The sequence below is a fragment of the Lithobates pipiens genome, unplaced genomic scaffold (genome assembly GCF_037356315.1).
Source record: "Lithobates pipiens isolate NorthernLeopardFrog02 unplaced genomic scaffold, aLitPip1_a1.2 Scaffold_73, whole genome shotgun sequence".
Classification (NCBI taxonomy): Eukaryota; Metazoa; Chordata; class Amphibia; order Anura; family Ranidae; genus Lithobates; species Lithobates pipiens.
The window spans coordinates 574,436-694,017 of record NW_027507896.1 but is presented as its reverse complement, the minus strand read 5'-3'; the positions used below and the strand labels follow the sequence as shown (position 1 = coordinate 694,017).

At 51.6% G+C, this 119,582-nt stretch overlaps 2 protein-coding genes and 1 pseudogene across 2 annotated transcripts; 1 reads left to right on the top strand and 2 right to left on the bottom strand.

Moving 5' to 3' along the window:
• Positions 1-8,204: 8,204 nt before the first annotated feature.
• LOC143959390 (uncharacterized) lies at positions 8,205-87,840 on the bottom strand. Its single transcript, XM_077468027.1, has 20 exons — positions 87,402-87,840; positions 74,028-74,381; positions 72,097-72,750; positions 56,279-56,359; positions 53,587-53,766; positions 50,949-51,029; positions 48,272-48,352; positions 45,632-45,712; positions 43,039-43,119; positions 40,402-40,482; positions 37,632-37,712; positions 32,035-32,115; positions 28,988-29,068; positions 25,632-25,712; positions 23,008-23,088; positions 19,961-20,041; positions 16,605-16,685; positions 13,981-14,061; positions 11,121-11,201; positions 8,205-8,335 (listed from the first exon to the last, which is right to left on the bottom strand). Exons 1-20 carry the CDS (start codon positions 87,751-87,753, stop codon positions 8,205-8,207), a joined length of 2,886 nt encoding a protein of 961 aa, XP_077324153.1. The 5' UTR covers positions 87,754-87,840.
• A 4,703-nt stretch (positions 87,841-92,543) lies between these two features.
• LOC143959400 (cellular tumor antigen p53-like) lies at positions 92,544-109,774 on the bottom strand. The gene is made up of 10 exons (XM_077468037.1): positions 109,694-109,774; positions 104,666-104,711; positions 104,280-104,454; positions 102,834-103,020; positions 99,290-99,399; positions 95,365-95,474; positions 94,862-94,983; positions 94,488-94,567; positions 94,330-94,415; positions 92,544-92,787 (listed from the first exon to the last, which is right to left on the bottom strand). Exons 3-10 carry the CDS (start codon positions 104,424-104,426, stop codon positions 92,700-92,702), a joined length of 930 nt encoding a protein of 309 aa, XP_077324163.1. The 5' UTR covers positions 104,427-104,454; positions 104,666-104,711; positions 109,694-109,774; the 3' UTR covers positions 92,544-92,699.
• Positions 109,775-118,956: 9,182 nt separating this feature from the next.
• Positions 118,957-119,582, top strand: part of LOC143959389 (monocarboxylate transporter 13-like) — a 15,209-nt pseudogene continuing 14,583 nt past the window's right edge.

The window sequence follows — 119,582 nt, the reverse complement described above, 5'->3', positions numbered from 1 at the left end:
TGGAGATTTACTGCTTGATGGGCTATGCTGCAGTCCTGGAAGAGGACCACTCCACGACTAAGGGTGGAGGAGACCCAAGTAGAAGGCGAGTTCCCCCTGGCAAATGAAGCAAGCTCAACCAAGGTGCAGACTCTAAGCACTAACCGGTGTTCACCAGAGCTCCTGATAGTGGGGATGGGTTTTGTTGCATGTTAGTACCATGTTGCAGTCCTCAGGATAGCTCCACCAGCAGGGGACCAAGCTTGGGGCCAATAGCAGATATAGCAGGTAGGCATCAAGCAAAAGCGTAGTTGGTAAACAAGGCAAAGGTTGGTAAGGAGCGGTTGCAGGTTGAGATCATAGGGAAGCGTAGTCGAAGAGCAAGCCAAAGGTCGGTAATGAGCAGTAGTGAAGATGTGGACGTCAGTACGGATGACAACAGGGAGATCTCCGCTGGAAAGGGCTTAAAAATCTATCTTGCAAACAGGAAGTACAAAGGCATGGCTAAAATAGGAAGTCCCATGGGAGGAGCAAAGGGTTCAAGACAAGCAAGACACAAGGCAAGATTGGTCAAGGAATTAAGGAAGTTCCACACACTATTCGAGGGTGGAGGAGACCCAATGAGATGGTGAATGGTGTAACATTTTTCTTATGGACTGTTTGCAAGCTTTGGTGTCATGGTCAAGGGTCAGGCATGGAGACTAGTAGCTATATTAGTAGAGAGGCTTCCACCAAACAGCAGGATAGGTATATAAGCAGGTCAGCCTGGTAGATGAGGCAAGCTCAACCGTAGTGTGGACTCTAAGCACTAACCAGTGTTCACCAGAGCTCCAGATGGTGGGGATAGGATTTGTTGCATCTTAGTACCAGGTTGCGGTCCTCAAGATAGCCCCACCAGGAGGGGAACAAGACGAGGTCCAGTAGCAGAAAAAGCAGGTAGGGAGTGAGCAGAAGTGTAATTGTTAAACAAGCCAAAGGTCAGTAATGATTGGTTGCAGTTTGGGATCATAGGGAAGCGTAGTCGAGGAGCAAGCCAAAGGTCGGTAATGAGCAGTAGGGAAGATAAGGACGTCAGCACGAGTGACAAGAGGCAGATCTCCACTGGAGAGAGCTCAATAATCTGGCAAACAATAAGTGCAAAAGTAAGAATAGGAAGTTCATGGGAGGAGCAAAGGGTTCAAGACAAACAAGACACCAGGCAAGATTGGTCAAGGAATTGTCCAGGGATCTGTCCAGCATCTCAGGTGACTCTGCAAGAAGAGATATGGCCAGACACAGCAGACACATTTGGACTTCGCAGATAGTCAGCACAGACATACAAGCAAAGCTGAGCTACCCAAGAAATGGAATCACATTGAGACCTGTTTATAATGTATTTGGAATGTGAAACGGCCGACCACGAGAGTGAAGCCAGGAGGAGCGCAGCAACTGTGGTCAGAGGGGTCCTGTCAGAAGATCCAGAGTTCTGGTGATGTGCTCACAAGCAACCTTTCTCCAGCCCAACCAGGGAGGAATCTATGTAATGCTCTCTAATCCTGGATAGGAGGGTGTATGTAGAGGGGTCTCAAATACAACTCAGCCCCATACTCCAGGGGGCCCCAGTGCGGCTCTCCTCTAATCATGGATAGGAGGGGTTATGTTGAGGGGTCATAGGTGTCTCAATTAGAACTCGGCCCCATACTCCAGGGGGCCCCCAGTGCGGCTCCCTCTAATCCTGAATAGGAGGGGTGTATGTTCAGGGGTCACAGGGGTCTCAATTGTAACTCAGCCCCATACTCCAGGGGGCCCCCAGTGCAGCTCCCCTCTAGTCCGGGATAGGAGGGGTGTATGTACAGGGGTCACAGGGCTATTGGTCCCCTGTACTGCCACCATGGGGGGGGTCCCGGCCAGGGCATAGGGGGGCCCTTTATGTTTTCAGCCACCATGGGGGGTCTCAGCCCGGGTTCAGAGGCAGCCCTTTATGGTTTATAGTTTGGCCCTCCATATATTCCCAGTTTCTCACGTGGCCCCCATTGGAAAATGAATTGCCCACCCCAATCCTATGAGAAGAAGCAGATTATGAGACAAAAGAGGAGACTTGAGACATTATAAAACGACTTCCACTAATAAGGAGATAAAATCTCTGTGAGACTGAAACCTTCATCTCCAGTTTGATCCCAATGGAATCTCCCAGATGGAAGGCCCTCCAGCTCTTGAGTCAGCCTCAGCGGGCAATAAAAGGTAAAAAGTCCTCCAAACCTCGGTTCTGACTTTAGTAGAAATGATTTATTTTCCCCACATTGGGCGCCAGAATAAAAGCGTGTGTGCTCGATAAGAGAGGTGTGGGTGCCATTTTGTGGTGCATTGGGTTTTTGTTTGGCAATTCGAAATGACTTCTTACGTTCTCCAATCTACTTCCCCAAAGACGGCTGAATTGTACTACTCACACCTCTAGGATACCTAGACCCCCTGGCACTGGTTCAGGAAATATGGTGGAAGACCAGTAAGAAAGCTGAAGACATTGGTGTACCTGTGACGGTTTCAGGAGTCTGGGATGATGTTGTTGGCGATGGAGAGATGGAGGTGCTGGAGGTACTGGATATGGTGGAATCTGTGAAGGAAAATGACCCATAATGAACATCATGTGGGATACAAACTTCTCACATCTCCATTGCCGATCTCAGGTCTGTGTTTGCCAAAACAGCAGATCTCCAGCACACACATAGCTCCTCCAAAATCTTCTTCATTGAACATGCACAAGAACACGGGACAACCTGCTGACGCGTTTCAACTTCTTAAGGCCTTCATCAATTAAAGCCCTAAGAGGCTGAAGCACACCAGAGGGTCACCCTGTGTTTTCGAGCGTGTTCAATAAAGAATATTCTGGAGGAGCCCGTGTGTGCTGGAGATTTACTGCTTGATGGGCTATGCTGCAGTCCTGGAAGAGGACCACTCCACAGATTAAGGGTGGAGGAGACCCAAGTAGAAGGCGAGTCCACCCTGGCAAATGAGGCAAGCTCAACCAAGGTGCAGACTGTAAGCACTAACCGGTGTTCACCAGAGCTCCTGATGGTGGGGATGGGTTTTGTTGCATGTTAGTACCATGTTGCAGTCCTTAGGATAGCTCCACCAGGAGGGGACCAAGCTTGGGGCAAATATCAGATATAGCAGGTAGTCATCAAACAAAAGCGTAGTTGGTAAACAAGGCCAAGGTTGGTAAGGAGCAGTTGCAGGTTGAGATCATAGGGAAGCGTAGTCGAGCAGCAAGCCAAAGGTTGGTAATGAGCAGTAGTGAAGATGTGGACGTCAGTACGGGTGACAACCGGGAGATCTCCGCTGGAAAGGGCTCAAAAATCTATCTTGCAAACAGGAAGTGCAAAGGCATGGCTAAAATAGGAAGTCCCATGGGAAGAACAAAGGGTTCAAGACAAACAAGGCACAAGGCAAGATTGGTCAAGGAATTAAGGAAGTTCCACGCACTGTTTGAGGGTGGAGGAGACCCAATGAGAAGGTGAACGGTGTATCATTTTTGTTATGGACTCTGTTTGCAAGCTTTGGTGTCATGGTCAAGGGTTAGGCATGGAGACTAGTAGCTATTTTAGTAGAGAGGCTTCCACCAAACACCAGGATAGGTATATAAGCAGGTCACCCTGGTAGATGAGGCAAGCTCAACCGTGGCGCAGACTCTAAGCACTAACCGGTATTCACCACAGCTTCTGATGTAGGGGATGGGTTTTGCTGTATCTTAGTAGCAGGTTGCAGTCCTCAGGATTGCCCCACCGGGAGGGGAACAAGCCGGGGCCCAGAAGCAGATAAAGCAGGTAGGGAGTGAGCAGAAGTGTAATTGGTAAACAAGCCAAAGGTCGGTAATGATTGGTTGCAGGTTGGAAATCATAGGGAAGCGTAGTCAAGGAGAAAGCCAAAGGTCGGTAATGAGCAGTAGCGAAGATAAGGACGTCAGCACGACTGACAAGAGGCAGATCTCCACTGGAGAGAGCTCAATAATCTGGCAAACAATAAGTGCAAAAGTAAGAATAGGAAGTTCATGGGAGGAGCAAAGGGTTCAAGGTTCAAGACAAACAAGACACAAGGCAAGATTGGTCAAGGAATTGTCCAAGGAGCTGCCCAGCATCTCAGGTGACTCTGCAAGAAGAGACATGGCCAGACACAGCAGACACATTTGGACGGTGGTCACACTTTTGCTCTTTCTAAAAGACTTCAGCCATAAAGAAAGTGTGACGCCGCACCACAAATGACTGAGGTAGACCATTGGAGGTGAGCAACAAGGATATGATGGTGGTGAGGGCATGTATGACGATGTTGCCAGGTCCAGTTCTAGTCTCCTACCCAACAGGTAAGGGATGGAATCTTTGCCCGCACTGGTCGGCATTGACTTGATGTGATGTCACATTCCAGGGGAGTGAATTACAATAGAGGAAAAATATAAAAAACATCACAGGGTTCCCATAGACAGGCTGCTCTGCTGGCCCCGTGTATGTTTGGCCCAAGGAGGTTCTAGATCACAATATTACATACGGGTTGGTTCCCGATATGGATTTGTATTTTATATATCATGTCTCGTTCTGTGCACCCGTACACCTGGGAAGTTTCCTTCAGCAGATTTAAGTTCAACCTAAAATTTCTGTCCTCCATATATTCCCAGTTTCTCACGTGGCCCCATTGGAAAATGATTTGCCCACCCCAATCCTATGAGAAGAAGCAGATTATGAGACAAAAGAGGAGACTTGAGACATTATAAAGCGACTTCCACTAATAAGGAGATAAAATCTCTGTGAGACTGAAACCTTCATCTCCAGTTTGATCCCAATGGAATCTCCCAGATGGAAGGCCCTCCAGCTCTTGAGTCAGCCTCAGCGGGCAATAAAAGGTGAAAAGCCCTCCAAACCTTGGTTCTGACTTTAGTAGAAATGATTGATATCCCCCACATCGGGCGCCAGAATAAAAGCGTGTATGCTCGATAAGAGAGGTGTGGGCGCCATTTTGTGCCTCGTTGGGTTTTTATTTAGCAATTCTAAATGACTTCTTACGTTCTCCGATCTACTTCCCGAAAGACGGCTGAATTGTATTACTGACACCTCTAGGATACCTAGACCCCCTGGCACTGGTTCAGGAAATATGGTGGAAGACCAGTAAGAAAGCTGAAGACATTGGTTTACCTGTGATGGTTTCAGGAGTCTGGGATGATGTTGTTGGCGATGGAGAGATGGAGGTGCTGGAGGTACTGGATATGGTGGAATCTGTGAAGGAAAATGACCCATAATGAACATCATGTGGGATACAAACTTCTCACATCTCCATTGCCGAGCTAAGGTCTATGTTTGCCAAAACAGCAGATCTCCAGCACACACATAGCTCCTCCAAAATCTTCTTCATTGAACATGCACAAGAACACGGGACAACCTGCTGACGTGTTTCAACCTCTTAAGGCCTTCATCAATTAAAGCCCTAAGAGGCTGAAGCACACCAGAGGGTCACCCTTTGTTTTCGAGCGTGTTCAATAAAGAAGATTCTGGAGGAGCCCCGTGTGTGCTGGAGATTTACTGCTTGATGGGCTATGCTGCAGTCCTGGAAGAGGACCACTCCACGACTAAGGGTGGAGGAGACCCAAGTAGAAGGCGAAGTCACCCTGGAAAATAAGGCAAGCTCAACCGAGGTGCAGACTCTAAGCAATAACCGGTGTTCACCAGAGCTCCTGATGGTTGGGATGGGTTTGTTGCATGTTAGTATCATGTTACGGGTCCTCAGGATCGCTCCACCAGGAGGGGACCAAGCTTGGGGCCAATACCTGATATAGCAGGTAGGCATCAAGCAAAAGCGTAGTTGGTAAACAAGGCAAAGGTTGGTAAGGAGCGGTTGCAGATTGAGATCATAGGGAAGCGTAGTCGAGGAGCAAGCCAAAGGTCGGTAATGTGAAGATGTGGATGCCAGTACGGGTGATATTAGTAGAGAGGCTTCCACCAAACAGCAGGATAGGTATATAAGCAGGTCAGCCTGGTAGATGAGGCAAGCTCAACCGTAGTGTGGGCTCTAAGCACTAACCAGTGTTCACCAGAGCTCCTGATGGTGGGAATAGGATTTGTTGCATCTTAGTACCAGGTTGCGGTCCTCAAGATAGCCCCACCAGGAGGGGAACAAGACGGGGTCCAGTAGCAGAAAAAGCAGGTAGGGAGTGAGCAGAAGTGTAATTGGTAAACAAGCCAAAGGTCAGTAATGATTGGTTGCAGTTTGGGATCATAGGGAAGCGTAGTCGAGGAGCAAGCCAAAGGTCGGTAATGAGCAGTAGCGAAGATAAGGACGTCAGCACGAGTGACAAGAGGCAGATCTCCACTGGAGAGAGCTCAATAATCTGGCAAACAATAAGTGCAAAAGTAAGAATAGGAAGTTCATGGGAGGAGCAAAGGGTTCAAGACAAACAAGACACAAGGCAAGATTGGTCAAGGAATTGCCCAGGGATCTGTCCAGCATCTCAGGTGACACTGCAAGAAGAGATATGGCCAGACACAGCAGACACATTTGGACTTCGGAGATAGTCAGCACAGACATACAAGCAAAGCTGAGCTACCCAAGAAATGGAATCACATTGAGAGCTGTTTATAATGTATTTGGAATGTAAAAAGGCCGACCACGAGAGTGAAGCCAGGAGGAGCGCAGCAACTGTGGTCAGAGGGGTCCTGTCAGAAGATCCAGAGTTCTGGTGATGTGCTCACAAGCAACCTTTCTCCAGCCCAACCAGGGAGGAATCTATCTAGTGCCCTCTAATCCTGGATAGAGGGGTGTATGTACAGGGGTCTCAATTACACCTCAGCCCGATACACCAGGGGGCCCCCAGTGTGGCTCCCCTCTAATCCAGGATAGGAGGGGTGTATGTACAGGGGTCACAGGGCTATTGGTCCCCTGTCCAGCCATCATGGGGGGATCCCAGACAGTTCTCAGGGGAGCCCTTTATGGTTTCTTGCACCAGGGCCCTGATGAAGGCCCCAGTTACACCAACATGAGGATCTGAATAGACCTGCTGAACTACCGAACGAAGGAGTGTGAAGAAGAAGCTCCTGGTTCAGGGAAGATAACACTCTGTGTGTGCGTGCCTAGGCACCTTCACCGTAATGTCTTGAAGATCAGGTGTCTACAAGAGATGGCGGTGGCGTCATTTTCTCCCCCAGCGGGTTTGTCAGTACTCTATGACTCTGGGGGAGGAGTGCGGGTTCCCTGGACCGGGGCGGGCAGTCAACAGGTTAGCGATAGCTGTGCTTCTGGCCTCATTGATCTGCCAGTCACTAAGATGGCGGTGGTCACACTTTTGCCCTTTCTAAAAGGCTTCAGCCATGAAGAAAGTGTGACACCGCACCACGAATGACTGAGGTAGACCATTGGAGGTGAGCAACAAGGATATGATGGTGGTGAGGGCATGTGTGATGATGTTGCCAGGTCCAGCTCTAGTCTCCACCCCAACAGGTAAGGGACGGAATCTTTGCCCGCACTGGTCGGCATTGACTTGATGTGATGTCACATTCCAGGGGAGTGAATTACAATAGAGGGAAAATATAAAAACCATCACGGGGTTCCCATAGACAGGCTGCTCTGCTGGCCCCGTGTATGTTTGGCCCAAGGAGGTGCTAGATCACTATATTACATACGGGTTGGTTCCCGATATGGATTTGTATTTCATATATCATGTCTCGTTCTGTGCACCCGTACACCTGGGAAGTTTCCTTCAGCAGATTTAAGTTCAGCCTAATAGTTTGGCCCTCCATATATTCCCAGTTTCTCACGTGGCCCCATTGGAAAATGAATTGCCCACCCCAATCCTATGAGAAGAAGCAGATTATGAGACAAAAGAGGAGACTTGAGACATTATAAAACGACTTCCACTAATAAGGAGATAAAATCTCTGTGAGACTGAAACCTTCATCTCCAGTTTGATCCCAATGGAATCCCCCAGATGGAAGGCCCTCCAGCTCTTGAGTCAGCCTCAGCGGGCAATAAAAGGTAAAAAGCCCTCCAAACCTCGGTTCTGACTTTAGTAGAAATGATTTCTTTTCCCCACATCGGGCGCCAGAATAAAAGCGTGTATGCTCGATAAGAGAGGTGTGGGCGCCATTTTGTGCCTCGTTGGGTTTTTGTTTGGCAATTCTAAATGACTTCTTACGTTCTCCGATCTACTTCCCCAAAGACGGCTGAATTGTATTACTGACACCTCTAGGATACCTAGACCCCCTGGCACTGGTTCAGGAAATATGGTGGAAGACCAGTAAGAAAGCTGAAGACATTGGTGTACCTGTGATGGTTTCAGGAGTCTGGGATGATGTTGTTGGCGATGTAGAGCTGGAGGTGCTGGAGGTACTGGATATGGTGGAATCTGTGAAGGAAAATGACCCATAATGAACATCATGTGGGATACAAACTTCTCACATCTCCATTGCCGATCTCAGGTCTGTGTTTGCCAAAACAGCAGATCTCCAGCACACACATAGCTCCTCCAAAATCTTCTTCATTGAACATGCACAAGAACATGGGACAACCTGCTGACGTGTTTCAACCTCTTAAGGCCTTCATCAATTAAAGCCCTAAGAGGCTGAAGGACACCAGAGGGTCACCCTGTGTTTTCGAGCGTGTTCAATAAAGAATATTCTGGAGGATCCCCATGTGTGCTGGAAAATTACTGCTTGATGGGCTATGCTGCAGTCCTGGAAGAGGACCACTCCACGACTAAGGGTGGAGGAGACCCAAGTAGAAGGCGAGTTCACCCTGGCAAATGAGGCAAGCTCAACCGAGGTGCAGACTCTAAGCAATATCCAGTGTTCACCAGAGCTCCTGATGGTGGGGATGGGTTTGTTGCATGTTAGTATCATGTTATGGGTCCTCAGGATCGCTCCACCAGGAGGGGAACAAGCTTGGGGCCAATAGCAGATATAGCAGATAGCCATCAAGCAAAAGCGTAGTTGGTAAACAAGGCAAAGGTTGGTAAGGAGCGGTTGCAGATTGAGATCATAGGGAAGCGTAGTCGAGGAGCAAGCCAAAGGTTGGTAATGAGCAGTAGTGAAGATGTGGACGTCAGTACGGGTGACAACCGGGAGATCTCCGCTGGAAAGAGCTCAAAAATCTATCTTGCAAACAGGAAGTGCAAAGGCATGGCTAAAATAGGAAGTCCCATGGGAGGAGCAAAGGGTTCAAGACAAACAAGGCAAGATTGGTCAAGGAATTGAGGGGGATGTTCCACACACTATTTGAGGGTGGAGGAGACCCAATGAGAAGGGGAATGGTGTACCATTTTTCTTATGAACTGTGTTTGCAAGCTTTGGTGTCATGGTCAAGGGTCAGGCATGGAGACCAGTAGCTATATTAGTAGAGAGGCTTCCACCAAACAGCAGGACAGGTATATAAGCAGGTCATCCTGGTAGATGAGGCAAGCTCAACCGTGGTGTGGACTCTAAGCACTAACCGGTGTTCACCAGAGCACCTGAAGGTGGGGATAGGTTTTGCTGCATCTTAGTATCAGGTTGCGGTCCTCAGGATTGCCCCACCAGGAGGGGAACAAGCCGGGGTCCAGAAGCAGAAAAAGCAGGTAGGGAGTGAGCAGAAGTGTAGTTGGTTAACAAGCCAAAGGTCGGTAACGATTGGTTGCAGTTTGGGATCATAGGGAAGCATAGAAGAGGAGCAAGCCAAAGGTCGGTAATGAGCAGTAGCGAAGATATGGACGTCCGCACGAGTAACAAGAGGGAGATCTCCACTGGAGAGAGCTCAATAATCTGGCAAAAAGGAAGTGCAAAAGTAGGAATAGGAAGTTCATGGGATGAGCAAAGGGTTCAAGGTTCAAGACAAACAAGACACAAGGCAAGATTGGTCAAGGAATTGTCCAGGGATCTGTCCAGCATCTCAGGTGGCTCTGCAAGAAGAGACATGGCCAGACACAGCAGACACATTTGGACTTCGGAGATAGTCAGCACAGACATACAAGCAAAGCTGAGCTACCCAAGAAATGGAATCACATTGAGACCTGTTTATAATGTATTTGGAATGTGAAACGGCCGACCACGAGAGTGAAGCCAGGAGAAGCGCAGCAACTGTGGTCAGAGGGGTCCTGTCAGAAGATCCAGAGTTCTGGTGATGTGCTCACAAGCAACCTTTCTCCAGCCCAACCAGGGAGGAATCTATGTAGTGCCCTCTAATCCTGGATAGGAGGGTGTATGTAGAGGGGTCTCAAATACAACTCAGCCCCATACTCCAGGGGGCCCCAGTGCGGCTCTCCTCTAATCATGGATAGGAGGGGTGTATGTTCAGGGGTCACAGGGGTCTCAATAACAACTTAGCCCCATAGTCCAGGGGGCTCCCAGTGCAGCTCCCCCTAATTGCAGATACCAGGGGTGTATGTTCAGGGGTCACAGGGGTCTCAATTACAACTGAGCCCCATACTCCAGGGGGCCCCCAGTGCGGCTCCCCTCTAATCCGGGATAGGAGGGGTGTATGTACAGGGGTCACAGGGCTATTGGTCCCCTGTACTGCCACCATGGGGGGGTCCCGGCCAGGGCTCAGGGGGGCCCTTTATGTTTTCAGCCACCATGGGGGGTCTCAGCCAGGGTTCAGAGGCAGCCCTTTATGGTTTATAGTTTGGCCCTCCATATATTCCCAGTTTATCATGTGCCCCCATTGGAAAATGAATTGCCCACCCCAATCCTATGAGAAGAAGCAGATTATGAGACAAAAGAGGAGACTTGAGACATTATAAAACGACTTCCGCTAATAAGGAGATAAAATCTCTGTGAGACTGAAACCTTCATCTCCAGTTTGATCCCAATGGAATCTCCCAGATGGAAGGCCCTCCAGCTCTTGAGTCAGCCTCAGCGGGCAATAAAAGGTGAAAAGCCCTCCAAACCTCGGTTCTGACTTTAGTAGAAATGATTGATATCCCCCACATCGGGCGTCAGAATAAAAGCGTGTATGCTCGATAAGAGAGGTGTGGACGCCATTTTGTGCCTCGTTGGGTTTTTGTTTGACAATTCTAAATGACTTCTTACGTTCTCCGATCTACTTCCCCAAAGACGGCTGAATTGTATTACTGACACCTCTAGGATGCCTAGACCCCCTGGCACTGGTTCAGGAAATATGGTGGAAGACCAGTAAGAAAGCTGAAGACATTGGTGTACCTGTGATGGTTTCAGGAGTCTGGGATGATGTTGTTGGCGATGGAGAGATGGAGGTGCTGGAGGTACTGGATATGGTGGAAGCTGTGAAGGAAAATGACCCATAATGAACATCATGTGGGATACAAACTTCTCACATCTCCATTGCCGATCTCAGGTCTGTGTTTGCCAAAACAGCAGATCTCCAGCACACACATAGCTCCTCCAAAATCTTCTTCATTGAACATGCACAAGAACACGGGACAACCTCCTGACGCGTTTCAACCTCTTAAGGCCTTCATCAATTAAAGCCCTAAGAGGCTGAAGCACACCAGAGGGTCACCCTGTGTTTTCGGGCGTGTTCAATAAAGAAGATTTTGGAGGAGCCCCGTGTGTGCTGGAGATTTACTGCTTGATGGGCTATGCTGCAGTCCTGGAAGAGGACCACTCCACGACTAAGGGTGGAGGAGACCCAAGTAGAAGGCGAGTTCACCCTGGCAAATGAGGCAAGCTCAACCAAGGTGCAGACTCTAAGCACTAACCGGTGTTCACCAGAGCTCCTGATGGTGGGGATGGGTTTTGTTGCATGTTAGTACCATGTTGCGGTCCTCAGGATAGCTCCACCAGCAGGGGACCAAGCTTGGGGCCAATAGCAGATATAGCAGGTAGGCATCAAGCAAAAGCGTAGTTGGTAAACAAGGCAAAGGTTGGTAAGGAGCGGTTGCAGGTTGAGATCATAGGGAAGCGTAGTCGAGGAGCAAGCCAAAGGTCGGTAATGAGCAGTAGTGAAGATGTGGACGTCAGTACGGGTGACAACAGGGAGATCTCCACTGGAGAGAGCTTAAAAATATATCTTGCAAACAGGAAGTGCAAAAGCATGGCTAAAATAGGAAGTCCCATGGGAGGAGCAAAGGGTTCAAGACAAGCAAGACACAAGGCAAGATTGGTCAAGGAATTAAGGAAGTTCCACACACTGTTTGAGGGTGGAGGAGACCCAATGAGAAGGTGAATGGTGTACTGTTTTTCTTATGGACTGTGTTTGCAAGCTTTGGTGTCATGGTCAAGGGTCAGGCATGGAGACCAGTAGCTATATTAGTAGAGAGGCTTCCACCAAACAGCAGGATAGGTATACAAGCAGGTCACTCTGGTAGATGAGGCAAGCTCAACCGTAGTTTGAACTCTAAGCACTAACCAGTGTTCACCAGAGCACCTGATGGTGGGGATAGGTTTTGCTGCATCTTAGTATCAGGTTGCGGTCCTCAGGATTGCCCCACCAGGAGGGGAGCAAGTCGGGGTCCAGAAGCAGAAAAAGCAGGTAGGGAGTGAGCAGAAGTGTAGTTGGTTAACAAGTCAAAGTTCGGCAACGATTGGTTGCAGTTTGGGATCATAGGGAAGCATAGAATATGAGCAAGCCAAAGGTCGGTAATGAGCAGTAGGGAAGATAGGGACGTCCGCACGAGTGACAAGAGGGAGATCTCCGCTGGAGAGAGCTCAATAATCTGGCAAACAGGAAGTGCAAAAGTAGGAATAGGAAGTTCATGGGAGGAGCAAAGGGTTTAAGGTTCAAGACAAACAAGACACAAGGCAAGATTGGTCAAGGAATTGTCCAGGGATCTGTCCAGCATCTCAGGTGGCTCTGCAAGAAGAGATATGGCCAGACACAGCAGACACATTTGGACTTGGGAGATAGTCAGCACAGACATACAAGCAAAGCTGAGCTACCCAAGAAATGGAACCACATTGAGACCTGTTTATAATGTATTTGGAATGTGAAACGGCCGACCACGAGAGTGAAGCCAGGAGAAGCGCAGCAACTGTGGTCAGAGGGGTCCTGTCAGAAGATCCAGAGTTCTGGTGATGTGCTCACAAGCAACCTTTCTCCAGCCCAACCAGGGAGGAATCTATCTAGTGCCCTCTAATCCTGGATAGGAGGGTGTATGTAGAGGGGTCTCAATTACAACTCAGCCCTATACTCCAGGGGGCCCCAGTGCGGCTCCCTCTAATCCTGAATAGGAGGGGTGTATGTTCAGGGGTCACAGGGATCTCAATTACAACTCAGCCCCATACTCCAGGGGGCCCCCAGTGCAGCTCCCTCTAATCCTGGATAGGAGGGGTGTATGTTCAGGGGTCTCAATTACAACTCAGCCCCATGCTCCAGGAGGCCCCCAGTGCGGCTCCCCTCTAATCCGGGATAGGAGGGGTGTATGTACAGGGGTCACAGGGCTATTGGTCCCCTGTACTGCCACCATGGGGGGGTCCCGGCCAGGGCTCAGGGGGGCCCTTTATGTTTTCAGCCACCATGGGGGGTCTCAGCCAGGGTTCAGAGGCAGCCCTTTATGGTTTATAGTTTGGCCCTCCATATATTCCCAGTTTATCATGTGCCCCCATTGGAAAATGAATTGCCCACCCCAATCCTATGAGAAGAAGCAGATTATGAGACAAAAGAGGAGACTTGAGACATTATAAAACGACTTCCACTAATAAGGAGATAAAATCTCTGTGAGACTGAAACCTTCATCTCCAGTTTGATCCCAATGGAATCTTCCAGATGGAAGGCCCTCCAGCTCTTGAGTCAGCCTCAGCGGGCAATAAAAGGTGAAAAGTCCTCCAAACCTCGGTTCTGACTTCAGTAGAAATGATTGATATCCCCCACATCGGGCGTCAGAATAAAAGCGTGTATGCTCGATAAGAGAGGTGTGGGCGCCATTTTGTGCCGCGTTGGGTTTTTGTTTGGCAATTCTAAATGACTTCTTACGTTCTCCGATCTACTTCCCCAAAGACGGCTGAATTGTATTACTGACACCTCTAGGATACCTAGACCCCCTGGCACTGGTTCAGGAAATATGGTGGAAGACCAGTAAGAAAGCTGAAGACATTGGTGTACCTGTGACGGTTTCAGGAGTCTGGGATGATGTTGTTGGCGATGGAGAGATGGAGGTGCTGGAGGTACTGGATATGGTGGAATCTGTGAAGGAAAATGACCCATAATGAACATCATGTAGGATACAAACTTTTCACATCTCCATTGCCGAGCTCAGGTCTGCGTTTGCCAAAACAGCAGATCTCCAGCACACACATAGCTCCTCCAAAATCTTCTTCATTGAACATGCACAAGAACACGGGACAACCTCCTGACGCGTTTCAGCCTCTTAAAGCCTTCATCAAATAAAGCCCTAAGAGTCACCCTTTGTTTTCAGGCGTGTTTAATAAAGAATATTCTGGAGGAGCCCCGTGTGTGCTGGAGATTTACTGCTTGATGGGCTATGCTGCAGTCCTGGAAGAGGACCACTCCATGACTAAGGGTGGAGGAGACCCAAGTAGAAGGCGAGTTCACCCTGGCAAATGAGGCAAGCTCAACCGATTAGCAGACTCTAAGCACTAACCAGTGTTCACCAGAGCTCCTGATGGTGGGGATGGGTTTTGTTACATGTTACTACCATGATGCAGTCCTCAGGATAGCTCCACCAGGAGGGGACCAAGCTTGGGGCAAATATCAGATATAGCAGGTAGGCATCAAACAAAAGCGTAGTTGGTAAACAAGGCCAAGGTTGGTAAGGAGCAGTTGCAGGTTGAGATCATAGGGAAGCGTAGTCGAGCAGCAAGCCAAAGGTCGGTAATGAGCAGTAGTGAAGATGTGGACGTCAGTACGGGTGACAACAGGGAGATCACCGCTGGAAAGGGCTCAAAAATCTATCTTGTAAACAGGAAGTGCAAAGGCATGGCTAAAAGAGGAAGTCCCATGGGAGGAGCAAAGGGTTCAAGACAAACAAGGCAAGATTGGTCAAGGAATTGAGGGGGACGTTCCACGCACTGTTTGAGGGTGGAGGAGACCCAATGAGAAGGTGAATGGTGTACCATTTTTGTTATGGACTGTGTTTGCAAGCTTTGGTGTCATGGTCAAGGGTCAGGCATGGAGACTAGTAGCTATATTAGTAGAGAGGCTTCCACCAAACAGCAGGATAGGTATATAAGCAGGTCACTCTGGTAGATGAGGCAAGCTCAACCGTGGTGTGGACTCTAAGCACTAACCGGTGTTCACCACAGCTTCTGATGTAGGGGATGGGTTTTGCTGCATCTTAGTATCAGGTTGCAGTCCTCAGGATTGAACCACCAGGAGGGGAACAAGCCAGGGCCCAGAAGCAGATAAAGCAGGTAGAGAGTGAGCAGAAGTGTAATTGGTAAACAAGCCAAAGGTCAGTAATGATTGGTTGCAGGTTGGAAATCATAGGGAAGCGTAGTCAAGGAGCAAGCCAAAGGTCGGTAATGAGCAGTAGCGAAGATATGGACGTCCGCACGACTGACAAGAGGCAGATCTCCACTGGAGAGAGCTCAATAATCTGGCAAACAATAAGTGCAAAAGTAAGAATAGGAAGTTCATGGGAGGAGCAAAGGGTTCAAGGTTCAAGACAAACAAGACACAAGGCAAGATTGATCAAGGAATTGTCCAAGGAGCTGCCCAGCATCTCAGGTGACTCTGCAAGAAGAGACATGGCCAGACACAGCAGACACATTTGGACGGTGGTCACACTTCCGCCCTTTCTAAAAGGCTTCAGCCATGAAGAAAGGGTGACGCCGCACCACAAATGACTGAGGTAGACCATTGGAGGTGAGCAACAAGGATATGATGGTGGTGAGGGCATGTGTGATGATGTTGCCAGGTCCAGTTCTACTCTCCTAACCAACAGGTAAGGGATGGAATCTTTGCCCGCACTGGTCGGCATTGACTTGATGTGATGTCACATTCCAGGGGAGTGAATTACAATAGAGGGAAAGTATAAAAACCATCACGGGGTTCCCATAGACAGGCTGCTCTGCTGGCCCTGTGTATGTTTGGCCCAAGGAGGTGCTAGATCACTATATTACATACGGGTTGGTTCCCGATATGGATTTGTATTTTATATATCATGTCTCGTTCTGTGCACCCGTACACCTGGGAAGTTTCCTTCAGCAGATTTAAGTTCAACCTAAAATTTCTGTCCTCCATATATTCCCAGTTTCTCACGTGGCCCCATTGGAAAATTAATTGCCCACCCCAATCCTATGAGAAGAAGCAGATTATGAGACAAAAGAGGAGACTTGAGACATTATAAAACGACTTCCACTAATAAGGAGATAAAATCTCTGTGAGACTTAAACCTTCATCTCCAGTTTGATCCCAATGGAATCCCCCAGATGGAAGGCCCTCCAGCTCTTGAGTCAGCCTCAGCGGGCAATAAAAGGTAAAAAGTCCTCCAAACCTCGGTTCTGACTTCAGAAGAAATGATTTATATCCCCCACATCGGGCGCCAGAATAAAAGCGTGTATTCTCGATAAGAGAGGTGTGGGCGCCATTTTGTGCCGCGTTGGGTTTTTGTTTGGCAATTCTAAATGACTTCTTACGTTCTCCAATCTACTTCCCCAAAGACGGCTGAATTGTATTACTGACACCTCTAGGATACCTAGACCCCCTGGCACTGGTTCAGGAAATATGGTGGAAGACCAGTAAGAAAGCTGAAGACATTGGTGTACCTGTGATGGTTTCAGGAGTCTGGGATGATGTTGTTGGCGATGGAGAGATGGAGGTGCTGGAGGTACTGGATATGGTGGAAGCTGTGAAGGAAAATGACCCATAATGAACATCATGTGGGATACAAACTTCTCACATCTCCATTGCCGAGCTCAGGTCTGCGTTTGCCAAAACAGCAAATCTCCAGCACACACATAGCTCCTCCAAAATCTTCTTCATTGAACATGCACAAGAACACGGGACAACCTCCTGACGTGTTTCAGCCTCTTAGGCCTTCATCAATTAAAGCCCTAAGAGGCTGAAGCACACCAGAGGGTCACCCTGTGTTTTCAGGCGTGTTCAATAAAGAATATTCTGGAGGACCCCCGTGTGTGCTGGAGAATTACTGCTTGATGGGCTATGCTGCAGTCCTGGAAGAGGACCACTGCACGGACTAAGGGTGGAGGAGACCCAAGTTGAAGGCGAGGTCACCCTGGCAAATGAGGCAAGCTTAACCGAGGTGCAGACTCTAAGCAATATCCGGTGTTCACCAGAGCTCCTGATGGTGGGGATGGGTTTTGTTGCATGTTAGTACCATGTTACGGGTCCTCAAGATTGCTCCGCCAAGAGTGGAACAAGCTTGGGGCCAATAGCAGATATAGCAGGTAGGCATCAAGCAAAAGCGTAGTTGGTAAACAAGGCAAAGGTTGGTAATGAGCGGTTGCAGATTGAGATCATAGGGAAGTGTAGTCAAGGAGCAAGCCAAAGGTCGGTAATGAGCAGTAGTGAAGATGTGGACGTCAGTACAAATGATATTAGTAGAGAGGCTCCCACCAAACAGCAGGATAGGTATATAAGCAGGTCAGCCTGGTAGATGAGGCAAGCTCAGCCGTGGTGTGGACTCTAAGCACTAACCGGTGTTCACCAGAGCTTCTGATGGAGGGGATGGGTTTTGCTGCATTTTAGTACCAGGTTGTGCTCCTCAGGATCGCCCCACCAGGAGGGGAACAAGCCGGGGTCCAGAAGCAGATAAAGCAGGTAGGGAGTGAGCAGAAGTGTAATTGGTAAACAAGCCAAAGGTCAGTAATGATTGGTTGCAGTTTGGGATCATAGGGAAGCATAGAAGAGGAGCAAGCCAAAGGTCAGTAATGAGCAGTAGGGAAGATAGGGACATCAGCACGAGTGACAAGAGGGAGATCTCCGCTGGAGAGAGCTCAATAATCTGGCAAACAGGAAGTGCAAAAGTAGGAATAGGAAGTTCATGGGAGGAGCAAAGGGTTCTAGGTTCAAGACTAACAAGACACAAGGCAAGATTGGTCAAGGAATTGCCCAGGGATCTGTCCAGCATCTCAGGTGGCTCTGCAAGAAGAGATATGGCCAGACACAGCAGACACATTTGGACTTGGGAGATAGTCAGCACAGACATACAAGCAAAGCTGAGCTACCCAAGAAATGGAACCACATTGAGACCTGTTTATAATGTATTTGGAATGTGAAACGGCCAACCACGAGAGTGAAGCCAGGAGGAGCGCAGCAACTGTGGTCAGAGGGGTCCTGTCAGAAGATTCAGAGTTCTGGTGATGTGCTCACAAGCAACCTTTCTCCAGCCCAACCAGGGAGGATTCTATCTAGTGCCCTCTAATCCTGGATAGGAGGGGTGTATGTACAGGGGTCACAGGGGTCTCAATTGCAACTCAGCCCCATACTCCGGGGGCCCCCTAGTGTGGCTCCCCTCTAATCCTGGATAGGAGGGGTGTATGGTTCAGGGGTCACAGGGGTCTCAATTACAACTCAGCCCCATGCTCCAGGGGGCCCCCAGTGCAGCTCCCTCTAATCCTGGATAGGAGGGGTGTATGTACAGGGGTCACAGGGCTATTGGTACCCTGTACAGCCACCATGGGGGGGTCCCGGTCAGGGCTCAGGGAGGCCCTTTATGGTTTCAGCCACCACGGGGGGTCTGGGCCAGGGCTCAGGGGGGCCCTTTATGTTTTCAGCCACCATGGGGGGATTCCGGACAGGGCTCAGGGGAGCCCTTTATGGTTTCTTGCACCAGGGCCCTGATGAAGGCCCTAGTTACACCAATACCCATTGGACACACCAACATGAGGATCTGAATAGACCTGCTGAGCTATGGAATGGAGAAGTGTGAAGAAGGAGCTCCTGGTTGAGGGAAGATAACACTCTGTGTGTGCGTGCCTAGGCACCTTCACCGTAATGTCCTGAAGATCTACAAGAGATGGCTTTGGCGTCATTTTCTCCCCCAGCGGGTTTGTCACTACTCTATGACTCTGGGGGAGGAGTGCGGGTTCCCTGAACGGGGTCGGGCAGTCAACAGGTTAGCGACAGCTGTGCTTCTGGCCTCATTGGTCCGCCAGTCACTAAGATGGCGGTGGTCACACTTCCGCCCTTTCTAAAATGCTTCAGCCATGAAGAAAGTGTGACGCCGCACCACGAATGACTGAGGTAGACCATTGGAGGTGAGCAACAAGGATATGATGGTGGTGAGGGCATGTGTGAAGATGTTGCCAGGTCCAGCTCTAGTCTCCACCCCAACAGGTAAGGGACGGAATCTTTGCCCGTACTGGTCGGCATTGACTTGATGTGATGTCACATTCCAGGGGAGTGAATTACAATAGAGGAAAAATATAAAAACCATAACGGGGTTCCCATAGACAGGCTGCTCTGCTGGCCCCGTGTATGTTTGGCCCAAGGAGGTTCTAGATCACTATATTACATACGGGTTGGTTCCCGATATGGATTTGTATTTTATATATCATGTCTCGTTCTGTGCACCCGTATGCCTGGGAAGTTTCCTTCAGCAGATTTAAGTTCAGCCTAATAGTTTGGCCCTCCATATATTCCCAGTTTCTCACGTTGCCCCATTGGAAAATGAATTGCCCACCCCAATCCTATGAGAAGAAGCAGATTATGAGACAAAAGAGGAGACTTGAGACATTATAAAACGACTTCCACTAATCAGGAGATAAAATCTCTGTGAGACTGAAACCTTCATCTCCAGTTTGATCCCAATGGAATCTCCCAGATGGAAGGCCCTCCAGCTCTTGAGTCAGCCTCAGCGGGCAATAAAAGGTGAAAAGCCCTCCAAACCTCGGTTCTGACTTTAGTAGAAATTATTTATTTTCCCCACATCGGGCGCCAGAATAAAAGCGTGTATTCTCGATAAGAGAGGTGTGGGCGCCATTTTGTGCCGCGTTGGGTTTTTGTTTGGCAATTCTAAATGACTTCTTACGTTCTCCGATCTACTTCCCCAAAGACGGCTGAATTGTATTACTGACACCTCTAGGATACCTAGACCCCCTGGCACTGGTTCAGGAAATTTGGTGGAAGACCAGTAAGAAAGCTGAAGACATTGGTGTACCTGTGATGGTTTCAGGAGTCTGGGATGATGTTGTTGGCGATGGAGAGTTGGAGATGCTGGAGGTACTGGATATGGTGGAAGCTGTGAAGGAAAATGACCCATAATGAACATCATGTGGGATACAAACTTCTCACATCTCCATTGCCGATCTCAGGTCTGTGTTTGCCAAAACAGCAGATCTCCAGCACACACATAGCTCCTCCAAAATCTTCTTCATTGAACATGCACAAGAACACGGGACAACCTGCTGACGTGTTTCAACCTCTTAAGTCCTTCATCAATTAAAGCCCTAAGAGGCTGAAGCACAGCAGAGGGTCACCCTGTGTTTTCAGGCGTGTTCAATAAAGAATATTCTGGAGGAACCCCATGTGTGCTGGAGATTTACTGCTTGATGGGCTATGCTGCAGTCCTGGAAGAGGACCACTCCACGACTAAGGGTGGAGGAGACCCAAGTAGAAGGCGAGATCACCCTGGCAAATGAGGCAAGCTCAACCAAGGGGCAGACTCTAAGCACTAACCGATGTTCACCAGAGCTCCCGATGGTGGGGATGGGTTTTGTTGCATGTTAGTACCATGTTGCGGTCCTCAGGATAGCTCCACCAGCAGGGGACCAAGCTTGGGGCCAATAGCAGATATAGCAGGTAGGCATCAAGCAAAAGCGTAGTTGGTAAACAAGCCAAAGGTTGGTAAGGAGCGGTTGCAGGTTGAGATCATAGGGAAGCGTAGTCGCGGAGCAAGCCAAAGGTCGGTAACGAGCAGTAGTGAAGATGTGGACGTCAGTACGGGTGACAACAGGGAGATCTCCGCTGGAGAGAGCTCAATAATCTATCTTGCAAACAGGAAGTGCAAAGGCATGGCTTATATAGGAAGTCTCATGGGTGGAGCAAAGGGTTCAAGACAAGCAAGACACAAGGCAAGATTGGTCAAGGAATTGAGGAAAGTTCCACACACTGTTTGAGGGTGGAGGAGACCCAATGAGAAGGTGAATGGTGTACCATTTTTGTTATGGACTGTTTGTAAGCTTTGGTGTCATGGTCAAGGGTCAGGCATGGAGACTAGATGCTATATTAGTAGAGAGGCTTCCACCAAACAGCAGGATAGGTATATAAGCAGGTCACTCTGGTAGATGAGGCAAGCTCAACCGTAGTGTGGACTCTAAGCACTAACCGGTGTTCACCAGAGCTCCTGATGGAGGGGATGGGTTTTGCTGCATTTTAGTACCAGGTTGTGGTCCTCAGGATCGCCCCACCAGGAGGGGAACAATCCGGGGTCCAGAAGCAGATAAAGCAAATAGGGAGTGAGCAGAAGTGTAATTGGTAAACAAGCCAAAGGTCGGTAACGATTGGTTGCAGTTTGGGATCATAGGGAAGCATAGAAGAGGTGCAAGCCAAAGGTCGGTAATGAGCAGTAGCGAAGATGGGGACGTCAGCACAAGTGACAAGAGGGAGCTCTCCACTGGAGAGAGCTCAATAATCTGGCAAACAGGAAGTGCAAAAGTAGGAATAGGAAGTTCATGGGAGGAGCAAAGGGTTCAAGGTTCAAGACAAACAAGACACAAGGCAAGATTGATCAAGGAATTGCCCAGGGATCTGTCCAGCATCTCAGGTGACTCTGCAAGAAGAGACATGGCCAGACACAGCAGACACATTTGGATTTGGGAGATAGTCAGCACAGACATACAAGCAAAGCTGAGCTATGCAAGAAATGGAATCACATTGAGACCTGTTTATAATGTATTTGGAATGTGAAACGGCCGACCACGAGAGTGAAGCCAGGAGGAGCGCAGCAACTGTGGTCAGAGGGGTCCTGTCAGAAGATCCAGAGTTCTGGTGATGTGCTCACAAGCAACCTTTCTCCAGCCCAACCAAGGAGGAATCTATCTAGTGCCCTCTAATCCTGGATAGAGGGGTGTATGTACAGGGGTCTCAATTACACCTCAGCCCGATACACCAGGGGGCCCCCGGTGTGGCTCCCCTCTAATCCAGGATAGGAGGATGGGTATGTACAGGGGTCACAGGGCTATTGATCCCCTGTCCAGCCATCATGGGGGGATCCCAGACAGTTCTCAGGGGAGCCCTTTATGGTTTCTTGCACCAGGGCCCTGATGAAGGCCCCAGTTACACTAACATGAGGATCTGAATAGACCTGCTGAACTACAGAACGAAGGAGTGTGAAGAAGAAGCTCCTGGTTGAGGGAAGATAACACTCTGTGTGTGCGTGCCTAGGCACCTTCACCGTAATGTCTTGAAGATCAGGTGTCTACAAGAGATGGCGGTGGCGTCATTTTCTCCCCCAGCGGGTTTGTCACTACTCTATGACTCTGGGGGAGGAGTGCGGGTTCCCTGGACCGGGGCGGGCAGTCAACAGGTTAGCGATAGCTGTGCTTCTGGCCTCATTGATCTGCCAGTCACTAAGATGGCGGTGGTCACACTTTTGCCCTTTCTAAAAGGCTTCAGCCATGAAGAAAGTGTGACGCCGCACCACAAATGACTGAGGTAGACCATTGGAGGTGAGCAACAAGGATACGATGGTGGTGAGGGCATGTGTGAAGATGTTGCCAGGTCCAGCTCTAGTCTCCACCCCAACAGGTAAGGGACGGAATCTTTGCCCGCACTGGTCGGCATTGACTTGATGTGATGTCACATTCCAGGGGATTGAATTACAATAGAGGGAATATATATAAAAACCATCACGGGGTTCCCATAGACAGGCTGCTCTGCTGGCCCCGTGTATGTTTGGCCCAAGGAGGTGCTAGATCACTATACTACATACAAACCTCGGTTCTGACTTCAGTAGAAATGATTGATATCCCCCACATCGGGCGTCAGAATAAAAGCGTGTATGCTCGATAAGAGAGGTGTGGGCGCCATTTTGTGCCGTGTTGGGATTTTATTTGGCAATTCTAAATGACTTCTTACGTTCTCCGATCTACTTCCCCAAAGACGGCTGAATTGTATTACTGACACCTCTAGGATACCTAGACCCCCTGGCACTGGTTCAGGAAATATGGTGGAAGACCAGTAAGAAAGCTGAAGACATTGGTGTACCTGTGACGGTTTCAGGAGTCTGGGATGATGTTGTTGGCGATGGAGAGATGGAGGTGCTGGAGGTACTGGATATGGTGGAAGCTGTGAAGGAAAATGACCCATAATGAACATCATGTAGGATACAAACTTTTCACATCTCCATTGCCGAGCTCAGGTCTGCGTTTGCCAAAACAGCAGATCTCCAGCACACACATAGCTCCTCCAAAATCTTCTTCATTGAACATGCACAAGAACACGGGACAACCTCCTGACGCGTTTCAGCCTCTTAAAGCCTTCATCAAATAAAGCCCTAAGAGTCACCCTTTGTTTTCAGGCGTGTTTAATAAAGAATATTCTGGAGGAGCCCCGTGTGTGCTGGAGATTTACTGCTTGATGGGCTATGCTGCAGTCCTGGAAGAGGACCACTCCATGACTAAGGGTGGAGGAGACCCAAGTAGAAGGCGAGTTCACCCTGGCAAATGAGGCAAGCTCAACCGATTAGCAGACTCTAAGCACTAACCAGTGTTCACCAGAGCTCCTGATGGTGGGGATGGGTTTTGTTACATGTTACTACCATGATGCAGTCCTCAGGATAGCTCCACCAGGAGGGGACCAAGCTTGGGGCAAATATCAGATATAGCAGGTAGGCATCAAACAAAAGCGTAGTTGGTAAACAAGGCCAAGGTTGGTAAGGAGCAGTTGCAGGTTGAGATCATAGGGAAGCGTAGTCGAGCAGCAAGCCAAAGGTCGGTAATGAGCAGTAGTGAAGATGTGGACGTCAGTACGGGTGACAACAGGGAGATCACCGCTGGAAAGGGCTCAAAAATCTATCTTGTAAACAGGAAGTGCAAAGGCATGGCTAAAAGAGGAAGTCCCATGGGAGGAGCAAAGGGTTCAAGACAAACAAGGCAAGATTGGTCAAGGAATTGAGGGGGACGTTCCACGCACTGTTTGAGGGTGGAGGAGACCCAATGAGAAGGTGAATGGTGTACCATTTTTGTTATGGACTGTGTTTGCAAGCTTTGGTGTCATGGTCAAGGGTCAGGCATGGAGACTAGTAGCTATATTAGTAGAGAGGCTTCCACCAAACAGCAGGATAGGTATATAAGCAGGTCACTCTGGTAGATGAGGCAAGCTCAACCGTGGTGTGGACTCTAAGCACTAACCGGTGTTCACCACAGCTTCTGATGTAGGGGATGGGTTTTGCTGCATCTTAGTATCAGGTTGCAGTCCTCAGGATTGAACCACCAGGAGGGGAACAAGCCAGGGCCCAGAAGCAGATAAAGCAGGTAGAGAGTGAGCAGAAGTGTAATTGGTAAACAAGCCAAAGGTCAGTAATGATTGGTTGCAGGTTGGAAATCATAGGGAAGCGTAGTCAAGGAGCAAGCCAAAGGTCGGTAATGAGCAGTAGCGAAGATATGGACGTCCGCACGACTGACAAGAGGCAGATCTCCACTGGAGAGAGCTCAATAATCTGGCAAACAATAAGTGCAAAAGTAAGAATAGGAAGTTCATGGGAGGAGCAAAGGGTTCAAGGTTCAAGACAAACAAGACACAAGGCAAGATTGATCAAGGAATTGTCCAAGGAGCTGCCCAGCATCTCAGGTGACTCTGCAAGAAGAGACATGGCCAGACACAGCAGACACATTTGGACGGTGGTCACACTTCCGCCCTTTCTAAAAGGCTTCAGCCATGAAGAAAGGGTGACGCCGCACCACAAATGACTGAGGTAGACCATTGGAGGTGAGCAACAAGGATATGATGGTGGTGAGGGCATGTGTGATGATGTTGCCAGGTCCAGTTCTACTCTCCTAACCAACAGGTAAGGGATGGAATCTTTGCCCGCACTGGTCGGCATTGACTTGATGTGATGTCACATTCCAGGGGAGTGAATTACAATAGAGGGAAAGTATAAAAACCATCACGGGGTTCCCATAGACAGGCTGCTCTGCTGGCCCTGTGTATGTTTGGCCCAAGGAGGTGCTAGATCACTATATTACATACGGGTTGGTTCCCGATATGGATTTGTATTTTATATATCATGTCTCGTTCTGTGCACCCGTACACCTGGGAAGTTTCCTTCAGCAGATTTAAGTTCAACCTAAAATTTCTGTCCTCCATATATTCCCAGTTTCTCACGTGGCCCCATTGGAAAATTAATTGCCCACCCCAATCCTATGAGAAGAAGCAGATTATGAGACAAAAGAGGAGACTTGAGACATTATAAAACGACTTCCACTAATAAGGAGATAAAATCTCTGTGAGACTTAAACCTTCATCTCCAGTTTGATCCCAATGGAATCCCCCAGATGGAAGGCCCTCCAGCTCTTGAGTCAGCCTCAGCGGGCAATAAAAGGTAAAAAGTCCTCCAAACCTCGGTTCTGACTTCAGAAGAAATGATTTATATCCCCCACATCGGGCGCCAGAATAAAAGCGTGTATTCTCGATAAGAGAGGTGTGGGCGCCATTTTGTGCCGCGTTGGGTTTTTGTTTGGCAATTCTAAATGACTTCTTACGTTCTCCAATCTACTTCCCCAAAGACGGCTGAATTGTATTACTGACACCTCTAGGATACCTAGACCCCCTGGCACTGGTTCAGGAAATATGGTGGAAGACCAGTAAGAAAGCTGAAGACATTGGTGTACCTGTGATGGTTTCAGGAGTCTGGGATGATGTTGTTGGCGATGGAGAGATGGAGGTGCTGGAGGTACTGGATATGGTGGAAGCTGTGAAGGAAAATGACCCATAATGAACATCATGTGGGATACAAACTTCTCACATCTCCATTGCCGAGCTCAGGTCTGCGTTTGCCAAAACAGCAAATCTCCAGCACACACATAGCTCCTCCAAAATCTTCTTCATTGAACATGCACAAGAACACGGGACAACCTCCTGACGTGTTTCAGCCTCTTAGGCCTTCATCAATTAAAGCCCTAAGAGGCTGAAGCACACCAGAGGGTCACCCTGTGTTTTCAGGCGTGTTCAATAAAGAATATTCTGGAGGACCCCCGTGTGTGCTGGAGAATTACTGCTTGATGGGCTATGCTGCAGTCCTGGAAGAGGACCACTGCACGGACTAAGGGTGGAGGAGACCCAAGTTGAAGGCGAGGTCACCCTGGCAAATGAGGCAAGCTTAACCGAGGTGCAGACTCTAAGCAATATCCGGTGTTCACCAGAGCTCCTGATGGTGGGGATGGGTTTTGTTGCATGTTAGTACCATGTTACGGGTCCTCAAGATTGCTCCGCCAAGAGTGGAACAAGCTTGGGGCCAATAGCAGATATAGCAGGTAGGCATCAAGCAAAAGCGTAGTTGGTAAACAAGGCAAAGGTTGGTAATGAGCGGTTGCAGATTGAGATCATAGGGAAGTGTAGTCAAGGAGCAAGCCAAAGGTCGGTAATGAGCAGTAGTGAAGATGTGGACGTCAGTACAAATGATATTAGTAGAGAGGCTCCCACCAAACAGCAGGATAGGTATATAAGCAGGTCAGCCTGGTAGATGAGGCAAGCTCAGCCGTGGTGTGGACTCTAAGCACTAACCGGTGTTCACCAGAGCTTCTGATGGAGGGGATGGGTTTTGCTGCATTTTAGTACCAGGTTGTGCTCCTCAGGATCGCCCCACCAGGAGGGGAACAAGCCGGGGTCCAGAAGCAGATAAAGCAGGTAGGGAGTGAGCAGAAGTGTAATTGGTAAACAAGCCAAAGGTCAGTAATGATTGGTTGCAGTTTGGGATCATAGGGAAGCATAGAAGAGGAGCAAGCCAAAGGTCAGTAATGAGCAGTAGGGAAGATAGGGACATCAGCACGAGTGACAAGAGGGAGATCTCCGCTGGAGAGAGCTCAATAATCTGGCAAACAGGAAGTGCAAAAGTAGGAATAGGAAGTTCATGGGAGGAGCAAAGGGTTCTAGGTTCAAGACTAACAAGACACAAGGCAAGATTGGTCAAGGAATTGCCCAGGGATCTGTCCAGCATCTCAGGTGGCTCTGCAAGAAGAGATATGGCCAGACACAGCAGACACATTTGGACTTGGGAGATAGTCAGCACAGACATACAAGCAAAGCTGAGCTACCCAAGAAATGGAACCACATTGAGACCTGTTTATAATGTATTTGGAATGTGAAACGGCCAACCACGAGAGTGAAGCCAGGAGGAGCGCAGCAACTGTGGTCAGAGGGGTCCTGTCAGAAGATTCAGAGTTCTGGTGATGTGCTCACAAGCAACCTTTCTCCAGCCCAACCAGGGAGGATTCTATCTAGTGCCCTCTAATCCTGGATAGGAGGGGTGTATGTACAGGGGTCACAGGGGTCTCAATTGCAACTCAGCCCCATACTCCGGGGGCCCCCTAGTGTGGCTCCCCTCTAATCCTGGATAGGAGGGGTGTATGGTTCAGGGGTCACAGGGGTCTCAATTACAACTCAGCCCCATGCTCCAGGGGGCCCCCAGTGCAGCTCCCTCTAATCCTGGATAGGAGGGGTGTATGTACAGGGGTCACAGGGCTATTGGTACCCTGTACAGCCACCATGGGGGGGTCCCGGTCAGGGCTCAGGGAGGCCCTTTATGGTTTCAGCCACCACGGGGGGTCTGGGCCAGGGCTCAGGGGGGCCCTTTATGTTTTCAGCCACCATGGGGGGATTCCGGACAGGGCTCAGGGGAGCCCTTTATGGTTTCTTGCACCAGGGCCCTGATGAAGGCCCTAGTTACACCAATACCCATTGGACACACCAACATGAGGATCTGAATAGACCTGCTGAGCTATGGAATGGAGAAGTGTGAAGAAGGAGCTCCTGGTTGAGGGAAGATAACACTCTGTGTGTGCGTGCCTAGGCACCTTCACCGTAATGTCCTGAAGATCTACAAGAGATGGCTTTGGCGTCATTTTCTCCCCCAGCGGGTTTGTCACTACTCTATGACTCTGGGGGAGGAGTGCGGGTTCCCTGAACGGGGTCGGGCAGTCAACAGGTTAGCGACAGCTGTGCTTCTGGCCTCATTGGTCCGCCAGTCACTAAGATGGCGGTGGTCACACTTCCGCCCTTTCTAAAATGCTTCAGCCATGAAGAAAGTGTGACGCCGCACCACGAATGACTGAGGTAGACCATTGGAGGTGAGCAACAAGGATATGATGGTGGTGAGGGCATGTGTGAAGATGTTGCCAGGTCCAGCTCTAGTCTCCACCCCAACAGGTAAGGGACGGAATCTTTGCCCGTACTGCTCGGCATTGACTTGATGTGATGTCACATTCCAGGGGAGTGAATTACAATAGAGGAAAAATATAAAAACCATAACGGGGTTCCCATAGACAGGCTGCTCTGCTGGCCCCGTGTATGTTTGGCCCAAGGAGGTTCTAGATCACTATATTACATACGGGTTGGTTCCCGATATGGATTTGTATTTTATATATCATGTCTCGTTCTGTGCACCCGTATGCCTGGGAAGTTTCCTTCAGCAGATTTAAGTTCAGCCTAATAGTTTGGCCCTCCATATATTCCCAGTTTCTCACGTTGCCCCATTGGAAAATGAATTGCCCACCCCAATCCTATGAGAAGAAGCAGATTATGAGACAAAAGAGGAGACTTGAGACATTATAAAACGACTTCCACTAATCAGGAGATAAAATCTCTGTGAGACTGAAACCTTCATCTCCAGTTTGATCCCAATGGAATCTCCCAGATGGAAGGCCCTCCAGCTCTTGAGTCAGCCTCAGCGGGCAATAAAAGGTGAAAAGCCCTCCAAACCTCGGTTCTGACTTTAGTAGAAATTATTTATTTTCCCCACATCGGGCGCCAGAATAAAAGCGTGTATTCTCGATAAGAGAGGTGTGGGCGCCATTTTGTGCCGCGTTGGGTTTTTGTTTGGCAATTCTAAATGACTTCTTACGTTCTCCGATCTACTTCCCCAAAGACGGCTGAATTGTATTACTGACACCTCTAGGATACCTAGACCCCCTGGCACTGGTTCAGGAAATTTGGTGGAAGACCAGTAAGAAAGCTGAAGACATTGGTGTACCTGTGATGGTTTCAGGAGTCTGGGATGATGTTGTTGGCGATGGAGAGTTGGAGATGCTGGAGGTACTGGATATGGTGGAAGCTGTGAAGGAAAATGACCCATAATGAACATCATGTGGGATACAAACTTCTCACATCTCCATTGCCGATCTCAGGTCTGTGTTTGCCAAAACAGCAGATCTCCAGCACACACATAGCTCCTCCAAAATCTTCTTCATTGAACATGCACAAGAACACGGGACAACCTGCTGACGTGTTTCAACCTCTTAAGTCCTTCATCAATTAAAGCCCTAAGAGGCTGAAGCACAGCAGAGGGTCACCCTGTGTTTTCAGGCGTGTTCAATAAAGAATATTCTGGAGGAACCCCATGTGTGCTGGAGATTTACTGCTTGATGGGCTATGCTGCAGTCCTGGAAGAGGACCACTCCACGACTAAGGGTGGAGGAGACCCAAGTAGAAGGCGAGATCACCCTGGCAAATGAGGCAAGCTCAACCAAGGGGCAGACTCTAAGCACTAACCGATGTTCACCAGAGCTCCCGATGGTGGGGATGGGTTTTGTTGCATGTTAGTACCATGTTGCGGTCCTCAGGATAGCTCCACCAGCAGGGGACCAAGCTTGGGGCCAATAGCAGATATAGCAGGTAGGCATCAAGCAAAAGCGTAGTTGGTAAACAAGCCAAAGGTTGGTAAGGAGCGGTTGCAGGTTGAGATCATAGGGAAGCGTAGTCGCGGAGCAAGCCAAAGGTCGGTAACGAGCAGTAGTGAAGATGTGGACGTCAGTACGGGTGACAACAGGGAGATCTCCGCTGGAGAGAGCTCAATAATCTATCTTGCAAACAGGAAGTGCAAAGGCATGGCTTATATAGGAAGTCTCATGGGTGGAGCAAAGGGTTCAAGACAAGCAAGACACAAGGCAAGATTGGTCAAGGAATTGAGGAAAGTTCCACACACTGTTTGAGGGTGGAGGAGACCCAATGAGAAGGTGAATGGTGTACCATTTTTGTTATGGACTGTTTGTAAGCTTTGGTGTCATGGTCAAGGGTCAGGCATGGAGACTAGATGCTATATTAGTAGAGAGGCTTCCACCAAACAGCAGGATAGGTATATAAGCAGGTCACTCTGGTAGATGAGGCAAGCTCAACCGTAGTGTGGACTCTAAGCACTAACCGGTGTTCACCAGAGCTCCTGATGGAGGGGATGGGTTTTGCTGCATTTTAGTACCAGGTTGTGGTCCTCAGGATCGCCCCACCAGGAGGGGAACAATCCGGGGTCCAGAAGCAGATAAAGCAAATAGGGAGTGAGCAGAAGTGTAATTGGTAAACAAGCCAAAGGTCGGTAACGATTGGTTGCAGTTTGGGATCATAGGGAAGCATAGAAGAGGTGCAAGCCAAAGGTCGGTAATGAGCAGTAGCGAAGATGGGGACGTCAGCACAAGTGACAAGAGGGAGCTCTCCACTGGAGAGAGCTCAATAATCTGGCAAACAGGAAGTGCAAAAGTAGGAATAGGAAGTTCATGGGAGGAGCAAAGGGTTCAAGGTTCAAGACAAACAAGACACAAGGCAAGATTGATCAAGGAATTGCCCAGGGATCTGTCCAGCATCTCAGGTGACTCTGCAAGAAGAGACATGGCCAGACACAGCAGACACATTTGGATTTGGGAGATAGTCAGCACAGACATACAAGCAAAGCTGAGCTATGCAAGAAATGGAATCACATTGAGACCTGTTTATAATGTATTTGGAATGTGAAACGGCCGACCACGAGAGTGAAGCCAGGAGGAGCGCAGCAACTGTGGTCAGAGGGGTCCTGTCAGAAGATCCAGAGTTCTGGTGATGTGCTCACAAGCAACCTTTCTCCAGCCCAACCAAGGAGGAATCTATCTAGTGCCCTCTAATCCTGGATAGAGGGGTGTATGTACAGGGGTCTCAATTACACCTCAGCCCGATACACCAGGGGGCCCCCGGTGTGGCTCCCCTCTAATCCAGGATAGGAGGATGGGTATGTACAGGGGTCACAGGGCTATTGATCCCCTGTCCAGCCATCATGGGGGGATCCCAGACAGTTCTCAGGGGAGCCCTTTATGGTTTCTTGCACCAGGGCCCTGATGAAGGCCCCAGTTACACTAACATGAGGATCTGAATAGACCTGCTGAACTACAGAACGAAGGAGTGTGAAGAAGAAGCTCCTGGTTGAGGGAAGATAACACTCTGTGTGTGCGTGCCTAGGCACCTTCACCGTAATGTCTTGAAGATCAGGTGTCTACAAGAGATGGCGGTGGCGTCATTTTCTCCCCCAGCGGGTTTGTCACTACTCTATGACTCTGGGGGAGGAGTGCGGGTTCCCTGGACCGGGGCGGGCAGTCAACAGGTTAGCGATAGCTGTGCTTCTGGCCTCATTGATCTGCCAGTCACTAAGATGGCGGTGGTCACACTTTTGCCCTTTCTAAAAGGCTTCAGCCATGAAGAAAGTGTGACGCCGCACCACAAATGACTGAGGTAGACCATTGGAGGTGAGCAACAAGGATACGATGGTGGTGAGGGCATGTGTGAAGATGTTGCCAGGTCCAGCTCTAGTCTCCACCCCAACAGGTAAGGGACGGAATCTTTGCCCGCACTGGTCGGCATTGACTTGATGTGATGTCACATTCCAGGGGATTGAATTACAATAGAGGGAATATATATAAAAACCATCACGGGGTTCCCATAGACAGGCTGCTCTGCTGGCCCCGTGTATGTTTGGCCCAAGGAGGTGCTAGATCACTATACTACATACAAACCTCGGTTCTGACTTCAGTAGAAATGATTGATATCCCCCACATCGGGCGTCAGAATAAAAGCGTGTATGCTCGATAAGAGAGGTGTGGGCGCCATTTTGTGCCGTGTTGGGATTTTATTTGGCAATTCTAAATGACTTCTTACGTTCTCCGATCTACTTCCCCAAAGACGGCTGAATTGTATTACTGACACCTCTAGGATACCTAGAGCCCCTGGCACTGGTTCAGGAAATATGGTGGAAGACCAGTAAGAAAGCTGAAGACATTGGTGTACTTGTGACGCTTTTGGGGCTCTGGGAAGATGTTGTTGGCGATGGAGAGATGGAGGTGCTGGAGGTACTGGATATGGTGGAAGCTGTGAAGGAAAATGACCCATAATGAACATCATGTGGGATACAAACTTTTCACATCTCCATTGCCGATCTCAGGTCTGTGTTTGCCAAAACAGCAAATCTCCAGCACACACATAGCTCCTCCAAAATCTTCTTCATTGAACATGCACAAGAACACGGGACAACCTGCTGACGTGTTTCAACCTCTTAAGGCCTTCATCAATTAAAGCCCTAAGAGGCTGAAGCACAGCAGAGGGTCACCCTTTGTTTTCAGGCATGTTCAATAAAGAATATTCTGGAGGAGCCCCGTGTGTGCTGGAGAATTACTGCTTGATGGGCTATGCTGCAGTCCTGGAAGAGGACCACTCCACGGACTAAGGGTGGAGGAGACCCAAGTAGAAGGTGAGCTCACCCTGGAAAATGAGGCAAGCTCAACCAAGGTGCAGACTGTAAGCACTAATCAGTGTTCACCAGAGCTCCTGATGGTGGGGATGGGTTTTGTTTCATGTTAGTAAAATGTTACGGGTCCTCAGGATCGCTCCACCAGGAGGGGACCAAGCTTGGGGCCAATAGCAGATATAGCAGGTAGGCATCAAGCAAAAGCGTAGTTGGTAAACAAGGCAAAGGTTGGTAAGGAGCGGTTGCAGGTTGAGATCATAGGGAAGCGTAGTCGCGGAGCAAGCCAAAGGTCGGTAATGGGCAGTAGTGAAGATGCGGACGTCAGTACGGGTGACAACAGGTAGATCTCCGCTGGAAAGAGCTCAAAAATCTATCTTGCAAACAGGAAGTGCAAAGGCATGGCTAAAATAGGAAGTCCCATGGGAGGAGCAAAGGGTTCAAGACAACCAAGGCAAGATTGGTCAAGGAATTGAGGGGGACGTTCCACACAGTATTTGAGGGTGGAGGAGACCCAATGAGAAGGTGAATGGTGTACCATTTTTCTTATGGACTGTGTTTGCAAGCTTTGGTGTCATGGTCAAGGGTCAGGCATGGAGACTAGTAGCTATATTAGTAGAGAGGCTTCCACCAAACAGCAGGATAGGTATACAAGCAGGTCACCCTGGTAGATGAGGCAAGCTCAACCGTGGTGTGGACTCTAAGCACTAACCGGTGTTCACCAGAGCTCCTGATGGTGGGGATAGGTTTTGCTGCATCTTAGTATCAGGTTGCGGTCCTCAGGATTGCCCCACCAGGAGGGGAGCAAGTCGGGGTCCAGAAGCAGAAAAAGCAGGTAGGGAGTGAGCAGAAGTGTAGTTGGTTAACAAGCCAAAGGTCGGTAACGATTGGTTGCAGTTTGGGATCATAGGGAAGCATAGAAGAGGAGAAAGCCAAAGGTCAGTAATGAGCAGTAGGGAAGATAGGGACGTCCGCACGAGTGACAAGAGGGAGATCTCCACTGGAGAGAGCTCAATAATCTGGCAAACAGGAAGTGCAAAAGTAGGAATAGGAAGTTCATGGGAGGAGCAAAGGGTTCAAGGTTCAAGACAAACAAGACACAAGGCAAGATTGATCAAGGAATTGCCCAGGGATCTGTCCAGCATCTCAGGTGGCTCAGCAAGAAGAGACATGGCCAGACACAGCAGACACATTTGGACTTCGGAGATAGTCAGCACAGACATACAAGCAAAGCTGAGCTACCCAAAAAATGGAATCACATTGAGACCTGTTTATAATGTATTTGGAATGTGAAACGGCTGACCACGAGAGTGAAGCCAGGAGTAGCGCAGCAACTGTGGTCAGAGGGGTCCTGTCAGAAGATCCAGAGTTCTGGTGATGTGCTCACAAGCAACCTTTCTCCAGCCCAACCAGGGAGGAATCTATGTAGTGCCCTCTAATCCTGGATAGGAGGGTGTATGTAGAGGGGTCTCAATTACAACTCAGCCCCATACTCCAGGGGGCCCCAGTGCGGCTCCCTCTAATCCTGATTAGGAGGGGTGTATGTGCAGGGGTCACAGGGGTCTCAATTACAACTCAGCCCTATAGTCCCTAGGGGTTCCCATTGCGGCTCCCCCCAATTGCAGATACCAGGGGTGTATGTTCAGGGGTCACAGGGATCTCAATTACAACTCGGCCCCATACTCCAGGGGGCCCCCAGTGCAGCTCCCTCTAATCCTGGATAGGAGGGGGGGTGTATGTTCAGGGGTCTCAATTACAACTCAGCCCCATGCTCCAGGGGGCCCCCAGTGCGGCTCCCCTCTAATCCAGGATAGGAGGGGTGTATGTACAGGGGTCACAGGGCTATTGGTCCCCTGTACTGCCACCATGGGGGGGTCCCGGCCAGGGCTCAGGGGGGCCCTTTATGTTTTCAGCCACCATGGGGGGTCTCAGCCAGGGTTCAGAGGCAGCCCTTTATGGTTTATAGCTTGGCCCTCCATATATTCCCAGTTTATCATGTGCCCCCATTGGAAAATGAATTGCCCACCCCAATCCTATGAGAAGAAGCAGATTATGAGACAAAAGAGAAGACTTGAGACATTATAAAACGACTTCCACTAATAAGGAGATAAAATCTCTGTGAGACAGAAACCTTCATCTCCAGTTTGATCCCAATGGAATCTCCCAGATGGAAGGCCCTCCAGCTCTTGAGTCAGCCTCAGCGGGCAATAAAAGGTGAAAAGCCCTCCAAACCTCGGTTCTGACTTTAGTAGAAATGATTGATATCCCCCACATCGGGCGTCAGAATAAAAGCGTGTATGCTCGATAAGAGAGGTGTGGGCGCCATTTTGTGCCGCGTTGGGTTTTTATTTGGCAATTCTAAATGACTTCTTACGTTCTCCGATCTACTTCCCCAAAGACGGCTGAATTGTATTACTGACATCTCTAGGATACCTAGACCCCCTGGCACTGGTTCAGGAAATATGGTGGAAGACCAGTAAGAAAGCTGAAGACATTGGTGTACCTGTGATGGTTTCAGGAGTCTGGGATGATGTTGTTGGCGATGGAGAGATGGAGGTGCTGGAGGTACTGGATATGGTGGAAGCCGTGAAGGAAAATGACCCATAATGAACATCATGTAGGATACAAACTTCTCACATCTCCATTGCCCATCTCAGGTCTGTGTTTGCCAAAACAGCAGATCTCCAGCACACACATAGCTCCTCCAAAATCTTCTTCATAGAACATGCACAAGAACACGGGACAACCTGCTGACGTGTTTCAACCTCTTAAGGCCTTCATCAATTAAAGCCCTAAGAGGCTGAAGCACACCAGAGGGTCACCCTTTGTTTTCAGGCGTGTTCAATAAAGAAGATTCTAGAGGAGCCCCGTGTGTGCTGGAGATTTACTGCTTGATGGGCTATGCTGCAGTCCTGGAAGAGGACCACTCCACGACTAAGGGTGGAGGAGACCCAAGTAGAAGGCGAGTTCACCCTGGCAAATGAGGCAAGCTCAACCGAGGAGCAGACTCTAAGCACTAACCGGTGTTCACCAGAGCTCCTGATGGTGGGGATGGGTTTTGTTGCATGTTAGTATCATGTTACGGGTCCTCAGGATCGCTCCACCAGGAGGGGACCAAGCTTGGGGCCAATAGCAGATATAGCAGGTAGGCATCAAGCAAAAGCATAGTTGGTAAACAAGGCAAAGGTTGGTAAGGAGCGGTTGCAGGTTGAGATCATAGGGAAGCGTAGTCGAGGAGCAAGCCAAAGGTCAGTAATGAGCAGTAGTGAAGATGTGGACGTCAGTACGGGTGACAACAGGGAGATCTCCGCTGGAGAGGGCTCAAAAATCTATCTTGCAAACAGGAAGTGCAAAGGCATGGCTAAAATAGGAAGTCTCATGGGAGGAGCAAAGGGTTCAAGACAAACAAGACACAAGACAAGATTGGTCAAGGAATTAAGGAAGTTCCACACACTATTTGAGGGTGGAGGAGACCCAATGAGAAGGTGAATGGTGTACCGTTTTTGTTATGGACTGTTTGCAAGCTTTGGTGTCATGGTCTAGGGTCAGGCATGGAGACTAGATGCTATATTAGTAGAGAGGCTTCCACCAAACAGCGGGATAGGTATACAAGCAGGTATCCCTGGTAGATGAGGCAAGCTCAACCGTGGTGTGGACTCTAAGCACTAACCGGTGTTCACCAGAGCTCCTGATGGTGGGGATGGGTTTTGTTGCATGTTAGTACCAGGTTGCAGTCCTCAGGATCGCCCCACCAGGAGGGGAACAAGCCGGGGTCCAGAAGCTGATAAAGTAGGTAGGGAGTGAGCAGAAGTGTAATTGGTAAACAAGCCAAAGGTCGGTAATGATTGGTTGCAGTTTGGGATCATAGGGAAGCGTAGTCAAGGAGAAAGCCAAAGGTCGGTAATGAGCATGTAGCGAAGATAAGGACGTCAGCAGGAGTGACAAGAGGCAGATCTCCACTGGAGAGAGCTCAATAATTTGGCAAACAATAAGCGCAAAAGTAAGAATAGGAAGTTCATGGGAGGAGCAAAGGGTTCAAGACAAACAAGACACAAGGCAAGATTGGTCAAGGAATTGTCTAGGGATCTGCCCAGCATCTCAGGAGGCTCTGCAAGAAGAGACATGGCCAGACACAGCAGACACATTTGGACGGTGGTCACACTTCCGCTCTTTCTAAAAGGCTTCAGCCATGAAGAAAGTGTGACGCCGCACCACAAATGACTGAGGTAGACCATTGGACGTGAGCAACAAGGATATGATGGTGGTGAGGGCATGTGTGATGATGTTGCCAGGTCCAGTTCTACTCTCCTAACCAACAGGTAAGGGACGGAATCTTTGCCCGCACTGGTCGGCATTGACTTGATGTGATGTCACATTCCAGGGGAGTGAATTACAATAGAGGGAAAATATAAAAACCATCACGGGGTTCCCATAGACAGGCTGCTCTGCTGGCCCCGTGTATGTTTGGCCCAAGGAGGTTCTAGATCACTATATTACATACGGGTTGGTTCCCGATATGGATTTGTATTTTATATATCATGTCTCGTTCTGTGCACCCGTACACCTGGGAAGTTTCCTTCAGCAGATTTAAGTTCAACCTAAAATTTCTGTCCTCCATATATTCCCAGTTTCTCACGTGGCCCCCCATTGGAAAATGAATTGCCCACCCCAATCCTATGAGAAGAAGCAGATTATGAGACAAAAGAGGAGACTTGAGACATTATAAAACGACTTCCACTAATAAGGAGATAAAATCTCTGTGAGACTGAAACCTTCATCTCCAGTTTGATCCCAATGGAATCTCCCAGATGGAAGGCCCTCCAGCTCTTGAGTCAGCCTCAGCGGGCAATAAAAGGTGAAAAGCCCTCCAAACCTCGGTTCTGACTTTAGTAGAAATGATTGATATCCCCCACATCGGGCGCCACAATAAAAGCGTGTATTCTCGATAAGAGAGGTGTGGGCGCCATTTTGTACCTTGTTGGGTTTTGTTTGGCAATTCTAAATGACTTCTTACATTCTCCGATCTACTTCCCCAAAGACGGCTGAATTGTATTACTGACACCTCTAGGATACCTAGACCCCCTGGCACTGGTTCAGGAAATATGGTGGAAGACCAGTAAGAAAGCTGAAGACATTGGTGTACCTGTGATGGTTTCAGGAGTCTGGGATGATGTTGTTGGTGATGGAGAGATGGAGGTGCTGGAGGTACTGGATATGGTGGAAGCTGTGAAGGAAAATGACCCATAATGAACATCATGTGGGATACAAACTTCTCACATCTCCATTGCCGATCTCAGGTCTGTGTTTGCCAAAACAGCAGATCTCCAGCACACACATAGCTCCTCCAAAATCTTCTTCATTGAACATGCACAAGAACACGGGACAACCTGCTGACGCGTTTCAACCTCTTAAGGCCTTCATCAATTAAAGCACTCAGAGCCTGAAGCACACCAGAGGGTCACCCTTTGTTTTCAGCGTGTTCAATAAAGAAGATTCTGGAGGAACCCCATGTGTGCTGGAGATTTACTGCTTGATGGGCTATGCTGCAGTCCTGGAAGAGGACCACTCCAAGACTAAGGGTGGAGGAGACCCAAGTAGAAGGCGAGTTCACCCTGGCAAATGAGGCAAGCTCAACCAAGGTGCAGACTCTAAGCACTAACCGGTGTTCACCAGAGCTCCTGATAGTGGGGATGGGTTTTGTTGCATGTTAGTACCATGTTGCAGTCCTCAGGATCGCTCCACCAGCAGGGGACCAAGCTTGGGGCCAATAGCAGATATAGCAGGTAGGCATCAAGCAAAAGCGTAGTTGGTAAACAAGGCAAAGGTTGGTAAGGAGCGGTTGCAGATTGAGATCATAGGGAAGCGTAGTCGAAGAGCAAGCCAAAGGTCGGTAATGAGCAGTAGTGAAGATGTGGACGTCAGTACGGGTGACAACAGGGAGATCTCCACTGGAGAGAGCTTAAAAATCTATCTTGCAAACAGGAAGTGCAAAAGCATGGTTAAAATAGGAAGTCCCATGGGAGGAGCAAAGGGTTCAAGACAAACAAGACACAAGGCAAGATTGGTCAAGGAATTAAGGAAGTTCCACACACTATTTGAGGGTGGAGGAGACCCAATGAGAAGGTGAATGGTGTACCATTTTTCTTTTGGACAGTTTGCAAGCTTTGGTGTCATGGTCAAGGGTCAGGCATGGAGACTAGGAGCTATATTAGTAGAGAGGCTTCCACCAAACAGCAGGATAGGTATACAAGCAGGTCACCCTGGTAGATGAGGCAAGCTCAACCGTGGTGTGGACTCTAAGCACTAACCGGTGTTCACCAGAGCTCCTGATGGTGGGGATAGGTTTTTCTGCATCTTAGTACCAGGTTGCGGTCCTCAGGATTGCCCTACCAGGAGGGGAGCAAGTCGGGGTCCAGAAGCAGAAAAAGCAGGTAGAGAGTGAGCAGAAGTGTAGTTGGTTAACAAGCCAAAGGTCAGTAACGATTGGTTGCAGTTTGGGATCATAGGGAAGCATAGAAGATGAGCAAGCCAAAGGTCGGTAATGAACAGTAGCGAAGATATGGCGTCCGCACGAGTAACAAGAGGGAGATCTCCACTGGAGAGAGCTCAATAATCTGGCAAACAGGAAATGCAAAAGTAGGAATAGGAAGTTCATGGGAGGAGCAAAGGGTTCAAGGTTCAAGACAAACAAGACACAAGGCAAGATTGGTCAAGGAATTGTCCAGGGATCTGTCCAGCATCTCAGGTGGCTCTGCAAGAAGAGACATGGCCAGACACAGCAGACACATTTGGACTTAGGAGATAGTCAGCACAGACATACAAGCAAAGCTGAGCTACCCAAGAAATGGAATCACATTGAGACCTGTTTATAATGTATTTGAAATGTGAAACGGCCGACCACGAGAGTGAAGCCAGGAGGAGCGCAGCAACTGTGGTCAGAGTGGTCCTGCCAGAAGATCCAGAGTTCTGGTGATGTGCTCACAAGCAACCTTTCTCCAGCCCAATCAGGGAGGAATCTATCTAGTGCCCTCTAATCCTGGATAGGAGGGTGTATGTAGAGGGGTCTCAATTACAACTCAGCCCCATACTCCAGGGGGCCCCAGTGCAGCTCTCCTCTAATCATGGATAGGAGGGGTTATGTTGAGGGGTCATAGGGGTCTCAATTACAACTCAGCCCCATACTCCAGGGGGCCCCCAGTGCAGCTCCCCTCTAATCCGGGATAGGAGGGGTGTATGTACAGGGGTCACAGGGCTATTGGTCCCCTGTACTGCCACCATGGGGGGGTCCCAGCCAGGGCTCAGGGGGGCCCTTTATGTTTTCAGCCACCATGGGGGGTCTCAGCCAGGGTTCAGAGGCACCCCTTTATGGTTTATAGTTTGGCCCAACATATATTCCCAGTTTATCATGTGCCCCCATTGGAAAATGAATTGCCCACCCCAATCCTATGAGAAGAAGCAGATTATGAGACAAAAGAGGAGACTTGAGACATTATAAAACGACTTCCACTAATAAGGAGATAAAATCTCTGAGAGACTGAAACCTTCATCTCCAGTTTGATCCCAATGGAATCTCCCAGATGGAAGGCCCTCCAGCTCTTGAGTCAGCCTCAGCGGGCAATAAAAGGTGAAAAGCCCTCCAAACCTCGGTTCTGACTTCAGTAGAAATGATTTATATCCCCCACATCGGGCGTCAGAATAAAAGCGTGTATGCTCGATAAGAGAGGTGTGGGCGCCATTTTGTGCCGCGTTGGGATTTTATTTGGCAATTCTAAATGACTTCTTACGTTCTCCGATCTACTTCCCCAAAGACGGCTGAATTGTATTACTGACACCTCTAGGATACCTAGACCCCCTGGCACTGGTTCAGGAAATTTGGTGGAAGACCAGTAAGAAAGCTGAAGACATTGGTGTACCTGTGATGGTTTCAGGAGTCTGGGATGATGTTGTTGGCGATGGAAAGCTGGAGGTGCTGGAGGTACTGGATATGGTGGAAGCTGTGAAGGAAAATGACCCATAATGAACATCATGTAGGATACAAACTTCTCACATCTCCATTGCCGATCTCAGGTCTGTGTTTGCCAAAACAGCAAATCTCCAGCACACACATAGCTCCTCCAAAATCTTCTTCATTGAACATGCACAAGAACACGGGACAACCTCCTGACGTGTTTCAACCTCTTAAGGCCTTCATCAATTAAAGCCCTAAGAGGCTGAAGCACACCAGAGGGTCACCCTGTGTTTTCGGGCGTGTTCAATAGAGAAGATTCTGGAGGAACCCCATGTGTGCTGGAGATTTACTGCTTGATGGGCTATGCTACAGTCCTGGAAGAGGACCACTCCACGACTAAGGGTGGAGGAGACCCAAGTAGAAGGCGAGTTCACCCTGGCAAATGAGGCAAGCTCAACCAAGGTGCAGACTCTAAGCACTAACCGGTGTTCACCAGAGCTCCCGATGGTGGGGATGGGTTTTGTTGCATGTTAGTACCATGTTGCGGTCCTCAGGATAGCTCCACCAGCAGGGGACCAAGCTTGGGGCCAAGAGTAGATATAGCAGATAGGCATCAAGCAAAAGCGTAGTTGCTAAACAAGGCAAAGGTTGGTAAGGAGCGGTTGCAGGTTGAGATCATAGGAAAGCGTAGTCGAAGAGCAAGCCAAAGGTCAGTAATGAGCAGTAGTGAAGATGTGGACGTCAGTACGGGTGACAACAGGGAGATCTCCACTGGAGAGAGCTTAAAAATATATCTTGCAAACAGGAAGTGCAAAGGCATGGCTAAAATAGGAAGTCCCATGGGAGGAGCAAAGGGTTCAAGACAAGCAAGACACAAGGCAAGATTGGTAAAGGAATTAAGGAAGTTCCACACACTATTTGAGGGTGGAGGAGACCCAATGAGAAGGTGAATGGTGTACCATTTTTCTTATGGACTGTTTGCAAGCTTTGGTGTCATGGTCAAGGGTCAGGCATGGAGACTAGTAGCTATATTAGTAGAGAGGCTTCCACCAAACAGCAGGATAGGTATACAAGCAAGTCACCCTGGTAGATGAGGCAAGCTCAACCGTAGTGTGGACTCTAAGCACTAACCAGTGTTCACGAGAGCTCCTGATGGAGGGGATTGGATTTGTTGCATCTTAGTACCAGGTTGCGGTCCTCAAGATAGCCCCACCAGGAGGGGAACAAGACGGGGTCCAGTAGCAGAAAAAGCAGGTAGGGAGTGAGCAGAAGTGTAATTAGTAAACAAGCCAAAGGTCAGTAATGATTGGTTGCAGTTTGGGATCATAGGGAAGCGTAGTCGAGGAGCAAGCCAAAGGTCGGTAATGAGCAGTAGCGAAGATAAGGACGTCAGCAGGAGTGACAAGAGGTAGATCTCCACTGGAGAGAGCTCAATAATCTGGCAAACAATAAGTGCAAAAGTAAGAATAGGAAGTTCATGGGAGGAGCAAAGGGTTCAAGACAAACAAGACACAAGGCAAGATTGGTCAAGGAATAGTCCAGGGATCTGCCCAGCATCTCAGGTGGCTCTGCAAGAAGAGACATGGCCAGACACAGCAGACACATTTGGATGGTGGTCACACTTCCGCTCTTTCTAAAAGGCTTCAGCCATGAAGAAAGGGTGACGCCGCACCACGAATGACTGAGGTAGACCATTGGAGGTGAGCAACAAGGATATGATGGTGGTGAGGGCATGTGTGACGATGTTGCCAGGTCCAGCTCTAGTCTCCACCCCAACAGGTAAGGGATGGAATCTTTGCCCGCACTAGTCGGCATTGACTTGATGTGATGTCACATTGCAGGGGAGTGAATTACAATAGAGGAAAAATATAAAAACCATCACGGGGTTCCCATAGACAGGCTGCTCTGCTGGCCCCGTGTATGTTTGGCCCAAGGAGGTTCTAGATCACTATATTACATACGGGTTGGTTCCCGATATGGATTTGTATTTTATATATCATGTCTCGTTCTGTGCACCCGTACACCTGGGAAGTTTCCTTCAGCAGATTTAAGTTCAGCCTAATAGTTTGGCCCTCCATATATTCCCAGTTTCTCACGTGGCCCCATTGGAAAATGAATTGCCCACCCCAATCCTATGAGAAGAAGCAGATTATGAGACAAAAGAGAAGACTTGAGACATTATAAAACGACTTCCACTAATAAGGAGATAAAATCTCTGTGAGACTGAAACCTTCATCTCCAGTTTGATCCCAATGGAATCTCCCAGATGGAAGGCCCTCCAGCTCTTGAGTCAGCCTCAGAGGGCAATAAAAGGTGAAAAGTCCTCCAAACCTCGGTTCTGACTTTAGTAGAAATGATTGATATCCCCCACATCGGGCGCCAGAATAAAAGCGTGTATTCTCGATAAGAGAGGTGTGGGCGCCATTTTGTGCCGTGTTGGGTTTTTGTTTGGCAATTCTAAATGACTTCTTACGTTCTCCGATCTACTTCCCCAAAGACGGCTGAATTGTATTACTGACACCTCTAGGATACCTAGACCCCTTGGCACTGGTTCAGGAAATATGGTGGAAGACCAGTAAGAAAGCTGAAGACATTGGTGTACCTGTGATGGTTTCAGGAGTCTGTGATGATGTTGTTGGCGATGGAGAGATGGAGGTGCTGGAGGTACTGGATATGGTGGAATCTGTGAAGGAAAATGACCCATAATGAACATCATGTGGGATACAAACTTCTCACATCTCCATTGCCGATCTCAGGTCTATGTTTGCCAAAACAGCAGATCTCCAGCACACACATAGCTCCTCCAAAATCTTCTTCATTGAACATGCACAAGAACACGGGACAACCTCCTGACGTGTTTCAGCCTCTTAAGGCCTTTATCAATTAAAGCCCTAAGACGCTGAAGCACACCAGAGGGTCACCCTGTGTTTTCAGGCGTGTTCAATAAAGAATATTCTGGAGGATCCCCGTGTGTGCTGGAGATTTACTGCTTGATGGGCTATGCTGCAGTCCTGGAAGAGGACCACTCCACGACTAAGGGTGGAGGAGACCCAAGTAGAAAGTGAGGTCACCCTGACAAATGAGGCAAGCTCAACCGAGGAGCAGACTCTAAGCAATATCCGGTGTTCACCAGAGCTCCTGATGGTGGGGATGGGTTTTGTTGCATGTTAGTACCATGTTACGGGTCCTCAGGATCGCTCCACCAGGAGGGGAACAAGCTAGGGGCCAATAGCAGATATAGCAGGTAGGCATCAAGCAAAAGCGTAGTTGGTAAACAAGGCAAAGGTTGGTAATGAGCGGTTGCAGATTGAGATCATAGGGAAGTGTAGTCAAGGAGCAAGCCAAAGGTCGGTAATGAGCAGTAGCGAAGATGTGGACGTCAGTACAAATGATATTAGTAGAGAGGCTCCCACCAAACAGCAGGATAGGTATATAAGCAGGTCAGCCTGGTAGATGAGGCAAGCTCAGCCGTGGTGTGGACTCTAAGCACTAACCGGTGTTCACCAGAGCTTCTGATGGAGGGGATGGGTTTTGCTGCATTTTAGTACCAGGTTGTGCTCCTCAGGATCGCCCCACCAGGAGGGGAACAAGCCGGGGTCCAGAAGCAGATAAAGCAGGTAGGGAGTGAGCAGAAGTGTAATTGGTAAACAAGCCAAAGGTCAGTAACGATTGGTTGCAGTTTGGGATCATAGGGAAGCATAGAAGAGGAGCAAGCCAAAGGTCAGTAATGAGCAGTAGGGAAGATAGGGACATCAGCACGAGTGACAAGAGGGAGATCTCCGCTGGAGAGAGCTCAATAATCTGGCAAACAGGAAGTGCAAAAGTAGGAATAGGAAGTTCATGGGAGGAGCAAAGGGTTCAAGGTTCAAGACTAACAAGACACAAGGCAAGATTGGTCAAGGAATTGCCCAGGGATCTGTCCAGCATCTCAGGTGGCTCTGCAAGAAGAGACATGGCCAGACACAGCAGACACATTTGGACTTGGGAGATAGTCAGCACAGACATACAAGCAAAGCTGAGCTACCCAAGAAATGGAACCACATTGAGACCTGTTTATAATGTATTTGGATTGTGAAACGGCCGACCACGAGAGTGAAGCCAGGAGGAGCGCAGCAACTGTGGTCAGAGGGGTCCTGTCAGAAGATCCAGAGTTCTGGTGATGTGCTCACAAGCAACCTTTCTCCAGCCCAACCAGGGAGGAATCTATCTAGTGCCCTCTAATCCTGGATAGGAGGGTGTATGTAGAGGGGTCTCAAATACAACTCAGCCCCATACTCCAGGGGGCCCCAGTGCGGCTCTCCTCTAATCATGGATAGGAGGGGTTATGTTGAGGGGTCATAGGGGTCTCAATTAGAACTCGGCCCCATACTCCAGGGGGCCCCCAGTGCGGCTCCCTCTAATCCTGAATAGGAGGGGTGTATGTTCAGCGGTCACAGGGGTCTCAATTGCAACTCAGCCCCATACTCCAGGGGGGCCCCAGTGCAGCTCCCCTCTAGTCCGGGATAGGAGGGGTGTATGTACAGGGGTCACAGGGCTATTGGTCCCCTGTACTGCCACCATGGGGGGGTCCCGGCCAGGGCTCAGGGGGGCCCTTTATGTTTTCAGCCACCATGGGGGGTCTCAGCCAGGGTTCAGAGGCAGCCCTTTATGGTTTATAGTTTGGCCCTCCATATATTCCCAGTTTCTCACGTGGCCCCATTGGAAAATGAATTGCCCACCCCAATCCTATGAGAAGAAGCAGATTATGAGACAAAAGAGGAGACTTGAGACATTATAAAACGACTTCCACTAATAAGGAGATAAAATCTCTGTGAGACTGAAACCTTCATCTCCAGTTTGATCCCAATGGAATCTTCCAGATGGAAGGCCCTCCAGCTCTTGAGTCAGCCTCAGCGGGCAATAAACGGTGAAAAGCCCTCCAAACCTCGGTTCTGACTTTAGTAGAAATGATTTCTTTTCCCCACATCGGGCGTCAGAATAAAAGCGTGTATGCTCGATAAGAGAGGTGTGGGCGCCATTTTGTGCCGCGTTGGGATTTTATTTGGCAATTCTAAATGACTTCTTACGTTCTCCGATCTACTTCCCCAAAGACGGCTGAATTGTATTACTGACACCTCTAGGATACCTAGACCCCCTGGCACTGGTTCAGGAAATATGGTGGAAGACCAGTAAGAAAGCTGAAGACATTGGTGTACCTGTGATGGTTTCAGGAGTCTGGGATGATGTTGTTGGCGATGGAGAGATGGAGGTGCTGGAGGTACTGGATATGGTGGAATCTGTGAAGGAAAATGACCCATAATGAACATCATGTGGGATACAAACTTCTCACATCTCCATTGCCGATCTCAGGTCTGTGTTTGCCAAAACAGCAGATCTCCAGCACACACATAGCTCCTCCAAAATCTTCTTCATTGAACATGCACAAGAACACGGGACAACCTGCTGACGTGTTTCAACCTCTTAAGGCCTTCATCAATTAAAGCCCTAAGAGGCTGAAGCACACCAGAGGGTCACCCTTTGTTTTCAGGCGTGTTCAATAAAGAAGATTCTGGAGGAGCCCCGTGTGTGCTGGAGATTTACTGCTTGATGGGCTATGCTGCAGTCCTGGAAGAGGACCACTCCACGACTAAGGGTGGAGGAGACCCAAGTAGAAGGTGAGGTCACCCTGGCAAATGAGGCAAGCTCAACCAAGGTGCAGACACTAAGCACTAACCGGTGTTCACCAGAGCTCCTGATGGTGGGGATGGGTTTTGTTGCATGTTAGTACCATTTTGCGGTCCTCAGGATAGCTCCACCAGCAGGGGACCAAGCTTGGGGCCAATAGCAGATATAGCAGGTAGGCATCAAGCAAAAGCGTAGTTGGTAAACAAGGCAAAGGTTGGTAAGGAGCGGTTGCAGGTTGAGATCATAGGGAAGCGTAGTCGAAGAGCAAGCCAAAGGTCAGTAATGAGCAGTAGTGACGATGTGGATGTCAGTACGGGTGACAACAGGGAGATCTCCACTGGAGAGAGCTTAAAAATCTATCTTGCAAAGAGGAAGTGCAAAGGCATGGCTAGAATAGGAAGTCCCATGGGAGGAGCAAAGGGTTCAAGACAAGCAAGACGCAAGGCAAGATTGGTCAAGGAATTAAGGAAGTTTCACGCACTGTTTGAGGGTGGAGGAGACCCAATGAGAAGGTGAACGGTGTACCGTTTTTGTTATGGACTGTGTTTGCAAGCTTTGGTGTCATGGTCAAGGGTCAGGCATGGAGACTAGATGCTATATTAGTAGAGAGGCTTCCACCAAACAGCAGGAGAGGTATACAAGCAGGTCACCCTGGTAGATGAGGCAAGCTCAACCGTGGCGCAGACTCTAAGCACTAACCGGTGTTCACCAGAGCTCCTGATGGAGGGGATTGGTTTTGCTGTATCTTAGTAGCAGGTTGCAGTCCTCAGGATTGCCCCACCAGGAGGGGAACAAACCGGGGCCCAGAAGCAGATAAAGCAGGTAGGGAGTGAGCAGAAGTGTAATTGGTAAACAAGCCAAAAGGTCAGTAATGATTGGTTGCAGTTTGGGATCATAGGGAAGCGTAGTCAAGGAGCAAGCCAAAGGTCGGTAATGAGCAGTAGCCAAGATAAGGACATCAGCACGACTGACAAGAGGCAGATCTCCACTGGAGAGAGCTCAATAATCTGGCAAACAATAAGTGCAAAAGTAAGAATAGGAAGTTCATGGGAGGAGCAAAGGGTTCAAGACAAACAAGACACAAGGCAAGATTGGTCAAGGAATTGCCCAGGGATCTGTCCAGCATCTCAGGTGGCTCTGCAAGAAGAGACATGGCCAGACACAGCAGACACATTTGGACGGTGGTCACACTTCCGCTCTTTCTAAAAGGCTTCAGCCATAAAGAAAGTGTGACGCCGCACCACAAATGACTGAGGTAGACCATTGGAGGTGAGCAACAAGGATATGATGGTGGTGAGGGCATGTGTGATGATGTTGTCAGGTCCAGTTCTACTCTCCTAACCAACAGGTAAGGGATGGAATCTTTGCCCGCACTGGTCGGCATTGACTTGATGTGATGTCACATTCCAGGGGAGTGAATTACAATAGAGGGAAAATATAAAAACCATCACGGGGTTCCCATAGACAGGCTGCTCTGCTGGCCCCGTGTATGTTTGGCCCAAGGAGGTTCTAGATCACTATATTACATACCGGTTGGTTCCCGATATGGATTTGTATTTTATATATCATGTCTCGTTCTGTGCACCCGTACACCTGGGAAGTTTCCTTCAGCAGATTTAAGTTCAACCTAAAATTTCTGTCCTCCATATATTCCCAGTTTCTCACGTGGCCCCATTGGAAAATGAATTGCCCACCCCAATCCTATGAGAAGAAGCAGATTATGAGACAAAAGAGGAGACTTGAGACATTATAAAACGACTTCCACTAATAAGGAGATAAAATCTCTGTGAGACTGAAACCTTCATCTCCAGTTTGATCCCAATGGAATCTTCCAGATGGAAGGCCCTCCAGCTCTTGAGTCAGCCTCAGCGGGCAATGAAAGGTGAAAAGCCCTCCAAACCTCGGTTCTGACTTTAGTAGAAATGATTTCTTTTCCCCACATCGGGCGCCAGAATAAAAGCGTGTATTCTCGATAAGAGAGGTGTGGGTGCCATTTTGTGCCGCGTTGGGTTTTTATTTGGCAATTCTAAATGACTTCTTACGTTCTCCGGTCTACTTCCCCAAAGACGGCTGAATTGTATTACTGACACCTCTAGGATACCTAGACCCCCTGGCACTGGTTCAGGAAATATGGTGGAAGACCAGTAAGAAAGCTGAAGACATTGGTGTACCTGTGATGGTTTCAGGAGTCTGGGAAGATGTTGTTGGCGATGGAGAGATGGAGGTGCTGGAGGTACTGGATATGGTGGAATCTGTGAAGGAAAATGACCCATAATGAACATCATGTGGGATACAAACTTTTCACATCTCCATTGCCGATCTCAGGTCTGTGTTTGCCAAAACAGCAGATCTCCAGCACACACATAGCTCCTCCAAAATCTTCTTCATTGAACATGCACAAGAACACGGGACAACCTGCTGACGTGTTTCAACCTCTTAAGTCCTTCATCAATTAAAGCCCTAAGAGGCTGAAGCACAGCAGAGGGTCACCCTGTGTTTTCAGGCGTGTTCAATAAAGAATATTCTGGAGGAACCCCATGTGTGCTGGAGATTTACTGCTTGATGGGCTATGCTGCAGTCCTGGAAGAGGACCACTCCACGACTAAGGGTGGAGGAGACCCAAGTAGAAGGCGAGTTCACCCTTGCAAATGAGGCAAGCTCAACCAAGGGGCAGACTCTAAGCACTAACCGATGTTCACCAGAGCTCCCGATGGTGGGGATGGGTTTTGTTGCATGTTAGTACCATGTTGCGGTCCTCAGGATAGCTCCACCAGCAGGGGACCAAGCTTGGGGCCAATAGCAGATATAGCAGGTAGGCATCAAGCAAAAGCGTAGTTGGTAAACAAGCCAAAGGTTGGTAAGGAGCGGTTGCAGGTTGAGATCATAGGGAAGCGTAGTCGCGGAGCAAGCCAAAGGTCGGTAATGAGCAGTAGTGAAGATGTGGACGTCAGTACGGGTGACAACAGGGAGATCTCCGCTGGAGAGGGCTCAAAAATCTATCTTGCAAACAGGAAGTGCAAAGGCATGGCTAAAATAGGAAGTCCCATGGGAGGAGCAAAGGGTTCAAGACAAACAAGACACAAGACAAGATTGGTCAAGGAATTAAGGAAGTTCCACACACTATTTGAGGGTGGAGGAGACCCAATGAGAAGGTGAATGGTGTACCGTTTTTGTTATGGACTGTTTGCAAGCTTTGGTGTCATGGTCTAGGGTCAGGCATGGAGACTAGATGCTATATTAGTAGAGAGGCTTCCACCAAACAGCGGGATAGGTATACAAGCAGGTATCCCTGGTAGATGAGGCAAGCTCAACCGTGGTGTGGACTCTAAGCACTAACCGGTGTTCACCAGAGCTCCTGATGGTGGGGATGGGTTTTGTTGCATGTTAGTACCAGGTTGCAGTCCTCAGGATCGCCCCACCAGGAGGGGAACAAGCCGGGGTCCAGAAGCAGAAAAAGCAGGTAGGGAGTGAGCAGAAGTGTAATTGGTAAACAAGCCAAAGGTCGGTAATGATTGGTTGCAGTTTGGGATCATAGGGAAGCATAGAAGATGAGCAAGCCAAAGGTCGGTAATGAACAGTAGCGAAGATATGGACGTCCGCACGAGTAACAAGAGGGAGATCTCCACTGGAGAGAGCTCAATAATCTGGCAAACAGGAAGTGCAAAAGTAGGAATAGGAAGTTCATGGGAGGAGCAAAGGGTTCAAGGTTCAAGACAAACAAGACACAAGGCAAGATTGGTCAAGGAATTGTCCAGGGATCTGTCCAGCATCTCAGGTGGCTCTGCAAGAAGAGACATGGCCAGACACAGCAGACACATTTGGACTTTGGAGATAGTCAGCACAGACATACAAGCAAAGCTGAGCTACCCAAGAAATGGAACCACATTGAGACCTGTTTATAATGTATTTGAAATGTGAAACGGCCGACCACGAGAGTGAAGCCAGGAGGAGCGCAGCAACTGTGGTCAGAGTGGTCCTGCCAGAAGATCCAGAGTTCTGGTGATGTGCTCACAAGCAACCTTTCTCCAGCCCAATCAGGGAGGAATCTATCTAGTGCCCTCTAATCCTGGATAGGAGGGTGTATGTAGAGGGGTCTCAATTACAACTCAGCCCCATACTCCAGGGGGCCCCCAGTGCAGCTCCCCTCTAATCCGGGATAGGAGGGGTGTATGTACAGGGGTCACAGGGCTATTGGTCCCCTGTACTGCCACCATGGGGGGTCCCAGCCAGGGCTCAGGGGGGCCCTTTATGTTTTCAGCCACCATGGGGGGTCTCAGCCAGGGTTCAGAGGCACCCCTTTATGGTTTATAGTTTGGCCCAACATATATTCCCAGTTTCTCACGTGGCCCCATTGGAAAATGAATTGCCCACCCCAATCCTATGAGAAGAAGCAGATTATGAGACAAAAGAGGAGACTTGAGACATTATAAAACGACTTCCACTAATAAGGAGATAAAATCTCTGTGAGACTGAAACCTTCATCTCCAGTTTGATCCCAATGGAATCCCCCAGATGGAAGGCCCTCCAGCTCTTGAGTCAGCCTCAGCGGGCAATAAAAGGTGAAAAGCCCTCCAAACCTCGGTTCTGACTTCAGAAGAAATGATTTATATCCCCCACATCGGGCGTCAGAATAAAAGCGTGTATGCTCGATAAGAGAGGTGTGGGCGCCATTTTGTGCCGCGTTGGGTTTTTATTTGGCAATTCTAAATGACTTCTTACGTTCTCCGATCTACTTCCCCAAAGACGGCTGAATTGTATTACTGACACCTCTAGGATACCTAGACCCCCTGGCACTGGTTCAGGAAATATGGTGGAAGACCAGTAAGAAAGCTGAAGACATTGGTGTACCTGTGATGGTTTCAGGAGTCTGGGATGATGTTGTTGGCGATGGAGAGATGGAGGTGCTGGAGGTACTGGATATGGTGGAAGCTGTGAAGGAAAATGACCCATAATGAACATCATGTGGGATACAAACTTCTCACATCTCCATTGCCAATCTCAGGTCTGTGTTTGCCAAAACAGCAAATCTCCAGCACACACATAGCTCCTCCAAAATCTTCTTCATTGAACATGCACAAGAACACGGGACAACCTGCTGACGCGTTTCAACCTCTTAAGGCCTTCATCAATTAAAGCCCTAAGAGGCTGAAGCACACCAGAAGGTCACCCTTTGTTTTCAGCGTGTTCAATAAAGAATATTCTGGAGGAGCCCCGTGTGTGCTGGAGATTTACTGCTTGATGGGCTATGCTGCAGTCCTGGAAGAGGACCACTCCACGACTAAGGGTGGAGGAGACCCAAGTAGAAGGCGAGTTCACCCTGGCAAATGAGGCAAGCTCAACCAAGGTGCAGACTCTAAGCACTAACCGGTGTTCACCAGAGCTCCTGATGGTGGGGATGGGTTTTGTTGCATGTTAGTACCATGTTGCAGTCCTCAGGATAGCTCCACCAGGAGGGGACCAAGCTTGGGGCCAATAGCAGATATAGCAGGTAGGCATCAAGCAAAAGCGTAGTTGGTAAACAAGGCAAAGGTTGGTAAGGAGCGGTTGCAGGTTGAGATCATAGGGAAGCGTTGTCGAAGAGCAAGTCAAAGGTCGGTAATGAGCAGTAGTGAAGATGTGGACGTCAGTACGGGTGACAACAGGGAGATCACCGCTGGAAAGGGCTCAAAAATCTATCTTGCAAACAGGAAGTGCAAAGGCATGGCTAAAAGAGGAAGTCCCATGGGAGGAGCAAAGGGTTCAAGACAAACAAGGCACAAGGCAAGATTGGTCAAGGAATTAAGGAAGTTCCACACACTATTTGAGGGTGGAGGAGACCCAATGAGAAGGTGAATGGTGTATCATTTTTCTTATGGACTCTGTTTGCAAGCTTTGATGTCATGGTCAAGGGTCAGGCATGGAGACCAGTAGCTATATTAGTAGAGAGGCTTCCACCAAACAGCAGGATAGGTATATAAGCAGGTCACCCTGGTAGATGAGGCAAGCTCAACCGTGGCGCAGACTCTAAGCACTAACCGGTGTTCACCACAGCTTCTGATGTAGGGGATGGGTTTTGCTGCATCTTAGTATCAGGTTGCAGTCCTCAGGATTGCCCCACCAGGAGGGGAACAAGCCGGGGCCCAGAAGCAGATAAAGCAGGTAGGGAGTGAGCAGAAGTGTAGTTGGTAAACAAGCCAAAGGTCAGTAATGATTGGTTGCAGTTTGGGATCATAGGGAAGCGTAGTCAAGGAGCAAGCCAAAGGTCGGTAATGAGCAGTAGCGAAGATAAGGACGTCAGCAGGAGTGACAAGAGGCAGATCTTCACTGGAGAGAGCTCAATAATCTGGCAAACAATAAGTGCAAAAGTAAGAATAGGAAGTTCATGGGAGGAGCAAAGGGTTCAAGACAAACAAGACACAAGGCAAGATTGGTCAAGGAATTGTCCAGGGATCTGCCCAGCATCTCAGGTGACTCTGCAAGAAGAGACATGGCCAGACACAGCAGACACATTTGGACGGTGGTCACACTTCCGCCCTTTCTAAAAGGCTTCAGCCATGAAGAAAGGGTGACGCCGCACCACAAATGACTGAGGTAGACCATTGGAGGTGAGCAACAAGGATATGATGGTGGTGAGGGCATGTGTGACGATGTTGCCAGGTCCAGTTCTAGTCTCCACCCCAACAGGTAAGGGATGGAATCTTTGCCCGCACTGCTCGGCATTGACATGATGTGATGTCACATTCCAGGGGAGTGAATTACAATAGAGGGAAAATATAAAAACCATCACTGGGTTCCCATAGACAGGCTGCTCTGCTGGCCCCATGTATGTTTGGCCCAAGGAGGTTCTAGATCACTATATTACATACGGGTTGGTTCCCGATATGGATTTGTATTTTATATATCATGTCTCGTTCTGTGCACCCGTACACCTGGGAAGTTTCCTTCAGCAGATTTAAGTTCAACCTAAAATTTCTGTCCTCCATATATTCCCAGTTTCTCACGTGGCCCCATTGGAAAATGAATTGCCCACCCCAATCCTATGAGAAGAAGCAGATTATGAGACAAAAGAGGAGACTTGAGACATTATAAAACGACTTCCACTAATAAGGAGATAAAATCTCTGTGAGACTGAAACCTTCATCTCCAGTTTGATCCCAATGGAATCTCCCAGATGGAAGGCCCTCCAGCTCTTGAGTCAGCCTCAGCGGGCAATAAAAGGTGAAAAGCCCTCCAAACCTCGGTTCTGACTTTAGTAGAAATTATTTCTTTTCCCCACATCGGGCATCAGAATAAAAGCGTGTATGTTAGATAAGAGAGGTGTGGGCGCCATTTTGTGCCGCGTTGGGTTTTTATTTGGCAATTCTAAATGACTTCTTACGTTCTCCGATCTACTTCCCCAAAGACGGCTGAATTGTATTACTGACACCTCTAGGATACCTAGACCCCCTGGCACTGGTTCAGGAAATATGGTGGAAGACCAGTAAGAAAGCTGAAGACATTGGTGTACCTGTGATGGTTTCAGGAGTCTGGGATGATGTTGTTGGCGATGGAGAGATGGAGGTGCTGGAGGTACTGGATATGGTGGAAGCTGAAGACATTGGTGTACTTGTGACGCTTTTGGGGCTCTGGGAAGATGTTGTTGGCGATGGAGAGCTGGAGGTGCTGGAGGTACTGGATATGGTGGAATCTGTGAAGGAAAATGACCCATAATGAACATCATGTGGGATACAAACTTCTCACATCTCCATTGCCGATCTCAGGTCTATGTTTGCCAAAACAGCAGATCTCCAGCACACACATAGCTCCTCCAAAATCTTCTTCATTGAACATGCACAAGAACACGGGACAACCTCCTGACGTGTTTCAGCCTCTTAAGGCCTTCATCAATTAAAGCCCTAAGAGGCTGAAGCACAGCAGAGGGTCACCCTGTGTTTTCAGGCGTGTTCAATAAAGAATATTCTGGAGGACCCCGTGTGTGCTGGAGATTTACTGCTTGATGGGCTATGCTGCAGTCCTGGAAGAGGACCACTCCACGGACTAAGGGTGGAGGAGACCCAAGTTGAAGGCGAGGTCACCCTGGCAAATGAGGCAAGCTCAACCGAGGTGCAGACTCTAAGCAATATCCGGTGTTCACCAGAGCTCCTGATGGTGGGGATGGGTTTTGTTGCATGTTAGTACCATGTTACGGGTCCTCAAGATTGCTCCGCCAAGAGTGGAACAAGCTTGGGGCCAATAGCAGATATAGCAGGTAGGCATCAAGCAAAAGCGTAGTTGGTAAACAAGGCAAAGGTTGGTAATGAGCGGTTGCAGATTGAGATCATAGGGAAGTGTAGTCAAGGAGCAAGCCAAAGGTCGGTAATGAGCAGTAGTGAAGATGTGGACGTCAGTACAAATGATATTAGTAGAGAGGCTCCCACCAAACAGCAGGATAGGTATATAAGCAGGTCAGCCTGGTAGATGAGGCAAGCTCAGCCGTGGTGTGGACTCTAAGCACTAACCGGTGTTCACCAGAGCTTCTGATGGAGGGGATGGGTTTTGCTGCATTTTAGTACCAGGTTGTGCTCCTCAGGATCGCCCCACCAGGAGGGGAACAAGCCGGGGTCCAGAAGCAGATAAAGCAGGTAGGGAGTGAGCAGAAGTGTAATTGGTAAACAAGCCAAAGGTCAGTAACGATTGGTTGCAGTTTGGGATCATAGGGAAGCATAGAATATGAGCAAGCCAAAGGTCAGTAATGAGCAGTAGGGAAGATAGGGACATCAGCACGAGTGACAAGAGGGAGATCTCCGCTGGAGAGAGCTCAATAATCTGGCAAACAGGAAGTGCAAAAGTAGGAATAGGAAGTTCATGGGAGGAGCAAAGGGTTCAAGGTTCAAGACAAACAAGACACAAGGCAAGATTGGTCAAGGAATTGCCCAGGGATCTGTCCAGCATCTCAGGTGGCTCTGCAAGAAGAGACATGGCCAGACACAGCAGACACATTTGGACTTGGGAGATAGTCAGCACAGACATACAAGCAAAGCTGAGCTACCCAAGAAATGGAACCACATTGAGACCTGTTTATAATGTATTTGGATTGTGAAACGGCCGACCACGAGAGTGAAGCCAGGAGGAGCGCAGCAACTGTGGTCAGAGGGGTCCTGTCAGAAGATCCAGAGTTCTGGTGATGTGCTCACAAGCAACCTTTCTCCAGCCCAACCAGGGAGGAATCTATCTAGTGCCCTCTAATCCTGGATAGCAGGGTGTATGTAGAGGGGTCTCAAATACATCTCAGCCCCATACTCCAGGGGGCCCCAGTGCAGCTCTCCTCTAATCATGGATAGGAGGGGTTATGTTGAGGGGTCATAGGGGTCTCAATTAGAACTCGGCCCCATACTCCAGGGGGCCCCCAGTGCGGCTCCCTCTAATCCTGAATAGGAGGGGTGTATGTTCAGGGGTCAAAGGGGTCTCAATTGCAACTCAGCCCCATACTCCAGGGGGCCCCCAGTGCAGCTCCCCTCTAGTCCGGGATAGGAGGGGTGTATGTACAGGGGTCACAGGGCTATTGGTCCCCTGTACTGCCACCATGGGGGGGTCCCGGCCAGGGCTCAGGGGGGCCCTTTATGTTTTCAGCCACCATGGGGGGTCTCAGCCAGGGTTCAGAGGCAGCCCTTTATGGTTTATAGTTTGGCCCTCCATATATTCCCAGTTTCTCACGTGGCCCCATTGGAAAATGAATTGCCCACCCCAATCCTATGAGAAGAAGCAGATTATGAGACAAAAGAGAAGACTTGAGACATTATAAAACGACTTCCACTAATAAGGAGATAAAATCTCTGTGAGACTGAAACCTTCATCTCCAGTTTGATCCCAATGGAATCTTCCAGATGAAAGGCCCTCCAGCTCTTGAGTCAGCCTCAGAGGGCAATAAAAGGTGAAAAGCCCTCCAAACCTCGGTTCTGACTTTAGTAGAAATGATTTATTTTCCCCACATCGGGCGCCAGAATAAAAGCGTGTATGCTCGATAAGAGTGGTGTGGGCGCCATTTTGTGCCGCGTTGGGTTTTTATTTGGCAATTCTAAATGACTTCTTACGTTCTCCGATCTACTTCCCCAAAGACGGCTGAATTGTATTACTGACACCTCTAGGATACCTAGACCCCCTGGCACTGGTTCAGGAAATATGGTGGAAGACCAGTAAGAAAGCTGAAGACATTGGTGTACCTGTGATGGTTTCAGGAGTCTGGGATGATGTTGTTGGCGATGGAGAGATGGAGGTGCTGGAGGTACTGGATATGGTGGAATCTGTGAAGGAAAATGACCCATAATGAACATCATGTGGGATACAAACTTCTCACATCTCCATTGCCGATCTCAGGTCTGTGTTTGCCAAAACAGCAAATCTCCAGCACACACATAGCTCCTCCAAAATCTTCTTCATTGAACATGCACAAGAACACGGGACAACCTGCTGACGCGTTTCAGCCTCTAAAGGCCTTCATCAATTAAAGCCCTAAGAGGCTGAAGCACAGCAGAGGGTCACCCTGTGTTTTCAGGCGTGTTCAATAAAGAAGATTCTGGAGGAACCCCGTGTGTGCTGGAGATTTACTGCTTGATGGGCTATGCTGCAGTCCTGGAAGAGGACCACTCCACGACTAAGGGTGGAGGAGACCCAAGTAGAAGGTGAGGTCATCCTGGCAAATGAGGCAAGCTCAACCGAGGAGCAGACTCTAAGCAATAACCGGTGTTCACCAGAGCTCCTGATGGTGGGGATGGGTTTTGTTGCATGTTAGTATCATGTTACGGGTCCTCAGGATCGCTCCACCAGGAGGGGACCAAGCTTGGGGCCAATAGCAGATATAGCAGATAGCCATCAAGCAAAAGCGTAGTTGGTAAACAAGGCAAAGGTTGGTAAGGAGCGGTTGCAGGTTGAGATCATAGGAAAGCGTAGTCGTGGAGCAAGCCAAAGGTCGGTAATGAGCAGTAGTGAAGATGTGGACGTCAGTACGGGTGACAACAGGGAGATCTCCACTGGAAAGGGCTCAAAAATCTATCTTGCAAACAGGAAGTGCAAAAGCATGGCTAAAATAGGAAGTCCCATGGGAGGAGCAAAGGGTTCAAGACAAACAAGACACAAGGCAAGATTGGTAAAGGAATTAAGGAAGTTCCACGCACTGTTTGAGGGTGGAGGAGACACAATGAGAAGGTGAATGGTGTACCATTTTTGTTATGGACTGTTTGTAAGCTTTGGTGTCATGGTCAAGGGTCAGGCATGGAGACTAGATGCTATTTTAGTAGAGAGGCTTCCACCAAACAGCAGGATAGGTATACAAGCAGGTCATCCTGGTAGATGAGGCAAGCTCAACCAAGGTGCAGACTGTAAGCACTAACCAGTGTTCACCAGAGCTCCTGATGGTGGGGATGGTGTTTGTTGCATGTTAGTATCATGTTGCGGTCCTCAGGATAGCTCCACCAGGAGGGGACCAAGCTTGGGGCCAATAGCAGATATAGCAGGTAGGCATCAAGCAAAAGCGTAGTTGGTAAACAAGGCAAAGATTGGTAAGGAGCGATTGCAGATTGAGATCATAGGGAAGCGTAGTCGAGGAGCAAGCCAAAGGTCGGTAATGAGCAGTAGTGAAGATGTGGACGTCAGTACGGATGATATTAGTAGAGAGGCTCCCACCAAACAGCAGGATAGGTATATAAGCAGGTCAGCCTGGTAGATGAGGCAAGCTCAACCGTGGTGTGGACTGTAAGCACTAACCGGTGTTCACCTTAGCTTCTGATGGAGGGGATGGGTTTTGCTGCATTTTAGTGCCAGGTTGCGGTCCTCAGGATCGCCCCATCAGGAGGGGAACAAGCCGGGGTCCAGAAGCAGATAAAGCAGGTAGGGAGTGAGCAGAAGTGTAATTGGTAAACAAGCCAAAGGTCGGCAACGATTGATTGCAGTTTGGGATCATAGGGAAGCATAGAAGAGGAGCAAGCCAAAGGTCGGTAATGAGCAGTAGGGAAGATAGGGACATTAGCAGCAGTGACAAGAGGGAGATCTCCGCTGGAGAGAGCTCAATAATCTGGCAAACGAGAGGTGCAAAGGCATGGCTAAAATAGGTTAACTTATGAATAAGTTCATGGGAGGAGCAAAGGGTTCAAGGTTCAAGACAAACAAGACACAAGGCAAGATTGGTCAAGGAATTGCCCAGGGATCTGCCCAGCATCTCAGGTGGCTCTGCAAGAAGAGACATGGCCAGACACAGCAGACACATTTGGACTTGGGAGATAGTCAGCACAGACATACAAGCAAAGCTGAGCTACCCAAGAAATGGAACCACATTGAGACCTGTTTATAATGTATTTGGAATGTGAAACGGCCGACCACGAGAGTGAAGCCAGGAGGAGCTCAGCAACTGTGGTCAGAGGGGTCCTGTCAGAAGATCCAGAGTTCTGGTGATGTGCTCACAAGCAACCTTTCTCCAGCCCAACCAGGGAGGATTCTATCTAGTGCCCTCTAATCCTGGATAGGAGGGGTGAATGTTCAGGGGTCACAGGGGTCTCAATTGCAACTCAGCCCCATACTCCGGGGGACCCCCAGTGCGGCTCCCTCTAATCCTGGATAGGAGGGGTGTATGCTCGGGGGTCACAGAGGTCTCAATTACAATTCAGCCCCATAATCCAGGGGGCCCCTAGTGCGGCTCCCCTCTAATCCTGGATAGGAGGGGTGTATGCTCGGGGGTCACAGGGGTCTCAATTACAACTCAGCCCCATGCTCCAGGGGGCCCCCAGTGCGGCTCCCCTCTAATCCGAGATAGAAGGGGTGTATGTTCAGGGGTCACAGGGCTATTGGTCCCCTGTACAGCCACCATGGGGGGGTCCCGGCCAGGGCTCAGGGGGGCCCTTAATGGTTTCAGCCACCATGAGGGTGTCCCAGCCAGCGCTCAGGGGGCCCTTTATGGTTCCAGCCACCATGGGGGGGGTCCTGGATAGGGCTCAGGGGGGCTCTTCATGGTTTCAGCCACCATGGGGGGTATCCCGGAAACTCCTCAGGGGAGCCCTTTAAGGTTTCTTGCACCTGGGCCCTGATGGGGGCCCTAGTTACACCAATACCCTTTGGACACACCAACATGAGGATCTGAATAGACCTGCCGAGCTACAGAATGGAGAAGTGTGAAGAAGGAGCTCCTGGTTGAGGGAAGATAACACTCTGTGTGTGCGTGCCTAGGCACCTTCACCGTAATGTCCTGAAGATCAGGTGTCTACAAGAGATGGCAGTGGCATTATTTTCTCCCCCAGCGGGTTTTTCACTACTCTGACTCTGGGGGAGGAGTGCGGGTTCCCTGGACCGGGGCGGGCAGTCAACAGGTTAGCGATAGCTGTGCTTCTGGCCTTATTGGTCCGCCAGTCACTAAGATGGCGGTGGTCACACATCAGCCCTTTCTAAAAGGCTCCAGCCATGAAGAAAGTGTGACGCCGCACCACGAATGACTGAGGTAGACTATTGGAGGTGAGCAACAAGGATATGATGGTGGTGAGGGCATGTGTGAAGATGTTGCCAGGTCCAGCTCTAGTCTCCACCCCAACAGGTAAGGGATGGAATCTTTGCCCGCACTGGTCGGCATTGACTTGATGTGATGTCACATTCCAGGGGAGTGAATTACAATAGAGGGCAAATATAAAAACCATCACGGGGTTCCCATAGACAGGCTGCTCTGCTGGCCCCGTGTATGTTTGGCCCAAGGAGGTGCTAGATCACTATATTACATACGGGTTGGTTCCCGATATGGATTTGTATTTTATATATCATGTCTCGTTCTGTGCACCCGTACACCTGGGAAGTTTCCTTCAGCAGATTTATGTTCAGCCTAATAGTTTGGCCCTCCATATATTCCCAGTTTCTCACGTGCCCCCATTGGAAAATGAATTGCCCACCCCAATCCTATGAGAAGAAGCAGATTATGAGACAAAAGAGGAGACTTGAGACATTATAAAACGACTTCCACTAATAAGGAGATAAAATCTCTGTGAGACTGAAACCTTCATCTCCAGTTTGATCCCAATGGAATCTCCCAGATGGAAGGCCCTCCAGCTCTTGAGTCAGCCTCAGAGGGCAATAAACGGTGAAAAGCCCTCCAAACCTCGGTTCTGACTTCAGTAGAAATGATTTGTTTTCCCCACATTGGGCGTCAGAATAAAAGCTTGAATGCTCAATAAGAGAGGTGTGGGCGCCATTTTGTGCCGCGTTGGGTTTTTGTTTGGCAATTCTAAACGACTTCTTACGTTCTCCAATCTACTTCCCCAAAGACGGCTGAATAGTATTATTGAGACCAAAGATTGGTAAGGAGCGGTTGCAGGTTGAGATCATAGGGAAGCGTAGTCGAGGAGCAAGCCAAAGATTGGTAATGAGCAGTAGTGAAGATGTGGACGTCAGTACGGGTGACAACAGGGAGATCTCCGCTGGAAAGAGCTCAAAAATCTATCTTGCAAACAGGAAGTGCAAAGGCATGGCTAAAATAGGAAGTCCCATGGGAGGAGCAAAGGGTTCAAGACAAGCAAGACACAAGGCACTTCCTTCTACAAAAAAAAGCACGCCGTACTATATGCCCATACCCTCCTGTTTGAAGAGGTTGAGCGGTGTCATATTTTTGGAGCCCAGCAGCGAGTTGCTGGTATCGGTGCTGCTGTCAGTGCTCTCTATCACGGTGCTGGTGTCAGTGCACTCTATCACGGTGCTGGTGTCAGTGCACTCTATCACGGTGCTGGTGTCAGTGCTCTCTATCACGGTGCTGGTGTCAGTGCACTCTATCACGGTGCTGGTGTCAGTGCACTCTATCACGGTGCTGGTGTCAGTGCACTCTATCACGGTGCTGGTGTCAGTGCACTCTATCACGGTGCTGGTGTCAGTGCACTCTATCACGGTGCTGGTGTCAGTGCACTCTATCACGGTGCTGGTGTCAGTGCACTCTATCACGGTGCTGGTGTCAGTGCTCTATATCACGGTGCTGGTGTCAGTGCTCTATATCACGGTGCTGGTGTCAGTGCTCTATATCACGGTGCGGGTGTCAGTGCTCTATATCACGGTGCTGGTGTCAGTGCTCTATATCACGGTGCTGGTGTCAGTGCTCTATATCACGGTGCTGGTGTCAGTGCTCTATATCACGGTGCTGGTGTCAGTGCTCTATATCACGGTGCTGGTGTCAGTGCTCTCTATCTCGGTGCTGGTGTCAGTGCTCTATATCACGGTGCAGGTGTCAGAACTCTATATCACCGTGCTGGTGTCAGTGCTCTCTATCACGGTGCTGGTGATCATCTCCTGCCCCCTCTTCATATCCTACCCTGACCTTTCCTCTCCTCCATTGCCTTCATGCGCTCCTGAGTCCTGAATTGTCAAAATTTCACAGATAAAGAAAGAATGCTTGTAGTTGTCGATCCCAGATTCACTTTATACATGTGTTATGTCAGTGGCCATGTGGTGGGACTATGTGTGCACAGCTAGTAATTATTTTGTGGCTGGAAATATGACCTGTAGGTTTTTAAAGTTCATCTGCCATTGAAGCCCGCCGCAAACTTTGCGGTTCGTGAACTTTCAGCTGCGTTCGCGAAACGTCCCGTCGGAAGTTCGTCCATCTCTACTCAGAAACAATGGAGACAACTTCAGACCCGAACAACTGTCCGCCAAACGCCAATCAAACTGCAGACATACTCACAGCAGATACTCCACCCACTGGGTTATGCAAAAGTGCAGGTATTGTACAAGGGTCAGACGAAGAGACTGCCATTATATATACTAGAGAATGGGGGACCCCCTCTCTTTGGGAGAGACTGGATCGCTCACTTTGGTATGCCAGACATCGCCATAAATCCCTGTAACACTGTGACAATTCCATTAGGAGATAATGAGGGATGGGTGGTGTCCCTGAAGCAGCGGTTCCCAAAGATCTTTGATGACCAGTTGGGGAAAATAAAGCATGACTGTGTGAGACTCAAGCTGAAACCCAACGCCCAGCCTAAGTTCTTCAAAGCTCGCACAGTACCTTTCGCACTCCGAGCTAAGTCGGCTGGAGGAACAAGGTGTCATCTCAAAGGTAGAGCACAGCGAGTGGGCATCACCTGTTGTCAGGGCTGGACTTACCATTGGGCTTGACTGGGCTCAAGCCCATGGGCCCCACCCAATAGGGGGCCCCCGCAGGCCCCCACCGAGATACTTGGCTCCGCTCAGAGTCACACCCAGTCCCGCCCTATGATGGACATAACACAGGGACTGGTCATGACTGTGAGCTGAGCCGAGTACACTTGGCTACTCTCGGCTCCGCTCTGGACTGCGAGAGGACCCGAGAGCCACCGAGAGAACCCAAGATCCACCGAGAGGACCAGAGAGCCGCCGAGAGCCGCCGAGAGGACCCGAGAGCCGCCAAGAGATACATAGGACTCTTTATCTCGGTGCCATTTTTAAACTTCTATTCCTTCCTAAACTTGGGGTGCATGCTATACGCCGGCACGTGTTATACGTCCATAAATACAGTAATGTATAGAAGGTAGGGCCCGAAAGTGACTCAAGCCCAGGGGCCCCCACCACCTTAAGTCCTGCCCTGCCTGTTGTACCAGTGAAGAAAGCGAATGGGGACTTGCGCATTTGTGGCGATTTCCGCATGGCACTGAACTCCCAACTGGAAATAGACCAGTACCCTCTACCCAGAGTAGATGACCTTTTTGCCTCTCTTGCAGGGGGTCCGAAGTTCGCCAAGCTTGATCTCAAACAAGCATATTTACAGTTTGAGGTCCATCCTTCTTCCCGCAAGTTTCTGACCATCAACACCCACAAGGGACTGTATGAGTACAATCGGATGGTGTTTGGTGTAGCCTCTGCCCCAGCCATTTGGTAACGGAAGATGGATGAGATTTTGGCAGACATTCCTTTCACGCAGTGCCTGCTAGGTGACATGCTCATCACGGGACGGACGGACCAGGAACGCACGCGAAAACGTGGAGCTTGTGTTGGAAAGACTCCAAGAGCAGGGTCTGAAAGTGAACTTAGCAAAATGCCAATTCATGGTGCCTAAATTGGAGTTTTGTGGCCACCTTGTGGACGCAGACGGTATACACACCACAGAAGCCAAGGTTGATGCTTTAGTCAAAGCTCCAGCCCCAACCAATGTCCAGCAGCTGCGATCATACCTTGGCTTGCTGAACTATGACCACAAATTTCTGCCAGATCTGGCACACACCTCGTTTCCGTTGAACAAGCTTTTGGAGAAACACTCCAGATGGGACTGGTCGGCCGCATGCCAACGCGCTTTTGAAGTCTCTTTGAAGGCGTCACGCATGCGTGTTCGCTATGACCTCCAGAAGCCTCTGACCTTGGTTTGTGATGCCTCACCCTATGGTCTGGGGGCTGTACTGTCTCACGTCTTACCAGATGGGTCAGGAAAACCAGTGGCATTTGCCTCCAGGTCTTTGACAAAAGCAGAAAGCAATTACTCTCACATTGACAAAGAGGCTCTTGCGCTGATATGGGCAATTAAGAAGTTTCATCTTTACCTGTATGGTAGGGAATTCACCATACTGACAGACCATAAACCACTCCTTCAGATCTTTAGCCCCGACAAAGGCATCTCTCAGACTACTGCGGCCCGCCTCCAACGCTATGCCCTGTTCTTGGGAGCGTACAGTTATAAAATCCAGTATGGCGGTCATGATGCCAATGCTAATGCGGACGCAATGTCCCGACTGACAGGGAGGTCAATGGACTCCTCTCCACCGGTCAAGAGTTGTCGTTACACCAGCCTGTCCTTCTTGTCTTCTGGGGAGATAGCAGCCCATACAGCCAAGGATACCTTTCTGAAAACAATACTCTCCTGGGTACGGTCCAGTTGGCCTGCAACCGTCACACAGGATTATGAACCTTATTTCCGTAGGCGTATGGAATTAACTGTGTTTTATGGGGAGGCCGAGTGATCATTCCACAGACCCTCCGGAGAAACATTCTGGACTTGCTACATACTGGTCATCCCGGGGGGCACACGTATGAAACGAAAGGCCCGAGGCTATGTGTGGTGGCCAAACTTAGACTCAGATATCACAATGCTGGATGTGCACAAACTGCAAGAGACCCTCCTCGAGGGTGCGTCCAGCCCTGGACTTGGCCCACGGTTCCTTGGTTTCGCCTACACTTGGACTTTGCAGGTCCGATCAGAGGACACACCTTCTTGATCATAGTGGTCGCCCCTTCAAAGTGGCCTGAGGTCATTCCTGTTACTCAGCCAACAACTAAGGCAACAGTTTCCATACTGTTACATCTCGCTGCTACATTTGGATACCCCAGAGAAATCGTCACAGACAACGGTGCCCAATTCACCAGTCAGGAGTTTCAGAGTTTCTCGACTGCCCACAACATCAAGCACAAGTTGACCGCACCTTACCACCCAGCTACAAATGGTCAAGCAGAGCGGTTTGCGCAGACGTTTAAACGCTATTTCAAAGCTACACAACAGTCCCTGCCACCCCAGCAGCTGGACTCCTTTCGCCGCATGCAACCACCGGGAAAACTCCAGCAGAACTCCTTCTGGGTCGGCAGCCACGGACTGTTTTGGACATGCTCCGCCCTCAAACAGTCCAGGCAAGGCTGGTGCAAGGATTTTTGACACCCTAGGCGAAACCTCATTTTGCTGCCCATCAATGCAGCCTACCAGCGCCCATCAATGCAGCCTACCAACGCCCATCCATGCAGCCTACCAACGCCCATCAATGCAGCCTACCAACGCCCATCCATGCAGCCTACCAGCGCCCATCAATGCAGCCTACCAACGCCCATCCATGCAGCCTACCAACGCCCATCCATGCAGCCTACCAGTGCCCATCCATGCAGCCTACCAGTGCCCATCCATGCAGCCTGCCAGTGCCCATCCATGCAGCCTACCAACGCCCATCCATGCAGCCTACCAACGCCCATCAATGCAGCCTACCAGTGCCCATCCATGCAGCCTACCAACGCCCATCAATGCAGCCTACCAGCGCCCATCAATGCAGCCTACCAACGCCCATCAATGCAGCCTACCAACGCCCATCAATGCAGCCTACCAGCGCCCATCAATGCAGCCTACCAACGCCCATCAATGCAGCCTACCAATGCCCATCAATGCAGCCTACCAATGCCCATCCATGCAGCCTACCAGCACCCATCCATGCAGCCTACCAGCGCCCATCAATGCAGCCTACCAGCGCCCATCAATACAGCCTACCAGCACCCATCAATGCAGCCTACCAATGCCCATCAATGCAGCCTACCAACGCCCATCCATGCAGCCTACCAGTGCCCATCCATGCAGCCTACCAACGCCCATCAATGCAGCCTACCAGCGTCCATCAATGCAGCCTACCAACGCCCATCAATGCAGCCTACCAGTGCCCATCAATGCAGCCTACCAACGCCCATCAATGCAGCCTACCAACGCCCATCAATGCAGCCTACCAACGCCCATCAATGCAGCCTACCAACGCCCATCCATGCAGCCTACCAGCACCCATCAATGCAGCCTACCAGCGCCCATCAATGCAGCCTACCAACGCCCATCCATGCAGCCTACCAACGCCCATCCATGCAGCCTACCAACACCCATCCATGCAGCCTACCAGTGCCCATCCATGCAGCCTACCAAGGCCCATCAATGCAGCCTGCCAGTGCCCATCCATGCAGCCTACCAACGCCCATCCATGCAGCCTACCAACGCCCATCAATGCAGCCTACCAGTGCCCATCCATGCAGCCTACCAACGCCCATCAATGCAGCCTACCAACGCCCATCAATGCAGCCTACCAGCGTCCATCAATGCAGCCTACCAGCGCCCATCAATGCAGCCTACCAACGCCCATCAATGCAGCCTACCAGTGCCCATCAATGCAGCCTACCAACGCCCATCAATGCAGCCTACCAACGCCCATCAATGCAGCCTACCAACGCCCATCCATGCAGCCTACCAGCGCCCATCAATGCAGCCTACCAGCGCCCATCAATGCAGCCTACCAACGCCCATCCATGCAGCCTACCAACACCCATCCATGCAGCCTACCAGTGCCCATCCATGCAGCCTACCAACGCCCATCAATGCAGCCTGCCAGTGCCCATCCATGCAGCCTGCCAGTGCCCATCCATGCAGCCTGCCAGTGCCCATCCATGCAGCCTACCAACGCCCATCCATGCAGCCTACCAACGCCCATCAATGCAGCCTACCAGTGCCCATCCATGCAGCCGACCAACGCCCATCAATGCAGCCTACCAGTGTCCATCAATGCAGCCTACCAGCGCCCATCAATGCAGCCTACCAACGCCCATCAATGCAGCCTACCAGCGCCCATCAATGCAGCCTACCAGCACCCATCCATGCAGCCTACCAGCGCCCATCAATGCAGCCTACCAGCACCCATCAATGCAGCCTACCAATGCCCATCAATGCAGCCTACCAGCACCCATCCGTGCAGCCTACCAGCGCCCATCAATGCAGCCTACCAGCGCCCATCAATGCAGCCTACCAGCACCCATCAATGCAGCCTACCAACGCCCATCAATGCAGCCTACCAACGCCCATCCATGCAGCCTACCAGTGCCCATCCATGCAGCCTACCAGTGCCCATCCATGCAGCCTACCAATGCCCATCAATGCAGCCTACCTGCGTCCATCAATGCAGCCTACCAGCCCCCATCAATGCAGCCTACCAACGCCCATCAATGCAGCCTACCAATGCCCATCAATGCAGCCTACCAACGCCCATCCATGCAGCCAACCAGCGCCCATCAATGCAGCCTACCAGCGCCCATCAATGCAGCCTACCAATGCCCATCAATGCAGCCTACCAGCACCCATCCATGCAGCCTACCAACGCCCATCAATGCAGCCTACCAGCACCCATCAATGCAGCCTACCAACGCCCATCAATGCAGCCTACCAACGCCCATCAATGCAGCCTACCAACGCCCATCAATGCAGCCTACCAACGCCCATCAATGCAGCCTACCAACGCCCATCAATGCAGCCTACCAACGCCCATCAATGCAGCCTACCAGCGCCCATCAATGCAGCCTACCAGCGCCCATCAATGCAGCCTACCAATGCCCATCAATGCAGCCTACCAACACCCATCCATGCAGCCTACCAGCGCCCATCAATGCAGCCTACCAACGCCGATTAATGCAGCCTACCAGCGCCCATCAATGCAGCCTACCAGTCCCCATCAATGAATTTTTACTCGCTTCCATTCATTCGGGAGTCGGGCTGCACCTCTGACACTATGTGCGAAGGTGGCTGCCTGCCTGCTGATGCCGAGACTTAGTTTCTTGCTGCAGAGAGAAGAGAGTAGGAACACCAATGGCCTGGCGCCCCCAGGCATAAGTGCGCCCTAGGCGGCTGCCTAGTTTGCCTAGTGGTAGCACCGGCCCTGAGTCCAGGAACATGTACTGCAGTCCCAAGACAAGATGGTCAAACACCACGAGATCCCCCGATTCACAGCCCAACGAAAACGTATGGGCAGGACCTTTTTTTAAGGAAGGGCAAAAGGGGAAGATGCCCTGGACCCCATCATTGTAGTGGGGGCCCAAAGCAGCTGCCTCATACTTGCCAACTATCCCAGTTTAACTTCCCTTATTCCTTGAAGTTTTAGTCCCGTGCTGTGTCCTGATATCTCAATGTGAACTTCTGCTGCTGCTGCCCAGATGCCCTATTGCCATTTACAGATGGCTCACCTGCAGACCCTGTGTTTACATGTAAATAACCTGCATAGTCGTGGACCCCTGAGGTCACATCGACCATCACTTCTGCTGAATTCTGTCCGCTGTGAAGGTAAAGGGGCATGCTTGAAAGTTCTGCCTACAATTGTGGTCATTAAGCCCAACATCATGTTCTGCGAAAGTAAGCAAATTCGGAGGTGGAACCCTTCTTCAAAATAACATGGTGCCACGGCACCTTGAATTTTGGTAACCAATCAGTGAGCAGTAAAGCTGTGCACTAACCTCTTGCAACCAATCGGTGAGCGGTAGTAATATGCAGTAACCTTAAATTAGTGAGTGATATACATGTTTAGTAACCTGTAGCATTCAATCAGTGAGCAGTAAAGCTGTGCACTAACCTCTTGCAACCAATCAGTGAGCGGTAGTAATATGCAGTAACCTCTAAAAACCAATTAGTGAGTGGTATACATGTTCAGTATCATTCAATCAGTGAGCAGTACTGATGTACAGTAATCTCTAGCAAAACGATCAACAAGCAGAAGTCATGCGCTGTAACCTCTAGAAAATAACAGGGAGCCATAATGTGTGCTGTAACCTCTAGCAGCCAGTCAGTGAGCGGTAATGATAAACTGTAACCTCTGGCAACCAATCACAATCGCTGCCTGATCCGATTCAGTAAACTGATTTTGAGTCTAGCTGCTATGTATTGTATGTCTCAGAGCAGGTGGAGATTGAAATGGCATGGAGGAGGGGGCCCAAGAATATGTTTGCCCAGGGTCCAGTCAATATTAAAGACGGCCCTGGGTATGGGCCCAATCTTATGGGGCTTCCAACACCGTTGGCCCCCAGTGCGGCTCCCCTCTAATCCTGAATAGGAGGGGTGTATGTACAAGGGTCTCAATTACAACTCAGCCCCATACTCCAGAGGGCCCCCAGTGCGGCTCCCCTCTAATCCTAAATAGGAGGGGTGTATGTACAGGGGTCTCAATTACAACTCAGCCCCATACTCCAGAGGGCCCCCAGTGCGGCTCCCCTCTAATCCTGGATAGGAGGGGTGTATGTACAGGGGTCTCAGGGGTCTCAATTACAACTCAGCCCCATACTCCAGGGGGGCCCCAGTGCGGCTCCCCTCTAATCCTGGATAGGAGGGGCGTGGCATACAGAGGAATCCTTCATTGTCCTCCTGCAGCCGCAGAAAGCAGAGGGGATCGGTTCCTCTACTGCCCCCGCTATCCACCTCCTGCTGTGATTGGAGTCCTATGTGCTCCCCTGGTCCCCTCACCCCCCCCCCCCCCCCCGCTGGGGGATGTGTCAGGACGGAGATCGTGGAAGGGACCTGTGTGCATTCATAACTGAAACATAGTAAATTGTGTTCATTCATCACTGAAGCATAGTAAACTGTTCATTCATCGCTGAAACATAGTAAAATGTTAATTTATCACTGAAGCATAGTAAACTGTTGATCACTGAAGTATAGTAAACTCTGTTCATTCATAACTAAGGTATAGTAAACTGTGTGCATTCATCACTGAAGCATAGTAAACTGTTCATCACGGAAGTATAGTAAACAGTGTTCATTCATAACTGAGGCATAGTAAACTGTGTGCATTCATCACTAAAGCATAGTAAAATATGTTCATTCATCAATAAAGCATAGTAAACCATGTTCATTCATCACTAAAGCACAGTAAACCTTGTTCATTCATCACCGAAACATAGTCAATTGTGTTAATTCACCACTGAAACATAGTAAACTTTGTTAATTTATCACTGAAACATAGTAAATTGAGTTAATTTATAACCAAATCATAGTCAACTGTGTCCATTCATCACTAAAGCATAGTACCATATGTTCATTCATCACTGAAACATAGTAAAATGTGTTTATTCATCTCTGAAACATAGTAAACTGTGTTCATTCATAACTGAAACATAGTAAACTGTGCTCATCCATCACTGAAGCATAGTAAAATATGTTCATTCGTAAATAAAGCATAGTAAACTGTCCTCATTCATCAATAAAGCATAGTAAACTGATCTCATTCATCACTGAAGCAAAGTAAACTGTGCTCATTCAATACTGAAACATAGTAAACTGTGTACATTCATCACTGAAACAGTAAAATGTGTTTATTCATCTCTGAAACATAGTAAACTGTGCTCATCCATCACTGAAGCATAGTAAAATATGTTCATTCATAAATAAAGCATAGTAAACTGTCCTCATTCATCAATAAAGCATAGTAAACTGTGCTCATTCACCACTGAAGCATAGTAAACTGTGCTCATCCATCACTGAAGCTTAGTAAACTGTGCTCATCCATCACTGAAACATAGTAAACTGTTCTCATTCATCACTGAAGCATAGTAAACTATACTTATTCACTACTGAGGCATAGTAAACTGTGCTTGTGAATGAACGGGGAGCCCATGTACAGAGCTCTTCCTGCCCATTCATTCTGTGCAGCTGAGGCTGTCGGGATGGAGAGTGAGGGCTGTGTTTCCTCAATCTCCTTTCTTTGTCTCAACTGTGAAACATCATAGGTCTGTTTAGACCCCCCCCCCCCCCCCCGATATCTCACAAAACCCCCCCCCACCAAATGGGCTCCTAAAAATTGTAAAAAAATTAAATGGTAAAAAATAATTTAAAAACATAAAAAAAAAGCTACTGACACCAGAGGCGGGGCTACAAGGGTCACAAAGGTCACACCACCATGGTGGGGCCCCGGCTGGGGGACCGGGGGGGCCTTTTATGGTTCTGAAGGCCCTAGTGACACGGATATCCTTTGCACACCAATATGAGGATCTGAAGGCATCTGCTGAACTATGGAATGGAGGAGTGTGAAGAAGGAGCTGCTGGGTTCGGAGTGTGAAGAAGGAGCTGCTGGGTTCGGAGTGTGAAGAAGGAGCTGCTGGGATCAGAGTGTGAAGAAGGAGCTGCTGGGATCAGAGTGTGAAGAAGGAGCTGCTGGGTTCAGAGTGTGAAGAAGGAGCTGCTGGGATCGGAGTGTGAAGAAGGAGCTGCTGGGATCAGAGTGTGAAGAAGGAGCTGCTGGGATCAGAGTGTGAAGAAGGAGCTGCTGGGTTCAGAGTGTGAAGAAGGAGCTGCTGGGATCGGAGTGTGAAGAAGGAGCTGCTGGGTTCGGAGTGTGAAGAAGGAGCTGTTGGGTTCGGAGTGTGAAGAAGGAGCTGTTGGGTTCGGAGTGTGAAGAAGGAGCTGCTGGGTTCAGAGTGTGAAGAAGGAGCTGCTGGGATCAGAGTGTGAAGAAGGAGCTGCTGGGATCAGAGTGTGAAGAAGGAGCTGCTGGGATCAGAGTGTGAAGAAGGAGCTGCTGGGATCAGAGTGTGAAGAAGGAGCTGCTGGGATCGGAGTGTGAAGAAGGAGCTGTTGGGTTCGGAGTGTGAAGAAGGAGCTGTTGGGTTCGGAGTGTGAAGAAGGAGCTGTTGGGTTCGGAGTGTGAAGAAGGAGCTGCTGGGTTCGGAGTGTGAAGAAGGAGCTGTTGGGTTCGGAGTGTGAAGAAGGAGCTGCTGGGTTCGGAGTGTGAAGAAGGAGCTGTTGGGTTCGGAGTGTGAAGAAGGAGCTGTTGGGTTCGGAGTGTGAAGAAGGAGCTGTTGGGTTCGGAGTGTGAAGAAGGAGCTGCTGGGTTCGGAGTGTGAAGAAGGAGCTGCTGGGTTCGGAGTGTGAAGAAGGAGCTGCTGGGTTCGGAGTGTCAAGAAGGAGCTGCTGGGTTCGGAGTGTCAAGAAGGAGCTGCTGGGTTCGGAGTGTGAAGAAGGAGCTGCTGGGATCAGAGTGTGAAGAAGGAGCTGCTGGGTTCGGAGTGTGAAGAAGGAGCTGTTGGGTTCGGAGTGTGAAGAAGGAGCTGTTGGGTTCGGAGTGTGAAGAAGGAGCTGCTGGGTTCGGAGTGTGAAGAAGGAGCTGATGGGTTCGGAGTGTGAAGAAGGAGCTGCTGGGTTCGGAGTGTCAAGAAGGAGCTGCTGGGTTCGGAGTGTCAAGAAGGAGCTGCTGGGTTCGGAGTGTCAAGAAGGAGCTGCTGGGTTCGGAGTGTGAAGAAGGAGCTGCTGGGATCAGAGTGTGAAGAAGGAGCTGCTGGGTTCGGAGTGTCAAGAAGGAGCTGCTGGGTTCGGAGTGTCAAGAAGGAGCTGTTGGGTTAGGAGTGTGAAGAAGGAGCTGTTGGGTTCGGAGTGTGAAGAAGGAGCTGCTGGGATCAGAGTGTGAAGAAGGAGCTGCTGGGATCAGAGTGTGAAGAAGGAGCTGCTGGGATCAGAGTGTGAAGAAGGAGCTGCTGGGATCAGAGTGTGAAGAAGGAGCTGCTGGGTGCAGTATGGACTTACCTGTGGACACTGAGCTTGTTGTGGTCGTTGTAGGGGATGTCTGCATAGGAGCTTCGGGGGAACTCAAAAGATTGGCATCATCTAAAGGTATAGAGGAATGTGAATAGTCATTGATCTTAGAGGCTACCTCTTGAATTACAGATCTTTTCTGTATGGTGAGGCCTGGAGATTGTATGCTGAAGCCATCGGTTAGTTGGTTGACACCAGTGATTTGTTGGGTACCACCATCGCTTAGTTGGTTGACACCAGTGATTTGTTGGGTACCACCATCGGTTAGTTGGTTGACACCAGTGATTTGTTGGGTATCACCATCGGTTAGTTGGTTGACACCAGTGATTTGTTGGGTACCACCATCAGTTAGTTGGTTGACACCAGTGATTTGTTGGGTAGCACTATCGGTTAGTTGGTTGACACCAGTGATTTGTTGGGTACCACCATCGGTTAGTTGGTTGACACCAGTGATTTGTTGGTTACCACCATTTTTCTGGTTGGGGCCATTGTTTTGTTGGTTGAAGCCGTTGGTGGGTCCGTTGGTTGGTTGGTTGTTCCCAACTGGGGTACTTTCATTTATTGGATTGGTAAGAGAGGCAACAGTGGTGGACACCAAGGGCCACTGACAAGTAGCGGGAATGTTGGGCGCTGTTGTGTTGGTTGCTGCAGAAGCAAAAGAAAACAAAGGATTGTTATTGGTTATTTGACTACATCGATGTACTGCCCATCCCCCACACTCGGCCATAAAGGAACATCAAATATCCTCACAGTCACAATCTAGGATCGGGAGGGATGTATATTATTGGAATTGGAGAAGAATGCCATGCAGGTGGCAAACTTGGCCTAACATCAGATATAGCGTCCTGCAGATCACTGCACTCTATGGCTGCAGAACATTGTTTTGTGTTCTGGGTTACATGGGCCAATCACAATCATTTCCTAAACAAAAGTATAATATACCCCTTGGGGACCTTATTGATAAGATCCTTGTGCCGAGTTCCCGGGTCTGTACACCCGCTGTGCCCATTATGAGGGCTTCCCACCATCCCTGTGCTGAGTTCCCAGTTCTGTACACCCGCTGTGCCCATTATGAGGGGCTCCCACCATCCCTGTGCTGAGTTCCCGGGTCTGTACAGCCCCCTGTGCCCATTATGAGGGGTTCCCACCATCCCTGTGCTGAGTTCCTGGGTCTGTACACCCGCTGTGCCCATTATGAGGGGTTCCCACCATCCCTGTGCTGAGTTCCCGGGTCTGTACACCCGCTGTGCCCATTATGAGGGGCTCCCACCATCCCTGTGCTGAGTTCCCGGGTCTGCACACCCGCTGTGCCCATTATGCGGGGTTCCCACCATCCCTGTGCTGAGTTCCCGGGTCTGTACACCCGCTGTGCCCATTATGAGGGGTTCCCACCACCCCTGTGCTGAGTTCCCGGGTCTGTACACCCGCTGTGCCCATTATGAGGGGCTCCCACCATCCCTGTGCAGAGTTCCCGGGTCTGTACACCCGCTGTGCCCATTATGAGGGGCTCCCACCATCCCTGTGCTGAGTTCCCGGGTCTGTACACCCGCTGTGCCCATTATGAGGGCTTCCCACCATCCCTGTGCTGAGTTCCCGGGTCTGTACACCCGCTGTGCCCATTATGAGGGGTTCCCACCATCCCTGTGCCTAGTTCCCGGGGCTGTACACCCACTGTGCCCATTATGAGGGGTTCCCACCATCCCTGTGCTGAGTTCCCGGGTCTGTACGCCCACTGTGCCCATTATGAGGGGCTCCCACCATCCCTGTGCCTAGTTCCCGGGGCTGTACACCCGCTGTGCCCATTATGAGGGGTTCCCACCATCCCTGTGCTGAGTTTCTGGGATACATAAGAACCACAGATGACTCAGTGGACCCCACGTGGGCCTGTATCTTTCTATGGACTGTGGCCCCCATGGACTCACCTTTGTAACACACGAAGTAGAATTTCGAGTCACATCTCCCGTCATTCCACTTTAACAAGCTGTACCTGGCACAGGAATAGGAGGTCAGGCCGGGCATCCCGGAATTCCATTTGGTATAGGTTCCTAAGGCGTTGCCGGTACTCCAGCGCCAGAGCCCCGGGGAGCAGAGGTACAGGCCCACCCACACCTCATTTAGGACCGCCACCGCCGACACCTGCATCAGCTCCGTATCCGACTCGATGCTGGCCAGGTCTGTGTACTGCGTCCGGCAATAATTCAAGGCCTCCACCCAGGTCAGTGACTGCTTCACCAGGTAGTATGGAGATGGGGAGAAGCTGAGCCCCCGAGCGGAACCTGTGGAGAGACACAAAGAGGACTTTAGGGGGTACATCAGACGCACCCCCCTTATCACTTCATGTCTCCACTAAGAGACCTTAGAAGTATTCTTCTCCATTCTCACTCGTCCCTCCAGCCAAGAAAGTCCAATTCCACCAAGATGGCGTTCTGCTGATAACTAGGAGCTCCGGATACGGGACCACCAACCAACCACCCACCACCTTGTCAGGGGCTCTCGTCAGGAGGAGCAGGAACACACAAAGATGGCGGGGACCGAGCCGGTGCTATGTGGGGAGAACTTACCGCTGGTGTACACAGGAGAAACATGGAGGCCGTCTCCTCCACTGTATTCAGCGACTCCATCCCCAGAAATTACCAGACAGTCCTAACCGGAGACTACCGGATAACCACCCCATAACCGGAATCCACCACTCAGTCCTAACCTGAGACTACCGGATAACCACCCCATAACCGGAATCCACCACTCAGTCCTAACCTGAGAGTACTGGATAACCACCCCATAACCAGAATCCACCACTCAGTCCTAACCTGAGACTACCGGATAACCACCCCATAACCGGAATCCACCACTCAGTCCTATCCTGAGACTACCGGATAGCCACCCCATAACCAGAATCCACCACTCAGTCCTATCCTGAGACTACCAGATAACCACCCCATAACCGGAATCCACCACGCAGTCCTAACCTGAGACTACCGGATAACCACCCCATAACCGGAATCCACCACTCAGTCCTAACCTGAGACTACCGGATAGCCACCCCATAACCGGAATCCACCACTCAGTCCTGACCTGAGACTACCGGATAACCACCCCATAACCAGAATCCACCACTCAGTCCTAACCTGAGACTACCGGATAACCACCCCATAACCGGAATCCACCACTCAGTCCTAACCTGAGACTACCGGATAACCAACCCATAACCAGAATCCACCACTCAGTCCTAACCCGAGACTACCGGATAGCCACCCCATAACCAGAATCCACCACTCAGTCCTAACCTGAGACTACCGGATAACCAACCCATAACCAGAATCCACCACTCAGTCCTATCCTGAGACTACCAGATAATCACCCCATAACTGGAATCCACCACTCAGTCCTAACCTGAGACTACCGGATAACCACCCCATAACCGGAATCCACCACTCAGTCCTATCCTGAGACTACCGGATAGCCACCCCATAACCAGAATCCACCACTCAGTCCTATCCTGAGACTACCAGATAATCACCCCATAACTGGAATCCACCACTCAGTCCTATCCTGAGACTACCAGATAATCACCCCATAACTGGAATCCACCACTCAGTCCTAACCTGAGACTACCAGATAACCACCCCATAACCAGAATCCACCACTCAGTCCTATCCTGAGACTACCAGATAATCACCCCATAACTGGAATCCACCACTCAGTCCTAACCTGAGACTACCGGATAACCACCCCATAACCGGAATCCACCACTCAGTCCTATCCTGAGACTACCGGATAGCCACCCCATAACCAGAATCCACCACTCAGTCCTAACCTGAGACTACCGGATAACCAACCCATAACCAGAATCCACCACTCAGTCCTATCCTGAGACTACCGGATAGCCACCCCATAACCGGAATCCACCACTCAGTCCTGACCTGAGACTACCGGATAGCCACCCCATAACCAGAATCCACCACTCAGTCCTAACCTGGGACAACCGAATAACCACCCCATAACCAGAATCCACCACTCAGTCCTAACCTGAGACTACCGGATAGCCACCCCATAACCAGAATCCACCACTCAGTCCTAACCTGAGACTACCGAATAACCACCCCATAACCAGAATCCACCACTCAGTCCTAACCTGAGACTACCGGATAGCCACCCCATAACCAGAATCCACCACTCAGTCCTATCCTGAGACTACCGGATAACCACCCCATAACCAGAATCCACCACTCAGTCCTAACCTGAGACTACTGGATAACCAACCCATAACCAGAATCCACCACTCAGTCCTATCCTGAGACTACCGGATAGCCACCCCATAACCGGAATCCACCACTCAGTCCTGACCTGAGACTACCGGATAGCCACCCCATAACCAGAATCCACCACTCAGTCCTAACCTGGGACAACCGAATAACCACCCCATAACCAGAATCCACCACTCAGTCCTAACCTGAGACTACCGGATAACCACCCCATAACCAGAATCCACCACTCAGTCCTAACCTGAGACTACCGGATAGCCACCCCATAACCAGAATCCACCACTCAGTCCTATCCTGAGACTACCGGATAACCACCCCATAACCAGAATCCACCACTCAGTCCTAACCTGAGACTACCAGATAACCACCCCATAACCAGAATCCACCACTCAGTCCTAACCTGAGACTACCGGATAACCACCCCATAACCAGAATCCACCACTCAGTCCTAACCCGAAACTACCAGATAACCACCCCATAACCGGAATCCACCACTCAGTCCTAACCTGAGACTACCGGATAACCACCCCATAACCAGAATCCACCACTCAGTCCTAACCCGAGACTACCAGATAGCCACCCCGTAACCGGAATCCACCACTCAGTCCTAACCCGAGACTACCGGATAACCACCCCATAACCAGAATCCACCACTCAGTCCTAACCTGAGACTACCAGATAACCACCCTATAACCAGAATCCACCACTCAGTCCTAACCTGAGACTACCGGATAACCACCCCATAACCAGAATCCACCACTCAGTCCTATCCTGAGACTACCGGATAACCACCCTATAACCAGAATCCACCACTCAGTCCTATCCTGAGACTACCGGATAACCACCCCGTAAACAGAATCCACCACTCAGTCCTATCCTGAGACTACCGGATAGCCACCCCATAACCAGAATCCACCACTCAGTCCTAACCTGAGACTACCGGATAACCACCCCATGACCAGAATCCACCACTCAGTCCTAACCTGAGACTACCGGATAACCACCCCATAACCAGAATCCGCCACTCAGTCCTAACCTGAGACTACCAGATAACCACCCCATAACCAGAATCCACCACTCAGTCCTATCCTGAGACTACCGGATAACCACCCTATAACCAGAATCCACCACTCAGTCCTAACCTGAGACTACCAGATAACCACCCCATAAACAGAATCCACCACTCAGTCCTTACCTGAGACTACCGGATAACCACCCCATAACCGGAATCCACCACTCAGTCCTAACCCGAGACTACCAGATAACCACCCCATAACCGGAATCCACCACTCAGTCCTATCCTGAGACTACCGGATAACCACCCCATAACCGGAATCCACCATTCAGTCCTATCCTGAGACTACCAGATAGCCACCCCATAACCAGAATCCACCACTCAGTCCTAACCTGAGACTACCGGATAACCACCCCATAACCAGAATCCACCACTCAGTCCTAACCTGAGACTACCAGATAGCCACCCCGTAACCGGAATCCACCACTCAGTCCTAACCTGAGACTACCAGATAACCACCCCATAACCAGAATCCACCACTCAGTCCTATCCTGAGACTACCGGATAACCACCCTATAACCAGAATCCACCACTCAGTCCTATCCTGAGACTACCGGATAACCACCCCATGACCAGAATCCACCACTCAGTCCTATCCTGAGACTACCGGATAACCACCCCATAACCAGAATCCACCACTCAGTCCTAACCTGAGACTACCAGATAACCACCCCATAAACAGAATCCAGCACTCAGTCCTAACCTGAGACTACCAGATAGCCACTCCATAACCGGAATCCACCACTCAGTCCTAACCTGAGACTACCGGATAACCACCCCATAACCAGAATCCACCACTCAGTCCTAACCTTAGACTACCAGATAACCACCCCATAACCGGAATCCACCACTCAGTCCTAACCTGAGACTACCGGATAACCACCCCATAACCAGAATCCACCACTCAGTCCTATCCTGAGACTACCAGATAACCACCCCATAACCAGAATCCACCACTGAGTCCTAACCTGAGACTACCAGATAACCACCCCATAACCAGAATCCACCACTCAGTCCTAACCTGAGACTACCGAATAACCACCCCATAACCGGAATCCACCACTCAGTCCTAACCTGAGACTACCAGATAGCCACCCCATAACCGGAATCCACCACTCAGTCCTAACCTGAGACTACCAGATAACCACCCCATAACCGGAATCCACCACTCAGTCCTAACCCGAGACTACCGGATAGCCACCCCATAACCAGAATCCACCACTCAGTCCTAACCTGAGACTACCGTATAACCACCCCATAACCAGAATCCACCACTCAGTCCTAACCTGAGACTACCAGATAACCACCCCATAACCAGAATCCACCACTCAGTCCTAACCTGAGACTACCAGATAACCACCCCATAACCAGAATCCACCACTCAGTCCTAACCTGAGACTACCAGATAACCACCCCATAACCGGAATCCACCACTCAGTCCTAACCTGAGACTACCGGATAGCCACCCCATAACCAGAATCCACCACTCAGTCCTAACCTGAGACTACCGGATAGCCACCCCATAACCAGAATCCACCACTCAGTCCTAACCTGAGACTACCGTATAACCACCCCATAACCAGAATCCACCACTCAGTCCTAACCTGAGACTACCAGATAACCACCCCATAACCAGAATCCACCACTCAGTCCTAACCTGAGACTACCAGATAACCACCCCATAACCGGAATCCACCACTCAGTCCTAACCTGAGACTACCAGATAACCACCCCATATACAGAATCCACCACTCAGTCCTAACCTGAGACTACTGGATAACCACCCCATAACCAGAATCCACCACTCAGTCCTAACCTAAGACTACCGGATAGCCAGCCCATATACAGAATCCACCACTCAGTCCTAACCTGAGACTACCAGATAACCACCCCATAACCAGAATCCACCACTCAGTCCTAACCTGAGACTACCGGATAACCACCCCATGACCAGAATCCACCACTCAGTCCTAACCTGAGACTACCGGATAGCCACCCCATAACCGGAATCCACCACTCAGTCCTAAAATGAGACTACCAGATAACCACCCCATAACCAGAATCCACTACTCAGTCCTAACCCGAGACTACCGGATAACCACCCCATAACCAGAAACCACCATTCAGTTCTAACCTGAGACTACTGTATACAGGGGCGGACTGACCATTCGGGTACTCGGGCATTGCCCGAGGGCCCCATGCCACTAAGGGGCCCCATCAGGGTTGCCAGCCTAAATAAAACCAGGGACAGTATGTAAAAATCTGTGTTTTTTTAAAAATCCCAATATTATAGCTGCCCCGCCTCTCCAGTACCTTTTCAGTGTGTTTATGTGTATACTGTGTGTATACTGTGTGGCCCCATGATCTATTGCCTTGGGGCCTCATTATCTCCTCCTCCCCATGAGTTTTAAGTCTGCCCCTGACTGGATAGCCACCCCATAACCAGAATCCACAACTCAGTCCTAGCCTGAGACTACTGGATAGCCACCCCATAACCAGAATCCACCACTCAGTCCTAGCCTGAGACTACCAGATAACCACCCCATAACCAGAATCCACCACTCAGTCCTAACCTGAGACTACCGGATAGCCACCCCATAACCAGAATCCACCACTCAGTCCTAGCCTGAGACTACTGGATAGCCACCCCATAAACAGAATCCACCACTCAGTCCTATCCTGAGACTACCGGATAGCCACCCCATAACCAGAATCCACCACTCAGTCCTAGCCTGAGACTACTGGATAGCCACCCCATAACCAGAATCCACCACTCAGTTCTAGCCTGAGACTACTGGATAGCCACCCCATAACCAGAATCCACCACTCAGTCCTAGCCTGAGACTACTGGATAGCCACCCCATAAACAGAAGTCCCCCATTCACTCCTGAAAAGCATGCGCTATGTGTTTTTGAAATTTGAGGCTACCCTTAAACTGCAGTTTGGTTTGGGTTTGATTACTCTAAATACTGACCTCAGCATCAGTCTGACTGGACTGAAGGGTGTTCAGCCAGTCACCCAGTCCAGCCCAGTGGGAGTGTCACTCTTGCTGTGCTTTCTGGGATGGGGTACTTAAGATGCGGATGTCACGTGGTTCCGGGGTTCCGGTCCAGAAGTATGTTCTGACTCCATGGTCCTGATCCTCCGGACCAGCCCCCAGGACGCCTATGGCCTGGGGTGCGGATCCACCCAACTTTACGTCTCGGGGCTGGCTAGCCCGAGGCAAGGAAACTAAAGGAAGGCTTCAGAGGTGGTCCGGTGCCGTCCCGGGTTGTAGAGAGGCCCAGCAACTGTGAAGTTATCCAGGGGAGGACTCTTCGGGAGAAGGCCACGCAAGGGTTGGCTTCTCAACAAGAGCCGGGAAAAGCTGAGGGACCCAAGTGAATCCAATCTCGTGCGGTACCGCCGGACCGGCTGCAAGATACCGGTACCACATGAGTGTCCTACAAGTTTTCAAGTTTCCTTTATATGTTCTATAACAAAATCTGTGGCAGAGACGTGTTCCTGACTCAAGCACCCTGCTGGCTGCTAGGCCTGGTGAGAGAAGGACTCTCCAACTAGGGTGAGGATCCAGCTGTGAATGGCTATTCTCTGGATTTATTCAAAGTAAGAGAGTTATTTCTTCATACTGACTTTGACACTAAGAGTTCCTGGACTTTTCACCGAAACCCTCTGATCAATACTGAGAGAGACTGTTTGTTAACTACTTTTTTGCAAATAAAAATCCCTTCAAGCGGATCAGTCATCAGTCTCTGTAGTTCTTGGGCCATCTACCTCGGGAAACCCCCTAGACGCATATGGGGTGAAGAAGGTAAAGGTAAGCCCAATAAATTCAGCCGCTCCTTCAGGGGTCAGTGCTATACGTGGGGGCTCGTAGTCCGGGATGTACCATTACCCCTCGAAAGAAAGAACTGTGCACGTGGTGAATACAGGACAGAGGGTTGTGTTTTTTGTTTTTTTTTGACTGCGCCATTTTGTGAAAAGTGATGGACATCCACTGTTGGCGCGTAAGCGGGGGAGGAGCCTGGAAAAAGCCTGCGAGTCTCTGTAGTTCTTGGGCCATCTACCTCGGAAAACCCTAGACGCATACGAGGTGAAGAAGGTAAGGGTAAGCCCAATAAATTCAGCCGCTCCTTCGGGGGTTAGTGCTACACTGAGACTACTGGAAAGCCACCCCATAAACAGAATCCACCATTCAGTCCTAACCTAAGACTACCGGAAAGCCACCCCGTAAACAGAACTCCCCCACTCAGTCCTAACCTGAGACTACTGGATAGCCACCCCATAAACAGAATCCACCACTCAGTCCTAACCTGAGACTACCGGATAACCACCCCATAACCAGAATCCACCACTCAGTCCTAACCCGAGACTACTGGATAGCCACCCCATAACCAGAATTCACCACTCAGTCCTAACCTGAGACTACCAGATAGCCACCCCATAAACCAGAATCCACCACTCAGTCCTATCCTGAGACTACCAGATAGCCACCCCATAACCAGAATCCACCACTCAGTCCTGACCTGAGACTACCAGATAACCACCCCATAACCAGAATCCACCACTCAGTCCTAACCTGAGACTACCAGATAACCACCCCATAAACAGAATCCAACACTCAGTCCTATCCTGAGACTACCAGATAGCCACCCCATAACCAGAATCCACCACTCAGTCCTGACCTGAGACTACCAGATAACCACCCCATAACCAGAATCCACCACTCAGTCCTAACCTGAGACTACCAGATAACCACCCCATAACCAGAATCCACCACTCAGTCCTAACCTGAGACTACCAGATAGCCACCCCATAACCAGAATCCAACACTCAGTCCTATCCTGAGACTACTGGAAAGCCACCCCATAAACAGAATCCACCATTCAGTCCTAACCTGAGACTACTGGATAGCCACCCCATAAACAGAATCCCCCACTCAGTCCTAACCTGAGACTACCGGATAGCCACCCCATAACCGGAATCCACCACTCAGTCCTAACCTGAGACTACCGGATAGCCACCCCATAACCAGAATCCACCACTCAGTCCTAACCTGAGACTACTGGATAGCCACCCCATAACCAGAATCCACTACTCAGTCCTAACCTGAGACTACTGGAAATCCCCCCCGTAAACATTACTCCCCCCTACTCAGTCCTAACCTGAGACTACTGGATAGCCACCCCATAAACATTACTCCCCTACTCATTCCTAACCTGAGACTACCGGATAGCCACCCCATAACCAGAATCCACCACTCAGTCCTAACCTGAGACTACCGGATAGCCACCCCATAACCAGAATCCACCACTCAGTCCTATCCTCAGACTACTGGATAGCCACCCCGTAAACAGAATCCACCACTTAGTCCTAACCTGAGACTACTGGATAGCCACCCCTGGATAGCCACCCCATAACCAGAATCCACCACTCAGTCCTATCCTGAGACTACCGGATAACCGCCCCATAACCAGAATCCACCACTCAGTCCTATCCTGAGACTACCAGATAACCACCCCATAACCAGAATCCAACACTCAGTCCTATCCTGAGACTACTGGAAAGCCACCCCATAACCAGAATCCACCATTCAGTCCTAACCTGAGACTACCGAATAACCACCCCATAACCAGAATCCACTACTCAGTCCTAACCTGAGACTACTGGAAATCCCCCCCGTAAACATTACTCCCCCCTACTCAGTCCTAACCTGAGACTACTGGATAGCCACCCCATAAACATTACTCCCCTACTCATTCCTAACCTGAGACTACCGGATAGCCACCCCATAACCAGAATCCACCACTCAGTCCTAACCTGAGACTACTGGAAATCCCCCCCGTAAACATTACTCCACCTACTCAGTCCTAACCTGAGACTACTGGAAAGCCACCCCATAACCAGAATCCACCACTCAGTCCTAACCTGAGACTACTGGATAGCCACCCCATAACCAGAATCCACCACTCAGTCCTAACCTGAGACTACCGGATAACCACCCCATAACCAGAATCCACCACTCAGTCCTAACCTGCTGATACTACTAGAAAGCCACCCCATAAACAGAAACTACCACTCAGTCCTACCCCTGAGAATACCAGATAACCACCCCATAAACAGAAACTGAGACAACCAGGCAGTTATGATGTGAGACTAACAGATAGGCACCCCATAATCAGGGACTATCACTCAGAAACTCCATTACTGGAGACAACCACTCAGAAACCCCATAACCAGAATTCACCACTCAGTCCTAACATGAAGACTACCGGATAGACCACCCAACCCCTTATTACTCAAGATAAATAGATGGTAACCCCATAACCAGAGATTATCCCTCAACCACCAAAAGACTACTGCTTAGCCACCCCATAACCAGAGACTACCGATAAGCCACCCCATAACCGATTACTACAATTCAGCCACCCCATACCCAGAGACTACTGCTAAGCTATTCCATTCCTAGAGACAACTTCTCAGCCACCCCAAAAATCAGGGACTACTGCTTAGCTATCCAATAATCTAAAAAGAGTTCTGAGGAAGCGGGCTTGTCTGATGAAACACGTCAGATTTTCAACCACCGCAATTTGGACATCATCACCTATGCTGGAGTTGTGAGTCGATATGCTCATGTTTGTGAATATGTTTTATGGCATTTTAAAAAATAACAATGGTGTTGGTGGTAAAGCACTAGGCGTTTGCACCCTCCTGCGTTTCTTTGCAGTGTTTGGAGTTTCCCCACTCGAGGAGAGCAGCGTTGTTTTAGGCATTTTATATGTACCGTTGGATGCGAGACAAAGTGAGTGTTGAGGCTTTGTTGCTTTCTGGTCCCATAACTGAAGACTATCGCTCAGCCGCTCCATAACTGGGGACAACAACTCAACCACCCATGGCAGCAGACAACCGTTCAGCCACTCCAAGACTACCACTCAGTCATAACCCGAGATCAACGGATGACAACCCTATAACGGGAGATTACTGCTCAACCACCCCATAACGGGAGATTACTGCTCAACCACCCCAAGACCAAAGACTACTGCTCAGCCAGCCCATAACCAGAGACTACCACTCAGTCATAACCCGAGATCAATGGATGGCAACCCCATAACGGGAGACTACTGCTCAACCACCCCAAGACCAAAGACTACTGATCACCACCCCATAACCAGAGACTACCACTCAGTCATAACCCCAGATCAATGGATGGCAACCCCATAACGGGAGACTACTGCTCAACCACCCCAAGACCAAAGACTACTGCTCAGCCAGCCCATAACCGGAGACTACTGCTCAGCAGCCCCATAACCAGAGACTACTGCTCAGCCACCCCATAGTCGGAGACTACTGCTCAGCCACCCCATAGTCGGAGACTACTGCTCAGCCACCCCATAGTCGGAGACTACTGCTCAGCCACCCCATAGTCGGAGACTACTGCTCAGCCACCCCATAGTCGGAGACTACTGCTCAGCCACCCCATAGTCGGAGACTACTGCTCAGCCACCCCATAACCGGAGACTACTGCTCAGCCCCCCCATAGTCGGAGACTACTGCTCAGCCACCCCATAACCGGAGACTACTGCTCAGCCACCCCATAGTCGGAGACTACTGCTCAGCCACCCCATAACCGGAGACTACTACTCAGCCACCCCATAGTCGGAGACTACTGCTCAGCCACCCCATAATCAGAGACTACTGCTCAGCCACCCCATAACCGGAGACTACTGCTCAGCCACCCCATAGTCGCAGACTACTGCTCAGCCACCCCATAACCGCAGACTACTGCTCAGCCACCCCATAGTCGCAGACTACTGCTCAGCCACCCCATAACCGGAGACAACTGCTCAGCCACCCCATAACCGGAGACTACTACTCAGCCACCCCATAGTCGGAGACTACTGCTCAGCCACCCCATAACCGGAGACTACTGCTCAGCCACCCCATAACCGGAGACTACTGCTCAGCCACCCCATAGTCGCAGACTACTGCTCAGCCACCCCATAGTCGCAGACTACTGCTCAGCCACCCCATAGTCGCAGACTACTGCTCAGCCACCCCATAACCGGAGACTACTGCTCAGCCACCCCATAGTCGGAGACTACTGCTCAGCCACCCCATAGTCGCAGACTACTGCTCAGCCACCCCATAGTCGCAGACTACTGCTCAGCCACCCCATAGTCGCAGACTACTGCTCAGCCACCCCATAGTCGCAGACTACTGCTCAGCCACCCCATAACCGGAGACTACTGCTCAGCCACCCCATAGTCGGAGACTACTGCTCAGCCACCCCATAATCAGAGACTACTGCTCAGCCACCCCATAGTCGCAGACTACTGCTCAGCCACCCCATAGTCGCAGACTACTGCTCAGCCACCCCATAGTCGCAGACTACTGCTCAGCCACCCCATAGTCGCAGACTACTGCTCAGCCACCCCATAGTCGCAGACTACTGCTCAGCCACCCCATAGTCGGAGACTACTGCTCAGCCACCCCATAGTCGCAGACTACTGCTCAGCCACCCCATAGTCGCAGACTACTGCTCAGCCACCCCATAGTCGCAGACTACTGCTCAGCCGCCCCATAACCGGAGACTACTGCTCAGCCGCCCCATAGTCGGAGACTACTGCTCAGCCGCCCCATAGTCGGAGACTACTGCTCAGCCACCCCATAGTCGGAGACTACTGCTCAGCCACCCCATAGTCGGAGACTACTGCTCAGCCACCCCATAACTGGACACTACTGCTCAGCCACCCCATAACTGGACACTACTGCTCAGCCACCCCATAACTGGACACTACTGCTAAGAAACCTCATAACCGGAGATGATCACTCAATCACCTCCGTAATTGGAATCTACCACTCAGCCACCACATAACCTGTCTACTGCTGAGTCTGGCCACAACTGGAGCATACCTCTCAGCCACCTACATAAGTAGAGACTACCGCTCAGCCACTCCAAAACTGCAGACTATGGCTCAGCCACCCCATAACTGGAGACTACCGGTTATCCACTCTATAACAACTGGGGACTACCATTATACGACCTCCTAACCAGAGACTGCTGCTCAGCCACCCCATAATCAGAGACTACTGCTCAGCCACCCCATAACCGGAGACTACTGCTCAGCCACCCCATAATCGGAGACTACTGCTCAGCCACCCCATAACCGGAGACTACTGCTCAGCCACCCCATAACCGGAGACTACTGCTCAGCCACCCCATAACCGGAGACTACTGCTCAGCCACCCCATAATCGGAGACTACTGCTCAGCCACCCCATAACCGGAGACTACTGCTCAGCCACCCCATAGTCGGAGACTACTGCTCAGCCACCCCATAGTCGGAGACTACTGCTCAGCCACCCCATAGTCGGAGACTACTGCTCAGCCACCCCATAGTCGGAGACTACTGCTCAGCCACCCCATAGTCGGAGACTACTGCTCAGCCACCCCATAGTCGGAGACTACTGCTCAGCCACCCCATAGTCGGAGACTACTGCTCAGCCACCCCATAGTCGGAGACTACTGCTCAGCCACCCCATAGTCGGAGACTACTGCTCAGCCACCCCATAGTCGGAGACTACTGCTCAGCCACCCCATAGTCGGAGACTACTGCTCAGCCACCCCATAGTCGGAGACTACTGCTCAGCCACCCCATAGTCGGAGACTACTGCTCAGCCACCCCATAGTCGGGTCAGTAAAGAAAGAGAATAAAGACCCCTATACACCAATAGACTAAAGAGTGAAAAAATATTGACAGATGCCAAAAATTCAATGTAAAATATGCTGTGACCCGGCTCTACTCAACAGGAGGCGTTCTATACCTCCACGAGGGGCATGTGGTGGAACTGGGGGTGGTGGAACTGGGGGGGGGGGGGGCAGTGACGCAGGACAGCTTCATAAATCTCACTATAACCCATATAGGAAGTACAGCCGCCCATATAACACAGGATACTCACTCAGGAAGTAAATGTAAAGAATGGCCGGCACCAACATCTTCGGGAAACGTCCACAGCGCAGTCCAATCCCTTTATACCTGTATAAAAGAAGAGTACACATCAATGTATAGTGGTGAGGTCTGCTCACATGGCCTGTCCTTCCTGTCCCATCTTCCAGGTCTCTGTGGTCCTCCCTCGGTCCTCTATAGGGTTCTATAGGTTGTGTGGTCCGTATTTGGCTGGTTTGATAACTTTGAATAGCAAATTTGCAGGCAGCTGGTAAGCAAATCTTGTGGCGGGTGTGATGGAAAGCGCACAGAGCGCCGTGTGTTCTCACATTTCCATAGAATACAGCCGGGCTATACATCCACATCACCTCCACCTCTCATGTCACAGGCTGTATACAGAATTTACATAGTCATGTAAACCTCGTGCAATGAGCGCAGTGACTCCACAGAAAGAGAACAATGACCCCACAGAACGAGCGCCGTGACCCCACAGAACGAGCGCCGTGACCCCACAGAACGAGCTTTGCGACCCCACAGAACGAGCTTTGCGACCCCACAGAATGAGCGCAGTAACCCCATAGAACGAGCGCAGTGACCCCACAGAATCCCTGTGACCCCATACAATGAGCGCAGCGACCCCACAGAATGAGCGCAGCGACCCCACAGAATGAGCGCAGCGACCCCACAGAATGAGCGCAGCGACCCCACAGAATGAGCGCCGTGACCCCACAGAATGAGCTTTGCGACCCCACAGAACGAGCTTTGCGACCCCACAGAATGAGCGCAGTAACCCCATAGAACGAGCGCAGTGACCCCACAGAAAGAGCGCAGTGACCCCACAGAATCCCTGTGACCCCATACAATGAGCGCAGCGACCCCACAGAATGAGCGCAGCGACCCCACAGAAAGAGCGCAGAGACCCCACAGAACGAGCGCAGTGACCCCACAGAACGAGCTTTGCGACCCCACAGAACGAGCTTTGCGACCCCACAGAATGAGCGCAGTAACCCCATAGAACGAGCGCAGTGACCCCACAGAATCCCTGTGACCCCATACAATGAGCGCAGCGACCCCACAGAATGAGCGCAGCGACCCCACAGAATGAGCGCAGCGACCCCACAGAATGAGCGCAGCGACCCCATAGAAAGAGCGCAGTGACCCCATAGAATCCCTGTGACCCCATACAATGAGCGCAGCGACCCCACAGAATGAGCGCAGCGACCCCATAGAAAGAGCGCAGTGACCCCATAGAAAGAGCGCAGCGACCCCATAGAAAGAGCGCAGCGACCCCATAGAAAGAGCGCAGCGACCCCATAGAAAGAGCGCAGCGACCCCATAGAAAGAGCGCAGCGACCCCATAGAAAGAGCGCAGCGACCCCACAGAATGAGCGCAGCGACCCCACAGAATGAGCGCAGCGACCCCACAGAATGAGCGCAGCGACCCCACAGAATGAGCGCAGCGACCCCACAGAATGAGCGCAGCGACCCCACAGAATGAGCGCAGCGACCCCACAGAATGAGCGCAGCGACCCCACAGAAAGAGCGCAGCGACCCCATAGAAAGAGCGCAGTGACCCCATAGAATGAGCGCAGCGACCCCATAGAAAGAGCGCAGCGACCCCATAGAAAGAGCGCAGCGACCCCATAGAAAGAGCGCAGCGACCCCATAGAAAGAGCGCAGCGACCCCATAGAAAGAGCGCAGCGACCCCACAGAATTAGCGCAGCGACCCCACAGAATGAGCGCAGCGACCCCACAGAATGAGCGCAGCGACCCCACAGAATGAGCGCCGTGACCCCACAGAATGAGCTTTGCGACCCCACAGAACGAGCTTTGCGACCCCACAGAATGAGCGCAGTAACCCCATAGAACGAGCGCAGTGACCCCACAGAAAGAGCGCAGTGACCCCACAGAATCCCTGTGACCCCATACAATGAGCGCAGCGACCCCACAGAATGAGCGCAGCGACCCCACAGAAAGAGCGCAGAGACCCCACAGAACGAGCGCAGTGACCCCACAGAACGAGCTTTGCGACCCCACAGAACGAGCTTTGCGACCCCACAGAATGAGCGCAGTAACCCCATAGAACGAGCGCAGTGACCCCACAGAATCCCTGTGACCCCATACAATGAGCGCAGCGACCCCACAGAATGAGCGCAGCGACCCCACAGAATGAGCGCAGCGACCCCACAGAATGAGCGCAGCGACCCCATAGAAAGAGCGCAGTGACCCCATAGAATCCCTGTGACCCCATACAATGAGCGCAGCGACCCCACAGAATGAGCGCAGCGACCCCATAGAAAGAGCGCAGTGACCCCATAGAAAGAGCGCAGCGACCCCATAGAAAGAGCGCAGCGACCCCATAGAAAGAGCGCAGCGACCCCATAGAAAGAGCGCAGCGACCCCATAGAAAGAGCGCAGCGACCCCATAGAAAGAGCGCAGCGACCCCACAGAATGAGCGCAGCGACCCCACAGAATGAGCGCAGCGACCCCACAGAATGAGCGCAGCGACCCCACAGAATGAGCGCAGCGACCCCACAGAATGAGCGCAGCGACCCCACAGAATGAGCGCAGCGACCCCACAGAATGAGCGCAGCGACCCCACAGAAAGAGCGCAGCGACCCCATAGAAAGAGCGCAGTGACCCCATAGAATGAGCGCAGCGACCCCATAGAAAGAGCGCAGCGACCCCATAGAAAGAGCGCAGCGACCCCATAGAAAGAGCGCAGCGACCCCATAGAAAGAGCGCAGCGACCCCATAGAAAGAGCGCAGCGACCCCACAGAATTAGCGCAGCGACCCCACAGAATGAGCGCAGCGACCCCACAGAATGAGCGCAGCGACCCCACAGAATGAGCGCAGCGACCCCACAGAATGAGCGCAGCGACCCCACAGAATGAGCGCAGCGACCCCACAGAAAGAGCGCAGCGACCCCACAGAAAGAGCGCAGCGACCCCACAGAAAGAGCGCAGCGACCCCATAGAAAGAGCGCAGTGACCCCATAGAATGATCCCTGTGACCCCATAGAATGAGCGCAGTGACCCCCACAGAACAAGCACAGCGACCCCGCCATCCCAGGATTCTCACAGCCAGTCGTTGTAGTGAAGGCCCAGCTAAGGGTTTACCAGCAGCCACACGTCTCTTGTAGGGAGGGGTTTGGACCAGGAATTTAGTATTATAATATGGGGGTGACAACCGTCACCACAGCCCCTCACCATACAAACCAACACAAGAGGGCTAGGAGGACCCGGCGCAGAAGAGCCTCCAATCTATACAAGTGATTGAAAAAGGGTAGTAACTGGAAGGAATGAGCCGATGGAGAGGGAGATGGTCCGCTGTTAGGTGGGATAGACATCCCTGAAGAGATGTTTTCAGGAAGATGGCAGGAGATGGCTAAACAGATTGGGGTAGGGAGTTCCAGAGGATGGGCGGGGCTCTGGACAGATAGTGGTAGGGAGTTCCAGATTCCTAAAACCAGCCTAGGGGGTACCAGCATTCCCTGGTCCAAGAGACCATCCTGTGGGGCACCAGCATTCCCTGGGTTCCTGAGAGCAGCCTGTGGGCTACCAGCGCTCCCTGGTACAAGAGACCACTCCACAGGTTCCAGAGACTAGCTTAGGGGGCTACCAGCTTTCTCTGGTCCAAGACACCATCCCTGGGTTCCTGAAACCTATCTGGGGGGCTACCAGCATCCCTGGGTCCAAGAGCCAATTCCCAAAGGTGGGCTACCAGCATTTCCTGGTCCAAGAGCTAATTCCCCAGGTTCCCAAGACCAGCCTGGGGGACTACCAGCATTTCCTGGTCCAAGAGACCATTCCCCGGGTTCCCAAGACCAGCCTGGGGGGACTACCAGCATTCCCTGGTCCAAGAAACCATTCCCCAGGTTCCTGAGACTAGCATGGGGGGGGGGGGGGGGCTACCAGCTGTCCCTGGTCCAAGAGACCATTCCCGAGACCATCCTGGGGGGTTACCAGCATTCCCTGGTCCAAGAGACCATTCTCTGGGTTTCCTGAGACCGGCCTATGGGGGCTTCCAGCAATTTCTGGTTTAAGAGACCATTACCTGAGTTCCTGAGACCAGCCCGGAGGGCTACTAGCTTTCCTCAGTCCAAGAGACCTTTCCCAGGATTCCAGGGACCAGCCCAGGGGGGGGGGGCTGCCAGCATTCACTGGTACAAGAGACCATTCCCCAGGTTCTTGAGACCATCTTGGGGAGGCTACCAGCTTTCCCTGGTCCAAGAGACCATTCCCTGGGTTCCCCGAGGCCAGTCTGGGGGGGCTACCAGCAATTCCTGGTCCAAGAGACCATTACCTGGGTTCCTGAGATCACCCTAATGGGGGGTACCAGCATTCCTTGGTCCAAATATACCATTACCTGGGTTCCAAAAACCAGCCAGGGAGGCTACAATTCCCCAGTCTGTGAGACCTCTACCAGTGGTTCCAGAGAGCAGCCTATGTGGACTACCAGCAATTCCTGGTTCAAGAGACCATAACCTGGAGTTCCTGAGACCAGCCCGGAGGGCTACTAGCTTTCCTCAGTCCAAGAGACCTTTCCCAGGATTCCTGGGACCAGCCCAGGGGGGGCTACCAGCATTCCCTGGTACAAGAAACCATTCCCTGGGTTCCCCGAGGCCAGTCTGGGGGGCTACCAGCAATTCCTGGTCCAAGAGACCATTACCTGGGTTCCTGAGACCAGCCAGGAGGTATATAGTGGCCTTTCCCTGATCTCCAAAAACCAGCTCAGAGTGCCGGCAGCATTTGCCACAGTCCCAGTAACCAGCCGAGGGGCTCCCAACTTCATCCCAATCTCAGAGACCAGTCAGGCAGCTACCATCATTTTCCAGATACCCCCCTCCCCCCAAAGACTGGATGAGGTTGGAGAACTTTATATTCTGTAGTTTAGATAAATTGTGGACTTAAACCGCGCACACGCACACACGCACAAACACACACACACACACCGAGCGCGCACGCACAGTCTTTAGAGACTTTCGGTTCTTTGAAGATCCTGTATACATAGAAAGGATCCGACACCCCCTCCCTCCCCCCCCCCCCCCATGTAATTTCCCAGCCGCACCATTCCAGATCTCCTTTTGTATACCGGAAACACGGCAGTTTCTATCGGCAACCTCCAGACATAGAACTCCACACCGGGAAAATTAACGGAAACATTTTTTTTTATTAAAAAACACATTTTATGGCAGTGATTGTTAAAAATGGGGGCACATGATTAGAATAAAGCGATAAGGAGTGGGGGGAGGGGGGGGTAGAAAACTTTATTGAGACGTATCGGCCTCTTTTCTGGGGCCTCATCCTCATTCAGAGTCCAGCTCATCCTTCACTAGAAGCTTCTTCCCTTTCTTGGGTTTGATCTCATCCCGACATTTGCGGCATTTCAGAGTTCTGAGGAGACAAAATGGCGTTTATTAGTCAGCGACCCACAACAGACATCGGTGTTAATCAACCCTCCCCAGGTCCCGGCAGTAACAGGTCCTGGCAGTCACCCCTGGAGCCCCAGGTCCTGGCAGTATCCCATGGAGCCCCAGGTCCCTGGGTCCCGGCAGCCACCCGTGGGGTGCGCCACCTCACCAGGTCCCGGCAGTCACCTGTGGGGTGCGCCACCTCACCAGGTCCCGGCAGTCACCTGTGGGGTGCGCCACCTCACCAGGTCCCGGCAGTCACCCATGGAGCCCCACCACCCCAGATCCTGGCAGTCACCCATGGAGCCCCACCTCACCAGGTCCCGGCAGTCACCCATGGAGCCCCACCTCACCAGGTCCCGGCAGTCACCCATGGAGCCCCAGCAGAAACCCCTGGAGCCCCAGCTCCCCGGAGTCACAGGTCCTGGCAGTCACCCCTGGACCCAGGAGTCACAGGTCCTGGCAGTCACCCCTGGACCCAGGAGTCACAGGTCCTGGCAGTATCCCGTGGAGCCCCATCTCCCTGGGTCCCCGGCAGCCACCTGTGGGGTGCGCCACCTCACCAGGTCCCGGCAGCCACCTGTGGGGTGCGCCACCACCCCAGATCCTGGCAGTCACCCATGGAGCCCCAACTCCCCAGGTCCCGCAGTCACCCCTGGAGCCCTCAGGACCCAGCAGTCACCCATGGAGCCCCAGCTCCCCGGAGTCACAGGTCCTGGCAGTCACCCCTGGACCCAGGAGTCACAGGTCCTGGCAAGTATCCCATGGAGCCCCACCTCCCTGGGTCCCGGGCAGCCACCTGTGGGGTGCGCCACCTCACCAGGTCACGGCAGTCACCCATGGAGCCCCACCTCCCCAGGTCCCGCAGTCACCCCTGGAGCCTCAAGACCCAGCAGTCACCCATGGAGCCCCAGCTCCCCAGGTCCCAGCAGAAACCCCTGGAGCCCAAGCTCCCAGGAGTCACAGGTCCTGGCAGTCACCGCTGGACCCAGGAGTCACAGGTCCTGGCAGTATCCCATGGAGCCCCACCTCCCTGGGTCCCGGCAGCCACCTGTGGGGTGCGCCACCTCACCAGGTCCCGGCAGCCACCTGTGGGGTGCGCCACCACCCCAGATCCTGGCAGTCACCCATGGAGCCCCAACTCCCCAGGTCCCGCAGTCACCCCTGGAGCCTCAGGACCCAGCAGTCACCCATGGAGCCCCAGCTCCCCAGGTCCCAGCAGAAACCCCTGGAGCCCAAGCTCCCAGGAGTCACAGGTCCTGGCAGTCACCGCTGGACCCAGGAGTCACAGGTCCTGGCAGTATCCCATGGAGCCCCACCTCCCTGGGTCCCGGCAGCCACCTGTGGGGTGCCCCACCTCCCCAGGTCCCCGGCAGTCGCCCCTGGAGCCCCACCTCCCCAGGTCTCCGGCAGTCGCCCCTGGAGCCCCACCTCCCCGGCAGTCGCCCCACCTCCCCAGGTCCCCGGCAGTGGAGCTCAGCAAGGCCCTCCTCTCTCTGCCATATTACAGAGCGGGGTAACTTACAATTTCTGGGGCTCCGCTTTGTTCTCCTGACCCTCCAGGGCGTCATTTATCTTCTTCAACATTTCGTAGCGTTCACGTCCTCGGATCTGGAGGAGGAAATTAGGCAGCGTCAAGAGGGAAAACAAAATGGGGAGGAGCCAGAGGGAAAGCGGGGTTACCTGGAGGGTGAAGACTTCCTCCTCGCTGACGAGCCGTTTTTTGGGAATTAGGGAATCTAACATCTGAGGGTTTGGAATAGCTGGAAGGACGAGAAACAAAAAGGTCGTTACAGCAAACCCCTCCCCCCTCATTACTTAAACCCCTCCCCTAGAGGATTAAAGCGAATTCCTGCACCGCCCCAATAACTCAAACCCCTCCCCTGGATATGGAAAGGATATTCCTGCACCGCCCCAATAACTCAAACCACGCCTCTTGCCTCCAATGCCAGAATTCCTGAACCACCCCCATTCTGATGAAGCGAAGGAGCGCCGCACTCAAATACTCAGCCAATCCTCACCGGCCCCTCCCTTGGTCCGCCCCCGCAGAGTCTCACCTCTTTTCCCGCTGCCCTTCAGCTCCTTCTTCTTGATGAAGTTCTCCTCCTCCGTTCGGCGGTCTCTGCCGGGGCAGGCGCAGACACGGACCTCGAAGCAGCGCCGGCCCAAGAGGACACCCCTGGAAGACATGGAGGGATCAGAGAGGGGGCAGACAGAGGATGATCCCTATCGTAGCTGAACCCCTAAATAAATAGGAATACTTAACATGGGGGGGTGGGGAGAAGAGATAGATAAAGGCAATCAAACCCCAACAGAGAGCCCAGCAAGAGGAGAACCAAAACCATTCCTGGGGAAACCGCTGCCCTTCCACTCCTTCCAGTGCTGGATTCCAAGGTCTGCAGTGATCTTCCCTTCACCAGAGAAGTGATAATCAGCACCGGAAGGAGCCAAAAAGCAGCTCTTTCTCCAGGAAAGTCAGCACTTCAGTCTGGTGGGACAGAGCCGGTCACATGCCTATCTCAACGGGCTTTACGATTGGCTCCCAAAACTCCATACTCACTCCTTGGACTCCAGGGTGATGATGGTCATGATGGGTCGGCGGTTCATTCCCCCCATACAGGAACTGTTACACATGTAGTTCAGGAGGATGGTTGTACACTGGGACCCCACCTGGAAAAGGAGAGCACATGAGGGGTCACTGAAGATTCCACACACCCCAATAACCCCCCCCCCCCCTCACATTCCCCTCTCCACCAATAGGGGCTCAAGAGAGATCACCAAGGATCTGGAAACACCCCCACCCCAACCGTTCCCCTCTCCACCACAATATGGCCCCCAGAATCCACAGCACAGGAGGCCCTAGAGCAGTGATGGCGAACCTCGGCACCCCAGACGTTTTGGAACTACATTTCCCCTGATGCTCAACTACACTGCAGAGTGCATGAGCATCATGGGAAATGTAGTTCCAAAACATCTGGGGTGCCAAGGTTCGCCATCACTGCCCTACAGGAAGCTCCAGCCCCAATACCTACCCCCACCATTCCCCTCCACCACAAAATGGCCCTGGGGGGGGGGCGTGGCTTGCGGCGGATGGAGTAGGCAGCATGAAGAGAGAGCTTCGCTGAGACTCCGTGCTATAATCCTGACTAAGGCATCCCGATATCCCGTTCTGCCACCACAGCACACCGGAACGCTCCCCGCAGGGTCCCCGATCCAGCGGTGCCCTCCTTGCCGTGATCCAATGCGCGGACATGTCCCGCAGAGGAGGTAAAGACCTCCTGCAGGCAGCAGAGCATGGCGGCAAGATGGTGCCCGGTCACAGCGGTCAGCTGAAGAAGCAGCCATGAGGATGTTCAGCGGGGCCATGGGGAAGGACACCCCCTCCAAGTTTCCATCCCCTCTCCTGGACTCCGCAGAGCACAACAACAATGACCATGAGGCTCCGGAGAACGGCTGGCCTGAGGACATCGCAGATGCATCTGCATGGGACCCAGTAAGTACACTAGGCCCAGTCAGTAATGGTGCAGTTACACCAGGCCAGGAGACACCTACCCCAGAGCCAACCCTCAGAGACATATTCACTGCAGTTACCCCCTGTACCATGTCCATTACCACATTGACCACAGAGATCAAAGGGGTGAAGCTGGAAGTAAATCTAGTCAGACAGGACATGGAGAAGCTGCGGGACCGCACGGCTTCCCTTGAAGACAGAGTAAGCAATGTGGAACCATTACAGAGGGTGATGCGCCATATGCAAATCGGCTATTACTGGTCACTCAGCCCGCTTAGAAGATATGGAGAACAGGTAAAGACGCAAAAACGTCGGAGCAGTGGGCATACCCAAGAGGGCAAAGGGGAAAGAACCCGGTGGCATTCATAGAGAACTGGCTGCTCGCTACCTTTGGCAAAGAGACCTTCTCCCCCCCCATGTTTACGGTGGAGAGGGCCCACAGAGTCCCACCCAGGCCGCCTAAACCCGGGGGGGGGGGAACCTCCTCTGCCGTTTTTGTTTAAAAATGCTGAACGACAAAGACCGTGATGCCGCCCTAACCCAGGCCAGAACCAAAGGCGATCTTATGAAAATTGATAATGCCCGCTTATCATTTTATCCGGATTTCTCTGCAGAATTGCAACGCCAGAGGGCCGAGTTCACTGAAATGAAAAAGTGCCTCCGAAAATATGACGTCGCATACGCCATGCTATACCCGGCCAATGCATCTCCCTGGTTGGATCGAGCAGAGCATACCCTTCAGAAAGCCGCTACCTCTAGGGATTGACTATCCTTTACCCAACATTTTCATTTGACTTCTCCTTTAGCCCCCCCCCCCTTTTTTTTTTGGCTGCTCCAGCTGTCATGCCCTCCCGGGTGCAGAAAGGAGGAAATATGTCCACCTTCCCATATTTTCTCCGGCAAGGCGGAAAGTTACGAAATACTTTTGCTTTTACTACACTCCACCAATGGACTCGGACTGCCAAGTCCCTTTGGATCAGCAGAACGGAGATACTGCCCCCCCCCCCCTCCCTTACAACAGTCCTGCGAGGACAAACCCAATGGAACTGTGCTCCTTACACTCCCTTACAATGATTCTTAATACATGGGTAAGATGCCAATGGCTATGCACTGTCACCCCTCTGTAGAATGCTGGAATTGTAACAGATATTACTGTTCATTGACTGTGTGCCTTTGTAAACACTCCGTGTGGTGCCTTAAAGCGGGAGTCCGCCGGGACTCCGCTTTTTTTTTTTTTTAAGCCAGCAGCTACAAATACTGCAGCTGCTGACTTTTAAAATAGTGACACTTACCTGTCCAGCGCGCCCGCGATGTCGGCACCCGAAGCCGATCTCTAGATCGTCTCTCGGGGTGCTGCCGCCGCCATCTTGGGTATGGGAATCAGGAAATGGAGCCTTTCGGCTTCATTTCCCGGTTCCCTACTGCGCATGCGCGAGTCGCGCTACGCAATAAGGACGGTCCCCACTGTCCCTGGGATCCGTGTGTTTCCCAGCAGGCAGCGGGGCACTTGTGGAAAGGGGCGGGCACTTGCGGAAAGGGGCGTAATCTACGCCCCTTTCCGCAGAGAGCTATCCCGGAAGTGGGAGCAGATACCTGTACTGTACAGGTATCTGCACCCCCCTCCCCCCTGAAAGGTGCCAATTGTGGCGCCGGAAGGGGGGGGAGGGTTCCAATGAGCGGAAGGTCCACTTTAGGGTGGAGCTCCGCTTTAAGTTCTCATCAATAAAAAACAAAAATATGGCCCCCAGAACCCACAGCACAGGAGGTCCCAGAGGATTCCCCTCCCCCACCCCCCAATACCTACCCACCCATTCCCCTCCACCACAATATGGCCCCCAGAATCCACAGCACAGGGAGGTCCCAGAGGATTTCTCACCCCCCAATACCTACCCAACCTTTCCCCTCCACCACAATATGGCCCCAGGACCCAAAAGGAGGTCCTAGAAGAATCTCCACCCTCAATAACTACCCCACTATTCCCCTCCACCACAATATGGCCCCCAGAACCCACAGCAAAGGAGGTCCCAGAGGATTACCCTCCCCCCACCCCCAATACCTACCTCACCATTCCCCTCCACCACAATATGGCCCCAGGACCCAAAAAGGAGGTCCTAGAAGAATCTCCACCCTCAATACCTACCCCACTATTCCCCTCCACCACAATATGGCCCCCAGAATCCACAGCACAGGAGGTCCCAGAGAATTTCCCACCCCCAATACCTACCCCCACCTTTCCCCTCCACCACAATATGGCCCCTAGAACCCACAGCACAAGAGGTCTCAGGGGATTCCACACATCTCTCCTCCCCCCATACCTATCCCACCATACAATATGATCCCTGGTACCCACAGCACAGGAGGTCCCAGACAAATCCATACTTCTCCTCCTCCTCCTCCCTCCACCCCCAATACCTACCCCACCATTCCCCCTCCACCATACAATATGGCCCCTGGAAACCCACAGCACAGGAGATCCCACCATACAATATGGACCCTGGAACCCACAGCACAGGAGATCCCACCATACAATATGGCCCCTGGAACCCACAGCACAGGAGATCCCACCATACAATATGGCCCCTGGAACCCACAGCACAGGAGATCCCACCATACAATATGGACCCTGGAACCCACAGCACAGGAGATCCCACCATACAATATGGCCCCTGGAACCCACAGCACAGGAGATCCCAGACTCCTCCTCCTACTCCGACTCCGAACCCACAGCACAGGAGGTCCCAAGGGATTCCCCTCCACCCCCATACCTACCCCATCATTCCCCTCCACCACAATATGGCCCCTGGAACCCACAGCACAGGAGATCCCACACATCTCCCCCTCCCCCAATACAACATGGCCCCTGGAACCCACAGCACAGGAGGTCTCAGACAAATCCATACTTCTCCTCCCTCTCCCCCCACCCCCCAATACCTACCCCACCTTTCCCTTCCACCACAATATGGCCCCAGCTCACCTGTGGCTCCTCATAGGGCAAGCACACGCTGTGTCGCCCATTAACATCCTCTGCATACTGTGCCATGGAATTCCCTTCGATGCGGATCAGGTGACTTCGAGGGGCGTAGTCTAAAAAAAAAAACAAAGAGAACGGCTTGATTAAGAGGAAGTCATGTGATCTGAACAACGAGGTCGTGTGCGCCCTGACTGGGTCACTTCCTGTCCTCAGGACACCAGAGGTCTTCCTGTGAACTACAAACAACCAATCAGCTCCTTGCATCTACTTCCTAGCCTGAACAGAGCTTGATGCTGATTGGTGGCACATTTTCCCAGGCCGCAGGATGAAAATTAAACAGGATTTTGGTACTTACCGTAAAAACCCAAATTCTTGGAGCTCAGTGAGGAACACAGGAGGTCAGATACAGGTCGGGTTATACTGCTGACCACAGGAGGACCGGAAAACAAACAAACATTGTGTTTGAGTCCATTATAAGCCTATCCTATTCCCAGCATGCCTCACTTCTGTGGCCAAGACATTTCGGTCTATTGAAGGACACAAATTCAAAAGCTGTGAAGAGGTCAAAATCAGAGCCCCAGAAGGGGAGGGGCAACTAAACACGGACACAAACATCAGAACTTGGGGAGAGCCACCTGAAGGACCTCACACCTGAAGCCGGCATCAGAGAAGGCCGGAACATCCACTTGTTAAAACCTGGACACCCGTGTGACCGGAACGCCAGATGGAAGCCTTGCAGATCTTGAAAACAGCTCGATGCTGAAAAGCCCAAGAGGCTCGTACTGATCTGCTGGAGCGTGCCAAGGCAGGAGAGGATGGAGCCCACACATTAGGACCAGAAGCTTTAAATGGTGGAAGAAGACGCTCCAGTCTAATGGAAGACCCATCAGATATGAGGAAGACGCTCCAGTCTAATGGAAGACCCATCAGATATGAGGAAGACGCTCCAGTCTAATGGAAGGCGCTCCAGTCTAATGGAAGGCGCTCCAGTCTAATGGAAGGCGCTCCAGTCTAATGGAAGGCGCTCCAGTCTAATGGAAGGCGCTCCAGTCTAATGGAAGGCGCTCCAGTCTAATGGAAGGCGCTCCAGTCTAATGGAAGGCGTTTACAGCCAAACCTGCATTCAAAAGGCCATGGAGGGGAATGGAGGACCTCCCCCGAGGAGTTGGACAGGAGGGACTGAAAAACTATGTTCTGGCCGAGGTGAAAACGATAAAACCACTTAAAGGGTGGAAAGCCGTTCTTTTGCCTCAACACCATCTTGTCCCTCGAGTAAGACCAGAATAGGTTCTTTACGGGAGAGAGCCATCAGCTCAGATACATCACAGCAACGAAGAACCCAAACCTGAGTGGAAGGGGGATACCTCCAAGGAGGTTCAAAAGGTGTTTTTGTTGTGTTGACATTACCAAAATAAGATCCCACAAAGTCAGGCAAGAGCAAAACGAGGGGGGGGGGGGGGGGGGGGAGGGAAGAGCCTCAACAGTTAGGCAGCACTCTCTCTAGAACAGCAGTTTTTCCAAACTGTGGCCCTTCGCTCTTGTCGGGCTGCTGGGGCCCAAATTCTCCCACTGATGGGGCAATCAATGGGGCACAAATCCCCCCCCCCCACTGACACCAAAGATTGGAAATAATTCTGCCATCGACACCAACAAAAAGGGGGACAATTTCTCCCACTGCAAATCAAAGATGGGGCATGGTGTACTTACACTGGATGCCAGGACATTTTCTACCCTCACCGGCCCTACTCTAGCTCCCCTAAAGTCTGAAGGACAGCACAATGGCTCTTTATTACGAAAGTTTGGAGACCCCAGCTCCAGAATAAGACCACCAGTGCATAGACTGGATCCTGAACGATATCAAAAAGGCCAAATTCCTGGTCCGCGCCCATATGCAAAAATGCCAGGTTTTGCACAACAAAGAATCTGAGATGAAAGTTTCTTGCCTGGCACCAAGCAAAGTGCGGCCTCCATGTGTAAAGGTAGACCGCTTTGAGATCCACCTTTTTAACCAAGTTCTCAAACAAGTATAATGCTGATAAGACGCTTGGGGAGGGACAAACCATTTGTCAGGGTTCCTCTAGTCTCAAAAGGAAGGCTGAAAAGTCTTGGTTGTTTTGGTAGGCTTAAGAAAGCCTAGACATCCCGGGCAGAAGCTCAAGGCCAAGCCCCGGGGTAGAAGCTCAAGGCCAAGCCCCGGGGTAGAAGCTCAAGGCCAAGCCCCGGGGTAGAAGCTCAAGGCCAAGCCCCGGGGTAGAAGCTCAAGGCCAAGCCCCGGGGTAGAAGCTCAAGGCCAAGCCCCGGGGTAGAAGCTCAAGGCCAAGCCACAAGTTTCAAAGTGGTGCATAGCACATCGATGGCTGAAACGCTAAACAGTCTCCTTTCATTTTGAGGTGCTGGCAGAAGACGGACTCCTTTAGTGTAGGTTTGTCTGTAAACAACTTGGGATACTAAACATCAGACAGGGTCTCTGTGGTGAGAAGGTCTCAAGGCCAAGCCACGGGGTAGAAGGTCTCAAGGCCAAGCCACGGGGTAGAAGGTCTCAAGGCCAAGCCACGGGGTAGAAGGTCTCAAGGCCAAGCCACGGGGTAGAAGGTCTCAAGGCCAAGCCACGGGGTAGAAGGTCTCAAGGCCAAGCCACGGGGTAGAAGGTCTCAAGGCCAAGCCACGGGGTAGAAGGTCTCAAGGCCAAGCCACGGGGTAGAAGGTCTCAAGGCCAAGCCACGGGGTAGAAGGTCTCTCAAGGCCAAGCCACGGGGTAGAAGGTCTCAAGGCCAAGCCACGGGGTAGAAGGTCTCAAGGCCAAGCCACGGGGTAGAAGGTCTCAAGGCCAAGCCACGGGGTAGAAGGTCTCAAGGCCAAGCCACGGGGTAGAAGGTCTCAAGGCCAAGCCACGGGGTAGAAGGTCTCAAGGCCAAGCCACGGGGTAGAAGGTCTCAAGGCCAAGCCACGGGGTAGAAGGTCTCAAGGCCAAACCACAAGTTTCAAAGTGGTGCATAGCACAATCGATGGCTGAAAAGATAAACAGTCTCCCTTCATTTTGGGGTGCTGGCAGAAGACGGACTCCTTCAGTGTAGGTTTGTCTATAAACAACTTGGGAGACTAAACATCAGACAGGGTCTCTGTGGTGAGAAGGTTGGAGGTTGCAGGGGGGGAAGACATAGAAATACGCTTTTGGCCTCACCGGACAGCAACCACAAAATGTGCCATTTAGACCATGAAATTCTGCATACATCAAATATTGATAACCTACCCACCTATAACTGTCCCCATGCGGCAATTGTAGAATACCCAAAACCTTCAGTTGCCCCATAGTTTACATGTAGCCCACCCCCACCCCCCCTGAGAATTTCCCCATGGCAAAATTGTGGAATACACAAAACACTTCCAATTTCAACCTACGGTAGATGTAGCATGACCCCCCCCCCCCCGAACCGCTATCCACATAGAATATAACGGAAGGTAGGAGGAGACCTCCTCACCAATGACTGCTCCACTCCACCATAAGAAACATTGCAGAAGAAACCCCGCCCCTTCTGGGGTCACTTACCATCACCTGGCTCCACAGATCTCTCATGATGAGGGCACCGCTTCACCACCTCTGCCATGTGCTCCGATTTCTTGTACACCGCCACAGCACGGAGCACGGAACCGCTGGGAGGGGGGGCCTGAACGTGGATCAGAACCGGGCAGGTCTTCGCTGATTGGCAGAACAGCTTGTTCAGGTCTGGGGAGTACTGCAAACAGGATGGGGGAGGGGGTGAGCCAACGGGGCCCCAAACCAAACTCTGGGTGTATTAAACCCCCCCCCCACCCCCCCACATTAGACGTGTCCAATCATCCAACTCCCCCCGCCAAAAGGGCACGTCCACCCAACTCCCCCGCAAATACAGAACATATCCATCACAATTCCTATCCCACTGGAGCGCAAACCCCCCCCCCCCCCCAAATTCCCTCCGGGGACCCAGCTACCCCTCCTCTCCCATTACCACGGGGACCCAGCTACCCCTCCTCTCCCATTACCACGGGGGACCCAGCTACCCCTCCTCTCCCATCACTCCGGGGACCCAGCTACCCCTCCTCTCCCATCACTCCGGGGACCCAGCTACCCCTCCTCTCTCCCATCACCCCGGGGACCCAGCTACCCCTCCTCTCTCCCATCACCCCGGGGACCCAGCTACCCCTCCTCTCTCCCATCACCCCGGGGACCCAGCTACCCCTCCTCTCTCCCATCACCCCGGGGACCCAGCTACCCCTCCTCTCTCCCATCACCCCGGGGACCCAGCTACCCCTCTCTACCATCACTCCGGGGACCCAGCTACCCCTCTCTACCATCACTCCGGGGACCCAGCTACCCCTCCTCTCCCATCACTCCGGGGACCCAGCTACCCCTCCTCTCTCCCATCACTCCGGGGACCCAGCTACCCCTCCTCTCCCATTACCCCGGGGACCCAGCTACCCCTCCTCTCCCATCACTCCGGGGACCCAGCTACCCCTCACAACAAGGACCCACCTACCCCTCATCTCCCATCACACAGGAAGGAGACCACCTCTCCAACACAGGGCCCCCCCCCTTTCCCCACACACACCTGATCACACAGGGGCCCACTCACAGCTTCCATCCAGCCTCTGACGACATCATGTCACAGGACGGCTGCAGATCATCTCTTCTCCGTAGCGTCGATTCCTAGGGAGGTCCTGCAGAACATCACTGCTGACTGCCTGAATCTCGGGCTCCATTGCTGGACAGTGCTGCAACTCCACATCTCTCCACTCTGTTCTATGGTGAGTGAGGAGGAGGAGGAGCTGCACACACACGAGGATCCCAACTAGTCTGGACATGTTCAGGACAGGGGCCGGACCTGTGTCTTATCCTCAGCACACAGGGGCCCATCCCTCACACCCAGCATGGGGCCCATCTCATCCCTTAAACCCAGCACATGGGGCCCGTCCCATCCCTCACACCCAGCAGGGGGCCCATCCCCCACACACGTACCGTACAGGTGACAGACTTGGCGGTCCCGTTCTGCTCGAACTCCAGCTCCAGGTGGTGGTTCCCGGGGTAATCCTCGGTGGAGGGGACGGCGGTGGTTGGTGGAGGAGTGAAGGTGCTGGTGATCCCGCCCTCCTGCAAAGTGGTCATGGTGGGGGGAAGGGGGGTAAATCAAGTCCTGATAACGGAGAGGAACGAGAAGAAGAAAAGTGACGAGCGATGACAATAAGAACGATGGAAACCCAACAATAGAAATTCTGCGAGAAATTAGTGACATTCCCTCCCCCACCCCGAGACCCACCCAGGAAACCCCATACATGGCAGGAGACACCTGAGAACATGGCGGGGGTTCGGGTGGAGGGGGGACGACACACAGCGGGGTCACTTACTGGAAATCCCTCTTCTGGACAATTAACCGTCTGTATGGCCGGCAACCTGAAGAATAAAGAGAACATCAAAAATCAAACACTTCACTACAATGCTCCACCCTTTGTAGGGTGACAAGCCTGCTCCTCCTCCTGCTGGGTGATAGAAGGGAGCTAGGAGTCTGACCTCCTTCTCTTCTGGGGTGACAGTGGTGTCCTGGGGGGTCTCAGCAGTGGGGCGTCATTGGGTACATCGGGGGGTCGGCAGTGGGGGCGTCATTGGGTACATCGGAGGGTCGGCAGTGGGGGCGTCATTGGGTACATCGGAGGGTCGGCAGTGGGGCGTCATTGGGTACATCGGAGGGTCGGCAGTGGGGGCGTCATTGGGAACATCGGAGGGTCGGCAGTGGGGGCGTCATTGGGAACATCGGAGGGTCGGCAGTGGGGGCGTCATTGGGAACATCGGAGGGTCGGCAGTGGGGGCGTCATTGGGAACATCGGAGGGTCGGCAGTGGGGGCGTCATTGGGTACATCGGAGGGTCGGCAGTGGGGGCGTCATTGGGTACATCGGAGGGTCGGCAGTGGGGGCGTCATTGGGTACATCGGAGGGTCGGCAGTGGGGGCGTCATTGGGAACATCGGAGGGTCGGCAGTGGGGGCGTCATTGGGAACATCGGAGGGTCGGCAGTGGGGGCGTCATTGGGAACATCGGAGGGTCGGCAGTGGGGGCGTCATTGGGTACATCGGAGGGTCGGCAGTGGGGGCGTCATTGGGTACATCGGAGGGTCGGCAGTGGGGGCGTCATTGGGTACATCGGAGGGTCGGCAGTGGGGGCGTCATTGGGTACATCGGAGGGTCGGCAGTGGGGGCGTCATTGGGTACATCGGAGGGTCGGCAGTGGGGGCGTCATTGGGTACATCGGAGGGTCGGCAGTGGGGGCGTCATTGGGTACATCGGAGGGTCGGCAGTGGGGGCGTCATTGGGTACATCGGGGGGTCGGCAGTGGGGGCGTCATTGGGTACATCGGAGGGTCGGCAGTGGGGGCGCCATTGGGTACATCGGAGGGTCGGCAGTGGGGGCGTCATTGGGAACATCGGAGGGTCGGCAGTGGGGGCGTCATTGGGAACATCGGAGGGTCGGCAGTGGGGGCGTCATTGGGAACATCGGAGGGTCGGCAGTGGGGGCGTCATTGGGTACATCGGAGGGTCGGCAGTGGGGGCGTCATTGGGTACATCGGAGGGTCGGCAGTGGGGGCGTCATTGGGTACATCGGGGGGTCGGCAGTGGGGGCGTCATTGGGAACATCGGAGGGTCGGCAGTGGGGGCGTCATTGGGAACATCGGAGGGTCGGCAGTGGGGGCGTCATTGGGAACATGGGAGGGTCAGCAGTGGGGCGTCATTGGGAGCATCGGAGGGTCGGCAGTGGGGCGTCATTGGGAACATCGGAGGGTCAGCAGTGGGGGCGTCATTGGGAACATCGGAGGGTCGGCAGTGGGGGCGTCATTGGGAACATCGGAGGGTCGGCAGTGGGGGCGTCATTGGGAACATCGGAGGGTCAGCAGTGGGGGCGTCATTGGGAACATCGGAGGGTCAGCAGTGGGGGCGTCATTGGGTACATCGGAGGGTCGGCAGTGGGGGCGTCATTGGGAACATCGGAGGGTCAGCAGTGGGGGCGTCATTGGGAACATCGGAGGGTCAGCAGTGGGGGCGTCATTGGGAACATCGGAGGGTCAGCAGTGGGGGCGTCATTGGGTACATGGGAGGGTCAGCAGTGGGGGCGTCATTGGGAACATCGGAGGGTCAGCAGTGGGGGCGTCATTGGGTACATGGGAGGGTCAGCAGTGGGGGCGTCATTGGGAACATGGGAGGGTCATCAGTGGGGCGTCATTGGGGACATCGGAGGGTCATTGGGAACATCGGAGGGTCAGCAGTGGGGGCGTCATTGGGAACATGGGAGGGTCATCAGTGGGGCGTCATTGGGGACATCGGAGGGTCATTGGGTACATGGGAGGGTCAGCAGTGGGGCGTCATTGGGGACATCGGAGGGGTCAGCAGTGGGAACATGGGAGGGTCAGCAGTGGGGCGTCATTGGGAACATGGGAGGGGTCAGCAGTGGGAACATGGGAGGGTCAGCAGTGGGGCGTCATTGGGAACATGGGAGGGGTCAGCAGTGGGAACATGGGAGGGTCAGCAGTGGGGCGTCAGTGGGAACATGGGAGGGTCAGCAGTGGGGCGTCATTGGGAACATGGGAGGGTCATCAGTGGGGCGTCATTGGGGACATCGGAGGGTCAGCAGTGGGAACATGGGAGGGTCAGCAGTGGGGCGTCATTGGGAACATGGGAGGGGTCAGCAGTGGGAACATGGGAGGGTCAGCAGTGGGGCGTCATTGGGAACATGGGAGGGGTCAGCAGTGGGAACATGGGAGGGTCAGCAGTGGGGCGTCAGTGGGAACATGGGAGGGGTCAGCAGTGGGAACATGGGAGGGGTCAACAGTGGGAACATGGGAGGGGTCAACAGTGGGAACATGGGAGGGGTCAACAGTGGGAACATGGGAGGGGTCAACAGTGGGAACATGGGAGGGGTCAACAGTGGGAACATGGGAGGGGTCAACAGTGGGAACATGGGAGGGGTCAACAGTGGGAACATGGGAGGGGTCAACAGTGGGAACATGGGAGGGGTCAACAGTGGGAACATGGGAGGGGTCAACAGTGGGAACATGGGAGGGGTCAACAGTGGGAACATGGGAGGGGTCAACAGTGGGAACATGGGAGGGGTCAGCAGTGGGAACATGGGAGGGGTCAGCAGTGGGGCGTCATTGGGGACATCGGAGGGGTCAGCAGTGGGAACATGGGAGGGTCAGCAGTGGGGCGTTATTGGGAACATGGGAGGGGTCAGCAGTGGGAACATGGGAGGGGTCAGCAGTGGGAACATGGGAGGGTCAGCAGTGGGGCATTATTGGGAACATGGGAGGGTCAGCAGTGGGAACATGGGAGGGGTCAGCAGTGGGAACATGGGAGGGTCAGCAGTGGGAACATGGGAGGGTCAGCAGTGGGGCATTATTGGGAACATGGGAGGGGTCAGCAGTGGGAACATGGGAGGGTCAGCAGTGGGGCATTATTGGGAACATGGGAGGGTCAGCAGTGGGGCGTCATTGGGAACATGGGAGGGGTCAGCAGTGGGGCGTCATTGGGAACATCGGAGTCTCATTGGCTACATCGGAGTGTGAACAGTTGGGCGTCATTGGGTATATCAGGGTGCCAGCAGAGGGGCGTCATTGGGTACATTGGGGTGCCAGAAGTGGGGCGTCATTGGGTACATTGGGGTGCCAGAAGTGGGGCGTCATTGGGTACATTGGGGTGCCAGCAGTGGGGCGTCATTGGGTACATTGGGGTGCCAGCAGTGGGGCGTCATTGGGGTGTCAGCAGTGGGTGGAGAGTGAACAAGTCTTGTTTGAGTGCTGGTGATTGGTGGGTGCCATTTTTAGGTTTTTTTTTGCTTTTCCTTGTAGCTTATTAACACCCTTTTCTGACACTCTGTAAACAGTTTTTTCCTTTGCTTCCTTCTCCCGACTAATTAAGGGGAGGGGTTAATTGGTCACATGTGCGTGAGGACTATATAACCTTGCATAGCACTCATTGTGAGCTGATCATCTCGGAGTCTGCTGGAACTGTCCTAATGGAACTGGACTAAGTGGAGAGTACCCGGGTACTGAGTAGCTGCCGGGGGAAGAACTCCTCCAGTGAGAGTGGGGGGGGGGGAAGGGAAAGGAAGGACAGATCCTGGTGGTAGGGGACTCAATTCTTAGGAGGACAGAGAGGACAATCTGTAACAAATGGACAGGTTACTGGTAGGGGGTGGGGAAGAGCCGGCTGTCATGGTGCACCAATGACAAAGTCAGAGGCAGATGGAGGGTCCTAAAGAACGATTTTAGGGACTTGGGAGCTAAATTGAAGAGAAGGACCTCCGGGGGGGTATTCTCAGGAATACTACCAGTATTGGGCGGAGGGAACCGCGCATTCATCTAAGGCTCGCCAGTTCCTAAATGTCTTGCAGGACAATTTTATGAGTCAGATGGTAGACGCACCAACTAGAAATAAAGGGTCACCGGATCTACTGATTACCAACAATGCAGACCTTATATTAGGACCAGATAAAGGAAGGCCCGTAGACGTGGTGTATCTGGATAAAGGAAGGCCCGTAGACGTGGTGTATCTAGATAAAGGAAGGCCCGTAGACGTGGTGTATCTAGATAAAGGAAGGCCCGTAGACGTGGTGTATCTAGATAAGGGAAGGCCCGTAGACGTGGTGTATCTAGATAAGGGAAGGCCCGTAGACGTGGTGTATCTAGATAAAGGAAGGCCCGTAGACGTGGTGTATCTAGATAAAGGAAGGTCCGTAGACGTGGTGTATCTAGATAAAGGAAGGCCCGTAGACGTGGTGTATCTAGATAAAGGAAGGCCCGTAGACGTGGTGTATCTAGATAAAGGAAGGTCCGTAGATGTGGTGTATCTGGATAAAGGAAGGTCCGTAGACGTGGTGTATCTAGATAAAGGAAGGCCCGTAGACGTGGTGTATCTAGATAAAGGAAGGTCCGTAGACGTGGTGTATCTGGATAAAGGAAGGTCCGTAGATGTGGTGTATCTAGATAAAGGAAGGTCCGTAGATGTGGTGTATCTGGATAAAGGAAGGTCCGTAGACGTGGTGTATCTAGATAAAGGAAGGCCCGTAGACGTGGTGTATCTAGATAAAGGAAGGCCTGTAGATGTGGTGTATCCGGATAAAATAAGGTGGGTTGGCATGGACCATAGGGGTGAGGACATGGAATGAAAACTGGCTACAAGGGGGAGTTGAAAGGGTGGTGATAAATGGGGAGTACTCGGAATGGTCGGGGGAGGGTAGTGGGGTCCCCCAGGGTTCTGTGCTGGGACCAATCCTGTTTAAATTTGCACATAGATGACCTGGAGGATGGGAATGGGGGAAACAGTCCAATCTCTGTATTTGTAACTATGCCATATCAGTGGGGTATTTTGGGGTATATCGGGGTGAAACTTACAGACTCCAGAGGTCCTCGAAGGTCTCCTGGCTGAGGGGCGGCTCCATTCCATTGTCACTGGGAGGATCCATCACATGAGATCTGTGGGGGGGGGAGGGGAGAACATCATACACAGTGCAAGAGAGGATACAAGATATTCCATACAGAGTGTGAGAAACGGGGAAGAGGAAGAGGTTAAAAAAAAAAAAAAAAAAAAAAATCTAGCTTGGCTCCGCCTCCATATGAAGAATACAAAACTCTCCATCTCATACAATCCTCACAGGGTTCTCATCAAAGTGCTGCTGGTTTTATCTGCAATTTTAAACCCCCCCCCCCCCCCCCACTACCGGCATAAGAAAGGGTTAAATGCACCAGAAAAGCGACACTTCAGGAGCGGTGCCCACTGATTCCAATGGGGAGGGGCGGAGCCTAAACTGACCCAAAGATGATGCTTGCAGGACTGTTCCAAAAATACCGCCAGAGCACCGGCCCCTCCCTCCCCTTCTGTCCCTTCAACCACACGCCCCCCTCCTGGGTCACAGTCTCTCTACACCAGGTGATCCCCTCAGTGCTCTGATACAACCCGCCCCCTCCTGGGTCACAGTCTCTCTACACCAGGTGATCCCCTCAGTGCTCTGATACAACCCGCCCCTCCTGGGTCACAGTCTCTCTACACCAGGTGATCCCCTCAGTGCTCTGACACAACACGCCCCCTCCTGGGTCACAGTCTCTCTACACCGGGTGATCCCCTCAGTGCTCTGACACAACACGCCCCCTCCTGGGTCACAGTCTCTCTACACCAGGTGATCCCCTCAGTGCTCGGACACAACACGCCCCCTCCTGGGTCACAGTCTCTCTACACCGGGTGATCCCCTCAGTGCTCTGACACAACACGCCCCCTCCTGGGTCACAGTCTCTCTACACCAGGTGATCCCCTCAGTGCTCGGACACAACACGCCCCCTCCTGGGTCACAGTCTCTACACCGGGTGATCCCCTCAGTGCTCTGACACAACCCGCCCCCTCCTGGGTCACAGTCTCTACACCGGGTGATCCCCTCAGTGCTCTGACACAACCCGCCCCCTCCTGGGTCACAGTCTCTCTACACCAGGTGATCCCCTCAGTGCTCTGACAGTCCCGCTCCCTGCACAGGAGGCTCTGGCTGCTCGGCTCCCGTGCACTATGACATCATCCTGCCATCATCAGGCCGCCCCTCAAACACTTGGATGTGGTCAGGCAGCTCCAGACCGGCGTTTCGTCACATATGACAAGAAATCACATTTGGCTACCCGCTGGACTGCGCATGCGCGATGTCGCCATATGCGTTCCACCGCTGCGTTTAGGTACAAGCCCCACCGTCCAAGTGGACACAGAGTTGGATTATAATCACGCCCCGAGTGCGGCGAGCGAAGCGAGGGGTCCCGTGTTGGAACGTATATGGGGGGCGTTGCGCATGCGCAGTCCAGCGGGGAGCAAATGTGACGTGACACGGGGACCGTGCGCAGAGTCCTGACAGTCACAGCTATACTTTGAATTGGCAGCCTTTTCCAGTCTCTGACAGGAGAAAAGTGACTCGTTTTCCTGGCTGCAGGTAAAATAGTGACAGTTGACGATGAGCGGTCATGTTGTAGATTGCTGTGTATAAGTAAGGATCGGATCCCGTCCCCCCCCGTCCCCCCGCAGTGGTCTCTCCCGCCGTGTGATCCTGAATGGGCCGGTCTGTACCATCGGGTGATTGGGGGGGGGGGGGGTAGCGGGATAATAAAGAAGACTGCGGAAAGGACGTCATCACCATGAAAACGTGCGCGCCGGGGGCGGAAGCTCCACGCTGGAACTGAGAGCAGGAAGCCGAGAGCCGAACCCGGAAGTGAACCGGAAGTACGTCACCGCATATCGGGATAAACACGAACGGGGCTGAGCGGCGTGAGAACCGAATTTCAGCGCGACCCGCCCCGCCCCCAACACCGAGCCGCTCCCCCTCTATACATGACATAGAAAAATCCCCTCCCCCAACACCGCCTTGAGAGAGGGGGCGGGGTTGTTATGGTCATAAGACAGACCCCGCCCATATAGTCATGTGGGGGAGGAGTCTGACTCGTGTGATTGGCTCCCGACACATGAAGGTGGGGGATATGACTCCGCCTCCATGTATTGTAGCTATAGGGGGTTGGGGTGTAGTCCCCGCCTTCAGTGACAGGAGCCAATCACAGCCCTGGGAGGGATATCTGACTGCTACAATTGGTTCCTCAGACAGACCTCGGGGGAGGGGAATCAGATGACTCCGCCCCCATCTAGGACAACCATTGGAGGAGGAGTCCGACTCTCCTGTGATTGGCTCATCAGACAGGCGGAGTCTGAATATTTTATCTCCTCCCCTGACACGCCCACTACTGATGGGGATCCAGACTCCGCCCCCCAATGGTGAGCCAATCGTGATACAGACAAGAGTGTACAGGGGGAGGAGCTCAGGTATAGGCCACTCCCATACACAGGGAAGGGGGCGGAGTGTGCATTGGAATCTGTCTTTGGAGGCGGGCCCAATGTCTCTTCTCCAATAAAACCCTCCCATGTCCTGGCTCCTCCCCCATGGGCTGACAATGTACATCGAGGCATGCCCCTCCCCCGCTGATCTGTGATTGGCCACACAAGAAGTGCTTCAGCCAATTGTTCCCTCCAATCACTGCGCCCTTTATTATTATTATTATTATTATTATTATGTCCCCATTACTAGTAGTGGGTTGGAGCCAATTAGGTCCCTCCTGGGTGGGGCCCCATTTCTATCATCTGGAATTCGTCTCCCCATTTTCCTCCACACAACCGCCGCTCACTGGATATTTTCCCTTTTGTAATCCCGAGAGGTGATCAGAAATACTCCGACCGACACCAGAGCAACCCCCCCCTCCCCCGAGAAACTCCGACCGACACCAGAGCAACCCCCCCCCACCCCCGAGAAACTCCGACTGACACCAGAGCAACCCCCCCTCCCCCGAGAAACTCCGACTGACACCAGAGCAACCCCCCCTCCCCCGAGAAACTCCGACTGACACCAGAGCAACCCCCCCTCCCCCGAGAACTCCGACTGACACCAGAGCAACCCCCCCCTCCCCCGAGAAACTCCGACCGACACCAGAGCAAACCCCCTCCCCCGAGAAACTCCGACTGACACCAGAGCAACCCCCCCTCCCCCGAGAAACTCCGACTGACACCAGAGCAACCCCCCCTCCCCCGAGAAACTCCGACTGACACCAGAGCAACCCCCCCTCCCCCGAGAAACTCCGACTGACACCAGAGCAACCCCCCCCCCTCCCCCAAGAAACTCCGACCGACACCAGAGCAAACCCCCCTCCCCCGAGAAACTCCGACTGACACCAGAGCAACCCCCCCTCCCCCGAGAAACTCCGACTGACACCAGAGCAACCCCCCCCTCCCCCAAGAAACTCCGACCGACACCAGAGCAAACCCCCCTCCCCCGAGAAACTCCGACCAACACCAGAGCAACCCCCCCCTCCCCCGAGAAACTCCGACCGACACCAGAGCAAACCCCCCTCCCCCGAGAAACTCCGACCGACACCAGAGCAAACCCCCTCCCCCGAGAAACTCCGACCGACACCAGAGCAACCCCCCCCCTCCCCGAGAAACTCCGACCGACACCAGAGCAACCCCCCCTCCCCCGAGAAACTCCGACCAACACCAGAGCAACCCCCCCCCTCCCCCGAGAAACTCCGACCAACACCAGAGCAACCCCCCTCCCCCGAGAAACTCCGACTGACACCAGAGCAACCCCCCCTCCCCCGAGAAACTCCGACTGACACCAGAGCAACCCCCCCTCCCCCGAGAAACTCCGACTGACACCAGAGCAACCCCCCCCCACCCCCGAGAAACTCCGACCGACACCAGAGCAACCCCCCCCTCCCCCGAGAAACTCCGACCGACACCAGAGCAACCCCCCCCCCTCCCCCGAGAAACTCCGACCGACACCAGAGCAACCCCCCCTCCCCCGAGAAACTCCGACCAACACCAGAGCAACCCCCCCCCTCCCCCGAGAAACTCCGACCGACACCAGAGCAACCCCCCCCTCCCCCGAGAAACTCCGACCGACACCAGAGCAACCCCCCCCCACCCCCGAGAAACTCCGACTGACACCAGAGCAACCCCCCCTCCCCCGAGAAACTCCGACTGACACCAGAGCAACCCCCCCTCCCCCGAGAAACTCCGACTGACACCAGAGCAACCCCCCCCCCTCCCCCAACTCCGACCGACACCAGAGCAAACCCCCCTCCCCCGAGAAACTCCGGACTGACACCAGAGCAACCCCCCCTCCCCCGAGAAACTCCGACTGACACCAGAGCAACCCCCCCTCCCCCGAGAAACTCCGACTGACACCAGAGCAACCCCCCCTCCCCCGAGAAACTCCGACTGACACCAGAGCAACCCCCCCCCCTCCCCCAAGAAACTCCGACCGACACCAGAGCAACCCCCCCCTCCCCCGAGAAACTCAGACCGACACCAGAGCAACCCCCCCTCCCCCGAGAAACTCCGACCGACACCAGAGCAACCCCCCCTCCCCCGAGAAACTCAGACCGACACCAGAGCAACCCCCCCCCCTCCCCCGAGAACTCCGACCGACACCAGAGCAACCCCCCCCCTCCCCCGAGAAACTCCGACCGACACCAGAGCAACCCCCCCCCTCCCCCGAGAAACTCCGACCGACACCAGAGCAACCCCCCCACAGTACACTGCCCCCCCAACCCCACAGGGGTCCCCCACGAGCAGAGTCCCACCCCAACAGCACAGGGGTCCCCCCAACATTTTAAATGCCCCAAACAGTATAGCCCACTCTCAGGACGGGGTTAGAATTACATTTATGAAGAAAATAAATTTTATTGGATTTGTAGCACAAAGTATCAATTTATATTCCTTATATAACCCCCGCCCCCTCCCCTCCCCCCAGGGGAAGAAATCTCTGGAGTGTGGGGGAGGGGACATCTCCTGAAGGGGGCGGGGACAAGGACAGAATCTCTGTTCTTCTCTATACAAGGCAGGCAGATGATGGCGGGTGGGAGGGGCTGATCACAGACAACGCCCCTTCCCTGTCCTGACACCGGCGGTGGGAGGAGTTATGCCTTAAGAGGAGGAGTTGGCAGTCCTAAACCGGTAATATTTGCATAGGTGACGCCCAGTCTTCATGACTGTCACCCAATGAAAGGGGGGATGGGGAGGAAAGAGCTAGATGATGCTTGATGTCCTCAGACTTCCTCCAACCCGCCCACAATAGGGTGGGACTCACAGCAGACTCCTCCCACATCCACTGACAGATCCCGCCCCTCCTTCCTCTGATTGAATTGTAATATCTGTGTGATGGGGGGGGGAGGGGAGACCCCGATATAAGAGAGGACAGGGGGAGGGGCGTACAGAGGACCGCCCACATATCACCCAGCAATGTTATTATTGTGGTCCCGCCCATCTCCGGCACCCCATCCCCCCACCGATCCCTACCCCTCCCCCTTCCCCGGTACACTCACCCCCGGGAGGAGTCTCGGTCAGTCTGTGGGGTGTAGAGATCGATAGATTAGAGCCTTCCCGTCTCCTCCGCTCTCTGTGCGCCTCCTCGTGTCGGGGAATCCCCTTCCCCACAATCCTCCGCTCCTCATACACTCCAACACCCCGCCCACACCCTACCACTTCCGCCCCCGTGGAACGCAAAACACTTCCGCCCATGTGGAACGCAATACACTTCCGTCCCTGTGGTACGCAACACACTTCCGCCCATGTGGAACGCAACACACTTCCGCTGTAGTGTCACAGTTTGATGCCTATCACAGGATGGTGCGGAAGTGACGTTGTTGCGTACTGCGCATGCGCGATGCGCTCCAAACGCTCGCGCCGTGCGTTCCAACATAGTTTCGGCAATACAGTTCAGCGAAACCATCACATAATGTTACGGAAGTGATGTTACACACAACACAAACACGGGCCACGTTGTTGCGTACTGCGCATGCGCGATGCGTTCCAAACACTTGCGCCGTGCGTTCCAACATAGTTTCGGCAATACAGTTCAGCGAAACCATCACATAATGTTACGGAAGTGACGTTACACACAACACAAACACTGGGCCGTGCGTCACAACACTAATACTTCCCTTGTTACCTAGTAGGTTTTGCATTGCTGGGACTTGTAGTGCCTATCCTGAGCTACATGCTTCAATGTTCAGTGTCCTCATCCCTATCCCCATGCTTCAATGTTCAGTGTCCTCATCCCTATCCCCGTGCTTCAATGTTCAGTGTCCTCATCCTTATCCCCGAGCTTCAATGTTCAGTGTCCATCCTTATCCCCGTGCTTCAATGTTCAGTGTCCATCCTTATCCCCGTGCTTCAATGTTCAGTGTCCTCATCCCTATCCCCGTGCTTCAATGTTCAGTGTCCATCCTTATCCCCGTGCTTCAATGTTCAGTGTCCTCATCCCTATCCGCGAGCTTCAATGTTCAGTGTCCTCATCCTTATCCCCGAGCTTCAATGTTCAGTGTCCTCATCCCTATCCCCATGCTTCAATGTTCAGTGTCCTCATCCCTATCCGCGAGCTTCAATGTTCAGTGTCCTCATCCTTATCCCTGTGCTTCAATGTTCAGTGTCCTCATCCCTATCCCCATGCTTCAATGTTCAGTGTCCTCATCCCTATCCGCGAGCTTCAATGTTCAGTGTCCTCATCCTTATCCCTGTGCTTCAATGTTCAGTGTCCTCATCCCTATCCCCATGGCTTCAATGTTCAGTGTCCTCATCCCTATCCGCGAGCTTCAATGTTCAGTGTCCTCATCCTTATCCCTGTGCTTCAATGTTCAGTGTCCTCATCCCTATCCCCATGCTTCAATGTTCAGTGTCCATCCTTATCCCCGTGCTTCAATGTTCAGTGTCCTCATCCTTATCCCCGAGCTTCAATGTTCAGTGTCCTCATCCTTATCCCCCGTGCTTCAATGTTCAGTGTCCTCATCCTTATCCCCGAGCTTCAATGTTCAGTGTCCATCCTTATCCCCGTGCTTCAATGTTCAGTGTCCATCCTTATCCCCGTGCTTCAATGTTCAGTGTCCATCCTTATCCCCGTGCTTCAATGTTCAGTGTCCTCATCCCTATCCGCGAGCTTCAATGTTCAGTGTCCTCATCCTTATCCCCGAGCTTCAATGTTCAGTGTCCTCATCCCTATCCCCATGCTTCAATGTTCAGTGTCCTCATCCCTATCCGCGAGCTTCAATGTTCAGTGTCCTCATCCTTATCCCTGTGCTTCAATGTTCAGTGTCCTCATCCCTATCCCCATGCTTCAATGTTCAGTGTCCTCATCCCTATCCGCGAGCTTCAATGTTCAGTGTCCTCATCCTTATCCCTGTGCTTCAATGTTCAGTGTCCTCATCCCTATCCCCATGCTTCAATGTTCAGTGTCCTCATCCCTATCCGCGAGCTTCAATGTTCAGTGTCCTCATCCTTATCCCTGTGCTTCAATGTTCAGTGTCCTCATCCCTATCCCCATGCTTCAATGTTCAGTGTCCTCATCCTGATCCGCAAGCTTCAATGTTCAGTGTCCTCATCCTTATCCCTGAGCTTCAATGTTCAGTGTCCTCATCCCTATCCGCGAGCTTCAATGTTCAGTGTCCTCATCCTTATCCCCCTGCTTCAATGTTCAGGGTCCTCATCCTTATCCCCGAGCTTCAATGTTCAGTGTCCTCATCCCTATCCCCCTGCTTCAATGTTCAGTGTCCTCATCCCTATCCGCGAGCTTCAATGTTCAGTGTCCTCATCCTTATCCCCCTGCTTCAATGTTCAGGGTCCTCATCCTTATCCCCGAGCTTCAATGTTCAGTGTCCTCATCCCTATCCCCCTGCTTCAATGTTCAGTGTCCTCATCCCTATCCGCGAGCTTCAATGTTCAGTGTCCTCATCCCTATCCGCGAGCTTCAATGTTCAGTGTCCTCATCCTTATCCCGAGCTTCAATGTTCAGTGTCCTCATCCCTATCCCCCTGCTTCAATGTTCAGTGTCCTCATCCCTATCCGCGAGCTTCAATGTTCAGTGTCCTCATCCTTATCCCCCTGCTTCGATGAGGACACTGAACATTGAAGCTCGCGGATAGGGATGAGGACACTGAACATTGAAGCAGGGGGATAGGGATGAGGACACTGAACATTGAAGCTCAGGGATAAGGATGAGGACACTGAACATTGAAGCACAGGGATAAGGATGAGGACACTGAACATTTAAAGCTTGCGGATAGGGATGAGGACACTGAACATTGAAGCACAGGGATAAGGATGAGGACACTGAACATTGAAGCTTGCGGATCAGGATGAGGACACTGAACATTGAAGCATGGGGATAGGGATGAGGACACTGAACATTGAAGCACAGGGATAAGGATGAGGACACTGAACATTGAAGCTTGCGGATAGGGATGAGGACACTGAACATTGAAGCATGGGGATAGGGATGAGGACACTGAACATTGAAGCACAGGGATAAGGATGAGGACACTGAACATTGAAGCTCGCGGATAGGGGATGAGGACACTGAACATTGAAGCATGGGGATAGGGATGAGGACACTGAACATTGAAGCACAGGGATAAGGATGAGGACACTGAACATTGAAGCTCGCGGATAGGGATGAGGACACTGAACATTGAAGCACGGGGATAAGGATGGACACTGAACATTGAAGCTCGGGGATAAGGATGAGGACACTGAACATTGAAGCACGGGGATAAGGATGGACACTGAACATTGAAGCATGGGGATAGGGATGAGGACACTGTACATTGAAGCATGTAGCTCAGGATAGGCACTACAAGTCCCAGCAATGCAAAACCTACTAGGTAACAAGGGAAGTATTAGTGTTGTAACGAACGGCCCAGTGTTTGTGTTGTGTGTAACATCACTTCCGTAACATTATGTGATGGTTTCGCTGAACTGTATTGCCGAAACTATGTTGGAACGCACGGCGCAAGTGTTTGGAACGCATCGCGCATGCGCAGTACGCAACAACGTGGCCGTGTTTGTGTTGTGTGTAACATCACTTCCGTAACATTATGTGATGGTTTCGCTGAACTGTATTGCCGAAACTATGTTGGAACGCACGGCGCGAGCGTTTGGAGCGCATCGCGCATGCGCAGTACGCAACAACGTCACTTCCGCACCATCCTGTGATAGGCATCAAACTGTGACACTACACCGCAACTGTACAACGCAATACACTTCCGCCCCTGTGCAACGCAATACACTTCCGCCCTATGGAACGCAATACACCCCCGCTACTATGGAACGCAATACACTTCCGGCCCTGTGGAACGCACACTGCATCGCAGGTCACAATAACCACCGCCCCCTCCATTCAAAAACATCACCGAGATCCCCGCCCACCGCACCTGACGACTGACAGCCACCGGCACGAGGTAATGTAACGGTACTTACCGACCCACCTACCTACCTACCTACCCCCACCCACCCACCCACCATATACCCGATACCCACCACCGAGAGATATGATAGGGGGAGGGGTGTATACAGAGATATTATATATATATATATATATATATATATATATATATGAGGAATGTATGAAATGTGATTGGAGGAGGAGTGAGGGGGCGGAGCCTTCCTGAACCCCCATCCCTAATCCCCCCAAATCACATATTAAAGGGGAACTCCACCGTCATGGGAAATCACAGAGAGAATATGAGCGGAGTTCTTCCTTAGAGTCCGTCCATCGGATGGTGTACGCTGTGTAGTGCGCAGAACTCAGCACAACCACATTCCGGAAATATACGGAGACGAGCGGCGCCTGCGCACTGCGTCCGGGTTCTACCCCAACCATCCAAGTGTACATAGAGTCAGAATACACAGAGCCGAGGGAAGCGAGGGCCCGCTAATATGTGC

What these genes read in the sequence shown, in the direction of transcription:
- LOC143959390 (XM_077468027.1), bottom strand. Translation starts at nt 87,753, where the DNA reads ATGTGGATGTATAGCCCGGCTGTATTCTATGGAAATGTGAGAACACAC. An exon ending in GACTCCTGAAACCATCACAG is followed by an intron (nt 37,713 to 40,401) that starts GTACACCAATGT and finishes TTTCCTTCACAG; the next exon opens with CTTCCACCATATCCAGTACC. An exon ending in GACTCCTGAAACCATCACAG is followed by an intron (nt 32,116 to 37,631) that starts GTACACCAATGT and finishes TTTCCTTCACAG; the next exon opens with CTTCCACCATATCCAGTACC.
- LOC143959400 (XM_077468037.1), bottom strand. Translation starts at nt 104,426, where the DNA reads ATGACCACTTTGCAGGAGGGCGGGATCACCAGCACCTTCACTCCTCCA. An exon ending in TGCCCTATGAGGAGCCACAG is followed by an intron (nt 95,475 to 99,289) that starts GTGAGCTGGGGC and finishes CTCCTTTTCCAG; the next exon opens with GTGGGGTCCCAGTGTACAAC. An exon ending in GAAGGGCAGCGGGAAAAGAG is followed by an intron (nt 94,568 to 94,861) that starts GTGAGACTCTGC and finishes TCGTCCTTCCAG; the next exon opens with CTATTCCAAACCCTCAGATG.